Genomic DNA, 115,730 nt, shown 5'->3' on the forward strand with positions numbered 1-115,730 from the left:
TTGTATCACTTGAAGATCAAGACTAAATTTGTCAAGTACTCAACTCTTGCCCCTGGTTGGAAAACAAAATTCTGAAAAGTATGGAAAGTGAGATAAACTTGAAAGTCAGCAATTATGGAATGAATATAAAACATAAAGAAATTACACAGCTAATCTAATACGTGAAAAGAAAAAGACTGTATATTTCTAACTTAATTGCAGAATCAAAAGCGAGGCAAACCAAAAAGCTGTGGCAAGCTATGCGCAACGCTAACAAAAATAACACAAATCCAGATATGGCATCAGAAACTGATACACCAAAATGCTCATTGGGTAATGCGCTTGACAAACATATTGTCCACATTGCTAAAAGTTCAAATATAAAAAAAGAACGCAGATGGATTTCTATTCCACAGTGCTAGTCACACGATCCAGATGCTATCTCTCCTATACATACAACTGATGTAGTAAACAGGGAGTAAACATTATTGACATTATCGCAATTCCAATACTTCGCCGCATCATTTAGTCATTTATAATCATCTTGCCCACAGATATAATCAATAGAGATATATAGAAAGCAACTTTCCTTGAACTATGGAAGACTGTGATGGTTACTCCGCTGCTTAGGTGTAATGATAAAAAACAATTTAGCTAATTATAGTCCCACATCTGTACCCCCTATACTTTCAATAATTTACGTAGAACATATACTTACTGCGCTTTAAATGCACTTAGATAGTAACAAAACTATAAGCAGCTTACAGTCAGGATTTTAAAAAAACGACTGTTGCATCACAGCCATTCATCATCTCTACTCCACTTGGACAAACATGGTAAAAAATAAAAATGGTGTTGTCATTATCTTCTTGACTTTCAAAAAACTTTTGACATGGTTAATCACAATATTCTTTTTTCAAAACTTGCAAGCATAGGAACAACTGGTATATTTTTAGACACCACTAGGTCATACTTAAATGGACAGCTCCGATGAGTAAAAATATCTGCTCAGGTGCTCTACCTATAGCTACTGGCGTTCCACAAGGTTTACTTCTTGCACCCACAATATTTCAAATTCTTATAAATGATTTACTTGAATTACCACTACGCAGAACACTTCATGCCTTTGCTAGCGATATCTCATTCTCTATATCCAAAACTGACCTGTTATGCCTCTAATTAATATAAAATAAATGCAGAACTTACACTTATCCAACGGTAGTGTGTGACAAATCAAATCTCTCTTAACATCTCAAAATCTAACTATCTCTTAGTAAATCCACCACTGAATTTCCCTCTGACAATTTCGATGTTTGACAGTACTCTAACAAGGCAATCTACTTCTAAACTATTTGGCTTCATTATCAACGACTCTTTATCATGACTAGACTAAATCTGATTCATTTCAAATACAATATCATCTAACCTACATTTATTCTATATTTGTCATCTTATGAACTTTGATACTGCCAAACTATATTACTATAATCTTGTCCATTTCTATCTTATATATGGCCTGCATGTGTTTTACCCTGCAGCACCTGTAAAATATAACAACCCGCTATTTGGGTTCCAAAAAAAAGCTCTGCGACTTATACGCAAAGACCTAAACATGCCATATAACAACCATTTTGTTTCTTTATTTATTTGACCTGCACAAAACATTTTCTTCGTGAAGTTTGAAATTTACAGTTGTTTAATAAAGTTTGAAAACCTTTACAGTTATTTTATTTTTTCTTTTAATTTATTTAAACTGCACAAAACACTTTTCTCGTAGTATAAAATTTGAACATTAGAATGGTAACTGTTGTTATATATTAAATAAAAATAAACTCTGTTTGCTAAGACTTTTATTACTCAGGTATTCATCTACTGTATTAATGAATATACCTCTGCGTATGTTCATTAATTGGAACTTTTATGAATGATTTTAAAGCTACTCCAGGTGCGTTACCACCTGTTACTATTGATTATTATTACTACTGAGTCTACTTATCCAGTCCGGACACTGGCCCCACTAATCCAACATAGCCCCGTTCGGTTTCCTTTAAGCAGATACCGGGCCTGTCTGAGCTACCTCCAGTAATCCAGGTCAATAAATAAGACTGTTCGTTTTAACGAAAAGATCTGTATTTATCGTAGCAAGGCCCAAACAAAGACCGCCTTCCATTCAATTCAAGCCTCTTCTATATACAGTCACTTTTGGATAAAACCTCTGTATAACTTGCTTGAACATGAATAAAACTAACTAGAGGCAGTGCCGAGCATAGTCTGTGTTTCAGGTGAACAACTATACTATCATTCAACAACAACACTATGCATAAATACAATTTTATGAGTACAACCTAATATCAATACAATCAATATACTACTGTTAATACACAAGGAAAATACAACAAAAACAAAACTGTCACCGTATGATTTTTGGCTGCGGTCCTTCTCCCTAACTTGGCGGCCATCGGATTTCACTACAGCATGAAACTAGAAAATAATATTTGAATAATATTTTTGAGTGTTCATAGAGTGTTTCCTTCAAGTTGGTTAAAGTCAATACCTGATTGTACAATACTTTATCAAATTCTGGAGCCTTTCAGAGAATTGACGATATAAAAACTGTCTTGTCTTCTTCTACGCAATGCACAGAGGAAAAAACGACATTCACGCAAGAACAATATAGAGCAATGCTAGCCGAATTCCCGACATTGCACGGGTATTAAAAACAGCTTATAAACAGTGGCAGGTAATGTAGTTGCCTGCCACTCGTCATTAGCCTGGCTCATCGCCAAAGCTAGTTTGAGTAAGCTAGTATTCCTATCGCTGAACTTACTAATTAGGGCCGTGAGAGCAAGCTTTAGAGCGGTGCGTAATCTAGAGTGCTATGTGTATTTTAGCTGGCATAACGACTCATGTCCCCTAATGAATCATTGCATCTACCATAACTCAATTAGTAAAGATATTACCTATTGAATGGCAGGTTCCAAGACAAAATCCAAACTCTATTTATGAAATTTTTTATAAATAGAATGAACTTTAATGGTAACTGGACTTTTAGGCAACAGTCGATAAGGCGACAGACATTTACACGACACTTTCGGTTCAAAAGGCAACAACTTCAGACGGAAAGGTGACAAATTGGTTTGCCGTTTGGTTGAAGGCTAAGTATGGTGCTGTACTGACAAACTATGAGATTCTGTCGTCGTATGCATTGCTTACATATATTTTTGAAGCGTTGCCTTGACAGTGTTATTGTTTTCTTTTTACGGAATTTTTATAATTAGAAATAGTGGCTCGTATCTTAAAACACCATTGGTGGAATTCCTCTGATTATCCTAGCCCAGACTTTTAACAAAATGTTAAAGCTAGTTTTAATAAATTCATTTAGCTTATTCAATTAAAATACAAAAACTTGTTTTTGTATCAGCACTTTTGTTTAAAATGGTTCGAGAAGTCCCTTTCTGGGCTGAATTGTCAACAACCTTGTATTTGATTGTTGAAATTTTAGAGTTATCTTACCGTGAGAAGAAATATTTTTATAGTTTCGATCATCGAAATTCACAGTCGCCTGCGAGAGAAGTTTGTTCTTTGCGTGAGATGAAAAGACAATTCCTTATTATTGTGATTTATCATTTACTTATGGCAAGGATGATTTCATTATCTTTATTTCTTTACAATTATGATAATTATCTTATGTCACCAAAATGCAGACTCAATAGGCTAAATTACGGTTCACACTGATCCATGTTTGTTGAGATTTTGAGTATGAAGAATGAAGGCTTTTTCTGACATAGGTGTCTAAGATATATCCATATTTTACTAACTTCTGCAGCTTGTCGCAAGAAGACTATACAGCATCACAAAAAGCTTATGGAGAAATGATCCATTCCAAATCATAGAAGTCAACCGGTCCTGATGCCATGTTACTCTTAGAGTCACTAGAGATATTTAACCGAATCACCCTTGTCACAGATCCCGATGGCACACACAACTTGTAGTTTGAGACAATGAGGCGTGATGAACACCTCAGAAACCTTTGTGATATACACTCAGCTGTAGCTGTTGATTAATACTGCCACGTTTCCCATATAGACTGAATTTTGCATTTTAACACGCACTATGAATCTTTTTTATACACAACTATTATAAAAAAAAAGGACAGACTTCATAGAAGAATGGAAGATATTACAGGGACAGCCATCGGCTTGAACTTTAACGACAGCTTTATTAAAGAGTAGTGTAGGGAATTTCCTGCTATTATTTTTGTGTATGATTAGAAGTACAAGTGCATTTATGTACCTGTGTGACCGTGTATAATTATTGTCCTCCTGTAATTCAAGTTACCTCTTCATGTAAGTTTTAGAATTAGTAGAAAGTAATATTCAGTTGCCAATTTATGACTGTGAACCTGATCTCGTCATTCTGGATAGGATAGAGAAGTTCCATTGCTAGATCTGTTTATCTACATAGTATCAATCAGGATAAAGTCATTGTAAAAAAAGACTTAATGCTGCAAACTATTGATATACGTATTTTTAAAGTTATATATGATAAAGATCAGCTTTACATGTTTGTATAAATATACCAAAAGACAAATTTATTAAAATGTATCAAGCTAAACTCAGATGTTTTTATTTTCACACTGCAAATAGAACAAAGGTATACATTAGTTAGAGAGTTACTAATGAGGGTCCAAATACATGAGCCAGCGATAATATAATAATTCATCAACCAGGCTATGCTAGTGACTCAAGAATGCATCGCTTCAAAGGGGTTAAAAGTTGGTACCTCCATGATGCCATATATTAGGTGGTAAGGAATTTCAGACTCTTGCCAAACTGATAAGCAACTTGCCAGTTTTCACAAGCAGTCAAGGAAGGAAGTGATAAAGAAAGTAGTGACTGTCTAAATGACTTCTGAGCGCGTAGAGTTGACAAACTGGCAAGATTTAAAACTGGAAAAGGATGAACAGAAGAACAGTTGGGCAGATAAAGACAGATTAATCTCAGAAGCTTCTATTGAATAATAACCATGTCAATTAAGTAAATATTTGGTACAAGCTTTACATGTAATACGATATGAAATTCTACTGCGTGTAAAAGAATAAAGTAATCAGATTAATGAGGATATAAGCAGGTAATAGATGCCAAGGAAATGAGGTAGAGCAATGGGTGAAAAATGTACTAATGCAAAATTCTAGATCAGACCGACGAACTTTGAGGTTTATCTATATATATATTTCTCAAAGTATGTCGTATGTGTGTAGGTTTTTCGGCTAGAGCTATTATTATAACAGCTGAGCTGGACAACAATGCAGACTCAAAGTCATGGCTTACCGTAATTGGAAGCCTAATTTTATTAACTAGCTTAGTGGAATTTTCCATTGGCAGTATGCCAGGCTACTAGCTTGAAAGTTACAGTTTGACAAAGTTTGAAAACTTTTACAGACTTTGTTTTCTCTCCTAATTTATTTCAACTACAGAAACACTTCTCTCATGATATGTAGTTTGAAAGTTCGAATGGCAAATGTTGTTATATGTTAAATACAAATCAATTTTCTGTCCAGACTCTTCTATTACACGGGCAACCCCGGGTAGCACAGCTAGTATAATATATAGATAGAAGATTGACCACGCATAACCAAGCAGTGTTTATCCTTTATTAAGCAAATTGAGGTTATTCATTAGTCAGGCTTTCAAATACACGAGTTAAACTATTATTTCTTCAGAGACATATTTCTAGTATCTCACTTAGTCACGCGTTACATTTTCAGATATTAAATTGTCGAAAACCATTAGTTTTTAAGCCCTGATTTAGCGTATATCCTCATTGAGCATCAACATAAGAGTTCTGTTTATGTTAAATCTTCAACAGCTGACCATACTGAACACATGCATCAGAGCTATAAAACTTACAGCGCGATGCGTCGCTATGCAAAGTTGGTCGGCGGGAAGGCTCAACCATTGAAAGGTCCATTAGTATGGCACAACTAATGCTTGCACAACTCGTTCACATGGAATCTTCTAGAGCCTTTTCTAATGCATTGATGAGATTTCTAAATTCGTAAACGTGCTGACTGATCACATAAATAATGGTAATTGGATCATATAAACGATGTATTTGAAGCAGCGATTAAACTGTAATAAAATATATATAAAAAGTAATAACAGGCAATAATTGTCCTAAGAAATCACCTATCAACTGTCTTGACCACATAACCCATATTGAAGTTACATAAATTTAGACACTTCAAACCAAGGAACACGATTCGCGAGATATCTCTTTTAAATATTTTTGGCAACTGATATTCATCGCCATTACAAGGTTGATCAATGAAAAAGGTGCCAAAAACAGGCGGTGCTTAACACTGAGTGTGCGAAGCTCAATGTGGTGTAGGCGGAGCTCAATGTGGTGTGGAGCGGAGCTAAGTGTGGTGTGGAGCGGAGCTCAATGTGGTGTGGAGCGGAGCTATGTGTAGGTGGAACTCAATGCGATGTGGGTGGAGCTCGATGTGGTGTGGGCAGAACTCCATGTGATGTGGGTGGAGCTTAATGTTGAATAGGTGGGGCCAAACATCGAGTAGGCGGACCTTAGGGGTGAGTAGGTGAAGTTTAATAGTTAGTAGGTGTAATTTAGTGACTTGCTAATAAGTATATACTGTGAGGTCTCGTGATTGGGGGAAAAAAGATACTTAAAAGAGCTATCTAGAATAACCATGAAATGGGAAAAGCATGCAGAAAAAATAAAATACAATTTATCAGGGAGTTTAGCAAAATAAAATATTAAAAAAAACAAAGTTTATCCCTTCACAACATCAGTCGACTACGTTCTAAAGACTTCATTGTTTCTGAGCATCTATTTTGACTATGAACCATCTATGACCATCAACTGGGCCTCCTGTTTGCAATGTGACTATAACCTGAGGGGACTCCAAATATATTCCACGATGAAGTAGGTTGAGTAGTCGTTCTGCCTCCTTGATGAAAAGTTTTAGACCAATCACCTGCTTCCTGTTGTCTGTAAGCAATGTAAAATAGAGGCATAACAATAACAAACAAGACTATTAATGAAAAACTGGAATATGATACCTAGCATACAGCGCTAATTAGACAAGGCAAAAGCATTATGTAGGTCAAGAGGTAATAGGTCATTAAACAGGCTATGGAATCAGCGGGTAAATTTAAAGTGGCTCCAAAACTGGAAAGTTATGCAAGACAGATCAAAACTAATTAAGTTGTATAAAGTAGACATTGTGGATGTGTGAAAGTTATTAAGGTCAAAGGAAGTAATAACTATGTCATTTAGAACAAATCTTAATTAACTTGCAAATTATGTTTCTTCTCTGTTTGGTGAATATTCTGACTGAGCTTAGACGGTGTGACCTTGAGATGTCCTTGCTTGTTCTGAACTTGCTGATGCGTATTGAGCTTATCCAAAGTTGACACGACGTTTGGTTGACCATAACGAGTCCTCACAGGCTCCTTATAGTCTGCAACGAAAATTGTTAAAAATTGAGCTTACGAGGAGTTGCCTAATCTTTGATCAAAAAATCTTTGCTCAAGCTTATATCGTAGACAGTTCGACCCTAAAACTGGCATCGAACAACAAATATCCAAAATATTTCTGTTAAGATGCCGAAGAAAAATTTGGAAACCGAACACCTTTGAGATAAGCTGAGGAAGTGCGACGACGCAGCTGAATTGTTTTATTTCCGTTTGCCTATTATTTATTAAATTTTTAAAAATAAAATATAAAAAATCATTTCAATAAATTTTATAATTTATTAAAATTAATTTTAAAAAATTATAAAGTTTTACCCGAATTCCATGTAACGTGAAGTGGCAGCTCGATGCGAATTCTCAAATTTTAATTTAAATTTGTACCGAAAATTTTAATATTATTAAAATAATGATAGTTAACACAAAAATATATTTATAATATAATACCACAGAGACAACATACAAAATATATCTGTCAAAATTTTGTTCATCAGATCACATATAAACAACATCCTGATCAGAGATATTAGAATTATCTATTACCATATATCCAATCATGAAATAATTCATCTTTGTTATCAAAGACAGAAAACTCCAGTTGCCATGGCAATAGCACGCTTATGATCAAAATATCAACTGTGATTAATAAATATCCAAAACTTCTCATGCTGATGGAGAGTCAAACAAGTTTATGCTATTTCCATAAATGATACAGACAACTACAGCAACAGGTAGCACTGTCTAACAGTTTTAACAAACTGTTAGTTATGTTAACAAACTGTCAGTAAAATTACATCTAACTTAGTCGGTGATCCTAACTGAAACATTATTAGCGCGCTGAGGCTAAATAACCAGCTAAAACAAGATACATGTACGACCAGTAGTTGAATATAAGAAGGTTTGACTTAATATTTTATTGATTACTTGGTTAGATTATCAGAGGAAGGAAAGTAGCAAAATGAGTACCTGCTCATACCTGTCAACCCACAAACTCTATATATCTATAGGAGATGAGTTTTTGATGTTAAAAAAGCAAAATTTACTTCATACGTTAAAACAATCATATGTCAACGCAAACATTCTTATGAGAATATATAGTATATTGTTTTATTCATTCTACAGATTAATAAAACATTTCAAGTATTAACATTAGACAGTTAATATGATTACATAATTAAACATTAGTGTTCTACTATATGTGTCATGATCACAGAAACCATGGTTAAGTCGGGATTATAAGATTTGGAGTTATCTACACTAGCAGAAGGAAAAAATTCTCAGTTTTTTTTGCAAAAATTTTGATTCTAGCTTAATTACAGCAGATTTTATGGTCAAAAAACTGAATGCACGTTTACCGTTACTGCGAAAACATAGTTCCGAAAAAACTGGTGCTAAAGTTTGAGAAACGAAAACCAATGCACAATTTTGTTTACATTTCAAAACGTCATAGCAACCGATATCAATAAGTTGTGATATTTATTTAGATTTCTGTATCTATATCCAAAAAATTATGCTGAATTTAAAAATCTAAACAGATTTTAGCTGGTTGTCATACAGATAGCTGTATGCTTATAAGAAAATGTATTACTTAATTTGGCAGATATTAAAAACGGTTTGGCAGTATCGCGATATTGGGCAAAGCCAAATCATCAACAAAATCTTTAGAAAAATAACAACAGTAACATATGGCACACCATTGGTCACTATATATACTTCGATCTTGTAAATTCGAATAATTATTCTTATAATTAAATCTGATAATAATCTTATAAAAACGAATAATTATTCTTATAATTAAATATTGTAATAAACTTGTAAAAATTGTTAGGGAAATATCATCGTAATTCCCTTTACTTTCCCTGCTTTTGACATCAGTTGGAATACCAAAGTACTCATTATAAGTGTCCAAAATGTCAAAGTTATCTTTGAAATCGGCAAAAAAAAAACGAATATATTTATCGGACGCCATTTTTCAGTACTTCCTGTTTAGCATAACAACGGTTTTAAAGGGTTTTTCCGAGGGTTGAAGAGTTCTATTGGCTAAACTGACTTCAGATTCAGAAAGATCACTCCTTGATTGGTCCAGATGCACGTGTTACAAAAATCGTTACCAATATTATAAATTCAGTTAGTGCAACTTCAAAGTCGGATAACTCAACTTCGCGATTTGTGACTTAACCATGGTTTCTGTGACCGCGACCCATATATGTAATGACTTCCGTATCATTTTAAGATGTAAAGAACATAACAACAATTTTATGTGTGTCTATTTGTTTTATAACTAATGTAACAGATCTTTCATTCATTTAAACTTTATTTTTTGTTGTTCAAAGACTCAATTTATCAGTGCAAAACAACGTTTATATCTAATCTAAGTTCTCTAAGAGCCCTGAGGAAAAAAAACAACGGGGTAATAATGGAGGCCCCTGTTTCATTAACCTCATTAATTGATTCAGAGTAGATAATCAGCTACATCAGCTACAAGACTTTGTGTTTATTACCGACCAGTGTAAATAACCAGATAAGAATAACATATTATATATTGTGTTATCATCTTCTATATTATAAAACTTTGAGTTTGCTGCATCTCAAGTAGTGATTATTACAAATCATCACCCTGTGACCTTAGCGGGACACGAATAACACCTGAATATGGCACACGAAGGGAGCAAAGAAGGTTTTGATATAATCCATCGTTTTTTGACGTCATTACCCTGTTTGCACATGCGTTCGTCCACAAAAAAGCCGCCATCATTGTAGAAAACGATCGTCATTCTCTTGATTAATAGCATTTCTTGGTGTTGTTTTGATACTAAAATAAAAAATTTGTTTGCAATAAGTAATTGCAGAAGCTTCGTGTTTTTAACGATAAAAGTTGTCAATAAAGATGGCAGACAACGATAAAATGACGTCACGAAAAAACGAAGGATAGCTGACATTCTACTAAAGTGTACACACAACTCTTAACTTGCTAATACTTTAAATAATTGAAATGAAGAAAAAACATCGTCCCTGGGTGGGCTTGAACCACCAACCTTTCGGTTAACAGCCGAACGCGCTAACCGATTGCACCACAGAGACAACATACAAAATAAATCTGTCAAAATTTTGTTCATCAGATCACACATAAACAACATCCTGATCAGAGATCTTAGAATTATCTATTATATCCAATCATGAAATAATTCATCTTTGTAATGAAAGACAAAAAATTCCAGTTGCCATGGCAATAGCACGCTTATGATCAAAATATCAACTGTGATTAATGAATATCCAAAACTTTCTCATGCTGATGGAGAGTCAAACAAGTTTATGCTATTTCCATAAATGATACAGACAACTACAGCAACAGGTAGCACTGTCTAACAGTTTTAACAAACTGTTAGTTATGTTAACAAACTGTCAGTAAAATTACATCTAACTTAGTCGGTGATCCTAACTGAAACATTATTAGTGCGCTGAGGCTAAATAACCAGCTAAAACAAGATACATGTACGACCAGTAGTTGAATATAAGAAGGTTTGACTTAATATTTTATTGGTTACTTAGTTAGATTATCAGAGGAAGGAAAGTAGCAAAATGAGTACCTGCTCATACCTGTCAACCCACAAACTCTATATATCTATAGGAGATGAGTTTTTGATGTTAAAAAAGCAAAATTTACTTCATACGTTAAAACAATCATATGTCAAAGCAAACATTCTTATGAGAATATATAGTATATTGTTTTATTCATTCTACAGATTAATAAAACATTTCAAGTATTAACATTAGACAGTTAATATGATTACATAATTAAACATTAGTGTTCTACTATATGTGTCATGATCACAGAAACCATGGTTAAGTCGGGATTATAAGATTTGGAGTTATCTACACTAGCAGAAGGAAAACGTTCTGTTTTTTTAAATTTTTAATTCTAGCTTAATTACAACAGATTTTATGGTCAAAAAACTGAATGCACGTTTACCATTACTGCGAAAACATAGTTCCGAGAAAACTGGTGCTAAAGTTTGAGAAACGAAAACCAATGCACAATTTTGTTTACATTTCAAAACGTCATAGCAACCGATATCAATAAGTTGTGATATTTATCAAGGTTTCTGTATCTATTTCCAAAAGATTATGCTGAATTTAAAAATCTAAACAGATTTTAGCTGGTTGTCATAGAAATAGCTGTATATTTATAAGAAAATGTATTACTTAATTTTGCAGATATTAACAACGGCTTGGCAGTATCGCGATATTGGGCACCGCCAAATCAACAAAATCTTTAGAAAAATAACAACAGTAACATATTGCACACCATCGGTCACTATATACTTCGATTTTGTAAATTCGAATAATTATTCTTATAATTAAATCTGATAATAATCTTATAAAAACAAATAATTATTCTTATAATTAAATATTGTAATAAAATTGTTAGGGAAATATCATCGTAATTCCCTTTACTTTCACTGCTTTTGACATCAGTTGGAATACCAAAGTACTCATTATAAGTGTCCAAAATGTCAAAGTTATCTTTGAAATCGGCAGAAAAGAAACGAATATATTCATCGGACGCCATTTTTCAGTACTTCCTGTTTAGCATAACCACGGTTTTAAGGGGTTTTTCCGAGGGTTGAAGAGTTCTATTGGCTAAACTGACTTCAGATTCAGAAAGACCACTCCTTGATTGGTCCAGATGCACGTGTTACAAAAATCGTTACCAATATTATAAATTCAGTTAGTGCAACTTCAAAGTCGGATAACTCAACTTCGCGATTTGTGACTTAACCATGGTTTCTGTGACCGCGACCCATATATGTAATGACTTCTGTATCATTTTAAGATGTAAAGAACATAACAACAATTTTATGTGTGTCTATTTGTTTTATAACTAATGTAACAGATCTTTCATTCATTTAAACTTTATTTTTTGTTGTTCAAAGACTCAATTTATCAGTGCAAAACAAAGTTTATATCTAACCTAAGTTCTCTAAGAGCCCTGAGAAAAAAAAACAACGGGGTAATAATGGAGGCTCCTGTTTCATTAACCCCATTAATTGATTCAGAGTAGATAATCAGCTACAAGACTTTGTGTTTATTACTGACCAGTGTAAATAACCAGATAAGAATAACATATATATTGTGTTATCATCTTCTATATTATAAAACTTTGAGTTTGCTGCATCTCAAGTAGTGATTATTACAAATCATCACCCTGTGACCTTAGCGGGACATGAATAACACCTGAATATGGCACACGAAGGGAGCAAAGAAGGTTTTGATATAATCCATCGTTTTTTGACGTCATTACCCTGTTTGCACATGCGTTCGTCCACAAAAAAGCCGCCATCTTTGTAGAAAACGATCGTCATTTTCTTGATTAATAGTATTTCTTGGTGTTGTTTTGATACTAAAATAAAAAATTTGTTTGCAATAAGTAATTGCAGAAGCTTCGTGTTTTTAACGATAAAAGTTGTCAATAAAGATGGCAGACAACGATAAAATGACGTCACGAAAAAACGAAGGATAGCTGACATTCTACTAAAGTGTACACACAACTCTTAACTTGCTAATACTTTAAATAATTGAAATGAAGAAAAAACATCGTCTCTGGGTGGGCTTGAACCACCAACCTTTCGGTTAACAGCCGAACGCGCTAACCGATTGCGCCACAGAGACAACATACAAAATAAATCTGTCAAAATTTTGTTCATCAGATCACACATAAACAACATCCTGATCAGAGATCTTAGAATTATCTATTATATCCAATCATGAAATAATTCATCTTTGTAATGAAAGACAAAAAATTCCAGTTGCCATGGCAATAGCACGCTTATGATCAAAATGTCAACTGTGATTAATGAATATCCAAAACTTCTCATGCTGATGGAGAGTCAAACAAGTTTATGCTATTTCCATAAATGATACAGACAACTACAGCAATAGGTAGCACTGTCTAACAGTCTTAACAAACTGTTAGTTATGTTAAAAAACTGTCTGTAAAATTACATCTAACTTAGTCGGTGATCCTAACTGAAACATTATTAGTGCGCTGAGGCTAAATAACCAGCTAAAACAAGATACATGTACGACCAGTAGTTGAATATAAGGTTTGACTTAATATTTTATTGATTACTTAGTTAGATTATCAGGGGAAGGAAAGTAGCAAAATGAGTACCTGCTCATACCTGTCAACCCACAAACTCTATATATCTATAGGAGATGAGTTTTTGATGTTAAAAAAGCAAAATTTACTTCATACGTTAAAACAATCATATGTCAAAGCAAACATTCTTATGAGAATATATAGTATATTGTTTTATTCATTCTACAGATTAATAAAACATTTCAAGTATTAACATTAGACAGTTAATATGATTACATAATTAAACATTAGTGTTCTACTATATGTGTCATGATCACAGAAACCATGGTTAAGTCGGGATTATAAGATTTGGAGTTATCTACACTAGCAGAAGGAAAACGTTCTGTTTTTTTTGCAAAATTTTTTTTAATTCTAGCTTAATTACAACAGATTTTATGGTCAAAAAACTGAATGCACGTTTACCATTACTGCGAAAACATAGTTCCGAGAAAACTGGTGCTAAAGTTTGAGAAACGAAAACCAATGCACAATTTTGTTTACATTTCAAAACGTCATAGCAACCGATATCAATAAGTTGTGATATTTATCTAGATTTCTGTATCTATATCCAAAAGATTATGCTGAATTTAAAAATCTAAACAGATTTTAGCTGGTTGTCATAGAAATAGCTATATATTTATAAGAAAATGTATTATTTAATTTTGCAGATATTAAAAACGGCTTGGCAGTACCGCGATCTTGGGCACAGCCAAATCATCAACAAAATCTTTAGAAAAATAACAACAGTAACATATTGCACACCATTGGTCACTATATACTTCGATTTTGTAAATTCGAATAATTATTCTTATAATTAAATCTGATAATAATCTTATAAAAACGAATAATTATTCTTATGATTAAATATTGTAATAAACTTGTAAAAATTGTTAGGGAAATATCATCGTAATTCCCTTTACTTTCCCTGCTTTTGACATCAGTTGGAATACCAAAGTACTCATTATAAGTGTCCAAAATGTCAAAGTTATCTTTGAAATCGGCAAAAAAAAAAACGAATATATTTATCGGACGCCATTTTTCAGTACTTCCTGTTTAGCATAACAACGGTTTTAAAGGGTTTTTCCGAGGGTTGAAGAGTTCTATTGGCTAAACTGACTTCAGATTCAGAAAGATCACTCCTTGATTGGTCCAGATGCACATGTTACAAAAATCGTTACCAATATTATAAATTCAGTTAGTGCAACTTCAAAGTCGAATAACTCAACTTCGCGATTTGCGACTTAACCATGGTTTCTGTGACCGCGACCCATATATGTAATGACTTCTGTATCATTTTAAGATGTAAAGAACATAACAACAATTTTATGTGTGTCTATTTGTTTTATAACTAATGTAACAGATGTTTCATTCATTTAAACTTTATTCTTTGTTGTTCAAAGTCTCAATTTATCAGTGCAAAACAAAGTTTATATCTAACCTAAGGTCTCTGCAAACCTCGAGCAAAAAACAAGAGGGTAAAAATGGAGTATCGGAAACAATAATTGATTCAGAGTAGATAATCAGCTACATCAGCTGCAAAACTTTGTGTTTATTGCCGACCAGTGTAACTAACCAGATAAGAATAAAATATTATATATTGTGTTATCATCTTCTATATATTATAAAACTTTGAGTTTGCTGCATCTCAAGTAGTGACCATTACAAACCATCACCCTGTGACCTTAGTGGGACACGAATAACACCTGAATATGGCACACGAAGGGAACAAAGAAGGTTTTGATATAATCCATCGTTTCTATTTTTACGTCATCACCCTGTTTGTACATGCGCTCGTCCACGAAAAAGCCGCCATCTTTGTAAAAAACGATCATCATTCTCTTGATTAATAGTACTTTTTGGTGTTGTATTGATACTAAAATAAAAAAGTTGTTTGCAATAAGTAATTGCAGAAGCTTCGTGTTTTTAACGATAAAAGTTGTCCATAAAGATGGCAGACAACGATAAAATGACGTCACGAAAAAATGAAGGATAGCTGACATTTTACTAAAGTGTACACACAACTCTTAACTTGCTAATACTTTAAATAATTGAAATGAAGAAAAAACATCGTCCCTGGGTGGGCTTGAACCACCAACCTTTCGGTTAACAGCCGAACGCGCTAACCGATTGCGCCACAGAGACAACATACAAAATAAATCTGTCAAAATTTTGTTCATCAGATCACATATAAACAACATCCTGATCAGAGATCTTAGAATTATCTATTATATCCAATCATGAAATAATTCATCTTTGTAATGAAAGACAAAAAATTCCAGTTGCCATGGCAATAGCACGCTTATGATCAAAATGTCAACTGTGATTAATGAATATCCAAAACTTATGATGCTGATGGAGAGTCAAACAAGCTTATGTTATTTCCATAAATACAGACAACTACAGCAACAGGTAGCACTGTCTAACAGTCTTAACAAACTGTTAGTTATGTTAACAAACTGTCAGTAAAATTACATCTAACTTAGTCGGTGATCCTAACTGAAACATTCTTAGCGCGCTGAGGCTAAATGAACTGCTAAACAAAATACATGTACGGCCAGGAGTTGAGTACAAGGTTTGACTTAATATTTTATTGGTTACTTAGTTAGATTATCAGAGGAAAGAAAGTAGCAAAATGAGTACCTGCTCATACCTGTCAACCCACAAACTCTATATATCTATAGGAGATGAGTTTTTGATGTTAAAAGGGAGTGTGGCACGAGAATGCTAACAACTTTATACAGCACACGTGTCTAAACCTTTGCATATGAAGACACTAATCCATTCCAATATTTACTTCATATGTTAAAACAAGCATATGTCAAAGCAAACATTCTTATGAGAATATATAGTATATTGTTTTATTCATTCTACAGATTAATAAAATATTTCAACTAATTACATTATACAGTTAAGATGATTACATAATTAAAGAATATAGTGTTCCGCCATATATGTAATGACTTCCGTATCATTTTAAGATGTAAAGAACATAACAACAATTTTATGTGTGTCTATTTGTTTTATAACTAATGTAACAGATGTTTCATTCCTTTAAACTTTATTCTTTGTTGCTCAAAGTCTCAATTTATCAGTGCAAAACAAAGTTTATATCTAACCTAAGGTCTCTAAGAACCTCGAGCAAAAAAACAAGAGGGTAAAAATGGAGTATCTGAAACATTTAATTGATTCAGAGTAAATAATCAGCTACATCAGCTACAAGACTTTGTGTTTATCATTTACTAGTGTAACTAACCAGATACGACCAACATATTATATTATTATTCACTATATTATAAAACTTTGGGATCGTTCAATCAAAAGTAGCGGTCACCACTCTGTCACCCATAAAGACATGGATAACACCTAAATACGAGACATGCGAACTGTAGAAAAGGGATTTAATATAATCGCTGGCTAATACTTTGACAAACTGAAATCAGGAAAAAACATTGTTCATTAGTGGGCTTGAACCACCAACATTTCATTAAACAGTCAAATGCGCTAATCGATTGAACCACAGCGACCACATACCAGGAAAATAACTTGCCAAAGTTTATTTGGTTAGATTATGAGAAGGAGAGAAGAAGCAAAATGAGTACCTGTTCATACCTGTTAAACCAGACAAACTCTATACAGTAGCTGTTCCTATAACGCATAATATATTTATAATATAATATATGTTTATAAAAAAAATAATACATAAGAGAGTTATTTCTACACTTTTTATTTTACCCAAAAGGCAGGGCCAATGAGACTATGAATACTACAAATACAGCAGTACATACCCTAAATTAGCTTTCTCTGCTGATACAGAGTTTATGATAAATGCAGTGTACATATATACAGAATATACATACATACAGAATATACATTATATACAGAAAAGACTCTTATAACGTGAATTCCGCATAACGTAAAGAACTCATGTAAAGTTTTTGCTTTGTACTACATAAACAACGCCATATAACGTAAAGTGGCAGGTTGGTGCAAGTTCTCAAATTTGATTTGAAAAACAATAATATCATAGTTAGCCTTGAACATATTGCTTTTCTATGCTGCACTGTTACTATATTTATACTAGTACCATGGCAGTCTAGTTTCCCACGCGTGTCTATAAAGCACAGAGAATAACTAGCCGTGCAATTACCGTATTTAGAGATACTTCAAGGCCGTTGATTGGTGCAGGCGTTAAAGTGACAATATACCAAGCTGAATGTCACGAGTTGTTGCTTTGTCAAAAAGTATGTTTTATATCAACCTCGAATCCTGGCAACGGATAGATGGACAGACAGACAGAAAATTCATGTTATAATAACAAAATCTATTTTGGTTTTGCTCTATTTTAGATATATAAAGTGTTTTTTATTGTTTTTCCTTTGAAGAATAGACATTGCTGTCTGAAAGAAAATGTGGGCTATCCTTAACTTATTGTAATTTTACTGTAATCATGAAACAATGAACCGCGTGAAAGTGATAACAGAAATGACAAAAGTTGTCGATACCAATTATACTCCAGTTAATTTACAGTAACTAAATTGAACCTTCGAGTCTAGTTTTCTCTCTTTTAAAGAAACAAAAGGGTGAATTTGATAAGATCTTGGAATGGATTAGGCTATTTAGGATGATTTTACTGCTCGCATTCCACACTCTATTTTATGTTGTATCAAAGCCACTGTATTACCTGCGATTTTTATATAGACTTAATGGTATCGGACAAGGAAAATACTCATTCCAAGTGGTGTTGTAGTCTTGTAATGAATTGAAATTAAGTACATTATGTGTAATGGGAAAACTGTTAATGACTTCAAACAGTTTTCTTGTGATCACAAACCGAGGTCAGACTGTATTTTCAGGAAACCATCATAAAACCGAAACTCAAGTCGAAATTGGCCATACACTAAACAAAAGAAACTATCTAAAATAAAAAAAATTCTAATTGTGCAGGTCAAGGGCAAGTGTGAATAATTGTTGAGTATGTGCCCGACTATTGTGACTCAAGGCTCAGAGCATTGTTTTCTTTTGCCTGAGGAGTTTGTAGAACTTAACCTAAGATGACCTTAATAATGACCTAAATAGTGACCTAAATAATGACTTAACATTCAAGCAAATGAATTTATATAACTATATTATATCCCTATATTACTAAATACAGTGCACCCTCAGGACACGATTGCCTTATTATATGATTTTTTCACCTTACGATGTACAGCATGATGATTTTTTCACCTCACCATACAAAACTTATTTCACCATATGAATTCAACAAAATTTTCGCCTGAGTTCAAATTTGGCACCCGGTGTGCTTATTACATACATCGAAATAACAAAGACGCCAAAATGCCGTTCGCCGAAAACATTGTCACAACGTCTGAAAGAGACACGATGACTGATTTTTCTCAGTTCAGCATTTCACATGTGTAAAACAGTAATTTTTTCCCTTTAAAACTAATAGCAAATTTGGAGTTGCAGTCCCTTCAAACAGAACGTCAGTGGCCAGACAACTTTCTTTAACCTGCTAACAAAAATCCAATGCAATACATATTACACAGAACATTTTCAAGAACAGCATCGGTTGGGCTTTTGGACAAATTAAGTTGAAAAAGATTTTAATTAGGTCAGCTAAAAGTTAGTGAAAACGAAGCCAGAAACGAATAGTGATAGAATTTTAGCGATAAAACGTTGAAATTCAGTAAGATAGTTGAAAATACCTAGTAGAACTTAGCTTTAAGTGTGTGTTTAGTAAGCTTAACTTATTTCGAGTGAATTCAAAGTGCATGCTATATGTACGTCTGTCTTGAATGTACGGACTCTCCACGGTACGTACTACACATAGCACATTGCAACACTACATTCTAATGCACATTATAACCAATACACTAAAGTTATTGTAAGCATCTATAATTACTAAGGTTAACATACTATTTTGTTACTAATTTTTAATATGTGCGGCACTTGTATAAAATTTGGATGATTGTTACCAAGGGATGTTTCCATTATATAATTACTATGGCTCTATACCCCTCCATACATTTTTTCATCATACGATGCCAACCCTGAAACTGATCAAAATTGTATCCTGAGGCTGTACTGTACTATATTGCATATTTACTATATAAACAGTTATCAAACCTGAGTGTAGAGAAATGAGTTGAATTTTATGGCTATTGCTATTTATGGCATGCTTGCTGGCAGCATTGCATGCTGCTGCCAATCAATATGTGCAATATTATTGCAACAAGGTTATTACTTAAAGGTTGAATTGCAACAAAATTCACATTACAGTTATTTGGTATTAAAAGATTCACCATGTCTTACTCTGCTGTGTTGTAGGTGCAAAATATGTGGAAATATGATTACAAGCTCCTAAAATCTCAAAAACGAACAGTTGATCGCAGCCATCACGAAACCGCCGTAGATCAGCATCAATTAATTTTTCTGACGTAGTCATTACATTTGGTTATTGTTTTGTCACATGATCTTCTCCCGTAAATTGAAAGGTCAATAAAAGGCTTAATATAAAACTTTTCGTAGCACTAGTTTATGACAAACACTTCGGGTTTTACCGAAGACTCCGTATCAAATATAGATGCTCGCTACTTTACAGTTTTGTTTCGGCGTGGTCTAACTGTCTAGTCGTAATCTGATCATGTGACCCATACTTCACGAATAATTTCTGCAGCATTTTTCGATTATCACAGGTGACCAACAGGCTCGTCATGTTTATCAGACAATGATATGTACTCCTTCGAGCTAAGGTTGAAAAATTAAACTAATTTTTACGGTAGGCTGTAGGATATCAGTGCTGAAAGTGACAGCATTACAATGACGATACAATAGACGCGTAAGAATAATAGACATGGTTTTATTGATCGACGAATGAGGTTGCTCGAAAGTGTAAACAGAAGCCATCTTGTACAACTACGTCCCATTTGAGCCGTTTTGGAAAGAGATTCCAATCTATGGCGGTTTTGTGATGGCCGCGGTTAACTGTTCGTTTTTGAGCTTTTAAGAGCTTGTAATCACATTTCCACATATTTGGCACCTACAACACAACAGAGTAAGACATGGTGAATCTTTTAATACCAAATAACTGTAATGTGAATTTTGTTGCAAGTCAACCTTTAACACTTTGAGGCCTAGAATACACAAGCCAATCCACTGATACTAGACAGTATTAACAACTTTCAATCTAATATGAAAGCACTTAGAGTAGCACAATTCCTTTTAACTGAATGTCATAGTAAAGCTTCAAGCTTGTAAAACTCAATGACGGAAACAGAAATTAAATAGAGTAAAGAAGTTTTTTCAGACTCTTTCAAAAAAGTGATGTTTTAGAGGAAGAAACAATGATTGAAGTAAACCGAGTCTGATAAAGTGTAAATATTTATTGTGAGCGAAAATTTTTAACGTAACACTTTTGTTGCTGAGGAGAAAAAACTTTTTAGCTTCTTAAATTTTTTATTTTTCGTTACCACAAACTTTAATCAGTGTGTCATAAAGCCTGGTTCCCATATACGTCGCAAAGCACCGGCGACAGCACCGCAGGCTATTAGCGATGAAATGGGAACCGCCGGGTAACGCCAGCGGTCACGGCAAGAGTTTAACGCTGTTCAAATTTTGTGAAAAGTCGCAGGCAAAACCTTCCCGAAATGCACTGTACAAGTGAAGGTCACCATTATCGAAATGCCATGGCGAGCGAACATTTTATTTGATAACGCGATTATGTTTAGCGATGCAGTTTATATGTGAACATTTGCCGCCGAGCCTAACGTCGCAAACCTTTTGCTGCGCAAGTTACCGCGGGAGTCTTGCAATCGATATGGGAACCAGGTTTTAGAAACTAATGTTTGGTATACAGCCAGTTTTCCTTTCTCAGTCAGTTAAAAGTGCCCTCTTTTTGGCAATATCTCAAGAACTAATAGTCTAACTGACGTGAAACTTTGTAACCCTCCTGAAACCGGAAGCGCGGAAAAACAAATGCAGTTGAATCTACTCGGGCATCCACTAAAACAATTACCAAAATTATTTTGGGATCAGCCTTTAGAGTGCGAATGAACGAAAATCAGCAGAGCTCAGTAAGAGCCTCACAACACAAAGATGGCTTACTTGAACCTAAACACAGTTAATAACCTCTTTGCTATGATCAGAAAGTTGTGACGAACAATTCTGCGCAACAGTTTGTTTTGTTTTCATTTTAACATCATTCCTTATTCAGTTTAGACATCAGATTAACTCTTTTACATAGGAACTTGTTGTTATGAAATTGATTTTAGCCAAAAAACCTTTGGCTGCCATACACCCAGTAGTTTTTGCTGTGATAGCTAGGGTTTATGTCTGAAAATCTTAATCTAAAGTTCTTTAGAATCAACAGAAAATCTGCTCATGTATTTAAAAGTATACAAGCGATGTTTAATATCGTTTTCTCGCTGAATAAAACCGGCTGCAAAAGAACGCTATCGTTTTCGCAGTGTGACCAAAAGGCAGACTCGCGTTTCCTAACAAAATATCGTAAGACAGACATGCACACAAGATGGCGGTGTAAAACCACAAGTAAAAGACTTATAACTAGTCTTTGTTTTACATTGAACCTTCACATAGCAATATGCTACTAAAGTGTCCATCTAATTATGAAATTCAGAGACCGCAAGATTACTCTGTGAACTCTGAGTGAAAGTGAAACTAACTGCTTCGGGTTGTTTTGGCAAAATGATAACAAGAATAACCTCAAATAATAACCAGATCTACTCGAAGTTTTGCCAAAATCAGATTAGGTCAAAGGTCACCAATACTTCCAAGAGGATGACTGATGGACGATTTTACTAAAATATTTAACATTTTTCTAAACACGAGTGTAATACAGCGCGCCCAAAAATATTAAATAGAGTTGCCATGCTTAGTCAAGTCTTTAACAATGTAATGATGTGTAGCAGAGGCACATGCATACGCCTGCCAACTGTCGCGTAGCATCATATCACATGGGAAACCTTTCTAATAAGTAAGCTGAGAATCCTGAATAAAATTTCATCATATCGGTAGTGAAAACTACCTACCATGTTGGTTGCTCGTGGAGAACTGATGAGGTAACGCTGCCGAGGAGAGACTCGGTAACGCTGCCGAGGAGAGACTCGTGTGTCGACTATAAGCTTTATTCTGTGCTGACTGACTACACGCACCATTTGTGATAGCCAGTTGCGTCACTTCTTCTGAAAGTCTGTTGAAACAAATGGAGACATTGACATGTCAAGCAGTTGATTTGATCTAATACATGGTTGTAGAAAAAGTATTAGCTGCATTGACAAGTTTTAAAGATACTGACATATCTAGCAGGTGCTTTGATCTGATACATGGTTGTAGAAAAAATACTTGCTGCATTGACAAGTGCTTTAGTAATACTGCCATATCTAGCAGGTGCTTTGCTTCACACGCGGTTATAAGGAAAATGAAAACTGTATTGACATGAGTGTTAATGACACTGACAGATCTGGCAGGTGCTTTGTTCTAATACATGGTTGTAGAAAAAATACTTGCTGCATTGACAAGTGTTTTAGTAATACTAACATATCTAGCAGGTGCTTTGCTTCACACGTGGTTATAAGGAAGCTTTGCTTCACACGTGGTTATAAGGAAAATGAAAACTGTATTGACGTGAGTGTTAATAACGCTGACAGATCTGGCAGGTGCTTTGTTCTAATACATGGTTACTGGAAAATGTGATGACATGCATGTAATTGGCATAAACAGATTTAGCAGGTGCATGGTACATTTTTAGTAAAAACGTGCGACAACTCCCACGAACCCAACCATCCAAGTTCTGTGTAGTCAAGCAGCTTGATATAAAAACAATTCGTAGACATTTCTCAACGAAACCAAGTTACTTACTCCGTAGCAAAAGGCTGTGTCTGGTATGCAGCAGGAAGCTGTTGATCAGAGCGGCTAGCAGAACCTGCGACATTTGTCACCGGACTATTTCTGCAGTTGGATAGTTTCTCGCGAGAGGAAGGACGAGCCAGAGGTATATCTGAGAATGCAGCGAGCTGAAAGGAAATGACTAAAATTTACAAAACCCATCCATACAATCGTTCCTGTGCCTAGTCGGGTCATCAGCGACTAAACTGGTGCTTCCATCTGCGCTCCAGCGCGGATGAGGAGGGTGGCTAGCAACTTTGCAGGATTAACAACAAAACCTGAGAAAGGATGGAGGAGTTCCTCTGCGAGCCAACAGCCAGCTAGCTAGTGATGATGTCTCAATAAAAACACCCAACAGATGGCAATGGGAAACCACTGTTGAAACTTGCCAAATGTCATGGTTATAGGAAGTCGGGGAAAACCACAATTGCCTACGTCTTCACAGGACATGGTACTTAGAGAGAGAATGAGATCAACACCATATTATCATACAGCCGATTACAATATACTGTGTTACATTAATACGTTATAATGTTTACAAGGATAGGCCTATAATATCACAATAATAACTAGGTTAATATTCTAATTTATAACCATCTACAAACAGTAAACCAGAAATTGTCTTCTCCCACCTCTTCTGCTGAAGACAGAGAAGTAGAGCTACTGCTGGTAGCCTGATAGTGCTTGACAGCGATGTCCCCAGCTGACCTAGTTTCTACTGATGATTTAGTCATGTTGACATTCATCGGATTGTTTGAGGGAGAGGAGTTGTTGCCTCTTCTTGTTCTCTGAGATGTCTTGTCTATAGGAGACAGAAAACAAAGACAAATGAAATGCAAGAGTATTTTTCACGGCTAAACCAATAACTAAAGTTTCAAAGACATCTTAAATGAATAGGAAACTTATGACAAATCAGTAGACAATATTTATTTGGGTGATGGAAAACCATGAAGTCTTATAATCCCAAACAACTTCAATACTAAAGCAGATGTGTACATACGTATGTACGTACATACGTATATATGCATTCATGTACATTTGTACGTATTAATGTATTTATGTACACACAAAGTCAAGCATGTTTGTGTGTACATAAAAACACACAAACATGCTTGTAAAATGCCCTGCTTTTTATGCCGAGCAAATTCTAAAAAATGCCCTGTAAAATCGAAAGCAACATCATATGCATAGAGTTGTTTAACATAGAGAGTGTCATGGCATAGGCATAAAACTGTACAACATAGAGAGTGCAGAAAAAAGGATAGTTGATTTACGAACTATGACATCAGTAACCGTAGATGAATGCTGCCAGCAAGGGGACAAAGACAAAAAAAAAACAAGACAAAGAGTGTCAAGAATGAAGCCCACAATTTCACATTATCATATTAGCCTATGTGAACAATGATAGTAAATAAACTAAAGCTACATTGGAAAGAAATGTTTTGACAGCTTTCTAACTTGTATACTGTCATGGCTTTGGCAAAAACACAAATCGCTGGGCAGTGAAGATAATCAAAAAAATTTAACTAAAGTTAATTTAAACCAGTGTAAGTAAGAGTAAGTTACACGGCCTACTTACTCCACCACTGAACCTACACTATATTGAACAAACACTTCCATATTTACGCCGCCAGTCAAGGAACAACAAAAACTCCATTTTACTGATTATAGTATTTTTTGAGTTTTCAACTATTATTTAAGACTTTAGATTTAGTTTTTAACTGTTTATTACGGTGTATCGCTTGATGTTATTTAGAATGACGGAAGTACATGTATGTATCGAAGTGGAGTATGTTTTCATATGTGAGGTGTGTTTTCATGTGTGAAGGGTGTATTAATGTGTGAAGTATGCTTTTGTATGTGAAGTATGCTTTCGAGCTTGAAAATAAATTGAGCAAAATACAAATCAGAATGTAATCTTTTCAGGAATATTTCATCTAACGGAGGAGGGCTTCAAAATATGAAGCTATTATCGGAACGGATTGACTTCCTATGTACAGTGGTGTGCATAAACTTGGAATCACATGGTTTTGTTCACTCTATATCGAATGGATCTTCCATTTGCTTTCTATTTTCCTGCCAATTATGATGCCATGCCAGATATTATATATCAATCTGATCAGCAGAAGATGTGCTTTCAAACAATGCATTAAACCAAAGACAAAACGGGAGCTCATAGAGAAGATTATTCATGCTTGGCATCACATCATCACTCCTGAAGAGCTCAGAAAGTTGGTAAACAGCATGCCTCGACGGTGTCAGATGGTGATCAAGAACAAGGGCTGGCCAATAAAATACTAATGCTCAGCTCAAAACACCTTACCAGTCCTTCTGAAGACCAACAATAACCCAACGGCCCTTTTCAGGGCCACCAATTTGTATAAAAGGGTTTGTTTGTATCCTATTTTATCAATTTTCACTAACAACATTCATAGCCTGCAAAAAGTCTGCCTTTCGGTAGATCCACCCCCAGCAATAAAAATCTGAGAATATTTTCGAATATTTGGCATCATCTTGTTCTTCAGAATTTTCCCTTTCAAATGATATATATATTGATGGGGTTGAGGCACTTAACTCCAAAGAATTTCTTAGACAACAGCATATAAACATACATATTTGAAGATTTAACTGGTGATTCCAAGTTTATGCACACCACTGTAAATGTTCGATTGTCTAGTAGTTGTCGTGGGTTGTTAAAAGTTAGAAAGTGAAAGTGATGCAAAGAAACAATACTAAATTAAATAAAAGTGAAGAGGCTGGTGACAATTAAAATGCAAAAACTATCGAACATTAAATTAAAACTCAACAAATACCCCAAAAACTATAAGAATTCAAAAATCATGCAGTTTGCACTAGACTAGCTCTGTACCGCTATGCACCCGCACCGTCACCAATTTCCTGTACCGTCATGCCTAACCCTCAATCCACCCATTTTTAATGTAATCGAAGAGTGATAATCAAAACAATTTTATATTGGTTATAGTTTATTTAGTCTCTTATATATAATTTTGCTCTTTAATATGTTACATATTTATTAATTTAATTAAATATAATAATATAATTAATATATAATATATAATACATACATATTAAAGAGCTAAATTGTTGCTTGCTCTGATGGAATTAATTCATGGATAAATATTTTTATTTTACGTTTTTGGCATACACTCAGTATTTTCATGAAAAGCTCAAGTTTTGGTCATAGAGCTTTAATCCAAAGGTTTTTAGGATCAGCCAAAAGTTTGTTGGAATCAGCAGAAAATTCTGCAGAAAATCAATGCATTTGGCAAACAAAAACCATGTTTTATATTTCTTAGTTTAGTCAAACTGATATCTTTAGTTGTGTCTTTATATAACATATTTAGTTTAATACGACATGTTATTATTATTATGCATTTATCATTAAACTTTTAAACTTCAGAAAGAACTAAACAACTTACTATTCTTATAAAACATTATAATAATAAAACACTAGCAGTGAGGCTGGAGTTGCCTGAGATTCCTTCCATTTTCAACCATATATTCTGAAGCACGTGTGTAGATTATCAACACAAATTGCTACACCGCTATCATGAAAACAAATCCATGAGCACATTCTGTGATGGTAATTGTCCTTAAAGGCTGACTTGCAACAAAATTCACATTATAGTTATTTGGTATCAAAAAATTCACCATGTTTTACTTGGCTGTATTGTAGGTGCAAAATATGTGGAAATGTGATTAAAAACTCAAAAACGAACAAATAATCATCGCCATCACGAAACCGCCGTAGATTAGAATCTCTTTCCAAAACGGCTCAAATGGGATGTAGCTGTGTTAGATGGTTTCTGTTTACACTTTCGCGCAACCTCATTCGTTGAAATATTTTCACAAATATACTTCACGCATTCAATAAAACCATGTCTATTGTTCTTACGCGTCTGTTTTATCGACATTGTAATGCTGTCACTGTCAGCACGGATATCTTATAACCTACCGTGAAAATTTGTTTAATTTGTTAACCTTAGCTCGAAGGAGCACATATGATTGTCTGATAAACATGACGAGCCTGTTGGTCACCTGTGATAATCGAAAAATGCTGCAGAAATTATTCGCGAAGTATGGGTCACATGATCAGATTACGACTAGACGATTAGACCAAGCCGAAACAAAACTGTAAAGTAGCGAGCATCTATAATTGATACGGGGTCACCAGTAAAACCCAATGTGTTTGTCATAAACTAGTGCTACAAGAAGTTTTATATTGAGCCTTTTATTGGCCTTTCAATTTACCTGAGAACATCACGAGACAAAACAATAACCAAATGCAATGACTACGTCAGAGAAATAAACTGATGTCAATCTACAGCAGTTTTGTGATGGCGGCGATTAGCTGTTTGTTTTTGAGCTTTTAAAAGCTTGTTATCACATTCCCATATATTTTGCACCTTCAACACAACAGAGTAAAACATGTTAAATCTTTTGATACCAAATAACTGTAATGTGAATTTTGTTGCAAGTCAACCTTTAATGGCGCATTTTTGAGTTTCTAATCAGATAAATCAGGTGCATTTACACAGAAAACGAAAGTTCTAAGATCACCGATTAAGTCTGGCATTGCTTGGAGTTGTCTGCTTATAAACATTAAATAGACCAGGGGCTCCCAACCAGGCAGGAATTTTGAATATACAAGGGGGAACAGAGAGGTGTCTGATTTGTTAATTTATGCCCTGCAGTGCCGTGTAAGTTTGGGTTTCATCATCTAACATTTTTGTTTCATCTATAACACTAGTTGCTAATAATGAGCTACTAGTCAGAACCCAGATATATGTGAGCACATCCTTCCAGATTCTGATTGGATAGTAAGTTAGCCTAGTCATAAACCAATTCACCGCCATGCCAAAGATCATGTGTTGTTGTATGTTGTATACGTGCTGTATAAAAATTTATATTATACTGTTAAATGTTTAAATATGTACAATAAAATGGGATTATAATTTCTATCGGTTGTTTTTAGTCATGCGAGTTAAAAGTGCGGGGAATCAAATTTATGAAGACGCAAAAGGGGGAATTGAATGAAAAAGGTTGGGAACCCCTGAAATAGATTGGGTCACTTCTAATTAAACACCATCATAAAAGAGGGGTTGAAAAATAGAACGCATTCAAATAAAAGTTTTATGGTTAGCTGTAGTGAGCTGCAACACATCCAGTCTGACAGAGCCAGGTAGATATTTCACTTGCCCAATGTGCAAAGGACAGAAGCGGATCTTTGATGTGCCCACATTGTCAGTATGGCAAACGGGCCTCAAAGTTATGGTCTACACCGAAAGACCAAGCAATTTAGGGTTGAAAGCTTGCTGTCAGATCAGCATTAAGGAGGACTCGAACCACCAACCTCATGGTTGATAGTCAAAGACACTACCACTAGACCACCCTGACACCCTACTGCTGATACACATTAAATAGACTGCAGTGAGTCCGCTCTTATAACTCTTCTCTCACATGAGAATTCGCTACAGTTACAACACTCATGTGAAAATGTTACGAGTTTGAATATCGTGAGCAGCAAATTTTTATGAATCATTTTAATCACCACTTATATTATTTCTACAATGCGGCAGTATCAAGCAAGACTGCAAGACGATCATAACGTTAAAATAAATTAGGTAAACATACAACAGATTTGAATTAACAAGAAACCTCTGAACAAATCAGCTTTGTACAACAATATTTGACAGGATTCAATCTACTAGCCTCAATACTTAAAGAGAACACGGCACATTTTCAAAAAGTGCTCTTTTTCGAAGCTAATACGAAGCTCGTTCTGTGACATGTACCGTACTACCGTACTGACATGTACCGTACATGTACTGTACAGTACATGTCATTATGGTACTTTTCGTACTATTAACCCCACCCCTATATAAACCGCATATGCCTTATTTTCAAAAAACTGATAATAAAACAATACATAGGCCACACCTTTGTATAGGCCGCAGAACTCATCACTGCGCTTTTTAACACGGCAGCAACTTTGCTGGTTAAAACAGAAGTGCTTAACGGCACTGCTCCGTATTAACCGACGCTTTTAACCCAGTGCCTAATGGAACAGTACCGTTAGGCACTGTTTCGTTTTTTTTTCACCGCTAAAAGCGGACTGATCAGAGATTCCGGTTAATGCGCCCTAATGGTGAAAGAAAAAAACACAGAAAAGCCACACCTTTATATAAGCCGCATGGTTCAAAACATCAGAAAAAAGTAGAGGCTGATAGTCTGAAAAGTATGGTATTAAACAGGAAACAGGATCTATGGTGTGCCCTACACATCAACAATGATGCAATACGGAGCTAGTGTGAAAACGGGCGCATCAACGTTCTTGCTCATTCTACTTTTGGTGGAAGCATATTGTCAAATCGTCTGGTAAAAATGTATCTTCAGGCTTTCTACTACAAGGTGCTACCATTTTCTCGGAGATAGTCATGACCGAATGCAGAGTGAGACATTTCCTTCTCACATCGGGTGGGCTAGAGTACCCCCTCATAAAAACCTGGAAGAATTTGGGCTAAGCCAAAACAGAAAATCTAGCACCACATTTGAGGCTGGTTCACGCTATATTGCCGTATGATGGCGTTTTTCTTTCGGTGTTCATAGTCGATTATGTGAACTGTGAATTGATGGCATCAATGAAGCAAAACGGACACGTCGGGCAAGTTTGCAGCTGTCAGAGTTTCCAGATAATTCGTCGAGGATTGACAACTGCCTTTTCAATGTGAACCATTTCGGCGATCGCTGATAGTAATTTGCGATCGCGGATAGCGTGATTTATTTACACGTATTTCTGTTTATGATAGTTGCTGCGAGACTAGCATTTGAAACGCGAAAACAAAGAGGTTTCTTCGGAAAATTTAAAAAGAAAAAATGAGAACACTACATCACGGAGTATTTCCTGATGCAAATGCGAATCGGCTTGTGATAGTGTCCACATCGTTATCATCGATGATCAACGCCGAGATACAGCGATATAGTGTGAACCAGCGTTTAATATTAAACCTGACTCACCGTTGCGACCTGTAAAGAAGCCATCAAAGATGACATAGTTGTTGACTTGAGGAATTGTCGCCCTGAGTTTGTAATGCTTGGAGAGGAAGGCTATGAACTTGTCAGAGGGCTTATCAATGGCAAGATGGGCAGGTGAGACATTTTCATTCTGCATGGAAAGAACAGACATCCATGGTGAGACAAGATGAGTAAGTGAAACCCTTTCATTCCACACGGAGAGAGCGAACAAAATATGACATGTCAAACAGGAGACAAGATGAGCAGGCGAAATCATATTATTCTGGATGGAAGAGCAGACAACGTAGTACGAGTCAATAGCATCAAGTATAATGGTAAAAATGGTTAAAAATTAGCAATAAAATTGTCGTTTTGTGGAACATTGAAAGAGAAATGACTCAAACAGAGGCAAACAACCTCTAATTATTCTGGAGTTATGTACTCATGACATTGAATCACAGGGGTTATTTTAGAATTCATGTTTTTCTATACCTTTTTTAGGATAATTAACATCAATAATTGTTGATACCGAGTTTTGAGCAGCTCCCAAGTCTCTGCACTCGCATGCTATCAACTAGAAACATTTTTACATTTGAATTTGCGGTAAACATATTTTATGATTTAAATATTATTACAACCAATAAGTGAATCGATTTCCCTTTCGAATAGCTTGCAATACCGAAATTGTTTAGTTTTTTCGGTGTAAACAGTGAAACTGCCCCTTAACAGCTGTAATGATGCATAGTTGGCAGCCCTTTACAGGTGTAATGATGCACAGTTGGGAGCGTTTACCGCTGAGCACAAGTCGTGATGAAAGAGACAAACCTATAATTAGGTAAGCAAAAACCAAAAAATTAAAATGAAGTTTTCTAAAAGTTGTCCAAGTTGCATTCTTTAAACCAGGCTCAGTTTAAAAGGTTAGAACAAATACCAGCAACAGGAACACAGGCTATGTAAAACGTAACACAAATGCTAATAACTCGGAGGTATTCAGATTCGAATTTAACTTTTTTTATAATTCAAAATCATAAAAAAACATCTTTTAGCAATGCACCATCTAGTGAGGCCAGTTTCCATCCAAGCAAGAATCAAAGGCAAAAATAGATATAAAGTATTTGTACTAGGAAGAAAGACTACAATACCTACTTCTGTCATAAACTCATAAAGCTGTTTCCCATAGCCTTTTCTCTGCATTGATTCATGCACGTAGAAGTCTAGAATGCAGAGCGGGTCCGTTTCTTTCTGGTTACCATGGTGATCATAAAGAAACAACTTTTTTGTCCCAACTTTAATGAAACCTACAGCACTGAAAGAGAGGCAGCAGGTAAATAATGTCAGCACTGAAAGATACGCAGCAGGTAAATAATGTCAGCACGATAGAGTAGACAAAGTAAGACAATTTTTTAAGTTTTTAAATTTTTTTATTCGCATCAAGTAAGACGATTGCTAAAAGATAGACGGGTAAAAAGCATTGATGAGGACGACATGTGCGCAAGACTACAGACAAGACTACAAGGGCTGATGAATTGCGAGTTTGAATTTTTTTATCAGGTAATACGATTGCAAAAAATTACACCATAAACCCATGACGAAGGCTTCACATGCCCAATAGCAGCTTGGCTTATCGAGGTGCAGAGAGCCCAGTAAGTAGGGTGTGCCCCACATGAATAAAAAATCACAGCCATTTAAAGAAAAGAAGACAACCCAGCATCGCGCAGACTACTCGGGCCTCGACAGCAGGTATCCTGTATAGATTAGGGTTTTTGATAGGTCATCGCTGAAATTCCGAAGTTATATCTAAGCTAGACAATAATCAAGCAAATTTTTTAACAAAATCTCTATCGACTGATAGATTTGACCGAAAAATTGACCACAGTGCAGTTTGAACTTGTTCATTTGTCGATAATTGTCATTACAGAAAATCATAACTGATTGAGCGCACAGCTTATTTTTCTCATGCAGAACTTGGTTTTGCTTTGCAAACTTATGATATAAATTATGTTTGAATTTGGATAATTAATAAAAATAATGCGCGTACAGTCGTACATCTACCTATTGTGTATATTCCTGTAAAATATTTGAGCAAGTCAGGTCAGATAAAGTGATGGCATGCTTCAAAAATTACTTGGAAATTCCACTTATGAAATTAATTTAGTTTTGCACGCAGAAAGTTTTCCAAGAAGGAACACATTTTACCAAACAAATGTCTTAATTCTTTCAGCCAGCAAAAACTGTATTCTAACAAAAGTGCATTGTAACAAAAATACAATGCACTTTGTTTAATTCCTTCTAGCCCCTAAAAATAAAAGTACAATAAATAACTCTATGACATAAAGTGATTCTTACTGTAAATGCTATGCATGGATAGTTCATAATATGTCAATGCCACCCAAGTGAATATTACCGGAATAATTTATTACATGCAGAGGAGTGGGAAGATTTTCCGGGTTCTCCGGTTACAAAAGCCTTATAAAAATAACAACATACATCCATTTATATTCTCTGAGAAGGACTGATTGATTTCGCTATCTGGAACAATTCAACAGACCTACCAGTTGTTTTCCACGTCGGTATACAGGTAGACTCTCTGATCTGTGTAAGCTAGTTTTCTACTAGTTGTAATTGGACCAGGTAGCCGCTGGGCTTTGGCCGATGCCTCCCCAAGTCGATCTATCACCTCACTCAGGTGTCTCCGAGCCGACTCAAGACTAAAATGTCAGACAATTAAGAACATGACAGCTATGGAAACATCTTGTCTTGTCGATATTAGAATGCGACCTTAGGGATTACTGAACCTCGCTATTCACGTAACTGAAAACATCGGAACAAAAATTTGGAGAATCATCAAATCCGCATCATTCAATGAAAAAAAAAACGGTTCACACTATGTCGTCGTTTGTCAGCAATTCCTTTTCGGCATTCATCATCGATTATGTGACCCGTAAATTGATGACATTGACAAAGGATCACGGACACATCGGGAAAGTTTCCAGCTGTCGAAATTTTTCGATGCTTCGCCGACCGTTATTCAAATGTGAACCATTTCGGCGACGGTAATTCGCGGTCGTTGATAGCGCGAGTTATTCATATCTGTTTATAATAGTCGCTGCGGGACTAATTTTCGATTCTCGCACGTGAAAACAAAGCGGTTTCTTCGCGAAAACTTAAATGAATAAATGTAACGGAGTATTTCCTGATAAAACGCGGATAGGTTTGTGATAGTATAAACATGGTTATCATCGACGATCACCGAAGTATTGTGGCATCAACGCCGAGATACGGCGATATGGTATGAACCATCCTTTAGTTTCTATATAATAAAGTTGCAGTTAGAATTCTAACTGATCTACTTTACTGATTTAGTAGAAAGCAATTTAAGGCCGAGTGCTGCTACCATCACTACCAACAATCTTTCAGGGAACTAAACCTCAACCTGTAGTTGTTCGTAAGGTAAACTCTCTCTTACAGCCAAACGATGTCAACTAAAATTGCTAAGATGTTACGACTTTGACCTATATCGTGGCACTCGGTGTCCGTGTTAATTTGATTACCATGCTGCAGTTTGGCCTTGCGATCTTTATAGAAGTAGAGTGCCACCAGTGAAGTTGCCATGATATTTGCTTCAATGTTGCACAAAATACTCACAAAAGAATACATTGTGTTTTGTTTAATTCGTTCAACATCCAAAAAGCCATGACAGTGATAAACACTTCAGGTAATTCGTGTTCCAGTTAAACTGACTGCATGGTAGAGATCAGACTGATCAATATTATTGATTTAGTAAAAACAGATACGCTGAGATGAATTCCCTTCCTCAAGACCAGTGGGGTGTGTGGGCATTGAATTCCAACATGTTGTTTACAGATCATACATTCTAAAACCACTAAGAATACTAACTTCTTAGCTAAATAATGTTACATAAAAGTTACCAAAAAGAAACAAAAAAAACAGAAACGTCTAAATGCACAAAATACCGGTATAAGAACAAAAGGTTAAATTAAAAGAATTTATTTTCATACTATCGCTGCCTGCCATTATGCGAGAAATCCGACGTAAAGCATATGTGGATGAAATCTTTTTTATTAATAGGTAACTAATACATTTTTACCAGGTAACTAATGTTAATAACAAGTGACTAGTATATTATTACCAGGTAACTAATGTTACTAACAGGTGACTAATATATTATTACCAGGTAATTAATGTTATTAACAGGTGACTAATATATTTTTACCAGGTAACTAATTTTACTAACAGGTGACTAATATATTATTACCAGGTAAATAATGTTACTAACAGGTGACTGATATATTTTTACCAGGTAACTAATTTTACTAACAAGTAACTATGTGTTATTAACAGGTAACTAATGCTATTAATAGGTAACTAATATATTATTAACAAGTAACTAATGTTATGATGGGCTCTTTTACACCAGCAGCGTATTACCTGAGCTGCCTTCAAATGGGCTAAGCTGCTTGGGATAACATATACGCGGTTTTATAACCAATCAATAATACAATAAAGTGGTTGCATGGAAAATGCCTGCCTGCTAACACTTTGATTTGTTTATCAAATTGAAATCCCAAACTACTTTTGCAATAATCTAAAGCAAACGCGACTTGAATCACTACAAAGGGATCCTGTCTCGAATATTTAAATGTTCGAATGACCACCGATTTGGACACACTCTGCTGAATATATCAGTAATTGTCCTTTTTCTGTATAACCACATTCCACCTGTTAAAGTAGTGATGGTGAGCAAAAAGGCACTTGCAACTAATCGGAGGATTAACTAATCATTACATCTGTATATATAAATTTCAGTGTTTGTCTGTCTGTTGGTTCGTCATCCGTGTGTCCAGTTATAGCAGTAAATTTTTGGGTACAAAAATCTGGTTCGGATTGGATTTGAACTCGAAACCATCAGGTCTGCAGACAGACATACTAAACTACGAGTTCAACTGGCCATAGTGATGAATAATCGTGAACATATTTATGCACCTGCCAACCTTTAATGCCGATTGGTTAAAATACTAGCATGCTCAATGCTAGTACTTCAGCTAGCACGCTTAATGATCAAGACACAATCTTTTTTCCTAATGTTGGCTCAAGTTATAATAACGGCTCTTATTATAGTTCTAGCTAAAGTTACTTAAATTCATTGGGTAGAGATACTTATAATGAAAATAAAATTTTTATGCAAGAAATCTTTTATTGCACGTGTAACGCCAGGCGTTCATCTAGTTGGATATAATTTGATAGAAAGCTGATGGTCTGCGGGAACTAGTTGAAAATCAAAAAAAGTTTAGTCATCAAAAGCATCTAAGAGTAAACCAACTTGATGAATGGCGCTGAAACTTTGAAAGAGCTGAGTAACAGTAAAACAATTCTTCACTAAACAGACAGACAGACCACAACCTAATCAAAACAAATCGGCTGAAAACAACTGTGAGCTGAGTTTCTGTACACAGACAACTATCAATTTTGAGATGATATCTGATATTAAGTACCTTTGATTGTGAAGAACCCTCAGATGAGAACTGCAACCATAGCAGTAATCTACCATATCAATTTACCGCGTTCTTGCAACATTGATTTTTATAGAGTATTTTAGAACCAAAAAATCTCTTGTTTTAATTGAAATCAAATAAAACCAGTAAAATCTAATTTAAATACAATCAATTCACTTGTGTGAGTTAAATGGTAACTAGCGGATCATATCAAATATATAATATGAACAATTGACATGGTAAGTCAAAAAATAATGATTTGGAAATACTTGACAAGTCATTGAGTATAGGAATGTCTAACACTCAAATGAGACGTTCAATATGATGGTGAAGTCATTACCAGCTTCCTCCCTTTTCATTTATTCCATTGAACGAAGACATTTTAATAATTTATGAGTCACTATTATATTACTAGATTATGAGTTCAATTATTATTAGACCAACTTTACCACAAATACTGAATTACAAAGCAAAATTACTGAATGAACCACAGAATCAGTATCTTTATGAAAATAGAAATTAGAGAAAGATGAAGACAACTGCCAAATTATAAAAAAAACGACTTTTCTACTATCACCGCCTGTCATTTTGTGAATAAATTTTATAGCCATCTGCACAGGGTCGGACAAAATCATTGATAAAACACTGTGTATCTTGATGAAAAGAGAAAAACATTGAAAACGTATTGTGAGTGAATTTATTGAAAGTGTATTGAAAATGCAGTAGTAGATGAAATATCATGGGGTAGAGCTGAGTTAGTATCATTATTGAGGGCTATTAGGCGCAGTAAAAGAGACAGGTGTGATCCTACCTTTAGAAGAGCTATTGACGTTTTATAACCATTGTAGCAGAAGGAACATTAGTAAAAGGGCACAGATTTCTAGCAGGCTATTGAGGAGAACGCTATAGTTTTCAAAAAGGTTTAAGGTTTACCTAGATATGCTAAAGTTACGAATGATGGGATCAATGTGATCAATCAACGATGCGACAATGTGATACAAAAAACATTGATGACCAGTAAGTAATCAAATGAGGCAGAATATGACTAAAGTATTCAGTAGTCTCCAATGGAGACAACAAGTAGTAAAAAATTATAAAGAAAATAACGAAAAAAAATTCTAGACAAGACAGAGTAGTGTGGGATAAGAGGATGCAACATAATGGCCATGAGATGAATTTTTTTGCTATTAAATGGTTTTATTGGTGTGAAGTGAGTTCATGAATATTGAATATATATGCAAAACACAGTATGGAGATGTGAGTTCAGGAAAAAGCATTTAAAAAACTATGATAATCATGACTTTTACAGGCCATAGAAGTATTTTGTTAATTATTAACAAACTACCTGGTTTTCTTAATCTAATCCCAAACCATCCCTGAAATGATACTTGCAGGCGTATTTTATTTACTTTCGGCATTGTCTTACTTTTAATCTAAACTGCAAAATATTACTAATACAAATTAATACTAAATTACGATGATATAGATGTAAATTACGATGACAGAAAATATATACGTACATGCATAATTATGTAGTAGGCCTACATGTTAAACAATATTAAAAAAATATATGTATATATATAACCACTAACAAAAGTAAAATTAAAACATTGTGCAGAATTTTTTGCAAAGAGTTCCCACACTGTTGCCTCATTTTGAGGATTTGAGTGGGAAAATTTTTGATCTGAAATCAGATGAAAGTTAACATAAATCGTTACATAACGTAGGCCTATATATTTCTGCATGCACTGTTGAAAAGTATAGACATTACTAAAATAACGTATTTGCACAAGCAATGAATCAGTGCTGGTTTCGACACAGTTGTTAGTTTCCACATAAATGTTGTTACTGTGCTTTTGTAGAAATATTTTAATACCAATAAAACATTAATGTTCATCGCAAACTTACCTTCCTGTTTCGTTAGCAGGTCTTAAGTTCTTATCTATAACAAACAATTGTCTATTGCCGACTATTTGATTCACACTAAAGTTAAAATTCATGATTGCTAGTACAAACGCATTTCAATGAGCTCGGCCTTCACAAAGGGCCATATTGAAATGAGAAAGAGAAAACAAGAGATCGCGCGTTACTTTTATACCGGAAGTTCTAGTTGCTTGACAATATAAAACAGTCTGCCATGTTTGTGGCCTATTTGTTATCATCCAATCGGATTAAAGAACAAGAATTTTCACTTTTGTGGATCGAGGTCACGAGCTGAGCGTAGTAAATACTAGGAGCAATATCGCGTTCCTGTTGATTTATTTCGCTTACCGCGCAAGACATAACACTTTCGCTTGCTAGGAGTTATGGGCTTCGAAACGTGTGGTCCCAATGAGGCCATTGTTGTTTCAGGTTTGACTTTGTTCTTAAATATATTGCTTTAATACTAGCTTCTTCAGAATCATATAATATACTAACGTCGCTCGATTTCTCAAGGTCATTTTGCTTTCCAACATTCTTAAAAAAAGCTCTACATTGTTACTATCTGTGACTGTTTAATTTTTTACATCATTGATTCATCAGTCAAAATATGGATAGAGGCTTATGCATATATCCATTTCGGTTTTGCTATTTTCACGTCGGCTCTATTTAATGTACTGATTGGTTATCGGCCACTATAAACATTAACATGATGTGGCATGTTGCATTGCAGATAGTATTTTATCGACTTTAGACTATATGCCATGAAATCAGGTTATGGGTGTTAGCTACCACATGACATGTGGTCTTGTTTCACATCATACAGTAGTAGCTGCTGCTGAAAATAACATTTTGGAAACACAAAGAGATAAACAGATTGAAGAAGAATTGTTTCCACCGAATTAATCGATGTACATTAATTAAAACCAACAGGTTCTCTTGATAACATGCTTTAGCAGCAAACATGTATTCTTCTTGCTTGTGCTACACATTTTCCTCAACTTTAGGATGTTGTCATTCCCAGCCTCTGATGGTGCCAGGAGGGCGAGTTTTTGTGTGGCCAGGCATACAAAAACTGCAGAGAATTTCGCTTAACACTGTAACACTTACAGTGGATACACCCCAGGTTTATACACAGCTTGGTGTGGCTATCTCTGTCACCGGCATTGCTCAGGTTAGTCTTTCCTGCCTCAAATAAGGTAATAGTTGAGAGTATGCAAAATGTAAAACATGCTCTCTCTTCACCAATTTGGCCTAAAATGACCAGTTTTTATATTTATATTTCAATTTTTTATACAATTTTAGCTTTATGCAGTTTGAAATTGCTCATTCATGATCTCAACGCATTCCTTGGATATTTATGAATCATAGAGGTGTATAAAAAGATTAAAAAATGCAAACAAATATGCCAGCAGTCCGCTTACATATGTTTATTTTATTGTGAAGTCCAGTGATTTACCTAGGCTCACCATTTTACAATTTTGTTCAGTCAATTATATTTTAATCTATAGCATGCGCGATTTTAAAAATACTGTTCCACACTATATATTTTATTTACAACAATTATACAACTTACAATTTACAACTTACAATACAACAATACAATTTACAACATTATACAAGTATGACAAGCTATTATCCTCATGGTAGGATAAAGGTTTACAACGATTTGACCAATCTAAACTAAAGTCTCCTCACATGGCCTTCTTAATTTCTAGTAACAATGCAACATATATTAATGCTGGTCGCTCTTTAGCAGTAGCCTCAAATGTTTAATGCTGGTTGACATTATTTTGGATTTCCCCAGCAACACCTTTTTTGTTAAGCATCAGCTATTGGAAAACAGATTTTCAGTTTGAAGTGATTTAGATTTTGAGCAGATGCAGCGAGTAGTTTCTGTCAGTTTTAATGCTAGCTTCTTTGAATTTTGAATGCTCGCAGTAGAGTGATACAGCCACACTCTTAAAATTGATACAAGTAGCCAAACATAGAAATGGTTGACTGGATATTGCTTACAGTCAGGATTGAGTTTGTCCCTTTTCATAAGAGTTAGTACAGAAGAAGATTTATCCATTGAGGTCGCACTACTTTAACACCTTGTATACAAACTTGTCTGTAGCTGTGAACTGTCTCCATGTTTCTGTCTTGGTTCTGGGCTTCACTTGACCTACTATGTCTCCCTCCAGGGGAAAGATGATTCGCAGCACACGTTAATATTATTTTGCTTAAGAAGCTATTTTTGCTGTGTAGGTCAAGGTAAACGCGAGTAACATGGATATGCTGTTGACCGCCTGCGAACAGTTTCTAGGGAAACACGACAGTGAGATCAAATCTATTGCTCGGGAGACACTTGAAGGACACCAGAGAGCGATGATGGGCAACATGACTGTTGAGGTAGTGTATTCATTCCCTGCATTTCCATGCTTTGATAAAACGGTAGAATCTGAACGAATTCGTCGCCATTTTGCTTGACTAAATTTGTGTGAAGGCATACGTTGGAAGAGTACCATTTGGCTTCATAGAAATGTTTACTGCTGATGTATCCGCATCGATAATACTTGGCCGAGCTCTCCCCAGTGGAGGTAAAAAGTTCACACAACCACAGCAGGTCTCTGCAGCGAAAATGTTCTACTGCTACTCACAACTGTTTCAGCTTAACCTTGTGCCTTTGCCTGAACATTTACATCCCAAGGATGGATTGTTTGTACAATGATGATGTAATAATCACCTTCTAGGGCAACTAGTTGACTAGGCATGAATTAAACAGTAACCGTGACAACAGTAACCATGACAACCGTGACCCGAAAGTGAGTCTACTTTAATAAGCCTTTTTAAGAAATATATCGCGAATTTTGGAACGTTCTATAGCGTAACTCCCAATCTTTGAAATGATAGGGTATGAATTTGTCGGCAGTGGGCAACTCCGAACCCATTCGAAGGATGAAAGCAAGTGATTGTAATATGTTGGTTTATTCTATTTAACAAGCTGAATAAAATGAAATAATTCTATTATAGTATTACATGTCAGTGTAAATGGAAAAGACATGTGTATTGCCTATAATCCACTGCAAGTAAGACTTCGCTGTGTAGCGCTATGCTGGTTATGTCGGATACCGTAAACAATCTTCTCTTGTGTAAATATGATAATGTAATTAAAAGTTGTACATACATCGGATCGTGGAGTGTTTAGTAGCCTAGTTGCATGGTTTATTTGAAGTATTTCATAGAGCTGTCACATTTCATAGTGTAGATAAATCCTGCACTGTATGCCCTGTACTGCAAGTACATCTTGTAGCGCATATCCTGTAGTGCAAAGCTATGGTGTAGGGTAAATAAATCCTACAAAATTAATCTAGTATAGTACTTCTAGTATTGGTAGGTCATCTAATGTAAGTACTTCCTTGCCTGTAAGTACTCTCAGTGGAGTAAGTACTGTGCTGTTGTTGAACTGCTATTCCTAGTTGTGATCTGTGAAATATGTTTTAGTAATCAGTGACTTGACAACATGCCTGTTGAGCTGACCAGTCTTGTGGTTGAATTTCTGTACATATAATTGTCTGGATGATAGCAGTTGTACTGTTTTCTTGCTGGTCGGAGCTAGTAGGCCCTTTTCACATCAGATATAAGTCACATATCGCAGCCTTAATAATAACCAATACACTCATCCATTCCTACCTTTTCACCACCATACTCAAGAGTTAAAATCAATATTGGTCATGTGGTCAATGCTGCTAACGTGAGTAAAACCAGTCTGAAGGTATAAACATACAGTAACTATACATGAGAATAAGTTACAGTAAAGATTTTGCTCATAAGTACACTAAAGAAGTCTGTAAATATATTCTAAGTTCTGAAACTGCGATACATTACAAACTGCCTTTGTTCTCCTCTGACTAGCTCCAACCAAATGTAGGCAAGGTGATTGCGAAAATGTGAGTTTGTTCGTGATAATAAGTGTCTTATCTTGCCTACGGTTGGTTGAAGCTAATCTGAGTACAAGAGCGGTTTGCAATGTATCTAAGTTCAGAACTAGGAATATATTTACACTGTTTTAATGTACCGTACTTTTTGGACTATAAACCGTACCCCTATACAAGCCGCATCTGCTTTATTTAAAAAAAAAACGATAATAAAACAATACATAGGCCGCACTTTTTTATAGGCCGCAGAACTCAGGGCGGTGCTTTTTAGCACGGCAGCGATTTTGCTGTTTAAAACTGAACAGTGCCATTAGGCACTGTTCCGTATTAACCAACGCTTTTTAACCTAGGGTCTAATGGAACAGTAATGTTAGGCATTGTTTCATTTTTTATTTTACCGATATAGGCGCACTAACCGGTGATTCCGGTTAATGCGCCCTAACGGGGAAAGAAAAACCACAGAATAGCCACACCCTTATATAAGCCGCATGGCTCAAATCATAAAAAAAAATTAGCGGCTAATAGTCCGAAAAGTACGGTACATACGAACCAAATCTTTACTGTAACTTATCCTCATGTATAGTTACTGTATGTTTATACCTTTAGACTGGTTATACATACATTAGCAGCATTGACCACATGACCAATATTGATTTTAACTCTTGAGTATGCCGGTGAAAAGGTAGGAATGTGTGAGTACGTAGAACATGATTATACCTGCGACATGTGACTTACATTTGACTCATATATCTGTGGTGGGATACATATTTGTGGCATATCACAAGTATGTATTCCATCTAACACATATCTTTGACATACAGTATGACACTCATCTGCTGCATTTGACTCATATCTATGTCATCTGATACATATATATGTATATATATATATATATATAACAATCAGAATTATATCCCGTTGTCCATAAAAGTGCTCGAAGTTTCCTGAGCTGATCTATAAAATAGATAATAAAAGAGCAGTGTAAAATTTGATAAAAACTGTATAACTTAGTTTCATGCTAAAAAGATGTTAAAATAATTAGCACTCATCAGACACTCTGATATGTATATATATATATCTATATATATTTATATATATAGATATATTTGTATATGTGTGATATCTTGCACTTATCTGTGACATCTGACACTTATCTGTAGTATCCAACACATTTTTGTGGCATGTGACACATATCTGTGGTGGGTGAATCATATCTGTCATCTGACAGGCATGTATGACATCTGACATGAATCGATGACATCTGACCCTAGACTGACTCTCTTTACAGGAGATCTATAAAGACAGAAAGAAGTTCAGTTCTGCTGTCTTTGAAGTGGCGAGTTCAGACTTGGTGAACATGGGCCTCATTGTCGTCAGCTATACCCTCAAGGACATCAGGGATGAAGAAGGGTACCTTAGGTCTCTAGGAATGGCCCGTACCGCTCAGGTGAGTGCACCCACTTCTCTAACTTATTTACTAAATTGGTTAGTACTTGACCTTTATTGCCATTTCATTGGTTGCCACTTGCTTCTGAACTTACTATGTACATCAGTTTTGATCATTGGGTTTATACAACACATTCACTTTGGAATTCAAATCTTCCAGTCTTTGCTCCCCGGTACTAGGCAGGAACACTTGATCTTTTGTTTCTAACCATCTTTGCATTCGGAAGAGAATTCATTCATTGATCTGAATCAACAATCCAAGAGAGATGTGTTCACATTTTCTACCGGAGTACATTTGCAGCATATCTTTGTGCGAGTATAAAGATAGTGGGTACCCCTTAAGGTACATGTATATAGATGACTGATATATAGATGATGCGTTGTCCGGGTATTCAAAATCAGTTTATAAACAATGAGAGGTAATGAGAGTTGCCTGCCACTTGATAGTAGCCTGGCACATAGCCAATGGAAAATTTGAGTAAGTTTACTAATAAGAGCTACGGCTTCTACTGACGTTATGTCAGGACTTTGCTTCATGACCGAAAGCGTAGTGTGTTTACTCCCATATATTGACATATATTGCCTAGCAAATCTATCAAGCTTTTGTGGCTTAATTAGTAAGGTGTTGGACTGGTGAATGGGAGGTGTTGAGATCAAATCCCTTATTTTACAGATTCTTTATTTCAAGATTTTAATAGCTTTAGCTGGAACTATATACATACATACTAACTTTGAGAAATATAAATTTACTTCTAAATTATTGGACTGCAGGTTCAAAGAGATGCGCGTATAGGAGAGGCTGAGGCGCGGCGAGATGCTGGCATCAAGGAGGCGATAGCGGAGGAGCAGCGGATGCAGGCGAGGTACTCGAATGACATCGAGATTGCCCAGTCGAAGAGGGACTTTGAGCTCAAGAAGGCAGCGTATGATATGGAGGTTCACACAAAGAAGGCCGAAGCTGATCTTGCCTACAGTTTGCAGGTAAGTCTGTCCGACACTCCTCGTACTGACCTCGCGGATGATGACCTGATGATTTGGACTTGCACAGATGATGTTTCAGACATAAGCTAAATAAAATGTTTGAAACTGGAAAGTTTTTCTCAGGTCTAGTTTGTATGACTGTATATTGTGTTTAATTGGGTGATTCATTTCGCTCCAGTTCCTTCCCCATATCTATCTGCGTTCACCAGTTTGCTTAAGTTATGTGCAGGCCTTTTGGCTCACAATCATGACTGATTACATACATGTAGCTTGTGCTTACTTTCTGGCTCAACCCAATGTTATGGGCTTTGATGGCTGAGCAGCTCAGGGCACACCTAATAGTCTCACACCTAATTTCTTGCTAAATTAAGGAGAGATCAGTATCAACAGTGGCATCTGTTATTTAATGACAATTTTAGTAGCTTGTATTGGCTAGTAGTACCTGCTACCACATGGCAACTATTAGTAGTGTGCATCGGATAGTGGTACCTGCTACTACATGGCAACTATTAGTAGCCTGCATTGGATAATGGCATCTGCTACCCCATGACAGCTATTAGTAACCTGCAATGGTTAGTGGTACTTGCTACCCCATGACAACTATTAGTAGCTTGCGTTGGCTAGGGGCACCTGCTACTTTATGACAACTATCAGTAGACTGCACTGGCTAGTGGCACCTGCTATCCCATAACAGCTATTAGTAACAACATGGGAAAATGTACCTGCTATCTTATGACAAATTGTTGTCATTGCTATAGATTTGCCTGGCCAAACAGCTTTGTGAATCTGCCTTCTTGCACCATCTACATCGGTGATTTTAGAATTGTCTTTCTCATCATGTTGTCTGTGGATACAATATTGATAACAGTTCAACGCATCTGATAGAATTTTTCTGTCTCTTCGCCTAATTTCAACGTAAATGGCAATCAACAAGGTCCGCCATGCTGTGACGCCTAAAGATTGTCTGTAGTCCAGCAGCAATTCTGTGACTTGTAACTTCTCTGCTGTAAAGCCTTGCTAAACAAGCTTTATCTCATGACTGGCTCATGCTCAACATAAGACAAACTAAAAATTTGTCAGCAAATAAGTTTTTGACAAAAAGAATTGCATATGTTGTCTTTTTCTTTACCTATATATTGAGGTATTAAACAATATTTAGGTCTAAATTAGACCATATATATATATACACCTACATGTATGTGTAATTAGACCATATATATACACCTACATGTATGTGTAATTAGACCATATATACACCTACATATATGTGTAATTAGACCATATATATACACCTACATGTATGTGTAATTAGAGCATATATATATACAGCTACATGTATGTGTAATTAGACCATATATATACACCTACATGTATGTGTAATTAGACCATATATACACCTACATATATGTGTAATTAGACCATATAAATACACCTACATGTATGTGTAATTAGACCATATATACACCTACATGTATGTGTAATTAGACCTTATATATACACCTACATATATGTGTAATCAGACCATATATATACACCTACATGTATGTGTAATTAGACCATATATATACACCTACATATATGTGTAATTAGACCACGTCTAGTTGTATGATAAGACAAGGAGTATTGACGAGTCAGTGTATTGCTCTACGTAGCTTACTAAATCGATTGATAAGGCCACTTTTGTAAATTAATGTAGGCAAATCGATTGATAAGGCCACTTTTGTAAATTAATGTAGGCGGCAAAGACGAAACAAAGAATTAAAGAAGAAGAAATGGAAGTCAAGGTTGTTGAAAGGTCTCAGCAAATTCAGGTTCAGGAGCAGGAGATAGTAAGGAGAGATCGTGAGTTAGAGGCGACCGTAAAAAAGCCTGCCGAGGCCGAAGTCTTCAGGCTAACAAAGCTTGCTGAGGCTAACAAGAACAAGGTAAAAAGTCCAGCTTGCTGTCAGCAAGTTATTTTGCTCGTTATGCCTCCTTTACTAGCAATAGGTAAGGAGGTTGTTCAGCAGTTATTTATAAGCTATGGCAGAGGTAGAGCTACTGTGGTGTACCACCTGTAGAGGACCACCTGTGAAGGTAGAGCTACTATGGTGTACCACCTGTGGAGGACCACCAAGTAGCAGGTCAGAGGTTCAAACCCTGTAGTAAGGAAACCGAGTAGAAATGGAGGCACTGTAGTGCCCTCCCAAGAAACTCATGGAATGTCTAATAGGATAGGAGTCCCTGGTTTATGCCTCAAAAAGTGGTAAACATTTTTATATTATTTGACTGTCTAACTGGATGAGCAACCCATAAAAGAGTACTTGAGTGATTACCAGAAAAACGCATGCCGTGTACTTCAGTTTGAGGTGTTAGCACTGAACAGTAATACTGTTGGGGGCTAAAATATATTCCCCACAAATTGTGTGCAAATTCCATTCTAGACTGTTGGAAGGCGTCAGTCAATCAAAATGTCACAAACTGTGACTAATCACTTGTGTGGAATCCGCCGTGACGCTATGTCACGTGACTCGTCTATTCAAAGACTGGATTCAGCTTCAGTTCAATTTTCTTGTTTCTATTTTCATGCTTTCATCTCTGGAGGAGAAAACAAATTGATATGTATACAGAAAAATGATGAGTTGCAGCAAGTTTATTTGCTGATGGTTTGCATAATGCTTTGACGAGTTCATTCAAAACTGATTTGATGAGTTTATTGCAAAGTAAAATGGTTTGGCGAGTGCAATTTATGTTGTTTTGCCACATATAAATTCATATCCAAGTTGGTAATTTTATTTTAGTACTTTGTATGTTGACACTGAAAGTTTAGGGCCAAAATTTGGGATATTGTATTCATAGTTAACTATTCTCTGTTCTATCTAACGCAAACCCAACTTTTCAGTGATTTGTCCAGTCTTTTCTGACACAACATGCTAAATCAGAGGTCATTTTGGTGGAGTTATCTTTCCTCCTTTAGAGTTCAACCCATGCTCAATATTGTGATGCTCTTCAAGGGTGTTAATGCAAAATTATTTGCTGAAAACTAATTTTTGTCATCTATTGAGGAGTTGTGTTGTCTCAATGAAAAACAACTGCTTATTGTTGCAAATTTTGTCTGTTACAAACATGCACTAAATGCTGACTGACATTAATCAGCCTGACTGAGTTAGAGAGAAGCTAACTCCATGCTAATCATTGAACTCATTGTTTTTATGGGCTAGATAACGCGAGAGAGTTACTAGTTTTGTTTGAGGCGGAGCTTGGATTAAATGCGCATTTGCTTCCAGGTTGTGTTGGAAGCTCAGGCTGAAGCCGAATCGGTGAGGGTGAAGGGAGAGGCCGAGGCTTTTGCTATAGAAGCTAAGGCTAGAGCAGAGGCGGAACAGATGGCCAAGAAGGCGGATGCTTGGAAGGAGTACCAGGATGCAGCCATGGTTGATATGATTTTAGAGACCATACCTCAGGTAAGTTTAGTAGATACCATTCTGGCTATCTCATGTCTCACAGCTGGTCACAGGCAAGTGATTAGATCAGGTTAGTCAGTTCTTAAACTACAAAATTTTCGCTTGCTCCGATGGAATTAATTCATGGATAAATATTTTTGTTTTGCGTTTTTTGCTTACACTCAGTATTTTCATGTAAAAGCGTAAGTTTTGGTCATAGAGCTTTGATCCAAAAGTTTTTGGGATCATCAGAAGTTTTTTGGAATCAGCAGACAATTCTGCAGAAAAACCAATGCATTTTACAAACAAAAACCATGTTTATATTTTTTAGTTTAGTCAAACTGGCTGCAAAAAATGCAATAGTTTTTGTAGTTTGACTTAAAATTGGACCCCAATTTTCCAATATAACAATACAGTTACCAGAAATAACTGAAATCCAAAGTTGAAGAATTCTAATAGCAAAAAACCTTTAGGGCACTTTACAATTTTTCTTTTCATTCATCCTAAACCGAAAATGAAAAAAATTTGAAATCGCCATATTGTGCTGTAAATTCTGACTAAAAAGAAAATTAACTGTTTTTTTGGCAAAGTGATAATCCAATAACTTAAGTTGACTGTGATGATGAATGTTTTGTCTAGTTACTAAAGTGAGCTGTTATAAAGGCTGTCCTTAGCGATTGAGTTGGAGCTGATGTTACTATATTTGCTATAAGGGTGCATACCACTTACAACGCCATTATAGAAGAATTTGTTGTGTGACCCGTTTGGCTCACGACAGAATGAATTTTACTTTGCTTTATAGGCCTTTGGAGGCCATTTTTATTCATACTCCCTACTGTAAGAGTGAAAATATTGTAAAAATTGCAATGCTGTTTTAATGCTAAGGTATAAGACAACTCCCAACGTTTGAAATATGATTGCAAGTTCTATCAGCATGCAAATGCAAATCTTTTTCCCAATTGGGCATTTTGCTCAGCTACAAATTCAAGTTGTTGTCAGTTACAAGTTGACGGTATTATACACCTAACTCCAGTAAAAACTCAACTGCAAAGCTTTTCTAAAGTAAAGCTGAAATAAAGGAAAAATAAACTGAGTGCAATCTTATTTCAAATACTTATGCAACAATACAAATATTTTCCTCCCAAATTCAGCATAAAATGTCAAAAGTTTTTATCAATTGATTGCACTGGTCAGACAACCAGAAAATAAATGGCAACAGTATTTCATTTTTCGTGTGCTTACAGTGTACTCACCCACAATATAATGCCATGTAGATTGTGAATAGTTTTATTACTATTGAGTGGACAACTCCAGTCATTAACTCGTGGAGCCCCGCGTGAGATTATACTAATCTAATAGCCTTTTAACTGTGATCAAGTTTTGTTTATTTAAATCTTAAAACATGCTGGCAGTCAGATCACTTTAAACATAGAAAACAATCGCAAATGATAGAAAATTACTGATAATTTCTGAGAAAATATACTAAATTGGTTATAAACAATTTTGTAGATTTTATCAGAATGTAACAGATTTATAAACTAAATTGTTTATAGACAATTTAGTTTATAAATCTGATTACAAATTTTGGTTACGAATTTAGTTTACAAATTTGATTGAAACAGATTACAAAATTTGTTTACAAACAATTTACAAAACTAATAAGTTAGTTTTTAAGCAAACAAATGACGGAGTATTATTATGGAAATATTTAACCTAACATATCAAATCACATATTGTATCAAATTAAGTGTATATGATAGAAAAATACTGATACTTTTTGAAGAAGTGTACTAAAATTTTGTGTAAATGTTCATCATTACCCTTTTGTAACCCTGTAATTGCTTTCGTTTTGCACCGTTTTGGATATTTTGAGCTTTTCATGCGTTAGCTCGTCACATTTAATTGAAGTTCATGATTTGAAATCCTATTTACAAAGGTGGCAGCAGAAGTGGCAGCTCCACTTACACAGTGCAAGAAGGTGACCCTTGTCTCTTCCGGCAAGGGTGATGTCGGAGCCGCGAAGCTGACCGGAGAGGTATTTGACATCATTGAAAGGATGCCCAAGATGGTGGAAGGCATGACGGGTGTGGATCTCTCCAAGGTAAGTAATTGTGAACCATGGTACAACATCAGTAATACATGTGAGGCAAACATTAACTTAGGCAAAGTTTTTGTCTCACATACCTCGAATTGTGTTTTTTTCTGTTAGCCTTTTAGCTAAGAGTTGCCTCTCCTTGGTTAGATTAGTACAGTGCATCCTTAGGATACGATTACCCTGATTACGATGATTTTTCACCTTACGAAATGGAACATGATAATTTTTTTCACCTCACCATGCGAATCTTATTTCACCTTACGAATTCAACAAAGTTTTCGCCCCAGTTCAAATTTGACAGTTATAGTGCTTATTACCCATGTATAATTAACAAAGATACCGAACTGCTGTTTGCCGAAAATATTTTCACAATGCCTAAAAGAGGCTTGTTGACCGATTTCCTTCAGTTCAGCAATTCCCGTGTGCAAAACGGTCGTATTTTTCTTTCAAAACAGTAGCAAATCTGAGTTGCGATCCCTTCAAACAGGTCAGTGGTCAGACAACTGAGACAAAGACAACAAAGACAGAAACTGATAAGTGATAAAATTTTAGTGATAAAAAGTTGAAATTCAGTAAAATAATTGAAAATACATACTAAAGCTTTACTAAATACATACTTTAGGTGTGTGTTTAGTAAGCTAATTTTATTTGAAGTGAATTCAAAGTTTATGTTATACGTACGTAGGCACTCCCTACGATACATTGTAGTGTTACATTTTATTGCAGACCATAACCACTAACTATCCTACATATAAATACAATAAAGTTACCAAGTGGGTAACTATAGTTACTAAGGTTAATACACTATTTTGTTACTAATTTGTAATATGTCCAGCACTTGTATAAAATTTTGGACGATTTTTACCAGGGGCTGTTTGCATTATATAATTATAATGGTTTCTATACCCCTATATACGATTTTTTCATTATACGATGCCAACCCTGGAACGGATCAAAATTGTATCTCGAGGGTGCACTGTACATTAATGGATGTTTTGTTTCTCAGCAGTTTTTCAAGTAGTTGAAAGAGAGGTCTTTGTTGAAAAGAGGTTTGATACGAGAAATTTGTTACATTATCCAGTAATATTATTATGTTTAGCTTTCTGTCAAACTTAAAGATTTGCATACTTTTAATGTGCTGACAACTCCTTACTTTGCTGTTTTTTGTACAAGTGTACATAGTGAATATACAAACGTTTGTTTTTATACTTTCGGAGCAACTAAAATTGAGGTTTTCTTTTGCTGCTACGTCTCCATCCAAGTTGGGCCTTTTGTAATATAGCCTAGCTCCTAGTTATTTGCCTGATTCTATTCTAAAGTTCCATGGGCTATGCATGAATAATTTGGTTGCATAAGTTCTCAGGCTTGGGTCAACTGTTCATTCAATTTTTTTCAGCAATCGAAGCCCATAAAATTGTTTAACTGTATGCATAAACAACTTCCCGAGTATCAATAATACTTTTAGGAGTAATAGTGTTAATAGAAGGCCCACTATCTGTGTGAAAATAGCTGCCATTCGTTTGTTCTATGATCAGGCACTAGTTTTACTGTTGGGCTATGAAACCTGCTTTTATTGAGCCACTGTCCATGTCACAAATTGTATCGACAAAATCGATTCGTTGGAAAATCGATGAAATTATAGCCATGGGCCACAATCACACCAGCAAGTATCAACATAAACTCGATCGATAACATTAAAAAGATCGAAATTATTCAAATCGAATTAAAAAAATACTCTCTCCGAGGAATAATTTTCCTGTTGGGGAAAGTATTGCTCGGAGAGTTCAACCCTATTATGGTACAAATTAGTTGCTAAGCGATAAATATGGATGGCGTTGTAAGGTCATCTAAGGTTGCTACTGACCTCTACACATGGTCTGTGTGACAGCCACAGAGTTATTTGACATTCATTCGACACACAAACTGAGACATCATGGATCGGACAGAAAATGATCGATCTTATGAAGTGTCCTTGACCAACTGACACCTGTCACACCTTTACATTTTTGTTTGATCGATATTTAGAAAGTTGATTCAATTTGTGTGACAGACGGTGGGCTTTGGAGAATTTGAGGGGTTCTCTAACCTGATATAAACTCTTCTCTAAACTCTTCACACTCTGTCATAAACCCGACAGAGTAAATAGTTAGCAAAATTTCTCAGAATTCAAAATTAAAAACATTTCATTGCTTATCACTAGTTTTAGAAGCCCTAAAGTAGTGCCAACACACTGGTATCAAGATCTGTCTGTAGTATTTTTTTTGTGTTTAATGTGTTTGGTGCATTATGGGTATTTTTACAGATCATCAAGAGTGCCTCGTCGGGCCGAAGATAAGCTCAGGATATCAAACTCCGGCTCTCTCTTTGGTCATAAAGACTGTGATAGCTGAACTTTAAACTTGCGTTGTTGTATTTCATTTTAACCTCGTTCATTTATCAATTCTTGTATTTGCCTTAAAGCTATCAGTCAGTTAATTTTTTATATTTTTAACACAAAATATAGTATAGTTATATGATTTGACATTTCTGGGTTGGCATCATTACCTTTTTATCATTTGTCTAGTATACACAACCGATCATTTTCACAGGTTATGTCTCATTACCTGTCACGGTTGCCACGAAATGTGGTATTTCGTTGTAGATATCTTTGCATGTTGTATTGTATCAATTATTTTTCCTAGATTGCTTATTTATTATCTACTCTGTATTGTTCTATCGAATAAACCAATACATCTATTTTACTTGTGAATGTTGCTCGACTGCGGATTTGTTAAAACGTTCAGCTAGGAAAGCCTCTTTATAAGCTGAGGTGCATCCAATATTACAAATGGCATCATTGCAAGTTGCAATTAAGCCAGCAAGAGAGTTTTAAGAAAATGCATGTTTTCATCGATGAGATGCAAACTTGAAGCTTCATAGTACCAGCTGTCTTGGCTGGTTTTGCAAGCACTGGCTGTACTGCACAACTTTACAAAACTACGACACTTATTTCGAAGCCAAATTTGTTAACTTTCTTTATAATATATCATTTGTAAGCTCTTCAAGGAATCGCAAACCTTTCGTATTCACTGCAACAAACGAACTGGATTAAAAAATAACCGCCAAATGAGCGAGGTACGACTATTCGGAGTTGTCTTAACTTTATTTTAAACTTTCTAGCGGTTCATATTTATGCACAAGTAAATGCTGTCCAATTAGATGAAAGAGCACAATATCGCAGCCAATCCTCCTCTGAAGTTTTGGAGGTTTCGATTAAAAGGTTATATTGCTTCAGCTGAGATAATCGCAAAATTGGTGCAGTTATTTTAGAATATTTTTGAGCATGTTTATTTTGGTAAGTGCTAAACTATGATAATATTATCAAATGAAGACAGTTACTATGTAACAAAAGTACTAAAAAGCAGTGGTTATCTATCAAAAAATCAAACTACATGTATTTGTTAAATTGTCAACTGGTGCCACTAGCTCAGTTCAGGATTAAAAAATTGTTTAGTTCTGGTTACTGCATCTATATATAATCTTTAGAGTAGCAATTTAAAATGAATTTATAGCTTATTGTCATTCATTCACGTTTCAATATTTTATTAGATCTTCATTGCTTATTGTGCTGCGGTAAATACTTTTTGCAAACAACAGCCGTTGATTTTTATCGTGTCTTATTCCTGACACATTACCATGAGCTATTTACTGCTAATTTGAATATTTCACTTTATAACCGTGTTAGACATTGCTTCGAGATAGTTTTATTTGATGCAATAATTGTTTTTCCATCCTAGTTCTAGTAATTACTGATAAAAACAGCCTCAATGAGTCTTTGTCTGCATGGCCCTGCATATATATAGCAAATGAATTGCATGAAAATTCCTTTTGCACTTGGCCTAATAATTATTAATTCTCCAAAACTAACTTAGAGCTGTTACAAAATAATGCTACATAAATTTTGTAAGGTTGCAATTTAGCTTCGTCGTTAGGATATTGAAAACAATGTGTGACAAATTTAAACAAGTGAGTACAAAATTGTATTTACATCTGATATTTTAAGCGGGACTTTTATAATCTCCCAGACTTACTTGTAGATTTGTTATTATACCAAAATTGAATTGAGATGTTTTGGCTTTTTTGCATAGCTTGTTTTTATGTATTAATGGTTTTATATTTAGCTACTTTGGAAATTAGGAATGAAATTCTTTTTTACTTATGCTAGTTACTGCCTTCAAAATGTTTGTTAAAATTCAGTCTTTGTCTGTCCTGTGAGACTAAAAATCTAAAGTGGTAGATACTCAGTAGTGGTTATTGAAATAATGTACACCTTGGAGGTAATTCACTGTTTATTGCTTGTTGCCTCAGTCCTGTGCCCTGTATAATTTTATCATGCTCACAGTAATATATTTTATTTGGTGTAGTAACTCTAGCAAGAGTTTTAATAAAATCTATCTGTAAATATTGAGAACCTTTATTTGATGTCTCCTTACAATGTTATGGAATTTAGGTAAACACGCAATCACAACTTGACTTCAGTTGGAAATATTGATGAATAAATTTGATGACTATATTTATTCCTTGCCGGGTCTTTACATTTTAAAGTATTGAACAAGGATTATCCAAATGAAGTCATAGGATTATTCTGATGTACGGGAGAACATTGTGACTAGAATGAGCAGGTTCTCCAAGAAACTCAATGCCAAACCTTTTCAAACTCATTCAATTGTCATTAAATCTTTTGGCAAACAAGACAATCTGTTTTGCCATAATCCATTTCACAGTGAAGACATCTGCTTTGTGTATTGTTTTAGCACAGTAGCTGTACACCTTTAAACCTCCAAGAGGTTCTTATATCTAACAAGCAAAGAATATCAAGTATTTTTTACATATTCTGTCATATTTTATGTTTGCAAAAAACACCAACCATGAAATGTAATCAATTGTTCAGAAACCGTATGTTTAAGAGTATGTTCAACATGGAGTTGACTCATTATTCTACAGTTCATAGTTGAAGTATCCATCCACAGTCAGGTCAACGTACTACCCGTTGCAAGTATACCCGCTGTCAACTGATTGAGCACCTGTTCTGGTATAAACTTTAAGCGTATAGCAAGTATTAAAAATATGTTTCTTAAAGTTGATCTAATGATATCTTACTTCTACTAACCTCAAATATTTGCCGCATCGAAAAATGGCAGAACTTTTTGTACTACCAGTTCTTTTTATAGTTAGCAAGGGCTCTCTAGAAAAAGAAACTTGTGTGCTCTAGATTCTCAGACTAATAAATATTTTAATTTGATTGATATGCCTATAATAAACATGATGAGGGTAATAAAAAGGTAATTTTTACTCTGTGCCAAAACAGGTGTTTTTGTATGCATTAGTGAACCTTCATTTAACTGCATAGCATAATGAAAGTTTTGAAATTATACAATATGCGCTCAGAAATTTTCACATTCTGCATTTTGTTTGTTGTCCTTACATAATTATACATACCCATAAAACCTCTATTTGATTGCCATGACGATCTATTTTTCAACTCTTCCTTTTTAGTGGTGGTTTATTAGAGGTGACATTCAAATAAAGGGTGATGTTGTATTTTTCAAATAACTTGTCAGAATTTTGGTAAGATAAATGCAACTCTTTTTATGGGCGAAGTGAATGTTACCTATATTTTGCACTCTCCTTCAGGCGATGCGCCATTAAGTCGAACGTCTAAATAAATACGCATTGGCAAGCTGAGAAATAGCTTTACCAGTTGATATCTATTGCCTGCAATTAACTAAAGTATGATGATCTTATAGCATGCTTTGTAATTTGTTGGATGGAGCTTTCAATTTTTATTTCATTTCAATTTGATGGCATATTTTTTATTTTAAAACTGTATTTAATATTGCGGCATAAAAACTTATTGTACTCATGGATACGCTTGCTACAGTTTGCAGCCAAAACTGGCTTTTTATTTGTAATATAAGAGGAGTTCGGTCCAACAAAAGCCAAGTGTATATAATGATGATGATGTCATCAAATAAAATAATAGAATGGTAATGGGCTATAAATTAGCACATTTATAAGTTATTATTATCTATGAAAGGCTACAAATATATATTCAAGAGCAAGTGACTTGAACAAACCATATTTAGAATGCATGCAGAAACAAAAATATTTAGCATCATTAGCTCGGCCAGTTGTGTTCTGATTGTTGTTTTCAGTTGGACGCATTTCATCTTTTTCTGGCTGTTCCATGCATTCCACATTGTCTTCTGACCTCAACTTTTCTTCTCCTGAACTAGTCGATATTACCGTCCAAACAATCTTTTAGCATGGTAAAACCTTTATGCGTTGCTTATTTTGTGCAAATAAATAAACTTCTAGCCATTTGTAAGCTTGGGCATGTGCAATAAGGCGCAATTTAGCAATTGCTAAACCGTTTTTCACATACGCCGTAAGTATGAAGGTTGCGTTAAACAAGGAACTACTATTAGCCTGATGCAGTTATCAACTATTTCTACGGCGTTGCTTCCAAAGTTTTAACGAAAAACGAGTAGAGATTTAAAGCTAGAAAACGGACTTTGAACAGCAACATTAAAAGAATTAAATGTTATTGATGTACCAGAATCATTATTATTACAATTTTGTGGACACTTTTCTACTGATTCCTTGTATTATCGGTTCGTAATATAAAAAAAAAAACAAAGTGGCGGTCGAATAGAAGCGGCGTTCAAATAAGGGTTTTGCGGTTTATATCCTTTCCATTCATTGTAGATCCTCTGAATCGGTCAAAGCTCAAGCCAGTCATTTGAGGTCTTTTTAAGACTTGCAGATAGAAGTGTATGATCAGTAAGTGATTCATTTCTTGTGACAAACACCTGTTACCACCTGTTACCAAGTGCTTTATTTCATCATATGCTACGGACAACCACATTTTGAGTACCTATATAAAATATTTGCCTTTTGAAGGCTTAGAGTTGGCTGGCCAGATGAGTGGAAGGATATCTGACATTCTATCTGGTGGAAGGTCATCTTCAGCAGGTAAGTTTGCACTACAATTGTTCATTGTTACCAATCACTAGTATGATGCCCGGCGATGCCTGAGATTTGTTTTTCCCAATCAGATTGCCGATAGGTGGGTGTTTAAGAATCTGGTTCTCACAAACCAGACGGAGTTTCGAGTCTAATTATTTTTAGTGGTCACAAATGCGGAAATGCGTTTAGGTGGACTAACAGACAGACAATGTCAGTGAGATTTATTGATATGAATGGCGCCAAGTCTTGAATGTTAACAGTTCTCAGCTATCTGTTCATCCCTATGTTTTTATGAAGAGGGTAATCCGCAAGTTTATATCGTCTGCAAATGTCAAAAATCTGCAACCCAAGCTAGTTTTGGTACTCGCCAAACTTAAATTTTAAGCTCCTAAAATTTTTACCGAAAGTTTTAAGCTTGCTAAAAAGGAAAACGACACTTGAGGATGACGCAAGAAAATGACGCGACGGCTATTCCATTTTAAACATTTTTCGCTCTCCAGTTATTCTTATTTTGGTTTGAACAGCTCTGAATGCGCTGCTATGACCTTTGAACTTTGAATGCTGCCATAGAAATCCTCATCTTCTCAACACATCCTCGTTAATTAGCAATATGAGAATGTTTATTGAAATACTTATCACACAATAACTTCTAGCATGTTTCTTCGATCTTATGAATAAAACGAATTTTCACGGTAGGTTTTGAGATAGCAGTGCTCAAAGTGACAGCATTACAATGATGATGAAATAGACTCGTAAGGACAATAGACATGGTTTTATTGAATGCGTGAAGTATATTTGTGAAAATATTTCGGCGAATGAGGTTGCATGAAAGTGTAAACAGAAACCATCTTGTACAACTACATCCCATTTGAGCCGTTTTGGAAAGGGATTCTAATCTATGGCGTTTTCGTGATGGCGGCGATTAACTGCTCGTTTTTAGCTTTTAAGAGCTTGTAATCACGTTTCTACATATCTTGCACCTACAACACAGCAGAGTAAGACATGGTGATCCTTTTGATATCAAATTACTGTAATGTGAATTTTGTTGCAAGTCAACCTTCAAGTAAGACTGTCTAACCTGTAATGGGGAAGCTGCACTGTTAATCTTGATTTGTCCCCCAGCAGCCCTATGAAACTAAACTGTCATTTGTAAATTTTTAGTGGCTCATATCTTGTATAAATGACATATTTTTTTATTTAACTTGTGTCTGTTTGGATTTCTATGCAGTTTCCGTCCTGCGTCTCACAGCTTTCAGTATTTGTATGAGGTTCTATGGCTAATGAATGAGTGTTGTTATCCAAAGCCCATGTTTGTTTATGTAAAGGCTGTTTGTTTAGGTAGAGGATTGATTGAACGGCCTATTGACATTGTGAACATATGCTAACACTTCCTATGCATAGCTTTGTCTGAAGGTGTTTGGGCAGTTCCCAGCAGTTATTCATCATTTCAATCTACTATGTGTCAAAATCAGTATAGTTTGAAACACTTTTCAGGAAATTTTGCAAATGTATACACTTGGCGAGCCATCTTACTAATTATAATGAAACTAAAATATTGCAGAAACCCTACATTGAGTAAAAATAGAAACATTTCAATAGACACGAAGATGTGTGTAGCTATATAACTTAGGCTTGTTCAAACATGATTTTGCTAGCAGTATCTGCGTCTATGCAGGTGGAAATCTAATGTTTCTACCCTGAGAAACTCAACTACAATTACTAAACACACTTACAGTGTAGTTTACTGCTGATTACACCCACTGTAACCAGGGGCTGTAATCAGCAGTGTTTGGTCTGATTCAACTATGTAAGTTGCCTGCTTATATCGTTTGTAGTAACTTTGGACAGTTGATAAGTCCTAATAATGTAAACATTCATTGTAGTTTATAGTTACCTCTGATTTGAGAGTTGTCTTCTCTCGCTGGCACACTTCACATAGTATGCCCATTAAAATGATTTTAAGTAATACTTTGTTACTTTGCATTCAGATTTTCCTTGGACGAAAATTAAAAGGACTTATGAAACTAAACTACATAGAATATATGAATCTCTCTCATACTCTGGCCCTGTGAGATCCCTCCTCAAGCAGTAGTCATGCTTGCTGTTTGCTTATTACACTTTATAAAGTTTAAAAGTACAAAGCGCTTGTGACAGCCTTCTTCATGCTTCTTAAATATTCCCAATCTCTTAAACATTTTTAATGCACCTGAGAAAAAAAAATGCTTATGAATAATAGAAAAATGACTTTATTACATAAGCGTGTATTAGTTATCTATTTTGCTAGATTCTCATTTTTTGAAGAGGGTGTTATTCCTTATTAGCCGAGAAAAATGATGTATTATGAATTATATTTTTTTAATTCATGTACAGTAGTAACGTAATAAGCATCAATTGTACGATAAGATACGTAATAAGCATCAATTGTACGATGTAAAGAAAATCTATGTGTATAGTTGTTATTTCTCTAGAGTTTTAAAGAGCTATGAAGGTTGAAAGTTCTAGTTTGTGTTTTAATGATCAGTTTCTATGGAAGCAATGCTACAAGTAGGGAGTCATCTTGTTTCTTTCTCTGAAATCAACAACTGCAAGTTTATGGGAATCTCTCATTTAGAAAGCGTTTCTAAACGATTGCATGTCCTAAATGTAGTTGATGTAGGGGATTGTAGGCCATACTGCTACCATTTACAACACAACACGTACAACTATATAGACAATCAAGTCATGAAAGTCATACGGAAAGTAATATATAGAAAGTGCAGCTACAATCTCGTTTTTAAATATACTTCAGTCAATTATATATTCATTGGTTAGCAATAGTCATTCGTAATGCAATGCATGGTAAAGCGAGTCATGCATTAATATTATTTTTTTACTGTGAGTTAATATTGTTTTACTATGAGAAGACGACTCCTATTTTAAGCATCACGATATGTATCAGAATGATGTCACGATATGTTTCAGAAACAAAGAGGAGCAGGTTCTCAGCTAATGAACTCGGGAATATATCCGATGACTCCTCTAATGGTATGTCTACTAAATGTGAAGCTCGGTTTTTCCAAAATGTAAATGCTGGTTTTACCAAAACCTAAAGAATGGTTGTCCTGACATTCAATGCTCAGTTTTACTTAAACTCATAGATGTGATATTGTTATGAAATCAAAATGAAGGGCAAATTCTGATGTCTGTGGTTACAGGACTAGACAGCTGTGCAGTGACTGTTGCTGTCAGGGTTCGCCCCTTTGCGCCGAGGGAGGAACGTGCGTCTGGGAATCGTCGAGTTGTGTCTATGCAAGGCTGTGAAACGCTGGTGCAGGCTAATGGTGCATATTTACATTTTGATTTTACTGTAGATATCGTGATATACTATGTATGTGCCAGTAATCAGGTAGAGTATCATGTTATAACTGCAATGATATACATACTAGTAATCAAAGATAGTGTCATGTTATAGCTTAGTTGATATACATTACATACTAGTAATCATAGCCAGAGTATCATGTTATAGATTGAAGTCAGTTTGTGATCGTATTGCTGTCTCGAGTAGGCTGGTTTGTGTTGTAAAGAATCCGTCATTTAAATGCATGTCATTTAGGTGTTGTCTTTCTTTAGTAGTTGTCCTTTCTATGGCACTATTTCTAATATTCTTCCAGAGAGCTCTCCGGTGCACACCTTTCAATATGACTACTCCTTTGATTCGTTTGATGAAACTAGACCAGGTTTCTCTAGCCAAGCAAAAGTGTACGAGTGCCTTGCTAGACCTCTCCTCACTCGGGCGTTCCAAGGCTACAATACTTGTCTGTTTGCTTATGGACAGACTGGTTCTGGTAAAAGTTACAGGTGAGATTGTGGTTTTGTGCGCTTTTAGTTCATAGGAAGGTTTGGAAACTTAAAGGATGGACTATTGATCCTCCTGAGCAGTCAACTTGTAATGTTATTATCATGACTATTACGGAACAGCTAACTGACCCCTTTCCACAACTGCCAACTTGTCCATATTTGCTTGTCAACCACAAATCTAAAAACTAACAGCTTGCTGTCAGCATATTTTATGCCATGTAGTTTCCATGGCAACATCATAGCTATTCATGTGATAAACAAGCATACTGCTCAAGTTATTAAATTAATTGTAAAGCTTTTCAAATAATTTAATATAGTAATAATTTTAACAAGCTTTTAAAACAATATATAATAACTTAATATAATATAATAATATGCTTTTTCTATTTATTGGCACAGTTGATTCAGTTCAAGGTCTTCTTTGTATATTTTAACTTTGGAGCAAATATTTCTATAAGGACAGGCCGTAACTTGTTTAATTCAGTATGAAGTAAATTGTACATATACATTACGAGTATAACTGTGTTCAACAAGTAATATTCTATAAACAGTAGTTTCATCGTTATTTTAATGTACTGATATCTGAATGGATCTTATGTTACTTTGGAGGCAGGCATATGAGCCGTAATTTACTCTAACATAAACTTGGGAAGGGGATTCAGTCAAAGGTCTCCTTTGTATGTCTAAACCACACGCTATTATTATTATTTCAATGAGATTTAGATAATTGTTTAATCTCGGCAAAAAAGTCTATAACATAGTATAATACAAAAAGTCTATGACATTCAGAACTGAAGATGAGTATATATTTTCATGTAACTACACCTTGGTGCACCGGTATGAAAAATGAATTAATGAAATAAAAAAGTAGTTTTTATTGTTACTTTTACTCGAAAGAAGGAAGTCTTCTCTCAGCATTACGTAACTTTGGAGATGAAAGTGTTGATGTAAAAAACATAGCTTTAACTTAAACTAGATCAAGTTCGAATTAAATTAGCATTTATATTTTTATTATTTCTCTATTGTTGTACGTTGAAGTCTTTATCATACTCTAAGCTTTCATTCGCAAAACCGCTTCGAGAAACTTCGCGCATCGTATGTTAATAATTGTTTAAAATTTAAATGTTGAGGTTTACTGCGATAATAGGGAAACTCTTGCTTTATTCACTGGGCAGTTATTAGAATGACTAGTACATGTGCTCTGGTAGTCTAGGGGCCAGTGAGACATCATCAGGTGTGCCAATAAGGCACAGAGAATAGTATATGTACAGTTATTCTGAAATACTGTCATGTGCCAAATGTCATAAGTTTGAATCTTGCATGATGCCCATCTTTTTCTCCAACTTGTAACATGGCCTCAGATGGATGGATAGTCACAGCTCTTATTATAGTAAAGTAAAGATTAGCAAAAATGGTAGCTTGATGAACATCAGAAAAATGACACAATGAGTAATCGAATAAAAACAAAATATTATTTAAAGTGAAAGTAAACACGTAATTTTAAGAATGTTTTATATGATTGGTAATGCATCATAAAATGTTAATTAAATGAGAAAACAAAACTTTAGCAGATATTTCTACTAGTTTAGCAAGTTCAAAGTTGAAAATATATTTTGACGAATTTACCTCGGACCATCACTGAGTCGTAATTCAGCCATTTTCGGTAACATATTCCATAGTGAGATAATGGCTAACGCATTTGAGTTTTTTTGTTTAGCCGCAATCAGTTAGTTACAATGCGTAGATGTCTCTTTGGTAGTTGCGAATCTGACACTAGAAGTTGTGGCATAACTTCTTTTAGAGTGCCTGTATTTCAGTCGCCAAATTTAGCAAAATTGTGGCTGTCTAAGGCAAAGCGTGCCGAAAAACTAATACAAACACAGTGCACCCTCGGAATACTATTTAAATATTTTCCAGAGTTGCCATCGTAAAGCGAAAAAATCATATGGAAAAGTATAGAAACCATAGTAAATATCTAATTCAAGCATTCCCAGTGAAAAAATCATCAGACTTTTATATGCATACTGTACATATTAAAATTAGTAACACGATAGTATGTTATCCTTAGTAGCTATAGTTGGCTACTGTAACATTGGTGTATTTAGTATATTTATTGGTTATAATGCGCGTTAAAAGGTAATGTTGCAATGTTCAGTACGTATGGTAGGGAGGTCTCACCTTGGAAACAGACGTCTGTATAACATCATCTTTGAATTTAACTTAAATGAATTTAGCTTACTAAGCACACACTTGAAGCTAAATTTTAGTATGTATTTTAACTATTCTACTGAACTTCAACTTTTATTACTAAAATTTCATCAACTATCAGTTTCCGACTTCGTTTTCACTATAACTTTTAGCCGACCTCGTTAAAACCTTTTCAACTTATTTCGCCAAGAAAGCCCGAGCAATGCTGTTGTTGGAAATGTTCTGTTTAATACATGAAGACCTCAACGGAAGAACGATCAATGTCACAATTGCTCAAAATTGAGATGTAGCCATTTTAAAGTTTACAAACTTTTTTTAGAAAGTATTACAACTTATATCATAGAAACTTTTTAGCTATTGGTTAATAAGGATGTTACCTGGAATGTGATCAATAAAGAAGCGGTAGACATAATTTGGGGTGGCACAACATGGCCTAAGTTAACACCACTACACCGACATTGATCAATTTACTTTGCAAATCATTGACAACTTTCTACGCATAATGTTTTATTAGGTGATAATGCTACAATATTATAATATTCCTATTTTAAATGCTATATTGCAGTAAAATAAGGGGTTTTAACTATCCAAATTTCAACCAAACAAAGATGAACAGGTCACAATTCTACAACAACAACTTTTTTACTGTGTCCTAGAAAAACTGCAATATTTTGTTTTGCATTGCACTACACGTTTTTGCACACACTTTTTCTTGCTTCTTGGTACTATTCGGATATTTCCCTTCACTGCCTCTGTCAATTGTATCAAGTTATTAACATTTTCACTGCCATCCATGTACAAATTTAGTTATCGTCCTACTGCCAGCCATTTTGCCAATAGTTGTGGATTTTGCTTCATGATATGTATACAAATTTTTTCAACTTGAACCTCTATCTACAACATTTTTATTATATATTTTATTTTTCTACACTTGTTAACAATTAGTGCTATAAAAAAATCCATGTACCTACACTTTGTGCATTGTTAAAGATATGTGAAGCTACAATCGCTACGAAGCTAAAGCGATACTCAACAATGTTCTTTATTCCTACACAACTATTAATTTCACCACCATTGCAGTCAGTGCTGCTACTTGCATTGTCTGTGTAATCACGAAAATCTGAATTAACAATAATGTCATCAACATACGTAATTATCTGTTTTCTAATACGGGCGGCACTTACAAAAACTTACACAAAATTGTTCGTTTTCAGGTTGGAAGTTGTCAAACAAAAATTTGAAAATGCTTCATTATTTTAGGGTAATTTTATAGAGAAAGCTAACATATTCAGCGTAAGTAATTCTCTGTTTTCTAACTTGAGAGGTACTTAAGAAAGCCATAATAACACTAAATAGTTCGAACGTCCGAAAGAAAAAACGATCGTTATAAGTTGGGAATTCCCAAACATGTATGCGTTACTATTGGCTAAAAGTAATCACATTACTGGAAAATGATTGTTGTTGCTAAGTAGCCATTGGACATTTATTGTTTTTGCAAAGAGCTAGTTTATTTTAAGCAGGAATATCTCTGGACCTTGATCATTTTTGCTGAAAATTTGTCACAGAGACTAAACTTTGTGGGCAGAACTATTCAAGAGAAGATAAATCTAAGAACTATTAAGAAAACATAAATTTTGAATTTTGAAAAAATGTGACATTGATCGTTCTTCCGTTGAGGTCTTCACATAATTAAGTAGATTTTTGTTCGCTACTTAAGAGACGTTGTCTGACCACTGACCTTCTGTGTTAAGGCATTGCAACTCCAACTTTGCTACTGGTTTTGAAAGAAAAAACTTACCACTTTTCACACAAAAGTGCCTCACTGAGAGAAAGGGGAAGTGCCTCACTCATGTTTTTTCAGGCATTGTAAACATGGTTTCGGCAAACAGCATTTCAGCGTCTTTGTTATTTCGACTTACGTACTAAGCACACCAACTGCCAAGTTTGAACTCAGGCAAAAATTTTGTTGACTTCGTCTGGTGAAATAAGATTCAAATGGCAAAGTGAAAACTCATCCTTTTCCATTCCGTCGGGCGAAAAGAATCGTATAACAAGGTAATCATATTCCGAGGGTGCACTGTATTTGTAATCTGAAAAAACTGTATTCTAGGACCCCCGTAGTCTAAGAATGCCATATCCCTGGGTCTCATTGTAGTTTGTATTTTGCCGTAGTGAGTGCTTGTCTGAACTAATATTTCAAAAATAATTGCGCTAACTTTTCTAAGTAGAAAGCGGCCAGTTTTTCCAAGTGTCTGAAGCTGGCATATAGTAGAAGATGGCCAGTTTTTTACATGTTGTTTTCCGAAATAAAAATGATAAATTAATTATCAGATTTGTTGTCGATAGAGGCAAATGTGGGTGAGTTAGCATTTGCTTGAAATGTATATACGTATTATGTAGCACCACCAATGTATGTATCATGTGAAACCATTGCTTTGATACAGAAGAATCAGTAATGCTATGCCACTTTAAACTTTTCATTCTCCGCGAAGGATTTGTACCAAAAATACTCTTACCAAAGGCAGGTTTAGTCTGTATCAGCCACAGTGTAATTCATTTCCTTCTACATTTGTTGTCCCCTACATTCTCCACTGAGCTTCTGCCAAAAATCAAATGTATTCCGTAGCTTCCCGCTGTCAACCTGCAATTAGTTGATATGTGTAGCTCACTGGTTTGTTCTCGCCTTTCTAGTATTATGGGACACGGTGATGAAGACGGAATAATACCACGGTTCTCCGAAGAACTCTTTGATCAGATGAAATCTCGAACGATTGACAGCGGAGATGTGGTGAGAGTGGGCTTACTTTGACTCATCTATATATTTATTTATGGCACGACTTTAAAGCCTAGATCTGAAACTCAGATCTTGTGATCAAGGTCAAATTTTATCTTAGCTTCTTTACACTGAGTGTTCCAATAAGGCAACCTTGATTTGAGCATCAAGCAGGCTTCTTTGTAAGCATCTGCTAATTTAAATGTTAAACCATACTGCCACTAACAGCTTTCATTGTTTGTTTTCAGGTAAATCAGACACGCTGATTCCGATTTTGTTCTCAGAATAAAGATTGGTCCACTAACTTTCAAGTCATTTTTGTTTTGAAGGCTTTTTTACAGTGATTCAATATCAGTGTCGCAATCGACACAACAGCTCCGCCCATAAATATGTGACGTAACCTAGCTTTTTAGGGAAGTTGAGAATGTTTAGTCCGATCTAGAATGATAGGGATGGGTGTCTTAAAACTCATTATTCTCTAAATTCAGTCTTCAAAATAATATCAGTCTTTTCTAAAAGGTAGATAGGCTATTTAACATTGCTCTTAGCTTGTTACAGGATGTTTAATAGGCTGAACACCAAGAAAATTGAGCTCCAAAAAGCGCGATAATGACGCTGGCTTGTGATAAAAGCGGTGTTCAGCTTATTAAACATCCTGTAACCAGCTACAAGCAATGTTAAATAGCTTATGTCCTTTCAGAAAAGACTGAGATTACTTTAAAGGCTCAATTTTGAGAATACTGTGTTTTAAGACACCCATCTGTATAATTCTAGATCAGACTAAAAGCTAAGTTACGTCACATTTATGGGCGGGGCTGGTTGTATCGATTGCGACACTGATATTGAATCGCTGTAAATATGCCTTGAAAAACAAAAATGACTTTGAAAGTTAGTGAACCAATTTTTATTTTGAGTGCAAAATCGGAATCAGCGTGTCTGATTTACCTATAAACAAACAATGAAAGCTGTTCATGGCAGTTACGGTTTAACTGACAGCATTTTAAATTACATCTTTTTATAAGAAAATAATCATGAAATTTTATTTTTCAGCGATGATATTAATGTATGAATAACAAAAACCCCAGTTTTAGAGACAAAACACTCGTGATGCAGGATCCAAGCTGTGACATAAGGTGGTATTATGCTCTGCCAAATTACAATGTCCATGTTGATGAGCACCCAATGCGTGAATGCAAGACAAAAGCACTTCTGTTGGCCCCCCATTCTTAAACATTGTTTCTTATTAAGTCGCCAAACTACATTGTTATCATTACTCAATATAAAATACAGTTATAATGCAAAGTCGGAGTAGATTCCATACGTACCAAAAAGTCTGGGCCAGTATTTGCGCGTTCCGCATTTACTTTGGAGCGTCAGTTGGGGAATTACACCAATTGGCTTGCTGGTATATCTTGTGAGATGTGGCAGCAAGAAATCTTTTTGGCAGCAAGAAAATCTCCCTTTACTCAAATAGGGAATTTAAAAATTCCTTCCGAAAATTAGCTATTCTTTGAAGTTATCTGTTTAAAACCTTTCAAGGCTCCGCTTTCACGAATAAAGATTTTTAACGTACAATTTTTAGATAATCTAGTTAAAAAAACACATGATTTTGACATAATCATATAATCATACAGTGTCACAGTCATTTTCAGTCAATATTTTGCAAAGATTACGAGTCTTTTTTGTCTATTTTTACTACTTGAAAATGTTGATAAAACTTGATATTTGGTCGAAATTACACCAAAATATTATTGAAACCCCTCTAATTTTATCTTCTGTTGTTAGTACAATATAAATTGCTGTCAGTTAACTTTTTGGAGTAAGAATATAGCCCTAATCTTCCACACATTGTCTCATTTTTTTCAGACTGCAATTACTGTGGAAACGTCCTTTTTTGAGATCTACAACGAAAAAATTCATGACCTCCTCGCCGTTAGCAAAGGCAACCAGCAGACGGACAAAGCGAGTGTAAGTAGAGTGGAGATGAATATTGTTTGTTAGTGTGAGTTGTCTCATCTCTGTTTCTGATATCATTAATCCGTCTCTACTCTCAATTCTTCTCATGAACCTAATTACACTGTCTTTAATTAATTATAATTATATTATGTATTATATATTATTATATATTATATAATTAATTAAAGACATAATTACACTATAATTGTCAACCTCCACATGTTTATTCAGTCAATACACTGTCTGTTTATTTGCTGCTGTTGTAGATGAGAGTCAGAGAGCACCCTGAGCAAGGGCCATATGTGGAAGGGCTGTCAACGTTCCCTGTTGCCTCATTTCATGATATTGTTGTGAGTACCCAGGCTATGCTCACTTGTAGACTATGTGTCAGTCAACTTAAATATAGCAGATGGCTATAAGACGTAAATAGCCCATTCTAAGAATATTTATGTTAGGGATTTGTAGGGATTTCATGCTATATGAACAGTGAAATACCTGTAAATAGCCTAATCCGTTTTAAGATCTTTCCAAACGTTTATAGTCCGAAAAGTACGGTCGTACCGTACTTTTCGGACTATAAACCGCACCCCTATATAAGCCGCATCTGCTTTATTTTCCAAAAACTAATAATAAAACAATGCATAGGCCGTACCTTTGTAAAGGCCGCAGAACTCAGGACGGTGTTTTTTAACACGGCAGCAACTTTGCTGTTTAAAACGGAACAGTGTCTAACTGCACTGTTTTGTATTAACTGACACTTTTTAACCTGGTGCCTAACGGAACAGTATCGTTAGGCATTGTTTCGTATTTTCTTTCATCTAACCGTAGATTATGATTAATGCGCCCTAGCGGTCAAAGAAAAAGCTACAGAATAGCCGCACCCTTATATAAGCCGCATGGCTCAAATCATAAAAAAAAAGTAGCGGCTAATAGTCTGAAAAGTACAGTAAATAGCCTAATCCGTTTCAAGTTCTTCTCAAACCCACCCCTTTGGCCTTTCAAATAAGAAAAAACTTGATGTCCTTATTTAATGAGTGCATATTAAATGTGATATTGTTGGTTTGTATCGACAACTTTTCCCTTTTTCTTATCACTTGCGCTTGATTTAGAATCCAGTAAATTCAGATTACAGTAATTTTATGTTAGGGGGAGGACACACCTTCAACGTCAATATAGAGTGAAAAACTTCCCTTTCTCTCTAGACAACTAGGTCTATGCTGCAAAAATAAGTAAAACTTTTTCACGTGTGTCTAAAATAAAGTAAAAGAAAAATTTATTTACTGTAGTAAAAGGGGTGTCTGTCTGTCCGTTTGTTCATAGCCAGTGTTAGAGGTTTGGATTGTATCGACAACTTTTCCCTTTTTCTTATCACTTACGCTTGATTTAGAATCCAGTAAATTCAGATTACAGTAATTTTATGTTAGGGAAGGACACACTTTCAATGTAAATATAGAATGAAAATTTTTCCCTTTTTCTCCAGACAACAATGTCTAGGCTGCAAAAATAAGTAAAACTTTTTTTACGTATGTCTAAAATGAAGCAAAGGAAATATTTATTTACTATAGTAAAAGTGGTGTCTGTCTGTCTGTCCGTTTGTTCATAGCCAGTTTTAGAGGTTTGTATACCAGATTGCTAGATTAACGAGACTCCAACTCGTGAAATTCACCTTGGTAGACTGACTCTCTTAACACCTACACCAATCGACCACCTTTGAGTATTTCAGAGTAAGGGTGCAGTTACTCATTTTCATGGTGAACTAGACTACCATGGTACTAATATACGTATATATAATAGAGAAATAGAGATACCGTTTTCTCTAGCCTGTGTTGACAAACTGTTGTTTTTGTAGAGTTGTCCCCCGGCGAGCGCGGCGAGCAAAACAACAGCTTGTCACAAGATGCACTGCACCTGATGCATCAGCTGCACTGAAAGGGAGTTGTTCTCTTCCGTCTATGCGGCTTGCCTGCGAGGTTATGTCGGTCGGCTCATTGGTAATCATAACGGTTTTTGCGCAAAAATTTATGTAGAAAAAAATAAGATAAGAACGTTTAACCAAAGACCAGTCTCTGCGGTAAACTTTAGTAGAACTTAAGAATAAAATAAATTAAAAATAAAATCAATAAGAACAAATAAAACTGACTGATACAAAAATAGAAATATAACTGACTGAGCGCACAAATAACAACATGTTTAGTTGCTGTTGTTGCCTAAGTTCTTAAGTTCTACTAAAGTTTACAACAAAGACTGGTCTCTGGTTAAACATTTTATGTTATTTCTTTTTAAATAATTTTTTGCTTGAAAACCGTTGATTACCAATGGAGTGACCGACATAACATCGCAGCCAAGCCGCATAGACGGAAGAGAACAACTCCCTTTCAGTGCAGCTGATGCATCAAGTGCAGTGCGTCTTGTGACCAGCTGTTGTTCTGCTCGCCCCGCTCAACGGGGGTACAACTCCGCCAAATCAACAGTTTGTCAAGAAGGGCTACGTTTTCTCTCCCAAGTGTGGCGAGAGAACAACTACGGTACTCCTTTTATTCAAATCAAATTTGAGAACTTGCACTATCTCAATGTTTTACATTATATGGAATCTCTTAGATAAGAGAAACAAAGATTTTTTGCGTTAACTGAAATTTACGTACAGGAAGGCTTACATTATATTTTTAATAGTGTCAACTATACATTCAATAATCGGAAAGAGAAAAATTATCGTCCCTGGGTGGGCTTGAACCACCAACCTTTCGGTTAACAGCCGAACGCACTAACCGATTGCACCACAGAGACAACATACTTGACTAGTAACTTGTCAAAATTTTGTTTTGCAGTTCTACGCATGAACGACATAACGATTAAAGATCTAAGAATTATCTATACCCGATCATAAAATAATTCATCTTTGTTATAAAATACAGTAGACCCCGGTGCCATGGCAATAGCACGATTATGATCAAAATGCCATCAACTGTGATTAAAGGTCTGTAGTAAACCAACCAGTCATAAGTTATCATCTTTCTTATTAGTATTATTATTAATTCTACTTACTATTGCCATCAATAATTAATATTAAGGTCACTATTGATTTAATTTTAAAAGCAAAAAAAGTGTAGTCGCTATCAGATTGCTCAAGCCTATTATAGGCTTACCCTAAAGCCTATAGACACAATTCCGACAATATTTTCCTGAAGATCGAGTTAGTTGACAACCTTTTGCCTTCAGCAGCTGTCAAACACTAGGCTTCTGATGTCACAGACGGTTTAATTTCTTGTTGGTGATCTAGATGAGGTAACACTTACAGGCACAACAAAAAGGGTTCTAGTTGACACGCTGTAAAGAATATTTATAATAATGGCCGTAGTGGTTGGTTGAACCCGTGATTCGCCATCACCATGAACCCATAATTCTAAAATCATGGTTAGGCTCCCGCTAAAAGTCAACCTAACCTATCAGACTAGTGACAAGTTGGTGATGCTTGGGATGTTTTTATTTCTAATCAGTTAGCAGGCAGGTGGGTTGTCCTCTCTCTGTTTAGTTGAATTAAATATGATTATTTATTTCAACTAAACATGAATTATTATATTATTATAAACATAAATTATAACAATTATTATAATTCATATATAATAATATATTATAATATATAATAATATATTATATTATTATAATATATATAATATTATAATAATTATTATAATTCATTTTTATAATAATTATTACAAACATGAATTATAATAATTATTATAATTCTAGTTTATAATAATTATTATAAACTAGAATTATAATAATTATTATAAACATGAATTATAATAATTATTATAATTCTAGTTTATAATAATAATTTATTATTATGAACTAGAATTATTATATTCTTATTAATAGTGATTATTAATAATGGTAGTCACTGTTATATAAAATTTCAAGTTTTTACTGAATTGCTATTTTTTGTAGCGATTTTTGTATCCTAGTTTGTTGATACTGACGTTTATTGAATAGCTGTCAGAATAGGAAAGGTAATTGGCTGTTTGCAGAAGCTGCTGACCCTGGGTAACCAGCAGAGAGCGACTGCGAGCACGGGCATGAATGACAAAAGCTCTCGTTCTCATTCTGTTTTCACCCTCCACCTCACTCAGCACAAGGTACTCACTAGGTCATTGTTCATTAAGAGCTAAGGTCAAGGTCACCTGGCTGCTTTATGTCTTGCGAGTGGGAGAGTGGCAAAGTTTACACATTTGTTTTCTGACAACATTTACGAACATAAAATATAAACTTTGCAGTAATGATAGGCATAAATTATTATGGTCATAGCTATCATAATGGAGAAAGGTATTTCCTTTGCTGATCTGCCGATACATATTATAACTCTGGCTACATGGCTAACTGCCAACTCAGCATGCTGATAGCTGTTTTTGATGAACATTGTATGACCACTGCACCATTTTATAGCAGGTTTTAGTATAGCCCTGAAATATTATTTGAACTGCGGGTGCTCTGTTATCTAACCTCATTTTTGTGAATGCTCATTGCTAACGATTTTAGCTTTAGTAATTGCTGCTATTGTTACTAGTAATGTCACGTATTAATATTTAGAAAGCTAATTTACTCCTAGTTGATTTTTATTGCTTTAGTTGCTTTTTATTTAGCTTTTATCGAATAAGTTTAAATAATATACAAAAGAAATATAATATATATAAATAATATAAAACAAGCAAACTCTTTCCATTGTTATGCTTCTAGAAACATAAAAGCATTGCATCGTTTTCATGTTTTTGATACGTACATCTGCCCTTGATTTTTGCCTAAATTCCAGTTTCATAAGGCTGCTCAATAAGGTAGGTATTTGTTCAAACGTTTAGAGAATTTTGTTCTGTTAGGAATAATATAAACAATTTTATCCATTTTACATTTAGAAACTGGATTTTTAAACATTGTTATGTAATTTACACCCTTTTTGGTCACGACATCCCTTTTTTTACAGTTTTTTCGTCTTACAAATGTGAAACGCGATGTTTTTTCGTCCCCTTGTTGTGGCAGTTTTATCCCTATACAACATCAGCAGAATGTCTCTCGAAATTAAAATTTGCGGTCAGTGTAGTGAATACATCAGAATAATGAAGACGCCGATATGCTATTTACCGAAATCCCTCCCACAATGCCTAAAAGAGATACAATGCTCTCTCTCCCTCTCTCAATTCTCAATTCGGCATCCTTGGTGTTTCGTAAATGCTTGATATTGCATGAGTGAAACGAAAATTAGTGAAAAGTCTGCGAAACGAAAAGATTTTTGTGCATTTTAGCGTTTATTATAATATTTACTGTAAACTTCAATTACTTATAAGTATTTAGGTAACTATATACTTATGCATCATATATAACTTTAATTCATTAGCCATGTGTCCGAAGATTGATAACGACGTTTAAAAAAGAAGTCAAAATCATAAAAATAATCACAAGCAGATCAAAACCACTAAATACACTAAAGTTATTGTAGATAAATATAGTTACTAAGACTAACATACTATTTGGTTACTAATTTTTAATATATGGAGTGTCTATATAAAATTCCGATGTGTTCTACCAGGATATGTTTGCCTTAGATAATTACTATGAGTCTCTATACCCCTTTATTCGAAATGTTTGCCCTATAATGCCAACCACGGAATGAATTAATGTCGTATGGCGAGGGTCCGCTGTATATCATAAACTGTATGTTAAGACATCTGGTAATATATAAATAGAAAGGGTTAGGCTGTTGAATGTGTTGCTGTATCTCTAACTAGTTGTGTCCCGGTCTTGTTTACTCAGATTTTTATAAGAAAAGTTAGATGTAGAGAAATATTGTATTTTATTATAATAAAAGATGAAAATATAATAATACACAATTGTGTACCTAACTGAGCATGTCATCATATAACGGTCAAATACTAATGATGACGAGGGAATCTCAGTTGGTTACAGTTACATCTGATTTCCTTGAATCATCTCAGGAGTGTTTGAGCTCATCTCAGGAGTGTTTGAGCTCATCTCAGGAGTGTTTGAGCTCATCTCAAGAGTGTTTGAGCTCATCTCAGGAGTGTTTGAGCTCATCTCAAGAGTGTTTGAGCTCATCTCAAAAGTGTTTGAGCTCATCTCAGGAGTGTTTGAGCTCATCTCAGGAGTGCTTGAGCTCATCTCAGGATTGTTTGAGCTCATCTCAGGAGCGGTTGAGCTCATCTCAGGAGTGTTTGAGCTCATCCCAGGAGTGTTTGAGCTCATCTCAGGAGTGTTTGAGCTCATCCCAGGGGTGTTTGAGCTCATCCCAGGACTGTTTGAGCTCATCCCAGGAGTCATCCCAGGAGTGTTTGAGCTCATCCCAGGAGTGTTTGAGCTCATCTCAGGAGCGTTTGAGCTCATCCCAGGAGTGTTTGAGCTCATCTCAGGAGTGTTTGAGCTCATCTCAGGAGTGTTTGAGCTCATCCTAGGAGTGTTTGAGCTCATCCCAGGAGTGTTTGAGCTCATCTCAGGAGTGTTTGAGCTCATCCCAGGAGTGTTTGAGCTCATTCCAGGAGTGTTTGAGCTCATCTCAAGAGTGTTTACGCTCTGAGTATTTGCTCTGTATCCGAGGCAGAATTTTAACTTATTTGTTTGAACCTCGATTTGTTTGAGTTATGAGAGGTTCAACATCTGAGATTGGACTGTACCCTTATATAGGCATATATATAGTAGAATGTACAGTCAGCAGAGCATGAGAGCAAAAACAGCAGACCGAGCAAGAATTTAAATTTAGTTTAGTTTTCAGTCAAACATGGATAACTCGCCCACGGATAGCTCGAACACATGGTTAACTAGAACGGTTTCTTTGGTCCGTTCCCACGTAATGATAAATTGCTATAGATAACTCGAACTCAACACTGTTAACTCGAACTGTTTTTTGCCCAATGGCTACCGAAACGGTTGTTATCGTTTTAGAAAATCCCTTTATTCCAAGCCATAGAGGTAAACCTCAACTTTTCGTAATTCATAAGCATCGTTATTACCACCATCGGCAAAATATTTTTGTCAACGACTTTTCTAAAGGTTTGGTGAAATTTGATTTATACCAAACATCCGCTTAGCAATCGCCCTTCGGAAGCGAGGTAAAGTGAGGTAATCTTTGCATAAACTTCAAGAAAAATCGGCAAAATTGATCGTGGGTAAAACGCTCAAAAGAAAAAGATGTCTTTTCTTTTGAGCATTTCAACAACGATCAAATTTTGCCAATGTCAATCTAAAAACGTCCTGGCAATAACATCACCTTAAACAACAAACCAATCTCAAGTGATAGAAAAATCTATACTTTTTGATAAGAACGTTTTAAACTTTACATTAGAAGCATTTAATTTAAAACAAGCCATTTGTGCTTTTGATTTATATTATAGTTTGTATATGTACATGTATCTACTAATAAATAAGTAAATACTTGGACTTGTGACAGTGCTCTGATAACTTGAACGCTCTGATAATTCGAACACTTTCGCTCGGTCCCGTGAAGTTCGAGCTATTCATGTTTGACTGTATATATAATATATATATATATATATATATATATATATATATATTGACTGTACTTGTAAATGGAAAAATAAAAGTTACTGCTGTAGAATTTTTGCGTCAAACTTCCTACAATATTTATTAAGCAGCTGAGTCAATGGCTTGTAATGTTGTAGCGGGTCGAAGTGGAGGAGAACTTGCATGAGCACTCCGTGGTCAGTAAGATCAGCCTAGTTGACCTGGCCGGGTCTGAGAGACAAAGTTCAGCCAATACATCTGGTGCCAGACTCAAGGAAGGGGCAAGCATCAACAAGTATGAGATCAGATTCATGTTAACATATTTTTACTGAACTGTTGGTACATGTTATGATGTCCTGCGGTTACCTGCTTGTGGCTGTCAGCACTCGCTCACCTGCTTACAGCTGTCAGCATTTAGTTAACTGCTATCAGCTGTCAGCCTCTGGTTATATGCTTTAAGGTATAAACACACTAGGCGATATTTAGAGCGATATCGCGCTGCGTGGCGCTAATCTGCGCTAGAATTCACCCAGCGTGCTCATCCAGAGCGATAACGCTAGACTTTCTCTGCACAACTTTATCGCTAGCGAGATGCATTTCGATTGGTTGGATTTTACCAGAATGCAATTTTATGGCGGGTAATTATTTCTTATCGATGTTCACCAACGTACAGCAGCGACAATTTGCTATTTTGTTAATATTGAAACATCTTCAGAACGAGCACTGAATTGTTCATAAATTTAATAATAGCACTCCCAGTCATGTGCACCATAACAAACAAAAATTACAAAAAATCCAAGTTGAAAACCAACATTTGGAATAAATCGTTGCACAGGTTGACCATCTTGAGAACGGTAAATATTTAATACATTAGGCCTAAATATAAAAAACCACTACAAAATGAAATATGTATAAAAATAGTGAAAAATATTACAGTTAAAAATGCAATAATCGTTTTTCTTATGTCTCCTTGTAGTGTAGGCAGTGTACAATCCGTGAAAGTGAGATAGGTTTAATAACAAATGCGTAAGTTGTTTACGTTGTCGCCTAGACGGCGCCATATTGACTGACCTAAATTTATTAACAACTCCGAAGAAACTAATGAAACAGAATTTTATTGGCAGTTTGTGGGCGTGCCCATTATATCGCTTGCTAGTGAATCGCTCAAGTGTGTTTATGCACACGCTAGCGATATCTCCGCCCTCCTCATGACGCTCGCGATAAAATCGCCTAATGTTTTTACACCTTTAGGCTGCCAGCATTTGATCATCTTCTTTCAGCATTGAGTAAGAGATTGCTAACTAATAGCTATTAGCATGTTCTTGCCCGTATGTAGATTCCAGTATGCTGGTGGTTTCTCAAGTTCACCTAATTTAAAACTGCTTACACCTGTCAGTGTTTGACTGCCTGCCTTTGGCTGCCAGTATTTGGTTACCTGCATTCAACTTAGCATACTGACTGTCAACTTTTAGCATTTGGTTACTTGCTTTCACCTGGCAGAATGTGGCTAGCGGCTTATAGCTGTCAGCATTGAGTAAGTCTAAAGCCTGACTCTCATATACGCGGCAAGCACTGGCAACAGAACCGCAGGCTATTAGGGGTGAAATGTGAACCTACGCGTCCAGTATCACCGGTAGTTGCCAGGGGTCAACACAAGAGTTTAGGGCTGTTCAACTTTCGCGAAGAGCCGCAAGCAAAACCTTACCGAAATGCACTGTACAGGCGAAGGTTAGCATTATCGAAACGGCATGGCGAGCAAATATTCTTTATGCGATTATTAACGATGTAGCTTTATGTGAACAGAAGCCACCTAGCGTTGCAAGTGTTTTGCTGCGCAAGATTACCGCCAGGGTCTCGCAGCCGATATGGAAACTGGCCTAAGTACTTTTTACTGTCAACAAGCTGCGGTCACATAAATATGGTTACTATCTTTTAGTTGGGTGAGCCAAGTGATCGATCAGCCCAGATTTTTCACCCACCTCAATTTAAAAATGATGGTACATTCACGCAACATTTCTTGATATATTGATCAAAAAGTACATATTGATACACTTTATACTTCAACCGATTGGATATCCCAACTTAGCATATCACCCAGTGCAATGATTTTCAACCAGTCTGTGAAGAGAGAGTGTCAGGTGTGCTGTGGGAAATGATGAATAAAAAGTCGCTTTTTGAACTTCATCCATATTATTATTGGTCGTATCCATCCGTTTTGTCACATTTTTTGTCATAAAGCGCAGAAAATAAGCATTTCCTGCATTGTTATTTTGGATAGCCTTTCTAGTGGCACCTGTTTAATATGTATATGAATCTATGAAAAACATTTAATGTACTAATACTAACTATTATACTAATAATGCTATATACTAATTTAATATATATAAAATCGTAAATAAATTAATTCTTTGACAAATAATACACTGTTTAAGTTATCAGTGCCAGTGCCTGACCTCTTAAAATCTCTCAATTATTCTAAAATTATGATTAGCAAGTCTTTATTTGATTTTTAGTAGAGAGTGTTGGTTAGGTGCAACAATGACTCAGTAGTTAGTGCGCCAACTTGTAATCAATGGGTCAGTGGATCAAATCCCATGTGGACCATTGGTGTTAGGATCAACATCCAACCTAGTCTGTTTTGACAAACTATTGTTTTTGCGGAGTTGTCCCCCGGCAAGCGCGGTGAGCAAAACAACAGCTTGTCACAAGACGCACTGCACCTGATGCATCAGCTGCACTGACAGGGAGTTGTTCTCTTCTGTCTATGCGGCCTGGCTGCGATGTTATGTCGGTCGCTTCATTGGTAATCATAACAGATTTCGCGCAAAAATTTATGTACAAAAATATAAAATTAAAACGTTTAACCAAAGACCAGTGCCTGCGGTAAACTTTAGTAGAACTTAAGAATAAAATAAATTAAAAATATAATCAATAAGAACAAATAAAACTGACTGATACAAAAATAGAAATAAAACTGACTGAGCGCACAAATAACGACATGTTTAGTTGCAGTTGTTGCCTAAGTTCTTAAGTTCTATTAAAGTTTACCACAGAAACTGGCTTCTGGTTAAACATTCTTATCTTAATTTTTCTACATAAATTTTTGCGCGAAATCCGTTATAATTACCGATGGAGCGACTGACATACCATCGCAGCCAAGCCGCAGAGACAGAAGAGAACAACTCCCTTTCAGTGCAGCTGATGCATCAGGTGCAGTGCGTCTTGTGACAAGCTGCTGTTTTGCTCGCTGCGCTTGCCGGGAGACAACTCCACAAAAACAACAGTTTGTCAAGACAGGCTACATCCAACCAAACTTGCTCTTGTGCTCCTACTATTATGCCTGCATTATTACGTGAGACTAAAGCCTTGTTGTCAACAAAAGCTTTGTTGCGGTTGTAAAACTGTTTATCCGAGTTTCGCAGAGTTGGTACTTTTACTGTCTTAGATCCTTGCTCACATTGGGGAAGGTTATCAGCGTCCTCGCGGAGCAGAATGTTCAGGCTAAGAAGAGGAAACTGTTTGTGCCCTATCGAGACTCAGTTCTCACCTGGCTACTCAGGGAAAGTCTGGGAGGAAACGCTCGTACCGCAATGCTCGCCACTGTTAGCCCGTCCCTTCTCAACATTGAAGAAACCCTCTCCACTCTCAGGTACAGCTTGAGATCTCCTTGTTTAGTGGTAGTGAATCAAGCCAGTCTGCTCTATCAAGTCAAGTTACATTATCTGCCATTGTTATGCTGTTTCAGCTCTTTCAGTGTTGCAACTTACAACATGGTGGATATTGGAGCACTTTAAGTACTGCATCACTATAAATTACTACCTATATTGTCATGGGTGTAGTGCTTTTTGGCACCATCATTTTGACTCCTATTTTTAGGACTGTAACTCTTTCGGCCTCATGCAGTTTAGCACCAAAATAAAATAATCATTTCAGTGTAAAATGAAAACTGGATATTTTGTATTTATTATAAATATTATTATTGCATTGTATGGATTTCTGCGGCCAGATGCTTTAGAATGCTGTTGCTTTAAACGCTTTACCATGTTGTTTCAGCTTGCAGCCCACGCAACATGGTAATTGTCCTTCAATAAGGACCATTACTATGTTGCTTATTGCTGACAGCATTCATTCTGTTAGCATTCATTCCAGAATGCGAACAGATTGGTCATTCTTTTGTCATGGTTTGTCACGGAATACTTATACTTATACTTTATATGGCTTTGCATTCATTCATGCTCTCCCAGCTCCCAAACTTCACCAAAGGGTCTTTATTGCTATCCTTGTCAAACACAAATCAGTATCTATTATATGGCAGCAATTTGGTTAATCTTTTTTGCTCAATATTATTTCTTCCAGATTTTTTGACAGGTAAAAAAGCACAAAACTTCAAGTTCAAACTAAAGAATTCTATAAGTGATTTCAGCAACGAGTAATAAGTGCTGTATTAAGATCACCAATAATAACAAGTGGAGCTAAACCATCGGGTGCTAAAATTGAAGTGAAATAATTTAGAGCTCAATAGCTGGCACTGAAAAAGCGGCTGCCAAATCGATTCATTCAATTATTTCCGATTGTGGACCCTTTAAAAGGATGCTGGAAAAATACTTGCGCGTTTTGCGGCCAGTCTTTGTGGCACAGACAACTTCATTTTAATAACGAGTAGTTTTTCCATGAAAAGGTTTATAATCGTTTGAACTCTTGTCATTTTAGCTGCATAACTACTTTGCTGCGTCATTTATGACGTCTAAGGATATTGGTTAATAATTGATATTGATATCAATTATTTATTAGGATAATGATTATTTATCAGGATAATGATAGTATTTATTAGGATAATGATATTATTTAATAGGATAATGATATTATTTATTAGGATAATGATATTATTTATTAGGATAATGATATCATTTATTAGGAATTGATTAAGATAGCCTACACGTAATACTTGTCACAAAAACATTAAAATAATAATTGTAAGTAGTATATAGAGAGCAGATCTACACATAAAAGTGACGGATCCAGCGGGGGGATAGAAAAAGGGGGTTGTGAATTAAATTGGCTAGGGGTGTAGATTGAATCGTGTGGAGTTGAATGAGATGTTGGGGTTTGGGGGGAAATTGTGGTGTAGAGTAGGGGGTTGAATTCGAGGGGTTACGGATCCGCTCCTGGTGTAATCGGCGGATTATCTGTGGATGAGTCATCGGATTAGCGGGGGATGAGTCATCCGATTGAATGCGGATTATTGCGGGATTAGTCGGGGGAATCGTCGCGGATTAGTCGGGCGAATCGTTGCCGATTATCGGTGGAATAGTGGGGGTGAATATCTGGGACATCGAGGGCTGGATGGTTTTCCGGAGTGGATCTCGCGGATTATCGAGGAGAGCGAGAGATTACCTAGCGGATGAGTGAGGGGGTTAATATCTGGGACACCGAGGGGTTGATTTTCCGGAGATTGTTATATATTTGGTTGAATGAGAGATAAGTTTTTATTATAAAATATAAACTATAAATGTTACAAAAAATTCAAAATCATTCTGTCATTCGTTTTAAAAAGGAAAGTTTTGGAATACATCTTTCATCAATTTCTGTGTCACATCGAAGAACTAAAATAAGAGTTGATTTTCCCAAAGAATTGAGAAACTGAACAGGAAGTAACAAATCTAATCCTTCATTATTTCCAATATTATCATATATGAAGGTATCTTTAGGTGTAGTAGAATTTGAAATAGGTTGAAGATTACAGATAAAGTCAATATCTTGAAAATTCGATCCTGGAGGACATTGCAACATTGAAAGAGTAGAGTTATATCCACATAATTCTCCTCTGTAGAATAATTTGAAATCAATTAGAATATCGATTGTGGAATTTTGAACTGAATATTCACATTCAGAATATGTTAGAACTTGCTCCGATGAAGCTGACACTATAGGATTAAGGTATAGGTTTTTTCCATCTGTTTCATCTTCATTTAGTAGTTCTTTACACGCAAATCTGTGATTGCCTGGTAATGGATAACCACAATGAATGTAGTCCAATGGAAATATTCTTCCGCATGTTTCATTATTCTTGTGATATAAAGTAGTTTCTTCGAATGGAAGTAGTAATGAAACTTCAAATTCATTGAGTGTTCTGCTTAAGCAGTTATTCGCATCGGTAACATATTGAATTCTTTGATTTCCATTTATTATTCCCGTAAAGCGTAAAATGAGAAATATTATAATGTGCAAATTCATTATAGTCATAGTGTCTTTTTAAAATACTACTCTCTTGACTAAAGTAGGCAAAGAAAATGCATAAAAAAGTATGTCAATATAATATATATAGTTCATTCTTCAAAATTATCTTGAAATACTATACAAAAAAAAAGTTATTCAATTCTATTTGATGAGTCAATCCTTCTTGGATATAAAGTGATTAAATATAAAGAATTATGCAAAGTCTAACTGTGATGATTATCAATTCTTCCCATTGATATGTAGGAGTTCACTGAAGTAACGATTTGTAGCATGTTGATCATTGGCTTCTCCTCTCAAATATGGATAAAGTCTTGTTTCGGTTAATATTATGTTTGAAGGTGTGTTCCAATCAAGTGAGGATAATAATGATAGTTGGACTTTGTCACTCCTTGGTCCGATTTGAGCAGATTCCAAACACGTTCCAATATCGAGTTCGGCAAAAGTCTCATGAAGTTCTTGTCGAGTCAATCCTTCATTTCCATATCGTATTTGCATTATTCTAATACAATATTGACATCCTCGAGCTCCCTCGAAGCATCCACACCGACTTTCTAAATATGTTACGAAACGTTTATAGATATAGAATCCGATAACATAGTAAAAAGTTTCTTCAGTAACTCTTCTGATGAATTTTTTTGTGTTTTTCTTTACAACCACTCTTGATAATTGTCCATCCTTAAGATGAGCTGGAATAAACTCCTCTAGAAATATAACCAACATTGTTTCTGTTTTCTTCGTTTTTTTTTTTTGGTTCCTTCACCAACAGAGCTAAATTGAAGAATGGTGGAGAAATCTAGAGGAGTAGACTTAATATCATTCCGAATCTTTTTTTTTTATTTTCATCCAACAGATTTTTCATCTATAATTACATCATCAATTTCATGCTCGATTTCCTCTTCCACGCTTTCTCCGATTAATGGAAATTGTGCTATATGAATGAGTCTTCTGAAGAGCAGTTGTTTCGTTTCATCACGTTGAGTAGGATGAGTCATGTAGTGCCGAATTCTATTCCAAAACACGGTTTCAAAAATCGTTTCTTCCATCGTTTTAAAATCGGTCGCGATAAATCTGTTAATCCATTCTAAATCAACCTCTTTTCCAATTTTACCTTCTCGAATGGTAGCTTCAAGATCAACCCATTCAAAGGTCATCTTCAAATCTGAGGGTGTTATCGATATTTCTTTTACACATAATGTTGATTCCAAACATTCCCTGCATTCCAACGCACTGCAGACACAGTTGGACTTTAATCTTTTCAATGACACAACTTTTCTAAAAGCAGCTGTTCCTAGAATGTAGTATAAACATTCCTCGGTAAGATGTGTACGAATTTGTTCATTTTTGTCAAGATGAACCAAGATGTTATCTGGGATTATTTCTGCAACCTCGAATGGAACAAAATCTTTAATCAGAATGTTTTGAGTCATGTTACTATGAGAAAGTCTACATTCGAAATGATTTTACATTGGATAGTATATTGAATTTATATGAGCTTAGTTATATATTATTGATATTGTATATACGAAAAGAAGAGCCAATGAAGAAAATAAAATTTTATAGTAATAATACATCGAGGAGCAAAACTCTACTATCATATATACTTAACAACAAATTCACTTCTAAAAATTATGCTAAAATATATTCTGTGCTCACTCCATCGTTACATACTCTTCTTTTTGAATAAAAATATGTTAATCCAGTTCTAAGTTGAGTGTATGAGAACACTCTATTGTCTTTTTTTACAAAACCTTTGTTTACCCCTTCCTTAGGAGATCTTGAATGTAATACTTTTAAAAAAGTGTCTTTTGTAAAACTATTCGTAGTTTTACTTAATCCTTTACTGCTATGCTTTGTAGAATGAGTTTCATCATTCCAGCAAAAGTAAGTCTTAGAATTTAAGGCTACTATTCCATGTCCTGAAAATTCTACTTTGAATAAACCAGGAGTCCTTATATCATATTGATATACTTCTTTGCAACAATTTTGTAATTCCCACAACTTTGTAGGAACAGATTTACAGAGTTGGAAATCATCCGCGTGTCGATCGCAATACATCCTAGGAAACCATTTTCCATATTCTTTGTAGTATATATCAGCGATCTCTTTTCTAACGATATTATCCATAGGTGCTGAAAGAGCCATGTAGGCACTATCTGTATCCATCGCCACATACTGGAAGTCCTTTCTGTCGAAGTATCTAAAATAAAAAAATTTCAATCCTTAATTCTTGTTATCTTAGTATTATAATACTCCCATTTCAAAAATTATCATTCAAATGTTTACCATTATACATATTTTTTCTAAAAGATACAAATGAGATTACTTACCTATCCATGAAGTCATAGTAGAACTCCAACATCCGAAGTTTAGCCAGTTGTAATATGGAGAATCCGATATGTACAGGTATATCCATTTTCATCTGAATAAATATATATACAGTCCTATTAGATTCCTTTACATATATTAGCTCAAGTAAATTTTTCATTATGATTCAATTATATCAATAAGATAATAAATATATACTACTAACCGAAGGCTTGTGTTGAGTCAACTCATAGAAGCTATCAACGATTTCCTCCAAAGATTCAAATCTGTGTGATCGTATTCTCAAGGATGCTTCATAATCTCCTTGAATATACTTGACATTTCGATGTTTTAATTTCTCAGTGATTGTTTTCCCGTACGATGAATTTCCAATGAGTTTATTGGTTGTGGCTATCAACTCTTGGTCAGGATCTTTGTCACCAGCTCTTCTAGCATTTGAGACAGATTCTCCAAATGACTGGAAAACTCTTCTAGGGGTGTATTCTATGACTTGATATATTTTGGTTATAATCAATCCATGATTAAGATACCATTTTGCTAAAGTGGTGAGTAGTAAAATTTTTTCTCCAAACATACTCCCCACCAAAGTTCGTTGTTCTTGAGGTAGCATTCCTTCCTTTTCAGCAAATTCTTTCATACTTTCACTAAGATGATTTCTATTCAAAGATGTATTCTTGAAAATGGGGCTCATTTCTGAAAACTTTTCGTATAAGTTTTCAGGAACAGATATATCACATTCAATGAATCCATATATCTCCCCTTTTATAATCTGCTGAATAATCTCATCCTCGGTGGCAAAGGAATTGGAAGGATAAAACTCTTCGTTGAAGATACTAATAAAGTTCTTAATCTCGGTGTTATCCTCAATCATCTTGTTCCATTCACACTCCAAGATTCTTACTAAACGATATCCAAGTTCTTTAACATATTCTTCCTTCTTTATCGTTTCCTCCAGAACTTCACTCATGGGTCGATTCTTATATGGATGTATACTTATTCCTTTGGTCTTGTTACAGTTATGTCCATGCCAGAAACATCCATGAAATTGAAACACTGTATTCGATTCTTCACAATATCCATCAATAGGAAGATTATGTTGTCCAATTCTAAATTCTTTATCGTTGTTTTCATGTAAGATTTGAATATTGTCCTTCCAAGTCAAAAATTGTAACCATCCATGAGCAGCCATGCTATTTTTTCGAGAATGAGTGTATGCAAATCCATTTTCGAATCGTCTTATTCTAGGGTTTCCAGTAGGCATTTCTTGCATCATACTCCACAAATATAATGCATTTGCATCAACTCCTAGAATAAGTTCACAAAGTTTGGATTCCTTTCCAAACTTTCTTTCTCGAATCAGTGTTTTCTTCGACTCATGAAGTCTGTGAAAAACAATGCTAGGTCCACCTACGATATTGTCCTTGATAGTAAAGTAAATATCTTTATCACTTTCCTTGATCAGACAGACAGGTTGACAAGCTTTGAAATGATGTGATGAGATTGTCTGATGATGAGAACTCATAGGATGAGGAGGCGAATCTAAAAGTTTCAACATCCATTTTACTGCCAATCCAGGAAGTGAAATGGCATCTTTCAACATATCGATTCCCATGGTTCTGTAAACTTCTTTTTGTTTTTCTACAGCTTCAACAAATGGTACTACATCGAGATTGTTGTACCATACTAGAAAATCTTTTAACGTTTTCATCTTCTCTTGTTTCCAAATGTTTAAACAGATTTCATAATCAGCATCCGAAATATGTTCATCTCTCAAAGAACTGTAAAAGCATTCTTTAGCTGGTAGAAACGGTTGTTTCAACTTCTCAAGATCATCCATATATTCATAAGGATAGAATCCTTTTTGTTGAGAGCATTTGAAAGCTTTGAGATACTTTGCATAGGAAAATCCTGGAGCAATGAAGTTGGAAATATCCAAGAATTTGAATCTTCTTGATTGAATACAGCTCATCTTGTTTGTTCTTTTCACTACAAAATCAAAATCTTCGTCTTCTGTGTCTTGAAGACATCGAAGTAGAGGTCCTTTCATCACATTCAGGTCGTAGTTTTGTGAATTAAATCCTAGAATCGGAATACATGAGATGAATTTGTCGAAACGATTAAATAAATGACAAAATTCCTCTCTTGAATGGTATACATGAGGATTGGAAAATTTGCAGGATTTAAATCTTTCTTCAACTTTTCCTTGCTTTTCAGCTTTTGCCTTCATCAACTGTCTAATGTAGTAAAGTTTTTTTTCAAGGATATCCCGGGCTTCATCAGCAATTTGGGAAATATACTGAACAAAAGAAGATATACAAGAATCAGTATCTCCCTCACTTACAAAACACTTTGGATCCTTAAATCCGGGTACATTTGAACAAACTGATATACTCATCAATTCGTGTCTCGATGTGAATGTAACCGAATTGGAATTTGGTGGAAGGTCGGATTTTGGAAGATAACACTCGATATCATAGGTGATTAAAAAGGGATAATAAGTATCTTCCTCAGCCACGGATATTCCCATCTCTCGTTTCAGTTGTTCGAAAATTGTAGGTGTTGCCTTAAACTTTCCTCCTTCGAAGATGAAGTTTGTTACTACTTCTTGACTACATTTATGTCTATTGAAATTTCCTCTTTTTGTAAAGCTCACTTCACAGGAAGGACAACTAAACCCTTTAGTATAAGCATTAACATCCTTGATGAAACTGAAATGAGAGTTCTGCAAATCGAGGAAGAGTTCCTTTCCCTCTTTTTGGGACGATGTCCAGATGACTGTTGAGGTTTCATCAGCATTCAGAGAAAATACGGTTATACGGAGGTCAAAACATTTCTCAAGAGAAATTAAGTCTCCTAACTCAATTCCAGGAAAATTATTCATCAGATCTTCGTTGGATGAGGAAGAAGAAATGTGATTCGAGTACTTTTGAAATAGCACCTTCACAAATTGCTGTTTTGGTCTTTGTTTGGTGCAACTACATCGGTTTGAACACTTACACATTTCCTTCAATGCTAAACATCTGAAGAAACAGAGATTGTCTGTGTAAGGAGTGCAGCTATGAGGAATGTTATGCATAGTGATTACACGTCGATTGTTAAGAATGTGAGTCGGAAGATCTGAAGCCAATCCTATTTGCCCCATTCCAATCAATTTATAGAAATAGAATGAAATATTGGTAATTACATTCAATTTCCAAGCTGTATTCGGGCGTTCTCGAATCGCTATAGCAGCAAGATCTTGTCTTGTCAATTCTTCAAAGAAATTCTGTAGTTCCTGTCTTGTTGTAATCAGTTTTGATTTTTTGAAAATTGTAGCATTATTCGATGAAGCATGAAAATATCTTAATTCTCCTGAAGTTTTATGTTCAAGAATGCATCCCACACTACAATTTAACTTAGCTCTTGCTTGTAACCCATTCCAAGTTGTCAACATCTCGTTCCATATTCTTTCCGAATGGTTTGGAGTTGGAAGTTCTGCTTGAGGAATATTTCCATTCCATAAATTTACGTTTAACGTTTCAACAACTCTTCCTCGTCGTCTTTTTGTTTTCATAGCATTCCAATATCTTCTTATTAACTCATCCCATTCCTCATCATCATTAACAGGAATGATATCCTGATTATCTTGTTCTCTTTCATTTTCGATAGGAACGATGGGCTCGACTCTATCATTAATACCAATTAAATTGTCATCATCAGCGTCCACTTCATTTTCATTTCTTTCGAATTGATTTGTAGGTTGATCAGATAAATAACTATTTTCTTCGATTTCATTTGTATTTTCTTCTTCTGATACATCTGATTCATCGGTTTCATCATCGGCAAGATTACGAGTAATAGGAGTTACTGTTATCTTAGATCGAGTAGGATCTCCTCTTCCAATTTGAGTTGAAGCAGAACGAAATGAAGAATGATGAGAATCATTCTTTACTTTTTTGAAAATGAAAGGGTGATCGGAAACTTGTATAATAATTGAGCTTTCATCATCATCATCATATTTGCGATATTGTTCCGAAGAATCATTAGTTGATGATGTAAACGAATCTGAACTTTCATTCGATTGGAGATGAATGTGCTTGACATGTTTTTTGAGGATTGATTTTTTGTTAAATGAAGTCGAACATTCTAAGCAGATATATTTATTAGCTGAAACGGATGATGCACTTCTTTCCCTACTTCTGCTTCTTTCTCTATTATCAATTGAAGTGGAAGGAGTAGAATTTTCCGAAGAAATTAAATTATGCTCTCGTGAAAGCTTGAACATCTTTGAGGAAGAATTCCAACTGTCAAGATTTAAAAAACTCATTTTACCATTCTCTCTACATTTATTCATTCATTAAAAATTTTTTCCACCAATTATTGTAAATCAACTTACCTCATCAGATTTGCTCCACTCTCCTTCTGAAGGGGGAGTTGCCAGATACATTTCCTCGATGTAATCAAATTTCGGAGATATATAATCCAGTGAAACAGAGATAATCCAAAGTTCTGAGAGAAGATTATACATAGATATCCAAATTGTAGAATTAATCCAAACTTTTGTGAGAAATATAATCCAGTTAGTTCGGAGAAATATAATCCAGTGAAACAGAGATAATCCAAAGTTCTGAGAGAAAATTATACATAGATATCCAAATTGTAGAATTAATCCAAACTTTTGTGCGATATATAATCCAGTTAGTTCGGAGAAATATAATCCAAAGTTCTGAGAGAAGATTATACGTAGATATCCAAATTGTAGAATTAATCCAAACTTTTGTGAGATATATAATCCAGTTAGTTCGGAGAAATATAATCCAAAGTTCTGAGAGAAGATTATACGTAGATATCCAAATTGTAGAATTAATTCAAACTTTTTTGAGATATATAATCCAGTTAGGTATAGAAATAGTTCGAAAAAACTCTCGATAATGGTGAGTCCATCAAACTTGGCTGTATTTATACTAGTCAAGTTCAAGGAGGTGGAACCTGCACAAAAGCTATAAATCACTTCTAATCCAACTTGTCTCACTCAACTTTCGCGAAATTGGATTTCGCGAAAGTGAATTTCGCGAAATTGGATTTCGCGAAAAGTGAATTTCGCGAAATTGGATTTCGCGAAATTACACATTATATATATTATATAGTCAACTTTCGCGAAATTGAATTTCGCGAAAAGTGAATTTCGCGAAATTACACATTATATATATTATATAGTCAACTTTCGCGAAATTGAATTTCGCGAAAAGTGAATTTCGCGAAATTGGATTTCGCGAAATTACACATTATATATATTATATAGTCAACTTTCGCGAAATTGAATTTCGCGAAAAGTGAATTTCGCGAAATTGGATTTCGCGAAATTACACATTATATATATTATATAGTCAACTTTCGCGAAATTGAATTTCGCGAAAAGTGAATTTCGCGAAATTACACATTATATATATTATATAGTCAACTTTCGCGAAATTGAATTTCGCGAAAAGTGAATTTCGCGAAATTGGATTTCGCGAAATTACACATTATATATATTATATAGTCAACTTTCGCGAAATTGAATTTCGCGAAAAGTGAATTTCGCGAAATTGGATTTCGCGAAATTACACATTATATATATTATATAGTCAACTTTCGCGAAATTGAATTTCGCGAAAAGTGAATTTCGCGAAATTGGATTTCGCGAAATTACACATTATATATATTATATAGTCAACTTTCGCGAAATTGAATTTCGCGAAAAGTGAATTTCGCGAAATTGGATTTCGCGAAATTACACATTATATATATTATATAGTCAACTTTCGCGAAATTGAATCTCGCGATTTTCAATTTCGCGAAAAGTCTTCTGATATTATGGATGATGCAACTAAATTTATCAAAACTCATTAATCATTTGATGAGGAGAATTGTATATAACCAGCAGAATTTTACTAAAACGATATCAGTTCTTCATTCAAACTCAGAGAATTAACACACTACACAACTATGGAGGATAATACTCAATCTGGAGTGATAAAACCTGGATCGAATAGTTCAGTGAAGATGACGAAAAAGAGAATTTCACCTGTAACTCTTTCTAACACGACTCCTTCAACGAAGAAGAAATCCAACCAAATCGAAACGAATTTGGAGCAAAGGGTAAAAGATGTGGCAGACAAGTTAAGAACATTAAGTAAGGCTACTTTAATGGAAGCAAAATCACTGCAGAGAATGTCAGATCTTTCAATAGGATTGATTATGGAGGTGACAAAAACGGAAGAAGCTCATTCGATCCATGGAGCGTGCTGTATCATTCACTTCAACTATGTGGAAAATGGGATTAGTAAATCTACTGCTGTATTTGCTCCAAAACGATTTCTGGATGGATCGCTGTCTTATCCAAGTATTATGGTATATCTTGGATTAAAACCTAAGGCTAATGGACAGGGAAGTTACCATGACTTAAGAAGAGTAACAGAAGGAACCTCAACTCCCTCAGACATGAAACGTACTCTAGCCAATCTGAGATCGAAGAAACTTGAAAAACTTATACAACATTTCGAGATTCGTCATCTCAAGGAGTTCAAAGCACCATCTATTTTCCACTATCACAATGTTGGAGCAAGTGAATACAAAGATGGTGAAGGCAATGTGGATGTGGTACCAACTGTAGCATTTTCAACCAAAGTTGATGGAGAGGAAGTTCAAGGAACTTTAACGATGCCTTCGAGATGTGCCCTTTCGTTGAAAGAAAATTATCCGGGTATCATTATATACAAGGGGCTAGTAACATCTCACAATACTCGCGAATACTACGATGTAGTAGTCATGGGACATGAAGAAGCAAGCAGATTTTACGAGAGTTCGGTACAATGCAAAAAGGATCCTGCTATCTCACTTATTTCCGATGACGATGAGTGATTGATGAACAATTCGATACAAACTTCGTTTTAAAGAATGTACATGATCATTTTCTTATATATATTCAATGTTTCATTTATACTATATTATCTTTATTCTGACTTATCTACTTGTACACTTCGTTTTAAAGAATGTACATGAACATTTTCTTATATATATTCAATGTTTCATTTATACTATATTATCTTTATTGTGACTTATCTACTTGTACATTTCATATATTTCAAGTTAAACATAAACTATTTTATTTTTATTGAAACGAAATGATGATGGAAATAATGAATAATACATATAAATATATCTTTTAAAGTGAATAATTTTGTAATAAAACTGATCTTTCATTCAACATATATAAAAAAACCGAAAATAAAAATCCTTAAAATTCTTAACCATTCAAGAGCTTCAACATTACAAAAACATCAAATCTTCAAAAAAATAACTTTGTACATAAACACTTTCTCATATATATTCAACGTTCTCAAATATATAACATTCTCCACTTTGCACATAAACACTTTCTCATATATATTCCATGTTTCAAATATATAACAATCTCCGAAAAATCAACCCCTCGGTGTCCCAGATATTAACCCCCTCACTCATCCGCTAGGTAATCTCTCGCTCTCCTCGATAATCCGCGAGATCCACTCCGGAAAACCATCCAGCCCTCGATGTCCCAGATATTCACCCCCACTATTCCACCGATAATCGGCGACGATTCGCCCGACTAATCCGCGACGATTCCCCCGACTAATCCCGCGATAATCCGCGTTCAATCGGATGACTCATCCCCCGCTAATCCGATGACTCATCCACAGATAATCCGCCGATTACGCCAGGAGCGGATCCGTAACCCCTCGAATTCAACCCCCTACTCTACACCACAATTTCCCCCCAAACCCCAACATCTCATTCAACTCCACACGATTCAATCTACACCCCTAGCCAATTTAATTCACAACCCCCTTTTTCTATCCCCCCGCTGGATCCGTCACTTTTATGTGTAGATCTGCTCTCTATATACTACTATTGTACTTTTATTAAATAGGTTTTTTTTTTACAAAGACAGCTATCAAAGATTTATCATTTTTTTTCGCATCTGAAATATAAGAACAGTCAATTTATTAATGGCTCACTATAGTTATGAATTGCATATATAGTGTTGTTAGCATCATTTGAATACTCCATCTCATCAAGGACTGCCGGAGGTAGGCAATTCCATAGTTTATTATAATCTAAATTACAATATAACAAAGCTATTAATGCATAGAGTTTTCAATTATTCCTGTTACCCCTCATTTAATGGGTGACAGGACTATGTTTCCAATTTGAATATGCTTGCCAATTTGATAGATTTGCGTGCTACTAGTAAAAGTAGAAAATAATAGTTTAGCCTCTGTTCATGGCCAAAATTAGGTTGATTTTTTAGGTTTTGTTTACTAAAATATCAAATCACAGCACTTGTCAGTTAGTCTGCAGTGCTATTTAATCATTGATACCTTGACACCTTTCGACGAGATGTCTTATCCTCTCTTATTCTCTTCTATGTATTGTAGGTTCTTATATATTATTATTATTATATTCATATGTATTCTATGTTCAGAAAAATGCTAAAATAATAACTATAGCAGCCATTCCAGAATTGTATTAAGCTTAATGACATGGATTAGATAATTTTGAAATTGTGCTTATTTAATTAATTTCTCATTTTTAGTACAATCATTATTAAAAACAGCATGTTAACCCTTTCGCGGGCGAATTTTCAAAACTAAGTCAGACCCCCATGGGCGAATTAATTTTCCGAAAAATAAATTTTTTTAAAAATGTTCATACACTTTTCTGTGTGTTATTATGTGCATATATCTATGTTTAAAGGTGCATATGTATACATGTATAGGTCCATAGGCATAAAAAAATTGTTTCCTCACCCCGGATACCCCGTATGGGTGGTAAATTCTGCTCTAACTCGGGTCTCCTACCAGAGACCTGGGAGTTTGAGCACTCGTCTCAAGATCTTAGCTGTTCCCAATAGCGCACTTTTCTGCAACTCACCTGAGTTGATTGTTGTTGGTATTTGGGCAAGCCACATTTTATGCGCCTGTGTTATTGCGCCCAGTGCCCCAATGACTACTGGGATTACAGTTGTTCTTACATTCCAGCATTTTTCAATTTCTTCTCCAAGAGGGAGATATTTCTCTACCTTTTCTTTTTTTTTGCTGGCTATATTGTAGTCATTGGGTACTGCTATATCTATTATAGTAGCCCTCTTGTTCTCCTTGTCTACCACCACTATATCTGGTTGGTTTGCTAGGACATGCTTGTCAGTTTGGATGTAGAAGTCCCAGAGGATCTTAGCGCGGTCATTTTCATTCACCTTACCAGGAGCTTCCCACCAGTGTTGTGGCTTATTAAGGCCATACTCATCACATAGACTTCTATACACAATACCTGCGACATGATTATGCCGCTCAGTGTATGCGTTCCCTGCTAGCTGCTTGCATCCACTGATGATGTGTTGGATGGTCTCAGGTGCATCTTTGCACAGTCTGCATCTAGGATCGTCTCTAGTGTGATAGATTTTCGTTTGGAGTTGCCTTGTTGAGAGCACTTGCTCCTGGGCTGCCATGATTAGCGACTCTGTATTAGCCGTTAGGTTTCTTTTGTTCAGCCACATATATGTCTGGTGAAGATCGCCAACCTTAGATATTTGTTGGTGGTAAGCACCATGAAGAGGTTTCGTATGCCAGTCAATTTCCTCATCATCAGGGCGTAGGTCCGTTGTAAGAGCAGCCGATTGAAATTCAGCTAGCAACTTATCTGAAATGGCCATGGAGGCTGCATATGCTTTGATGCTTTGCTCCTAATCTTTCACTGTCTGCTGTACACTTTTGAGTCCCCTACCGCCATCTTTCCTATCAAGATACAATCTAGTAGCATCAGATTTTGGGTGGAGTGCTCCATGCATGGTCAGCAGTTTACGAGTTGCTATATCTGTTTCTTTGATGGCTTCCTCAGTCCACTTTATTATGCCTGCTGGATATCTTATTACTGGCAGTGCGTAGGTATTTATTGCTGTGATTTGGTTCTTGGCATTGAGCTGGCTCCGTAAAACCTGCCGAAGGCGTTTCTTGTATTCGGTAATGGCTTTGTGACGTACCTCGGCTTCGTGGTTGATGTTGCTTTGCATATTCCCCAAGTACTTGTACCCTTCTTCTATATCTTTGATGGTACCATTTGGCATTCTTAGGCCATCTGTGAGCATAGAGTGGCCTTTCTTAAGAAAGGCCACTCTATATATATATATATATATATATATATATATATATATATATATATATATATATATATATATATATATATATATATATATATATATATATGCCATTCTAGCAATATATATTCATATATATATACATATATATATATATATTATGAATAAATAAAAATGTATAACTTAAAATATATGCTTTTCATAATAATTGTCTATTTATGAATGATATTTTCGAAAGCCTTCTCCTTTACAAAGACATTCCCCTTTAAATTTGTCCTTTTCAAGTAGTACTTGTGGTACTTGTTAGTCTCTGTAACAAAGAGCTCCCACAAAGATGTACTTCCTGGATTGACAGGCTCTAAAAACTTTTCAAAATACTCTACTGGCTGAGCATCTACTGGAGTAAATACTGGGCCTGTCTCTGCTACGAAGTGCTGAATTGTAGGAGATTTATCTCCGTTTATGTTGGTTATATTCTTCGAGGCACTGGCATCACCCCTACTCACATCCTCATCATTACTGCTACCAGCCTTTTCATCACTGTCACTTCCAGATGTAAAGTCTTTCCAATTACAATCCAAACCTGATTCACTGTCATCTCTTGCTACTAAATCTAAAAAGTCACTGTCAGCTCTGAATCTCTTAGTAATTTCGGTTCTAGTACTTGCTTTATTAGAATAATCTCGGGAGGTTCTTTTAGAAGTCGCCATGACGGTAAACTAAATTCAAACTCCCGAAAAATTCGGTAAATAAAAGCTAAAACCGAAGCAAAAAAAATAAAAGTTGATAAATTATTTAGAACAATTTTCTAATTTTTTTCGAAAGTTTATTTATTCATCACTGCTAGAAACGATCGTTTTTTTTTCAAATTTAAAGTCAATTTTTGAGACTAACCGAAGCTACTGTATCGTAGCTTGCTATTGGTAAAAAAAGTAAACAAAAAGCGGCATCTAGCTAACCAGAAACTGCAATAATAAAATACGTTACCAAAACGACAAAAATGTCGCTCCGCCTATTGGCAGCCGTATCGCGAAGCGACAAAAACGTCGCTCTGCCCGCAAAAGGGTTAATTCTGGTCGTCTGCTATATTGATCCCAATATTCTATTTCTAGAGATATATTCTTGCGTTTGCTAATCTTTTACATCTGTTACTAGTTGATTTATGTACAAGGATTGAATACCTCTATTACTAGTTGATTCATGAACAAGTATTGAATACCTCTATTACTAGTTGATTCATGAACAAGTATTGAATACCTCTATTACTAGTTGACTCATGAACAACTATTGAATACCTCTACTGCTAATGAGTATTTGCAGACTTCAGTATTGTTCAACTATCACCTTTCTCACACCTCTCACCTTGCACTCCCACCTTGTGCTCTATAGCTATCATATTGTATATTATATTACAATACAGTGATAATTGTTATACTGCCACAGTAATGGGCTGACTTTCCTTGATGTTCCTAGCTGCATATGTGAGGAGACAATTACTTGTTTGCTTTATGTTTCTTTTTATTATTTTTAATAGTCAGTTGGTCTCTTTGCGCTATTTTAACATTATTATGAATCCTGATAAAGTTGGCTTTTGCTGATTTGTCTTCTCTTCATGCTGATTCTGTTTAACTCAATTGTTATTTTCAGTTCTCACCATTTTTAGCCACTAAATAAATATTTAGCTCCGTCGCTTCTTTTCACTTTACTTCTCTAGACTTACAGCTTTAGCCCAAATTCTGCTCTTTTCAAGGTATGCCCAGCAGGCCCGCTCCATTATTAATATGGCTAAAGTAAATGAAGATCCTAAGGCTAGATTAATCAGAGAACTCAGACTAGAGATAGAACGGTTGCGGGCGCAGCAACAGGGTCAAGGCGGAGAGGATCTCGGGGCGATGCAGGAGATTCTTAGTCTAAGAAAAGCTCTGCAGGTACTTAGGCTATTATGAAGGTGCAAAGGATTATAGCAATTTCGGGTTGTGGTTGAACATCTTTTTAAATATGCAGTGAAATTCAATTATGAACAATTGTATTTTGTTTTATTATCATTCATATTATTAAATTATTTTCCAACGTGTAAAGTTGATTATCAAGCATACTTCATTCCAAATCAACTTCTCCACAAGAAAAAGGGGAATATCAAATAGTTTTTTTCTTAAACAAAGTAATTATATGTTTCTGGGAAAAATAATGAACTAATACAATACTAAGACAACTAACAGTAAATTATAAATAAAGCTGAGAGATGCCATTTTCAAACTTGGCTATTATATTTTTCAGAGTTTTTCGTTCCCCATTTCTTAGCTACTCTCACAATATAACAATGGCCCATTCTCATAAGTGTCAGGCCTATACACTATAAGTGTATAGGCAGCAGTATTTGATGTACTGCATAGGCAGCAGTATTTGAGGTATTGTATAGGCAGCAGTATTTGAGGTATTGAGCAGGTCAGACTGAGGGAGGCAAATATAAATAAATATAAATGAAAAGGTTGTTAGTGTATAAAGTGTGTTGTCTTTCCTTTTCTTAATCCTCTAGTTTATCTCACAAAAGCTTAGTCATGTGATTAGAGAAATAGGTCAAGGACTAATTGTTGAATTGAGAAATCAAAAGGTTCCGGGGAGTTATATCGACCATAAAAACACTATTTCTGTGGTTTCTCAAGTTTTAGTAAAACAGCTTGCAATTATATTTACAAAAATTGCCTCTTGCATAAATGAGAGATTTTTATATGAAAACATGCATAGCCACACAACTGTGAATTAATACGTACATTGTAGACCAGATAGCCAGAACTCAGAGTTGCCTTTCCTGTGTCCTTAGCTCCTCCCATATACCACTAGTTGCCTCCCCTTTTTTCTTATATAACTTTTTGAAAATTATCTTCTTGGTATTGAACTGTCAGAGGATAGTAAGTCTTACCTGTAGCCTGTCATCCTAGAAGTGCAGTCCCCTTTACTATTTCCAGGAGAAAGAGTTGGACATGCAGATAAAACTGAGGGACTGGCAAACCAAGTTGGCTTCTGCTGAGGAGAAAATGAGGCTGGAGTCATCAGCTCTTGAGCATACTGGTAAGGAAACAACTGACACTTTTCCGATATCGATTTTCCAAACAGTGGAATATTTTTCGGTTTGCTGATTGGCGAGGTGGCGCAGATGTTTCTTTTAATGCTTTTGAAACAGAATGAACATTTCAGTGGTGTAAAAAGTCAATTTATGATCTCGCTACAGTGGTGTGCAAAATATACTGGACCCTTATACTGTATTTGAGCTAAAATAAGCAAATAAAATGGATGTGGTGTAATTATATCTGTACAGGTTGTTATCTTCAACCATTAACAGTGAAAGTTCAGAATTTAGCCTACATAATGATTCAAAAACTAAATTTAAAAGCTGTTTGATTTACATATTTGAAATCAAAACAATATGACGATTAATTTACTATAGAATTTATGGCTATTGTCTAAATTCACTATGAGTAATAATGTTGTACGTAAATGAGAATTTAAGTTTTCCAACAAAGAGGTCCAGTTTATTTCACACAACACTGTAAATCGTTCAGCAGATAAGAAGACTTGTCAATAAAGTGTAGAACACCAGACATACCCACTGTAAGAACGATATTTAATATAGTAGCTGACATTGAATTAAAATAATTTTCCATTTACACAAGAATCACCACTGGCTTTGATGCGTCAAATAATTGAACGAGTAAAAAGGCATCGTCCCTGGGTGGGCTTAAACTACCAACCTTTCGGTTAACAGCTGAATGCACTAACCGATTGCACCACAGAGGCAACATACTAGATGGAAAATTTGTCAAAAGATGTTTGAACAACTTTTTTATATTTCAATTTTAGCATAAAATTAATAAACCTGTTTTCATATTTTCGGGACAGTTAAAATGAGAGATTTCACAATTTCCGTTTTCGTTTTATTTTAAAAGAACTGTATTAAACAAATTAAAATAGGTTGTGCTGACTTTCAAGCTAATGCAATAGCAATATAATATTACTCATTTTAATAGGCAGCACCATACAATGGACTAAAATTTCTTGGCAATGTTTTTTTTTTCGTAATTTGGAATGACAAATCCTTAAGCTACAAAAATTGGAAATAATCTGCGAAGCAATTTTTGCAAACAAGTATAGCTAGCTTAGCTTTTTTTAATCTGATTGAGTTATTGCAGTCTTTTTTAGTATTTCACCCTGACTCAGCATCTGATAATTCATCCTTCACCTCCCCGTGGTCGCTTCTGTCAAATTCTGGTACCATTTCATTTTTTGTCAGGAATTGCTGCCACTTCAATCAATAACAAGCTGCCAAACCTCGTGAACCTGAATGAAGATCCTCAACTCTCAGAGATATTACTATACGTACTGAAACAAGGTCGTACGAAGGTCGGTAGGCAAGGTGCTCTCAACCAAGACTGTGATATACAACTGAGTGGAGCTCTCGTCTCGGACTACCACTGGTTAGTAGGTCATTCGGTCTCCAGGTCTGGAGAAGAAGACAACTCTCACTAAAAGGTCACATAAGCCACAGACGGTTCCCCGTGTTGTTTGTATTCTCAATAAACCTCTACATGGAGTCTTTCCTTAGCATCTGATCAGCGCTCGCTGACAAAGACTGTGTTTAAGATAAACCTACACAAGATTTTGGTGGATTTTATTAAAAAGTATTAATATTTTTCTATTATTTTTATTTTATTTGTGTCGTTTGAGGATATTGGACTGCCAGGATGTTGCAATATTAAAATAACAAAACTTGATCACGGTTAAAATGCTCAGAAAAAAAAGTGCAAAATGACGTCACAAATTGCTAACATCGCTATAGTTGTTATCGACTATTGCGTTCAAGTTGCAGGGTTACTCTCCTCTGTTCAGTCTTTTTGCAACTATAGACGTCATAGTTACTCTTTTGCTTAATCTGAGTGTTTTAACCGCGTCCAAGTTTTGCTGATTCTAATCTTGAAACATGCTGGTAGTCAGATCACCTCAAACATCAGAAACAATCACAAATGATAAAAAATACCGATTCTTGTGAATAAAATCTACCGGAATTTTTATGTAAGTTCATCATAAACACTTTGATGCCTGGGCCTGAGATGATTCGGGGAGTTGTTTTCCCAACTGATCCCATGGCTGAGTAAACTCAGCTGCGTAGTATCACTTTGCTTTTTTATGCGCTTTCTGTTTATGTTGGACTAGAAAATTTAGGTCGCTTTCAGTTTAATCCTGTAGTTTCAAGGTAATTACATTATTAGTTCCTGAGATATCTTGGCATATCACCAAAATACCGACAGCATTTCTAACCAACTGAAAATTGGTTGTTGATGGAACATAAGCTTCTAATGACACACTAATTGAATTAATAGTAACAAAGGATGAAAAAGCTAGAAAGTTTCTCCTCAGCAACAAGAGCTTTACACCAAAACTATTAGTTTTTCTATTTATAACAAATAAATACACACTATCAGACTCTGTGTACTGCAACCATCATGCTTTTTCAGTTATCTCTAAAACACGACTTCTTTGAAAGAGTGTAAAAAAACTATTTATTCAATTTGATTTCTGTTTCTTTCATTGAGTTCTACAAGCTTGAAGTTTAATATGACGTTTAGTTCAAAAGGAGTTGTGTTCTCCTAAGTGGTTTCACTCAATTGAAAGTAGTTAAGGAGTTGTGCTCTCCCAACTACTTTCACAGTTGGCTGAAAGTTGTTAATATCATCTAGGGTTAGAGGACCTACCTGTGTATACAAGAGTAATATATATATAAGTGATATAAGAGTCTTCAAAGGGTTAATAGCTTAGATGATGATGATAGTCTCCTTAGTGTAAATGTTTTTTATCACAATGCCGTATTATTATTCTCTAAAAATGGTATGAGCTTGCAATAATTAATTCTTAGGAAAATCTGTCATTATTTCTTGTTGATCGTTTTTCACACTTTTATCAATTGATAAAATGCTTTCATTTTGCATGTCTTATTGTTTAAATTTGGCTGGTTAACTTGATTATTTACTATTATTAATAAATAGTAACTTTTTTCATAGGAAGTAAAATATTCCAGATTTCAAAAGTTGAACCACTTGTAACTTTTTGTGCTTTCTATATATTAAGATTCTCGAATTGTCTATTCCAGCTTGTAGTCATAAACTATTCAAAAAATTTATAGCCCAGTGAAACAGGGAAGAACCTTCATATTTGAGGTTAAACTTAAACTATCCACAAACAGCGTCAGAAATAATACTGAAAATTTATTGCTGTAGTTTTTTGTTGATCATATACAAAGGAGTGATTTATATTTTAAAAATACAACAATTGTGTAGTGCATACTGATTTCTGACTTCAAGCATTGTGCACTTTCACTTTTGCAGCGAGCTCTTCAATGAAAAAGAAGGAATTTCAATCGCGCCGTTTGACAAAGATGCACCAACATTTGTGAATGGCCAGCAGATCACACGCACTGTCAGACTCCAACACGTGAGTATATTGGACCCCTCTGGTGCAGTCTCACAGGGCCACGCTTGCCCAGCTTGCTTGGCCCAGCACTTAGACTGCAGGGCCCTGCTCTTGAGGTGAAAACACACTAGGCGATATTTAGAGCGATATCGCTCTAAATATCGCCTAGTGTGTGGCTGCTTGGCGCTAATCGTGGTGCTAATCGGCGCTAATCCGTGCTAGAACTCGCTAATCCGTGCTAGAACTCGCTCAGCGATCTCATGCAGAGCTGGTAATGGCTGCTAATTTAATATTTAATAATTTAATATGACAGCTAATTTCTTCGCATCAATGTTGACCGACGTACAGCAACAACATTTTGCTATTTCGTTATGATTGGAAGATCATCAAAATGAACACTGAATTGTTCATATACTTAATAAGAGCACACCCAGTCCTGGACGACACAACCCACGGAAATTGCAAAGAAACCCAGTTGAAAGCCAACATTTGGTAGTTAATCGTTGCGCAGGTTGACTATCTTGAGAATGGCAAATATTCATTAGATTAAAAATGAAAAACTACTATAAAGTAAACTATATATAAAAATCGTAGAATATTACTGTGAAAATACAAATCGTTTTTTTGACTTGAATTCATCAGCAACTCCCAAGAAATTGATGACACGAAATGTTATTGGCAGTTTGTGAGCGTGCAAATGTTATCGTTTGCTGGTAAATCGCTCAAGTGTGTTTAGGCACACGCCAGCGATATCTCCGCGCTCCTCATGACGCACGCGATAAAGTCATTTAGTGTGTTTTTACCTTTAGACTACAAGGCCAAGCACTTGACTGCAGGGCCATGCTGCTATATTGTCTCTCTGGCGCAATTTGTTAGTGTATTCGGCTGTTAACCGAAAGGTTGGTGGTTCAAGCCCAACCAAGCATGATTAGCTTTCCTCATTCTGGTTATTAATTATTAAAATAGAATATATAAAAATAATAGAGGCATATAAAACGCTGTAGGTTGAAATCTACGGCAATCTACGGTCTATGATCTACGTTGATCTAATCCGATCTACGGCGGTCTTGTGTGGCTGCGATTAACCGTTCTTTTTTGAGCTTTCAAGAGCTTGTAATCACATTTACACATAATTTGCACCTGCAGCAGAGTAAGACTTGGTGAATCTTTTGATACCAAATAACTGTAATGTGAATTTTGTTGCAAGTCAACCTTTAAGATACACATATGTAGAAGTTATAGTATAAAGATGTATAAAGTTGTTCATATTCACTGTCTGTGACCAGCAACTCATGATCTATAATAGATATGCAGTGGAACTTTGGTTCTCGAACTGTTCAGTTCTCGCCAACTCGATTTTCAACCAAAGAATTTGAGATTTGTTCGTCTCAGATCTCAAACATAAATTCAGTTCTCGACCAAACCAGAGCATGAGCATTGGAATTGGAACAGCTTTGAAAACAGCATGGAAACAATCGTTAACAAAAGGAAAAGCACTTTACGCTTCATAGATTCGTTACAAAAAGGGAGGAATCATCTGGGACAAAGTCTCCTCTACCGAGGAGATTTGCTAGGGAGATAAGCCGTCTAGTCGAGTTACCCTAAATTGTTTTGGAGGAGAATTTTCCTTCAAATGTGTAAAGTAAACATGCCATTGCTGTTTATATTTTCTTTTTCAAACGATTTTTGATGTAACTGATCTGTTGCATTTTTTTGCTGTTTCATTATCAATTTCTGCAATTTTTGATATTGTATCTCAACCTTTAGCCTTAATATAGAATTTTTTCGATGTTTTAAGAGCAAAACATAAGAAATTTTTACTTTTTGTTTTCTTATTTCATCATCACAGATGGAAAATCTTTTTTTTAAAATAAACACGATCTATATCTACCCATTTTTATTTATAGTACGTAGTATACAGTACAGTTTAGGGTGTAAAATGTTTAAAAAATACTTTATCGAAGCTGTTTTCTTGTTTCGGATCTCGAATGACTCGGTTTTCGAACAACCTTCTGGAACGGATTATGTTCAAACACCGAAGTTTCACTGTATAGAGTATATTTGAGTTGACAGTTACGAGCAGGTACTCATTTTGCTATTTGTCTTCCTCTGATAATCTCACCAACTAACCGGTTAAACATTTTTGTATTCAACTGTTTTTGTATTCAAAAGTTTGCAATGACTTGACACGTTACATTATATTGAATTATTTACGCTGTGCGAAGCAAAAGCTTTACGTAAATTCTTTATGTTATGTGGAATTTGCGTTAACCAGTAAATTATTAAGTTAAATCTTTTTGTATTTAACCCTGGTCTTATATGTAGTATCCAGTTCTAGCAGGTTATTAGCTGGTTATTTAGCCTCAGTACGCTAATAATGTTTCAGTTAAGATCACTGACTAAGTTAGACGTGATTTTACAGACTGTTAGCTTGTTAACACCACTAACAGTTTGTTAAGACTGTTTGACAGTGCTACCTATTGCTGTAGTTGTCTGTATCATTTATGGAAGTAACATAAACTTGTTTGACTCTCCATCAGTATCATAAGTTTTGGATATACATTAATCACAGCTGTTGACATTTTGATCATAAGCGTGCTATTGCCATGGCAACTAGAACTTTCTGTCTTTTATAACAAAGATAAATTTTTTATGATTGAATATTATAGATAATTCTTAGATCTAATAATCTGGAATGTTTTTATGTGTGATCCGAAGTACAAAATTTTGACAGATGTATATTGTATGTTGTCTCTGTGGCGCAATCGGTTAGCGCGTTCGGCTGTTAATCGAAAGGTTGGTGGTTCAAGCCTACCCAGGGACGATATTTTTATTTTATTTTAGTTACTCAAAATATTAGCCAGCGAAGAGTTGTGTGTACAATTTAAGCAAAATGTCAGTTACTATATTAAATAGCTTTTCTACAGTTGGCATGTCTTGTATTTAGGTGTTATCCATGTCTTTATGGCTGACAGAGTGGTGACCACTACTTTAGATTCAACCACTCCAAAGTTTTATAATTTAGTGGATAATAACGCAATATATATAATATGTTATTCATATCTGGTTAGTTACACTAGTCAATGATGAACACAAAGTCTTTTTGTTATTATATATGTAGCTGACTATCTACTCTGAATCAATTAATGTTGTATTTGAAGCAATGAAAGAACTTGGGTTAGATATTAACTTTGTTTCAAGGAGTCCATTGTTACTCTCTCGTTTTTTTGTGCTCGGAGCCCTTTGAGCACTTACCGTAAAACCTCTAATTAAATGCCATGGCGCTTTATTTTTCAACCCGTCCTTTCTAGTGGCAGTCAATTGGAGGTGGCATTGTATTTTTCAAATGGCTCGTCAGAATTTTAGGAAGATAAATTTAGCCCTTTTATGGGTGAAGCGAATGTCGCCTATATTTTGCCATCTTTTTCTGGTGGAGCGATGTTAAACCTTTTTGGGTTTGCAGCCAAAACTAGCTTTTTATGTGCAATAGAAGAGGAGTTGCGAGCTTCGATCAATTGTAAGATCAGATTACCACAATGATGCCATCAAATAATATGCTATAAATTTGCAAATTTATAAGTTATATATTGATAAGTGATCAAGGGCTACAAACATATATATTCATGAACTCGTGACATAAACGAACCATATATATATATTACATGCAGAAACAAAAATTAACATTCTTTAAACGAAGTATTTGCCTCATTTGCTCAAATAGCTACTTTCTGAGTGTTGCCTTCGATGGATTGAACATCCTCTGGTTGTCCCATACTTTCCACAATGTATTTTAATCTCAACTCTTCTTCTGCACTGCTGGGCTAGTCAATATTACCGTCTAAACATTTTTTTGGCAGAGGCAATACTTTTACGCATTGCATTTAGCACAAATGCAATGCGTGAAAGTTCTGCTCGCTAAATGCAACGTTCACCTTGAAACTAGTCGTTGATCTACCATCGTAAATGTAAACCTTTTCTATATACTTGTACTTCGAAGTATCAAGACCGCGTTGAACAAGGAACTACTATTAGCTTGAGGCAGTTATTAATTATTTCTAAGGGGATGCTTTCAAAGTTTTAATGGAAAAAATTAAAAGCTTTGGAATTAAATAACGAAAGAATTAATTGTTATTGATGTAAACAATTCATTATTAATTTGATTTTGTGGACACTTTTCTACTGATCAGTTGATATTATGGGCTCATAACGATCAAATAATGTCAAAGCGGCAGTCAAATGGAGGTGGTGTACAATTAGAGAGTGGCGCTCTATATTCAACCCTTCGCTCAGGGTGATGGTCAATTGGAGGTGTTGTTCAAATAGAGGTTGCTTTCAATTAGAGGTTTTACGGTAGTTTTGATATTAACTTTATTTTTCACTGATAAAATGAGCAACCAAATTGGAAATTAAAACAAGTGAAACATGATCTGGAGAAGAAAATTTGGACAAGTTACTCACCTTGTATGTTGTCTCTGTGACGCAATCGGTGAGCGCATTCTGCTGTTAATTGAAAGGTTGGTGGTTCAAGCCCACCCAGGGATGATATTTTGCCTCATTTTAGTTAATGTAATATGATAGGCAACATTAGACATTCTCTATCACAACTTTATCACACGCGAGATGAATTTCAATTGGTTGGTTTTCCCAAAATGCAATTCTATGGCTACTAATTTTTTCCCATCAATGTTCACCAACGTACAGCAACGACATTTTGCTATTTTGTTACAATTGAAACATCATCAAAATGAACACTGAATTGTTCATAGATTTAATAATAGCACACCCAGTCCTGTAAGACACAACACACAAGAATTACAAAGAAACCCAGTTGAAAGCCAACATTTGGTAGTTAATCGTTGCGCAGGTTGACCATCTTGGGAATGGTAAATATTTATTATGTTAAAAGTAACAAACTACCATAAAGTAAACTATATATAAAAATCGTAGAATACTACTGTTAAAATACGAAAATCATTTTTTCTTCACGTTTTCTTGTAGTGTACAATCCGTGAAAGTGAGATAGGCCTAATAACAAAAGCGGAAGTTGTTTACATCTGTCCTTAGAAGGTGCCATACTGACTTAAATTTATTAACAACTCCAAAGTTAAAGAAATGTTATTGGCAGTTTGCGAGCGTACACGTGTTACCTGGTAAATCGCTCAAGTGTGTTTAGGCACACGCCAGCAATATCTCCGCGCTCCTCATGACGCATGCGATAACGTTGCCCAGTGTGTTTGTACCTTTAGACTACAGGGCCAAGCACTTAGACCGTAGGGCCATGCTGCTATATTGTCTCTGTGCCGCAATTGGTTAGTGTTTTCAGCTGTTAACCGAAACTTTAGTGGTTCAATCCTAACTTAAAATGATTAGCTTTTCTGACTCTGGTTATTAAACGTTAAAATAGAATATGTAAAAATAATAGAGGCATATAAATTGAGCTAATTTAAATTACATCTAGCATAAGGTAAAAATAAATCTATAAAAGTAATTAAAAATTCAACAAAATAATTAACTATACGCTGGGTAAGCAAGAGTAAGTTACCAAATATTTCTGGCACTCACTCATCACCTAAGCATTGCATACATAATAAGGTTCTAATATATGAATGTTTTAACATATGAATGTTTTAACATATGAAGTAATTATCATAATTAGTTTCTGCATATGTTAATGTTCAGATGTACTGCATAAAGTTATTAATATTCACTTGTCTGTGACCAGCAACTTATGTCCTATAGATATATAGAATGTATGTTAGTTGACAGGTATGAGCAGGTACTCATTTTACTACTTCCCTTCCTCTGATATTCTAACCAACTAACCGGCTAAACATTTTTGTATTCAATCCTAGTCTTACACGTAGTATCCTGTTCTAGCAGGTTTTTAGCCTCAGTGCACTAATAATGTTTCAGTTAGGATCACCAACTAAGTTAGATGTGATTTTACAGACAGTTTGTTAACATAACTAACAGTTGGTTAAGACTGGAAAGGTCTGGCCACACGTAACGAATTATTCGTTCAATCTGGCCGAATTCACAAATTTCACAGAATTCACAGATTTATTCAGCCGAATATCACAGAATTGTCTGAGCTGTGCATGCACACCGAATTCGTCAACGAAACGTGTTTAATTGGCTCACCAATTTTTTAGCGAGCACGACTCTAGCAGCTTTGACGATTGGTATAGTCCAAGACGCGTACGACGACACACAATAAAAGTATAAACGCGATATGACCTGATACACACGATGCAACTGCCTAGATGCACTATTGTTGATGTAGTCGTCTGCATCATTTGTGGAAGTAACAGATTGACTACGATTTGTATATGATAGTAACATATACAAACTTGTTTGACTCTCCATCAGTATCAGAAATTTTGGAAATTCATTAATCACAGCTGTTGACATTTTGATCATAAGCGTGCTATTGCCATGGCAACTGGAATTTTCTGTGTTTCATAACAAAGATGAATTATTTTATGATTGGATGTGAAAGATAATTCTATGATCTCTCATCAGGATGTTGTTCATGTGTGATCTGATCAACAAAATTTTGACAGATATATTTTGTATGTTGTCTCTGTGGTGCAATCGGTTAGCGCGTTCGGCTGTTAACCGAAAGGTTGGTGGTTCAAGCCCACCCAGGGACGATGTTTTTTGATGTCATTAATGAGTTGTGTACACTTGTAAAAGTCAGCTAGTATATTAAATGTCTTTTATATGACAATCGGCATGTCTCGCATTTAGGTGTTATCCATGTCTCTGTAGGGTAATAGGACGGTGACCACTACTTTAAATTCAACCATCCTAAAGTTTCATAATAATCAATAACAATATAATATATGATATGTTATTCGTATCTGGTTAATTACACTTGTCAATGACAAACACAAAGTTTTAGTGTTATTATATATATGTATATATAAAAATTGTTTCCTCACCCCGAATACCCCGTATGGGTGGTAAATTCTGCTCAACTCGAGTCTCCTACCAGAGACCTGGAAGTTTGAGCACTCGCCTCAAGATCTTAGCTGTTCCCAATAGCTCACTTTTCTGCATATCTACTATATAAACGGCAATCGTTGTCTGTCTATCTGTGTATCTGTCTGTCCGCTTTATAGAGTACCGTACTTTTCGGACTATTAGCCGCTACTTTTATATAAGGGCGTGTCTATTCTGTGGGTTTTTTCACTGCTAGGGCGCATTAACGGGAATCTCCGGTTAGTACACGCCTCTATTATAATACGTAACCTACTATTCATCGTAGGGATGGACGATAAATACTGATATGCTAATAGTATGAGTTGTCTTCTCGATATATTGAGTCACCGATAACTCCCAAATATGAGCAGTATAAATGAATTATATGGAGGTCTTTTTTTCGATTCGATCGAACGAAGCAAACTTAATTAATATGAGTAAGTGGTAAAATTAAATTAGTAGTAAATATTAGTAGTGAATTAAATAAAATTTACTACTCTTTAAATAAATTAATGAGTAGTAAATTACATCTAATTAATATTTACTGCCAACGTGTACCGGGAAGGTCATGTGAACATTTGTTTCTTGCAACCACTAGAAAAACGCTGTTCTCTATCTACTATATAAACGGCAATCGTTGTCTGTCTGTTTGATTGAGTGTCCGTGAACTGAATTAAGCGAACTGAATTAATATGTGTAGTAACAGTAAATAAATTATAGAGCGGTCTTTCTTTTTCCATTCGGTCGAACGAAGCCAACCGAACTAATATGAATACTAAATATCGTAATTTCGTAATATGGACTGTTAGCCGCTACTTTTCTCTGACGATTTGAGCCAAGCGGCTTATATAAAGGTGTGGCGATTCTGTTGTTTTTCTTTCACCGCTCGGGCGCATTAACCGAAATCCCCGGTTAGCACGCTTTTTAAACAGCAATTTTCTGCCGTGTTAAAAAGCGCCTTCCTGAGTTCTGCGGCCTATACAAAGGTGTCTATACAGCTATACAAATGTACTATTTATTAAATAAAATAAATTAACGAGTAGTTATTTACATGCAATTAATATTTACTGCCAACGTGTACCGAGAAGGTCACGTAAACGTTTGTTTCTTGGAGCCACTGGAAAAACGCATTTCTCACCTACTAAATTTCCACATCAAAAAGGTAAGTGTTTCTTATACGATGTTGTATTGTATATGAATTGCCACATCTCCACTACTTAATAACGTTGGATTTGCCGCTGTTCGTGATAGTGGGTCATGTTCATTTCCTTCAGCAGCCGAGTTACTAATTTTTTTCCAGCTACGAGTAGGCCTACTGTAACTTACTATTACAGAACTTTCACGAGTACTCCGAGGGTTGCGATACGCTATTGTGAAAAGAAAGAGAGCAGCTGCTATCGACTTACAGTCACCCTGCATCAGCCATGACCAGCTATACGTCGCCTGCTCAAAAGTAGGCACACGCCGAAAACTGTTTCTTCATACGCCCGACAGAAAAACCAAAAATGTTGTCTATCCGCAAGTGTTGCGTTGAACTAAGGGAGAGAGAGAGAAAGGGAGAGAGAGGGAGAGGGGGGGGGGAGAAAGGGAGAGGGGGAGAGAGGGAGAGGAGAGAGAGGGAGGGAGAGAGAGGGAGGGAGAGAGCGAGGAGGAGAGGGGGGAGAGAGAGAGAGAAAGGGAAAGGGGGGAGAGGGAGAGAGAGGGAGGGAGAGAAGGGGAAAGAGAGGGAGAGCGAGGAGGAGAGGAGGGGGGGGGGGGGGAGAGAGAGGGGGAGAGGGAGAGAGAGAGGGAGAGGGGAGAGAGAGAGAGAGAGAGAGAGAGAGAGAGAGAGGAGAGAGACGGAGAGAGGGGAGAGAGAGAGAGATGGAGAGATGGAAAGAGGGAGATGTAACTGCATATTTGGAGTTGTTTTACAGTATGAAAGCCAACTCTCAATAAACCTTATGCAGCCCGTGAATCTGTTACTGTAGGCGGGTAATGCAGCTAGTATATATATATATATATATCTGACTGTCTATTCTGAATCAGTTTATAATCTGGGGACTCCTTCGGTACCCCCTTGTTTTTTTGTGCTCGAGGCTCTTAAAGAACTGAGGTTAGATATAACTTTGTTTTGCAATAATTAAATAAGACCATGAGCACAAAACATGAAATTAAATTAAATGAAAGATCTGTTATATTTGTTACAAAACAAATAGATACTCATCAAATTATTATCATACTCTTTACATATTAAAGTTATGCAGAAGTCTTCACATATATAGTGGAACACTATATTGTTTAATAATGCAATCATGTTGACTATATTATATGTCTATACTGTATTATGTAATTATTAGAAGTATTTTATTGATCTGAAGAAAGAATTAAACAAAACACTATGTATTTTCATGTTATTAATTATATAGCTGACTATTTATTCTGAATCAATTGATTTAATTAATTAGTGTTTTTTACTGATAAATGAGACCATGAGCAACAAAACAGGAAATTGAAATATTTGCGCATGTGCACCGGAACATCGTAATCTGGTAGTACACTGTATATTGCTATTGCATGGGCTTGAAAGCCAGCACAATGTTTCTTTAATTTTTTTAATCAACTTTATTTGAGATAAACAAAAACAAGGGCAGTTGTAAAATCTCTCATGTTAGCTGTCCAAAAAGTATGAGGAAAGCTTAATCTTCCAAATACTTGTTATCTGCAGTGGAACCTCTTTTTACGAAAGACTAAATTTATGCAAAATTTTTATGTTACGAATTGTCTTTTGGTTGAAAATTTGCTTCGACTTAACAAAAATATTTTAGTGTAAAAGAATTTGACTGACTTCTTTACTGCACCACCCCAATTTTAGAATGGCCGGCAATGGAAGTTAATAAGTATTAATGTTGGTGGTTCAAGCCCACCCAGGGACGATGTTTTTCCTTATTTCAATTATTCAAAGTATCGAAGCCATTGATGAGTTGTGTACACTTGTTAAAGTCAGTTACTATATTAAATACCTTTTTTATGACAATCAATTAATTTAATTCATTCATTAACTTTGTTTTTTACTGATAGATGAGACCATGAGCAGCAAAAAAGGAAATTGAAACAAAAGAAATATTTGCTATATTTGTGATAAAACAAATAGAAACATTTCTAAATACGCTCCTGCTTTTTATATCTTGAAATGATCCAGAGGTCATTGCATAAATAGCAGAACCCTGACATGAAATTCTGTATCACCAGTTTCTTCGGAGTTGTTAATGAATTTATGTAAATATGGCGCCTTTTAGACAATGACATAGACAACATCTGCTTTTGTTGTTAGGCCTATCTCACTTTCACAAATTGTACACTACAAGAAGACACGAACCATTTTTTTTAATGATAATATTTAATGATTTTTATATATAATTTACTTTATAATAGTTTTGAATTTAGTATGTATTAATATTACCCATTCTCAAGATGGTCAACCTTCAATCGTAAGAAAATAAAATTGACACAAAAAAATTAGCAGCCACAGCATTGCATTCTGGAAAAAAGTAGCCAATCGAAATGCACCTCGCATGCGCTCAAGTTCTGATTGAATAAGTCTAGCGTTATTGCTCCGCATCAACTCGCAGGGCGAGTTCCAGCGCAAAATGGCGTGATGTGGTGTTTTATTGCAACACATATCATACTACATATCGCCTAGTGTCTTTGCGGCTTTAAGGGTTTGTCATTCCATTTAATATATGCATCAATAATAATAGGTATTGGTAAGGAATTTTAGTCTACTGTGTAGGACTGTTTATCGATATGGGTATCATTACAGTGGGCCTCCGTCATACGACATTAATTCATTTTAGTGTTGGCATTGTAAGGTGAAAATGTCGTATAGAGGGGTATATAAACTCATAGTAATTATCTAATGCTAACAACCCAAAGTAAAAAAACATCTAAATTATATATATATACCGTACACATTTAAAATTAGTAACAGAATAGTATATTAACCTTAGTAACTATAGTTACCTACAGTAAATTTGTGTATTTAGTGGGAATGATGTCCAATAAAAATTTTATTGCCATAAAATCATTTTCTTACATTTTCCTTTAACATCGCTATCAATCTTAGGACCAATGGCTAACAAATCAAGGTTATATTTGTCTATATATATATTGTATTCGTTATATATATTATAAATTAAATTTATAGTAAACGTTGTATTAAACGCTAAAATGCACAATACATTTTCACTTTCGCTTTCTTATCACTAATTTTCATTTCACTCGCTCAACATTAAGCGTTTACGAAACATGAAGAATGCTGAACTTAGAGAGGGCGAGCATTGTATCTTTTTCAGGCGTTGTGGGAAAGATTTCGGCAAATAGCATATCTGCTTCTTTATTATTTCGACGTATTCAGCGCACTGACTGCCAAATTAGAATTTTGAGAAACACTTTGTTGATGTTGTATGGCGAAAAAAGTGCCGTAACGAAGGGATTAAAAAAGCATCGTGTTCCACATCGAAAAGGCGAAAAACCATAAAACAGGAACATCGAAACCTGGTGGTGCACTGTATATTGCTATTGCATTAGCACGAAAGCCAGCACAATGTTTCTTTAATTTGTTTAATCAACTTCATTTGAGATAAACAATAACTAGGGCAATTGTAAAATCTCTCATATTAGCTGTCCAAAAAGTATGGAAAGAGCTCAATCTTTCAAATACTTGTTATCTGCAGTGGAACTTCTTTTTACGAAAAACTCTAAATGCGAAATTTTTATGTTGCGAATCGTCATATGGTTGAAACCTTGCTTCGACTTAATGAAAATATTTTTAGTGTAAAGGAATTCTATCGACTCCTTTACTGCAACACCCCAAACCCCAATTTTAGAATAACTCACAATGGAAGGTAATAAGTATATACCACACTCAATACAAAAGGCTGAAATGCCATTCATATATTTGGCTCATTTGTTTGTTTCACATTTTTGGCCTATTTGCTCCCCATGTGTACACAACCTACAACTCATCTCACTCAATTCATTTGCTCGCTAAAATCATAAAACCACAAGTTTTTTGTTTTCATTTATTATATAATTTGGAGTTATAAGATACAGAGTAGGACAACTTCTGTTTTACTAATTCCAAGCTCTGTGCTTTTTGTATGATAACAGTTTGTCAGTTCGTGCTGATGTACCTAAATAAATATTTTAATGTACGTTTTAAAAACATTTATTTTGGGCAAAACAAAACCAGGACAACAACATATAGCACTCATTTTTTCTGACCTGTCTTCTGATCACCATCCACCGACTTCCTGCAGTTTCTTCTTAGCCTTGTCTAAACAAGGACCAACACCAGAGGTAAACAAACAAACATACCACTCACAGTTTTTATTCATTGCGTTTATTCTTTTCTTTATTATATGGTAATATAATTCTAACAAGTGTTTGTTACAGGTGTTAACGTTTAAATGTATATAAAATTTGTATAAATTTCATGTCGGATACTTTTTGGGGCTTGGAACGGATTAGAAACGAATTAGGGCATTTTCATAGTAAGATCTGTTTCTACTTACAAATATTTCTACTTAGGTGATTTCTTCCAGAACAAAGTAAGTCCGTAGGTAGAGACTCCACTGTATATGAAGTATTCCAGAGTCAGCGATTAAAATATTTAGTAGTCAGCCTTTCAACACCCCATCACACAAAGTGTAGATCAGGGTGGCAGATTTATTATTTTTGACCTAAATTGAAATATGAAAAAGTATGTCAGACGTCTGCATACCAAGTTTTAACATACAGTAGTGTGCGGAATAGACTGGACCGCTTTGTTTGAAAACTAATATTTTTATTTAGTCTAACTATAACTAGCTATTAACCGAAAGGTTGGTGGTTCAAGCCCACCCAGGGACGAAGCCTTTTTACTCGTTCAATTATTTGACTCATCAAAGCCAGTGGCGAGTCTTGTGTAAATTGAAAATTATTCTGATTCCATGTCAGCTTCTATATTAAATACCGTTCTTACAGTAGGTATGCCTGGTGTTCTACACTATATTGGCAGTTTCATATCTGCTGAATGACTTATAGTAGTATGTGAGAGAAACTGGACCTCTTTGTTGGAAAGCTTAAATCCTCTTTTACAACATTATTACTCATTGTGCATTTAGACAATAACCATAAATTATATATTAAATTAATCATCATTTTGTCCTAAGTTCAAATATGTAAATCAAGCAGCTTTTAAATTTAGTTTTTGAATCATTATGAAAACTAAATTCTGAACATTTCATTTTTTTTACTTGTTTAAGATAATAATCTGTACAGATATAATCACACCGCATACATGTATATGACTTCAGATATGCAAATAAAAATATATGTGGTATGATCATATCTGTATGATATGAAACTTGATCAACTCTTTGTTACAACATACAAAGTAATTCAGTTAATGTAAGTTAATTCAGGTATAGATAAATCTAGGTCTGCTGTTTATCGGTCGGTGGATTATTCCAATGCTATATTATGCAGCTCCAGCTTGGTATAGCTGTGTTTTATAGCAATAAAAAGACCTACTAGAGAAACATCAAGGCCCCTGTCTTCGTATCATATACCCATGGATACAATGCTATTCTGAGTGGTTGTATACGGCAAACATTATGGAGCTAAACACGTATCTAGAGGCAATGTGTGCACAATATGTGCTCAAGGTCAACCACACTCCACAACATCTTTCAAGCTGTCATATCCCTACTCGCCAGTTTTCAAGGCGAACTAAATTGTCAGGTCATTAGTATATATAATAGAAAGAGTATTATGCGTACGTCGTTTTCTCTTTCGAGTGCGGCAAAAGATATCGATATTTTTAGGGCTAATTGACTTTCTCATTGTTCAAATTATGAGAGATTGCAATGACTTGACACGTTACGTTATATTGAATTCTTTACGCTGTGCGAAGAAAAAACTTTATGTAAATTCTTTAAGTTATGTGGAATTTGCGTTAACCAGTAAATTATTAAATTAAATCTTTATGTCTTTAACCCTGGTCTTATATGTAGTATCCTGTTCTAGCAGGTTATTTAGCCTCAGTGGGCTAAAAACGTTTTAGCTATGATCACCAACTAAGTTAAGTGTGATTTAACATACAGCGAGTTAACATAACTAACAGTTTGTTAAGACTGTTTGACAGTGCTACCTGTTGCTGTAGTTGTCTGTATCATTTATGGAAGTAACATAAACTTGTTTGACTCTCCATCAGCATGAGAAGTTTTGGATATTCATTAATCACAGCTGTTGACATTTTGATCATAAGCGTGCTATTGCCATGGCAACTGGAATTTTCTGTGTTTTATAACAAAGCTGAATTATCTTATGATTGGATGTAACAGATAATTCTAAGATCTGTGATCAGGAGGTTGTTCATGTGTGATCTGATCAACAAAATTTTGACAGTCATATTTTGTATGTTGTTTTTGTGGTGCAATCGGTTAGTGCGTTCGGCTGTTAACCCGAAAGGTTGGTGGTTCAAGCCCACCCAGGGATGATGTTTTTTCTTCATTTCAAAAGTACCGAAGCCACTGATGAGTTGTGTACACTTTGAGCAAAATGTCAGTTACTATATTAAATACCTTTTCTTCAGTTGGCATGTCTTTTATTTAGGTATTATCCATGTCTCTATGGTTGACGGAGTGGTGACCACTACTTTGGATTCAACTACCGTAAAGCTTTATAATTTAGTGGATAATAACGCAATATATATAATATGTTATTTATATCTAGTTAGTCAAACTTGTCAATGACAAACACAAAGTTTTGTTGTTATTATATATATATTATTATTATATATATATATCTGACTGTCTATTCTGAATCAGTTAATAATCTGGGAACTCCTTCGGTACCTCCTTGTTTTTTGCGCTCGAGGCTCTTAAAGAACTGAGGTTAGATATAACTTTGTTTTGTAATAATTAAATAAGACCATGAGCACAAAACATTAAATTAAATGAAACATCTGTTATATTTGTTACAAAACAAATAGATACACATCAAATTATTGTCATGCTTTTTACATATTAAAACTATACAGAAGTCATCACATATATAGTGGAACACTATATTGTTTAATAATGCAATCATATTGACTATATTATATGTCTATACTGTATTATGTAATTATTTGAAGTATTTTATTGATCTGAAGAACGAATTAAACAAAACACTATGTATTCTCAAGAGAATATTTGTTCTGGCATATGATTGTTTTAACATATGAAGTAAATATTGCAATGGATTAGTTTCTCCATATATGTTAAAGTTCAGATGTACTGTGTAAAGTTGTTAATATTCACTTGTCTGTGACCAGCAACTTATGTCCTATAGATATATAGAACGTATGTTAGTTGACAGGTATGAGCAGGTACTCATTTTGCTACTTTCAT

At 35.2% G+C, this 115,730-nt stretch overlaps 4 protein-coding genes and 2 non-coding genes across 6 annotated transcripts; 2 read left to right on the forward strand and 4 right to left on the reverse strand.

Annotated features, from left to right (window-relative positions):
• Nucleotides 1–6,421: 6,421 nt before the first annotated feature.
• LOC137398689 (alpha-tubulin N-acetyltransferase 1-like) lies at nt 6,422–38,099 on the reverse strand. Its single transcript, XM_068084881.1, has 10 exons — nt 37,974–38,099; nt 33,105–33,260; nt 31,699–31,858; nt 30,556–30,703; nt 24,150–24,319; nt 23,491–23,645; nt 22,713–22,822; nt 19,917–19,925; nt 7,329–7,462; nt 6,422–6,992 (listed from the first exon to the last, which is right to left on the reverse strand). The coding sequence occupies exons 1-10, from the start codon at nt 38,063–38,065 to the stop codon at nt 6,858–6,860; spliced, it is 1,269 nt and encodes a 422-aa protein (XP_067940982.1). The 5' UTR covers nt 38,066–38,099; the 3' UTR covers nt 6,422–6,857.
• Nucleotides 13,069–13,142, reverse strand: Trnan-guu (transfer RNA asparagine (anticodon GUU)). Its single transcript has one exon. It is a non-coding gene; the product is annotated as a tRNA-Asn (tRNA).
• Trnan-guu (transfer RNA asparagine (anticodon GUU)) lies at nt 15,680–15,753 on the reverse strand. The gene has a single exon. It is a non-coding gene; the product is annotated as a tRNA-Asn (tRNA).
• A 171-nt stretch (nt 38,100–38,270) lies between the features above and the next one.
• Nucleotides 38,271–52,590, forward strand: LOC137397916 (flotillin-1-like). Its single transcript, XM_068083992.1, has 9 exons — nt 38,271–38,417; nt 38,993–39,159; nt 40,236–40,379; nt 43,194–43,352; nt 44,123–44,332; nt 46,069–46,257; nt 47,599–47,775; nt 49,691–49,855; nt 52,152–52,590. Exons 1-9 carry the CDS (start codon nt 38,372–38,374, stop codon nt 52,182–52,184), a joined length of 1,290 nt encoding a protein of 429 aa, XP_067940093.1. The 5' UTR covers nt 38,271–38,371; the 3' UTR covers nt 52,185–52,590.
• Nucleotides 52,591–56,809: 4,219 nt separating this feature from the next.
• LOC137398851 (kinesin-like protein KIF14) lies at nt 56,810–100,449 on the forward strand. Its single transcript, XM_068085025.1, has 14 exons — nt 56,810–56,863; nt 59,819–59,881; nt 60,052–60,177; nt 60,508–60,694; nt 65,594–65,690; nt 67,542–67,643; nt 67,898–67,981; nt 71,657–71,764; nt 75,311–75,447; nt 78,598–78,801; nt 95,618–95,795; nt 96,834–96,936; nt 98,156–98,339; nt 100,245–100,449. The coding sequence occupies exons 1-14, from the start codon at nt 56,812–56,814 to the stop codon at nt 100,447–100,449; spliced, it is 1,830 nt and encodes a 609-aa protein (XP_067941126.1). The 5' UTR covers nt 56,810–56,811.
• LOC137398705 (uncharacterized) lies at nt 83,007–84,210 on the reverse strand. The gene is made up of 3 exons (XM_068084891.1): nt 83,920–84,210; nt 83,717–83,808; nt 83,007–83,586 (listed from the first exon to the last, which is right to left on the reverse strand). Exons 2-3 carry the CDS (start codon nt 83,806–83,808, stop codon nt 83,016–83,018), a joined length of 663 nt encoding a protein of 220 aa, XP_067940992.1. The 5' UTR covers nt 83,920–84,210; the 3' UTR covers nt 83,007–83,015.
• Nucleotides 100,450–115,730: the final 15,281 nt, after the last annotated feature.

The sequence above is a fragment of the Watersipora subatra genome, chromosome 6, assembly GCF_963576615.1.
Source record: "Watersipora subatra chromosome 6, tzWatSuba1.1, whole genome shotgun sequence".
Taxonomy (NCBI): Eukaryota; Metazoa; Bryozoa; class Gymnolaemata; order Cheilostomatida; family Watersiporidae; genus Watersipora; species Watersipora subatra.

Bases quoted from the DNA above. Each gene is read 5' to 3' on its own strand.
- LOC137398705 (XM_068084891.1), bottom strand. From the start codon at position 83,808: ATGAAAATGGATATACCTGTACATATCGGATTCTCCATATTACAACTG. The intron at 83,587-83,716 runs GTAAGTAATCTC...TTTTTATTTTAG, and splicing joins TACTATGACTTCATGGATAG to ATACTTCGACAGAAAGGACT.
- LOC137398689 (XM_068084881.1), bottom strand. From the start codon at position 38,065: ATGAATTTTAACTTTAGTGTGAATCAAATAGTCGGCAATAGACAATTG. The intron at 23,646-24,149 runs GTGGGAGAAGAC...ATTTCCTTTCAG, and splicing joins CTCTGTCTTCAGCAGAAGAG to CTCGCTGCATTCTCAGATAT. The intron at 22,823-23,490 runs GTAAGTAACTTG...TTGTTTCAACAG, and splicing joins ACACAGCCTTTTGCTACGGA to ACTTTCAGAAGAAGTGACGC.
- LOC137398851 (XM_068085025.1), top strand. From the start codon at position 56,812: ATGAGTGGAAGGATATCTGACATTCTATCTGGTGGAAGGTCATCTTCA. The intron at 78,802-95,617 runs GTACAGCTTGAG...GCTCTTTTCAAG, and splicing joins GAAACCCTCTCCACTCTCAG to GTATGCCCAGCAGGCCCGCT. The intron at 96,937-98,155 runs GTAAGGAAACAA...ATTTTTTGTCAG, and splicing joins ATCAGCTCTTGAGCATACTG to GAATTGCTGCCACTTCAATC.
- LOC137397916 (XM_068083992.1), top strand. From the start codon at position 38,372: ATGGGCTTCGAAACGTGTGGTCCCAATGAGGCCATTGTTGTTTCAG. The intron at 40,380-43,193 runs GTAGTGTATTCA...CTCTCTTTACAG, and splicing joins TGGGCAACATGACTGTTGAG to GAGATCTATAAAGACAGAAA. The intron at 46,258-47,598 runs GTAAAAAGTCCA...ATTTGCTTCCAG, and splicing joins CTGAGGCTAACAAGAACAAG to GTTGTGTTGGAAGCTCAGGC.